Source organism: Theobroma cacao, chromosome 2 (genome assembly GCF_053813885.1).
Source record: "Theobroma cacao isolate CCN51 chromosome 2, ASM5381388v1, whole genome shotgun sequence".
Taxonomy (NCBI): Eukaryota; Viridiplantae; Streptophyta; class Magnoliopsida; order Malvales; family Malvaceae; genus Theobroma; species Theobroma cacao.
Window position 1 is genome coordinate 44,132,845 of NC_142640.1, and position 109,747 is coordinate 44,242,591.

Below are 109,747 nucleotides of genomic sequence, written 5' to 3' on the forward strand. Positions count from 1 at the left end.
ATTTTTTAGGAAGCATTAAACGGAGTTGTTAGCTTTACCACCAAGAGAACTTGCGTTTGAACTAGTTATGAGACTCTGATACATATGTTTTCTACTTGCTTGTATTATAGAATGAAAAAATATGAGGAGAGAAAGTGGCCACATTTATGTATTTTCAATTTGTTATAGCTTATGATTATTTGTAATCATACTAATAGCACGCTGAAATTCATCCAATGCCTACTAGTACTATGGTAAAAGATTTAATTTTCAAATTTTAAATAATATTTTTTCTTTTTGTATTAACTATAAATATGAACAACACAAAGACTTGTGTGTGTGTGTGTGTGTGTGTGTATATATATGGTTACATGCCCATGTCAATGGAATGTGTCTTGGACTTATAAATAAGAATTTTTCTCTATTTAATAGACATGTTATTCGAGTTGAAAATATGAATCTATAAGTTTACTCAATTCTTCACTTATGTGGAATCTTCCATGAGAGATATTAAGATCGAAATAGGTTCAAACTAAGAAGGGTTTCTTTTCTGTATAGGTGAAAGAGATAATACAATGAGAAACTTATACAATTGAGTGGAATAGAATATCATGAATTTTATATCAATTAAAAATAAGATAATTTTAAATTTAGAAATAAAAATTTTCTTTTACTAATAGACGTGTCTGAATTGAAAATATAAACTCATGACACACATAAATAACATAATTTTCTCAATTATTCAAGCAATTAGGTTATCAAGCAAATAAACTTCCATGAAGAAAAAAAAAAAGAAAACACTGAAATGGTGTCATTTTATTATCTATTGCTACTAAAGCAAAAAATAATTATTTTGAGATTTGATTTATATAGAAATTATGTTGTAATGTGTACTCAAGTATAGTTTTGTACAAATTAGTAATGCTCATGATAACCCTATGATAGAAACATAAGATTAAGCAATAAGGCTTTCAGCTTCTCTTACTTTTCTCTTCTTACAGGCTGCAGTTTCATCATTTCAAGAGCTTCTTTAGATGTTTGGTTTTGTATATATCCCTAAAAAGGGGAAAAAAAAAAAAAGGAAAGGAAAAAATTGACATGATTTGTGCAGGTTGTGAACGGGGGCTAGAAAGGTAATTTCCTGGCTGAGTGCATTGCATTGTCGGAGACGAATAATAAAATGATTTTTTTTTTGTTAAAGAAGGGCGATTGCAAAGCCGAAGAATAAAACACACCGTTTTGCTTCTCAAAGCCTCTGGCCTTCGCTTTCTCTTCTCGCTATTTCACGGTTTCGAAGGCTCTCTATTGTTTTTCCCTTTTGCTATTTTTTTTATTATCTCTTTCTCTCTCTCTCTCACGCACACAACCCAGCGATCGCCGACTTTCATCTTTCTTGTGGTTTTTTCCCCGTCTCAATCGGTAAGCCCTAGCAACTCTCAATTCTCTTTGCTCTCTTAATTTCATCGAGAGATCGAGAAAATCCATGCATCGTTCTGTTCCTCTTCAACATTTCTAGGGTTCATCCTCTTCGTCTTTTGCTCTAATTTCTAGGCTTTTCTCTTTCCATAATCCAATTATTTCCCCTTAAAATTTTCGAGCAACATAGGCCGAAAATCGAGGATCTGATATTAATTTTTTCTTGCTTTGGTTATTTTAACTACTTTTATTGGTTAATTTCGTGTTGATTACCCTACAATTTGGGCTTCTATTTTTTTTCTCAAAAATTGGAAAAAAATTGGTGTGAATTTGGTATTTTTCGAGGGTTTGGGGTTTATAAGTAAACAATTTAGCGGGGATTTCTTGAGTTGGTGAATCAAGCTTTCGGATTTTTGAAATTTATATATGGCTGCTGGGAGACACGGGGGTTATCGTGATAACGAGATTAGGGACAGAGACTCAGATTTTGAGGTGACAAGGCGGGAATTTGCTATTTCTAAAGAGTTCGAGCCATCTAGGAATGGTAGCCGTGATAATGAAAGGGGTCGGGTGCGGGAAGCTAGAGATAGAGATAGAGCTAGGGTTAGACAAAAGGATATTAAGGAGAGGGAAGTGATAAATGGTGGGTATCGTTCCTCTTCGAGTAGAAGTGATTCAGGAGCCAGTAGTGGTGGTGATGGTGGTAGTCGTGGGCCCAGGCGATGTGAGTTCTCTCTTAGGGTGGTAGATAAGGAGCCTGGTGAGTTGTCTAGTGAGAGTGGGTCAGAGGATGCCATTGAGTCTGAGTCAGGGGTTAAAGGTAGTGAGGTTGAAGAGGTAATGGAGAATGGGGCTCGGTCTCCTGCAGGAAGGAAAAGAAAGTTTTCACCTATAGTGTGGGATAGAGATGACAAGGACTTAAGTAATTTGTCCAAAAGTAGGAATTCACCAGCATTTATTGCCCTTCCTCCTCCACCACCACTGCCAAAAGTTTACCGTAAGTCACCTAGTAGTATCCCTGGTGGGGCTGTACAGATATCTCCTGTTAGAGATAGTAAAAGCCAGAAATCTCAGTCTCCTTCACCAGTTGCAGCTGCTGAAACTGGAGGATACTCTGCACAGCCATCTCCAGTGGATTTGGATTTGTCACTACCAAAAGAGCCGGGTAATGATCTGGATACCGAGCAACTAGAAGATGAAGATTATGTACCTACCCGACATATATCTTCCTCAAGATGGGCAGCTGGTGATAGTTCTCCAGGTGATGAGGGTGAAATTGTAGAAGATGAGGAAATGCCTAAAAGGAGGAAAAAATTACCTCTTTCAGAATCATCCCATAACAGAGTGCGGAACAAGTCGGTGACTCCTGAGCTTGGGGAGCTTAAGAGGGAAAGCTCTGAGGGAATTAGGGTGAGATCATCTGAATCTGATGAACGAGGTGCCCATTCCAAGTCAGGAAGTGGGGATGATTACCCTGGTAATGATTCAGAGAAGGATGACTACATGGACATTGACAATGAACATGATAGAAATGACAGTAGTGTTAGCCAGTCTGATACAGATTCTGAGAATGAAAATGATTCACGTGGTACACCAGAACCTCCAGCTCCTCTTCTAAGAAGTGTAAACATGCTTCAGGGATGTAGAAGTGTCGACGAATTCGAGAGACTAAATAAGATAGATGAAGGAACTTATGGTGTTGTATATAGAGCTAGGGACAAGAAGACTGGGGAAATTGTGGCGTTGAAGAAGGTCAAGATGGAGAAAGAAAGAGAAGGTTTTCCTCTGACCTCTCTGAGGGAAATAAATATTCTTCTTTCTTTCCATCACCCATCGATTGTAGATGTTAAAGAAGTAGTTGTAGGGAGTAATCTTGATAGCATTTTTATGGTCATGGAATACATGGAACATGACCTGAAAGGGCTGATGGAGACAATGAAGCAAGCATTCAGCCAAAGTGAGGTTAAATGCCTGATGCTTCAGCTGCTGGAGGGCGTCAAGTATCTTCATGATAACTGGGTTCTCCATCGAGATTTGAAGACATCTAATCTGCTTTTAAATAACCAGGGTGAACTTAAGATTTGTGATTTTGGGTTGGCTCGTCAATATGGAAGCCCACTAAAACCATATACGCATTTGGTTGTTACTCTTTGGTACAGGTGAGTTTTGCATGCCATCCTATACTTTCCTGATCACAGATAATCCTTTCATTTGTTGAATGAAATAAAGTATAGGGGAGAATTTTCGTCTTCATTAATTATTTGTGTGTGGGTGTTTGGTATTCTGAATTATGTAGTTGGTTTGACAAGTGTTGATTATTGGCAAAAACATCCCTCTTTGATTAAATTTTGTTATTATTATCTGATTCAATATTGAATATTAATACCTCAAAAATCTTGAGTTCAGAATTCCATGGGGAAACCTTTGTTAAAATATGAGCATGACTGGATAAATTGTGATCTGTACTTCTCTTCCTTGGTTAATGAAAAGTATGAACCCCATTTGCGGTAGGGTGCAAGCCTGTCTTTATTGTTTGTAATCTCTTAAAGCTTAAGCTTTTGCTTTTGCATTGTCTATTTGTCTTAAGTTTGCCTGATAGATAACCGGCATGTATATCTTTTTGGGATTCAAGTAGTTGACAACTTTTCATGTTGGTTTTGCAGGGCACCTGAACTTCTTTTGGGAGCAAGACAATATTCCACTGCAATTGACATGTGGTCTCTGGGTTGTATCATGGCTGAACTACTGTCAAAAGAACCACTTTTCAATGGGAAAACCGAATTTGATCAACTTGACAAGGTGAATTGAATTGGTTGGGCCCATCTTTCATTAATCATTACCATACTCTCCTACTATTGCTGGAATGGTTTGATCTGCCCATTGGTGGTTAATGATCTTGGATTTGTTGTGTGGGGTTTGCTGATTGCAGATTTTTAGAATCCTTGGAACACCAAATGAGACAATATGGCCTGATTTTTCCAAGTTGCCTGGAGTCAAGGTCAATTTTGTCAAGCATCAGTAAGTATTAGATCTTTTATAAATTGATTTAGATTCAGTTGAGTGTAATATTCAGGTCTTCTTATATTTCCCACTGTTTTCCCAGGCTTCCAGCTTTGGGTGATTCTGGTCTGGCTTTCTGGCCTCCATTGGTGACAGTTCAGTAACACAGCATTTATTTTTGTTTGTATTAATTACTGATATTTTCCTTTCAGGTATAATCTATTGCGGAAGAAATTTCCAGCAACATCATTCACTGGAACACCCGTTCTCTCTGATGCAGGATTTGACTTGTTGAATAAACTTCTTACTTATGATCCTGAGAAGGTAAACAACTTGGCTTGTGTAAATATTTTGGTTACCTTGTTGTTTTTAATGAATTATTTATTGAGGATTGTGGTATCACCTTCAGCGTATAACAGCTGAAGCTGCTCTTAACCATGAATGGTTTCGTGAAGTTCCTCTTCCCAAGACTAAAGCTTTCATGCCCACTTTCCCTGCCCAACATGCTCAAGACAGGTATTGAGCCGCAAACAAAAAACAGTACAAGTACTTATTTATTTTAGTAAATATTTGGTTTTTTTACTATTAAAGGTTTTTAAGTAAGATTCTCCATATCATGCATAGGCGTATGAGAAGAATGTTGAAGAGTCCAGATCCTTTGGAAGAGCAACGCAGAAAGGAGTTGCAGCAAGGGGAATTGGGGACTGGTGGTTTGTTTGGCTGAGAAAAAGTTCAACCATCAGTGCCATATGATCTTCATGTTTTAGATTTTGACACTATTGTTAGATGGCAATGATTGAGGTGAGAGACATGCATTCAGCGGAAGTTGCAAACTTTGTTTGTCAGACGATCATTCTTGCTGTTTTTTAGCAGGCACTGATGATGATTTGGCTGGAGATATTGTTTGCCTCTTCTTGTGAACCAGATGTTTTGCAGGTTAATTTGTTTTCCAGCTTTGGTCATCATATAGAAATGCATCTGACACTGCTTACATCGCAAGGTGTGGCATATCAGCCTTTCTTCTTTTAGAAATCAGTTTCAGCCGAAACTTGTGTAACATATTTTTATTGGAACAATGATGTAAACATTCCCTTTATAGCTGGTTTTGAATATTGAAACAATATGGATTTCTTCCAACTATCAGTTCCATCTTTTTTAATATTGACATTGTGTTTGCAAGAGACGGTTGGTGTGAAGTGGAGGGGACATTCTTTGCTTTTCATTGACGAAGAAATTGACAGTAACCATTATACATCAAAGGTAACTTATTAATCCAATATCTGTGGAATGCTTTATGGAGTTAGGTATATATTGTCCATCAATGAGGGATTGCCTCTGCAGTATGAACATTGCAGTGCCAACTTACCTATACTGGTGTTATTTTTTCTTTTGTCTTTTTTTTTTTTTATTTCGTAATCTTATGTGAGAAATATTTATAACTTTGTTGGAGATGTAGAGGAGAAATGCCTTAATCTGAAGTGCTGCTAGGATAACAGTTATGTGTATAGTTTTGTATGACAAGTTTTTTCTTGAGTTGAAAAGAAATATTTTAAATAGTTGAGATGTGCAAATATTTCCTCTCTCTTCCCCCATTGTGATGTGTTCAAGATTTGTTATTTGGTATTTGTGTGTGCATTTGCGGGGAAAAAGGATTTAAAACTCAATTATTGTTGTCAATTAAAGGAATTGGCTTCTGAACTGTTATTAATAAATTCTTTATTTGTTTATTGATTTGACTACCCATTTTTAACAGTTCATTTGTCTTTAGTGACTGTTAATCTGCAACTGTGGACAACTTATCAAAGGAGGAAGTAGTCATCACTAATTAAGTCAAAGAACATGTAGTTTATTTTATGCCCTTTTTATTTGATTGTGCCAAAGAGTAGAGCTGTACTTTTCCACGGATGATGATTTGATTTGTTTTGGTGCTTAATTAGCCTTTGGTTTTTCTCAAAAAAAAAAGAGATTTTGATGCCTATTCCCTCTAAACCACAGCCCACAGAATAAAACAGGACTTAAACTATTGAAGGAAATGAGTTATGGCTGGAATGCTAATTTCATTCAATTTAGGCTTTTGTAAATACTTGGACTTTACTAAGGTTAAGCAGTTAGTTTAGGTCCATGAGTTTATGGTGAGTTTCGTAAAGTTGCTAATTTTAACTCAAAACGATTGATTAGCTGTTGACTCGCTCTTGTCTACTAGCAAGTCCTCTTTTGTACTTTATTGATTTAATTTACCTGTTGAGTGTAATTTGGTTAGTCAGCAATTGAAACCATCTCCTAAAGATGCTAAAGTTAACATGCAATTTGCTTGCATTTCCTTTTTATTATGTTTCAATTATGGTCTGAGAAGATTCAAGCTGTAATTAGCTCTGGAATCTTTTATGACATGTCTGCGAATGTCACTGCAGTCTCAAAGCAAGCAGGTTGAGGAGGTTACCTGCATATTGTGGATTTTATCTAACTTCCAATTATTTGTTCCTTCAGGCTCAGTAGAGGTACCATACAAACTTTGGTCTGTTACAATATCTTAGATTAACTTTTGTCACTTTAATATTTCTATCTTCAATTAACTTGTTCACTTTAATATTTCTCTCTCTTATGGTCTGCATGTTGGGATGGTTTACTAGCATTTTTCATTATTTTATGTAATGGTTTCATCAAGATGCGTTTGATTTTAGTAATTGTAATGAAAGAATTATACAAGTGAACCAAGAAAGAATGAACTTTTCTGTATCTTTCCTTAACAGTTTGTCCTAGCCTTATGGAACAGTGAGGGTAAAGTTATTTCTTACTTATGTTCTTTCACCTTCCGTTTTCAATCCTCATATATAGTTGTAACGGATGATATTGATTGTTAGATATTCATTTAGTGGTATGTTCTGCTGTGGAGACCTTGGCTGTAATCTTAGTGTTTTCCTTTTAATGCATGAGTACTAAGAAAGCAAGGATACCTCAAGTTTAAATTGGTCTATATGGTAGATTCTAGTATGGAAGTTGAATGCCAAATTAGTGCATAAAAAGGAGATCCTTTAGTGAATTAAAATATTTTGTAATTTATGAATGAGTAATGATTAATAATGCTGGGGGTGATTGATGCTGAAGAATTGATGGGGCAAATGGTATTGTGATTGTTCTAAATTACAATGTTTAATCAAACAATGTGAGGAGGATGCAGAATGAAGCAAGAGAGTAATTCTAATTACCTTAGGCTATTCATTAGTCTGCCCTGAGAACAAACATCTGCCTTGCCTCTTATATAATGTGTTAAATGGCTATAATATTTTAGGATCATGTTTATCGGAGACAATATCCTTTAATGACTACTCTACCAGTTTCGTATAAAATTAATGGTCACGGGCATTATGGTGTTAAGCTTTTAATTAAATTTCCTGTAGGAAAATAATTACACCACTCAATAATTGCTTTTTTTGGGTTTATGGAATTCTTTCAAACGTTGTTTGATGTTCCTGTGCTTCTGAGGCTGCATTGTATAATAAACACATGTTATATTAATATGCCTCTACAGAGTCTCTTGCTAACTAGGTTAGAGTATATTTTTGGATAGCAGTTCACTGCATGTGCACTTCAACTTTAAGACAAGTTATGCTTGTTAGAAAACCATATTACATTCTAGGTAATTTAGGCCCTATTGTTTCATGTTATCAACGCCTTTCTCATGTTGTTACTTTACTGTGTCATTGCGTGGAAGTATGTCTTGACATACAGTTTTCTAGATTGAGCTGTCCTCTCAAGAATAGAATGCTGCTGCCTGATGTTGTTCTATCCTGTTTTCTGGGTTATTGAACGTTACTTGGGTTGGTTTGTATTTTTGTATATGGTGGTATTCCTTTAGTTGCATTTCTGTCTACAGTTCTATCAAGAACTTCAGACTTGCGAGTGCACATTGATTATCATTCATGCAAAACAAGCAAAAAATACCTGGGTTCAAAGCTATGATTAACAGCGAGAGGGAGACAAAATCGCCACAAAGGAAAGGCCACCGGAATAGACTTTATATTCTACCTATCCCAGCAGATTATGGATTGAAAATTTGTCGAAGGTTCCCATGTTGGAGACTGAGGCTTTTACCGTGAATGCAAAAAGGATGAGATGATAAATTTATTCTGCGGATTTTGTTTTGTAACGTTGGTTGTAAAATCTTCCTTCACGTGGGCTTCCAGATTTGAACCAAGGGATATATAACTGGGTGAATGCAGAATTTTCATTTTCGCCGAAACACAAAAGATCTGTACTGTTGGGTACACAACAAAGTATTTATCAAACACAAAATTGTGTTGTTGGGTATACAACAAAGTATATTATTTGACTACTGCGGTGCCTGCAGGCGTGCGGCGTCGTATTTGTCATAATTTCCGAAAGCCTTGTCGGACAGTGACTGTCTACCTTGTTTATCCCCCATTCGGACCCCAACGATTTATCATGCTGCTCGGTCCCAAACGTGAAGGGATAGATAGCCTTACAATGTAAATTAACCGTGTGCTATCCAGCTTGTGACAAGTTGTGTGACCTTGCAATCAAGTACAATCTCATAATTCCTTGGAATTCGTACTGGAAGTATGTCAAAAACTGGTTTCTGATGGAAACCAATTACGTAGAACTGAAGACTATGGTCTTTCCAAGCACAAACGTGATCAGGGTAAGTTCAATGAAAAAGATTGTGTTGATAAGACCCCGGTCAACTGTCCATCCAAATATAGTAATGCCTCCAGGATTGGCCTGCAGATACATCACTGCATGCCCAAAAAATACATGACAAAGCATAAGAACAATGTGCATGAATAAAACCCAACATTAACCACCATAACGTCTTTGCTGTAACGCCCCTTGAAAATTCCTACTATATCGGAAGCATGAACCACAGGACCAAGCACACGGTTCTCATGCAAGGATTGATTTTGCTCTAAATTAATGAACAAAGCCAAATCCATACTACCTTCCGGGTGCATACAGAGAAGAGAACAGTCTTATGATTTTTCATTCTCAATGTTGCTATCATCAATTCACACACCATGACCCTTAATCAAAGCATTTATTTCCCTCATTCAAATTCAAATCCAGAAACTTCTAATGAGAAGGATAAAAAAAGAAAAACATAAAAGGATAAGGAAAAACATAAGACGTATATGGTAGAAATAGAAGTCTTTCTAGGTATGCCTATTGAATGCTGAATACTTGAACTGTTGTAATCCTTGTCAATACTGCTACAAGTGATCAGAATAATTGTAAAACTACGACTCATGGCTTGCAAACTAAGTCTCGCCTGCCCTCTATATGAAACTATTGACAAAATAATGGTTATATGGACGCATAGCAAGTATAAATCCAATTTGGGTCAAAGGGATAAAGTAAGAATAACCATTATTGTTAAATGACAATCAGTAAACTAAAACTTCATAAAGTTGGAATCAACTGTCCATCTTCTAGTGGTTAGTATTGGATGGAGTATTGGGGCTACAACTGAATATAATTGAGAGAGCTTATGTGCAACTTCTGTTATACCTACATAATTTTGTGCGATTGCAGGGAGGCTTGACCAAAGACATTACTTTTGGTGGTGTCCAGGAGATCATATTATAGTTTCACATCAGTGTTATGTAGGATACACTTATTCACAATGTACTCTGGTAAAAAAGTCTAGGAAGTGCAAGTGTACTTGTGCTTTTTCTTGTTTATTTATAGTGCTTGTGTATGGGTGCACATTGTTGCTTCATTTTAAGCATGGTCCTAAATCTTCAGATTAAGAATGGAGAAACAGAATAGGAATAGAAACAAGATAAATTTCATACCAAAAGCTTGTCTTCTGTGATATGAAGACACATAAGAAGCCAACTGTGTAGTTGTAGGCATGGCAACGTAATCCACTGACTCCAGATCACTTTCAGAAAAAGTCATACGTAGTGAGTTCAATTGATTGAAAGCTTCCATGTTTCCGACACTGTTTGAACCTCTCAGGGATGCTTCAGTTGAAGTGCATGTTGCCAATGCATGCCATCTACTTGCAAGTGATGCAATTCCTTGAGCTCTGTGAGAAATTTTTGTGGCTGCATGCAAGCAAAGAATAATCCCAACAACTTGAACAATTGAGGAGACCTAGAGAGGCATAAAAGAAGGGAGGTAACAACAATTAAGACTTGAAAGTATTAAAATGGTTACACTCTAAAGAAAATATGCCAGGAAAGTAGCAAAATTTCCAAAGAGGTAACTTTCAAATTAGCAACTTCTATTTCTATTTAGTAGCATTAGTAAAGCTTATGGAGTGCAGGTGTTTAACTATTGACTATCTTAAATATACAGTTTATCCATATAATAGAGAAATGAATATACACACTTACTGCAAAATCACCGCCATTTATGAAGTTAACCATTCCACTATATCCTGTTGTCTGGAAAAGAGTCACAAATTGGCTAGCTGTGACAACCAAGAACTCTAAAAGAAGAAAAATTCTGAACCTATGGCTTATCTTGGAGAGATGATGCCGTAGTCGACTGTGCTCCTCTATAAATACCAAAACATCAGATTCTCTTTCCAAGAACTTTGCGTAATCATCAAAGTGAATAACTTGCAAGTTGCAGACTAAATGAAACAAAATGCTGGCGGATAGACTAATTGTACTCACATAAGTCCAGGACAAAATCAAAGCTAATAAAATAACAACAGATATCCACCACGAATCACGTTGCACATATAAAATACGGATGATCTCCCGTGCAGTCTTCAAAATGAAGCATGGCAGTGACCACCATATTAGCAGGCGCATGGAATCCTGCACAAAAGTAACTTAATCCAAATCAAGAAAAAGTGATTGGCATAGCAAAACAAGAAATTTTTGAAGTGTATCTTATAATTCATTATTATCACCATAATTGACGCTGCCACAACCATTAGGGGAAGATCATATTTCTAGTTTCTTTGAATGATCTATTTATTCATTCAGCACAAAGCCTTTTTCTTTTTCAATTAAAACCTTTCCTGGGTGCAGAAATACAGTACTTACTATACTAGTAATTTCCAAATCCATAAAACAAGCAAAAGTGAGAAACAAGAGATTATTTCTAAGGTGGTATTAATTAATCATCTTCTTTCTATGTTCGTGGCCACGATCAATCCAAGAACATTCCTCCATAATTTAACAAAGAATTATAATCAAAGATCAAAACTTGAATGCATTAATCGTGATTAAGCTCATTGTAATCCTAACTACCTGATTTTAACATAGACATTTAAAAACGCAAAAAAAAAAAAAAAAAAAACTTTACCCAAATCTGCTTAACATAGAGGTTGGTGAAACGAGCCATTTGACCACCGTATCGATCAAGAAACAAAAACCTCCTAATACCGTACTTTCTGAGATTAAACGAAACGCAAAACAAAGAAACGGCCGCCAAACAAGCCTGAGAAGCCACGATATCCATCTCGAAATCCTTAATCTGATACGTCTCGCAACCGTCGCATTTGGAAAGTTCCAGGACCAAAACCGGAACCAAAACCCCAACCACCGAGAACGCCGCCCAAGACAAGGAACAGCTCAACAAAGAAGACTGATTGAAACCGAGAAAACTCAAAAACCTCTCCAACTTTTCCAGGGAATCATCGAGATCGTCCCCTATTCGGTATTCTTGGTCTCGTCGTAGTAACTGGGTTTGAGCGGTGTCGTTTCGGTTGTTTGAATTGAGCAGAGGGATTTGCGCGGGAGGTGGTTGCTCTGCCTCCGTTTGTACCTGAGAATCACCCATCAAAAAGGAAAAAATTTTTGCAGGGGAGATTTTAAGAATCAAATAAATTCAATTCCTGTTTTGTTTATCGAAGCTCAGAACTCAGATTTCTTTTGTTTCTTAGATCGTGGGAAAATGTGGTTCATGAATATTTGTTGTGGAGTACTTCGGAGGCTATCCCTTCCCCCCTCGGCCTTGGGCGAAACTTTTTGAAATTTTTTTTTAATTTTCGGAGGAGGGGGGGTGGGGGTTAATGATTGAGTGAGCTCGTTTTTATCGATTTTGCAACGGTAACGCTTCGAGTTTGAGGAGATCACCTGATATCAGCCGTTGATGGAGTAAGATTGATGCGATTAGCGCCGCATTAGCACGTGATTGTGATGATGATGTTTTTCTTGATGAACCTTTGCTTCACCTGAAAGCTCTGACTGTCTGGGTACTTCGAAATTGGAATCTCCGTCTTTCCTGCTTTATGTTTTTTTTTTACCTCGTTCCATGAAACCGGGCGAAGAAAGAGACAGATGCTACTCGGCCAAATGTGACGGTCCAAAAGCTGTCGTTCTTTCCGACTGATTACTTATTAAAGAAGTGATAAATCCAACCTTATATCATTATTAAGGTCCTAATCTAATCATAACTGTAATCAAAATCCCCTAATCTTTGCTCTTCAAGCCTCATATATATTTTTTTTCTGATTCAGCTTTTGGAGTTTCCCGCCAAAATTGAAGGCACTTGCAAAGAAAACCATAAAAAAGGAAAGAGACCACCACGGAATGGAAGCCCTTCTTTTGGTTGAGGAGGGGGAGGTAAATTTTGGGAAGTAGTGATTGATCATGGTTATGGAGTTAAAGTAGGTGATTAGTGATTTTAAAGAGGATTAATGAAATAATCAAGAGGGTTGGTTAAGATTGATAACGATTTTCAATGGAGATGGAGCATCATTCATTAGCTGGCTTTTTCAGATTTTGACCACTTTGGTTCATTTAAGGTTTCATAAAAAAGTTTGCCTTGGCGGCATTCAAGTTGCTACAAGCGGAATGTGCGATAGCTCCCACCCATCTTAGATTCTTGTTTTCTTGCAAGTATTTGTAATTAAAATATAACAAGTGTCAACCGCTGCTTACTAATATTTAGATGATATTTAGAAATAACAATTATAATTAATGCACTTTCTTTTGTGAATTTAGTTAAAATAATATATTAAATATAATTTTTGAAAATAATAAGCCCGAAAGTGCTCTTCTAAGAAGACTCAGAAAGGGGAAAACAAGGATGATGGATCAAATGAAATCAAGCTCCCATTGTTCCTTGCAAGGCATTTGGAAATCAGATCGTTTTAGTTAAGAGGCTTTCAAGATGTTTATGCTACGAGATTCTGCCCTTTTTTTTAAGTTAATATTTGAGTTAGGTTGGGTATTATCGTTTGATCTAAGATTTTGATCCAAATCTTATGTCGTACTTTTTTTTTTGGAATAAAATCTTATGTCGTATTTAGCATTTAATCTTTCAAAATAAATTCAAGTGAATTGAAGTTTTCGTTATTGGAATATTTGTTGTTACTTGTTAGTTTATTTTGGATCCTTTGTTTTTTTCTTCTTCAAGTTTTGTTATTGCAATGATATTAAACAAATAAAACAGAGGTATAATATTTTTAAAATTTTTGTGAATTTTTTAATAAAATTTAAATAAGTTTTTTATTTTTTATTATATTCAATAAAGTTCGTATGTTTTCATTTTAAACTAAATAAGTCTTTATAATTAATGATTAATTAATTATCATTAGTTAAAATTTTATTTGTCATTATTTTAATTATGTAACGTTGACATAATATTAACATGGAGGATGAAAATGTTACGTGATTATATCATCACACAAGAGCGGACCTACACTGTCACTACTCATTTCCTAAAAGTTTTAGTTATTATATTATTTTTTTAAAGTAGTTGTTGTTCTATTTATCTAGTGTTTTGAGTAGTTAATATATTAATGAACCCATTATTTTTTTTGCAATTTTATAGAAAGTGGGGTCAAAGACGCCAAGTAAAAGTAATTTATATATTAATATTTAAATATTACATAAAAAGATAAAAAAAATTTCTATTTTGTGTTAACATTACCAAAATTGTAACTTATAAAATTATTAATTATACTATATATACCTTTATTTATATAAACTTACGATATATTTATATATCTAAAGAGAATTGTTTATATAAACTTATAATATATATACTTAAAGAGAAGTTGTGAGATTAAAATAGCTTTTGAATCTAGTTATTTTTTTTTAATTTCATGCAACTAACAACAAAACCATATAATTAATTAAAATAATTCATGAAACTATGATTATTAATTAACTTGTAATGTCTTTTAATATAAATACTTTACATATTATCTTAATTTATAAAGAATATAATTACTATTATGTAATTTTTTTTATATATGTGGGAAAGAAACAAATAGAAAAATTACATCATTCTAGTCCAAGCAACTCCTAAATTATTAACAAAAAGACATGTAAATATTCCATTTGGAGGAGACTCAAATATATGAAGTCTGAAAGGTAAATCTTCATGATGTGTAACTAGCCAATTTGCGTACTGATTTGTTTCATGATGAATGTGAGAAATTGAAACATTCCAATCCTTAAGAAGGAGCTTTGTGATGTCCCTTACAAGATGACCATTTGGATTAAGATTATTACCTTGACCAACAATCTTTTATATAGATAACAAGGAATCTGAATTAACTTGTATTTTTTTAAAACCCTTATTCCAACACAGAGATAATCCTTGATAAATTGCCCAAGGTTCTGCAATCAAAGAAAAAGAAATACCGAATTTATAGGAAAATCCCACCATCCAATTGCCAAACATATTTCTGATCACACCTCCTGTCGCTGTTAAACCTAGCTGTCCTTCAACATTCCGATCAACATCGAGTTTAACAAAGTTCGGTTTTGGCTTTTCCCATGCTATCAAGAACTCTTTCTTCATATTTTGATGCTCTATTTTCAGGATATCCTATGCCTTTTTCGCTTATAAGTTAATAATTACTAAACAATAAAATAATATTAATTTTATTTATAATTTAATAATATTAATATATTAATATGTAAACCTTAACCCCTATTTCTTTTTTTTCTCTTTTCTTCCCCTAGCCACTGACCCCTCTTTCTTTTCTTCCATGAGCTGTTCCTCCTTCTTTTTTTTTTCTTTCTCAATAATTTTTGGTCAATGCTTAAATCGCTGCTCAAGTGCTCAGTGCTCAACCCTAGCCGTTGATCCTCTATTCTTGGTCCTCCATTAAGGTAAATCTTCTCTCTTTTTTAATTTCATTTTTGGTAGCTATTGTGCCCGAAATTTGGTGCGTGTTTACAAGTTGATACTTAATAAAACATGTCTACATATCAAACTCGTTGCTCAAGTGCTCAACCTTAGTCACAAATCCTCCATTCAGGTAAATCTTCTCTCTCTCTCTCTCTCTCTTTTTGAAGAGTTGGAATTTTCATTCAATGGAAATAAAAATCACAGTAGAGTAATAACTCACATTGCGTATGAAGAAATAAAAATCAACAAGGTAAACAACAAGGGAGCTTGTAGAAACAAACACTTCTAGAACCCAAAACACAGATTTACATCTCCCAACCAGTGAGAGGTTGATAATAAATTAGCTTAGTTCTTGTAGTAATGTATAAGAATTAGTAGGTTTTATCTAATTATTTTAAATTAATTTATTTAGGTGAGTCAATGTAATCTTAGTTAATTTTATGATTAAATTGGTGTTAATGTGCTTAAGATAGATTGTTATTGATTTATTTTGCTTTTGTAGGTGTTTAATGAAGGAAAGCTTTTAATGGAAAAAAAAGAGCAATTTTGAGGTGCAGATTTTCACTGCACATGTTCCTAAATTTTAACCATAACTCTCTCTACAAAATTTTAAATGAGATGATTTTTGAATCATTGGAAAGTTAAGAGAAAAATTCATAACTTTCATATTCACCACTTTGCCCAGTTCGACTTGGAAGGTGGTTAAAAATCTTATCGAAGTTGAAGCATTGTAGTAGTCTTAGAACAATTACAATTTTTGCTAATTAAATGGTCAAGGCCGCGACTGTGGTGGAGGTAGGCCATAGTTCACGTAGTCTGATGAGGAAATTCTAAGTAGAATTGATATGTTTCTTCATTCAATTTGGCCCGACTTCAAAGCCCTAATAAAATAACCTTTCGGAAGACTTTTAGAGACACGAAACATCAAATTTATAGTTGAGATTCAAGCCACAACATTATTGACAAAAGTCTCATTGAAGCTAAGAAAAAATCAAGGGATTTAAGAAGATTTAGAGATAAAGATTATAATTCTTAGGTTCTTTTATCTTTTGTTATTATTTTCTTGGTTTTGGTTTTTGATGGTTAAACTTAATTTGACGATGATGTGTAACTTGATGAGGAACTAATTTATTTATTTAAGATTATGATTGAACTCAATACGTAATTTGATCTATTTATCTCTCTTTTGCTTATGTTTGATATTTTAAGTTGTCTATTCTATTATGTTCTTAATACTTCAAGTTGACTGGCCACCAATTAGATTGAATTAGAAACTTAAGTTAAACCTTGACGAAAAAGATTTAAGTAGATCTAAAATAGAATAGCGTATAATCGAATGCACTTAGTTGATTAGGTGATTTGATTTGCATATAAGGTAGATATATACCTATAAGCCATACGTAGCCAACATTAGAGGACGAACTTAATTAATCTTTCTTTAATTTAATTTGCATAGACATATAGAAAATTAATTGGGAAAGATATTTTTATGAGAAACTTGACAAAGACTTGTAAATAAATTAAGACTTGTAAATAAATTAAGACTCTAAGTTAATAACTTAATCCATTAAACCAAGTTAAGAGAGACAGTAATCAAATGAAGTATTGAAGGATATCATACTCTTAGGTCTCAAAATCAATCAAGTCTAATAAAGTAATTTTGCTGAGTAGATTTAGATTAGTTTTACTTTTTAAATTTGATTTAATTTTTAATTGTTTGAATGAGAGTAAGGTGTGATAATTTTAATAATTAGCAAGTAGGGATTAATTCATTTCCTCGTGGGAATGAATTCTACTTTCTTTCATATTACTTGTTAATGACACGTACACTTGCGCGAGAAATCAATAATAGATGTATCAAAACCTCCACTTTCCATGTCTAGAGGCATCAAAATCTCTTTTCTTTTTTAATTTTATTGTTGCTATTGTGCCCAAAATTTGGTGGCTATTTAGAAGCTGACACTTAATAAAACATGTCTACTCATGTGTTAATGCTGTACTTATTTTCTCAAACTTGATTTAGACAATGATTTTGCCATGCTTTATGCTTCTCGGTTTTTTAAAAATGACCATAGCTAAAAATTGTGATAATAGTATTAATAATAATTGCAAAAATGCACTCTCAAAAAATTATCTATTAAATTACATACATTCTTATCTCTTTTATTTGTGTATGATCAATTATAACAATTGAAGATTCAATTGTCACACTTGTTGACATTGACAAGGAAGATGATTGAATTTTTCATGAGTTGTTGCCTCATTGTAAACTTGTAATGTTGATTAAGTTGTTGTTTAGATATGTTGTTTAAGTTTGTTTGAATATTTGTTTTTTTATTATTTAAATTTAAATTTTATTGTTTGTGTATTTTTATAAATTTAATTATTAGTGAATTATATGGAATATGCATGAGAAATATTATTGTAAAAGGATAGGAGTATGGATTCAGGTTCAGGTAAATTGGATACCCATGAAGAGCATTTTTAATAGTTTTTTTACATAATTAGATTTTTAAATGAGTTTGGGTAATTATTGAGTACTAGGTATATATTAGGATTCGAGTTAAAGTAGTAATTTTAAAAAATATTTTGTTAGTTATAGGGTTCAGGTATCCTATTTATTAATAGGATTTCAAGTACCTCAAAATTAGCGAGTATCTTATACGTTGACAACCTTATTGCCAAATTTGTTTAAGAGGTATCAAAATGAACAAAAAAACAAAACAAAAAAGGGTAAAATACCCTGACCTCTTAAGTTTTGACTATAATTCCATATGGATTCATTAGCATTCGAAATGGACAATTCGCTCCAAACATGTAAACATCGTTAACAGGCAAATATCAAATATCTAAATACTTTAATTTTTTCTCCACTTTTTCCTATTCTTTTCTTTTCTCTCAGGTCAACCTACGACACTCGCTTATGCCAACCGATTGCAAGAATGACAAATCTCACCCTTCCAATGCGATCTTGTGCTCGTCAACGCAGCGAGAACACCAAATTTGGTGCTCCTTGGCCAGATTGGGGAACGTTCGATCAATGCTTGCCATGTCGTCTATTGTTGCTGTTGTCATTGTCCATCACTGCTCGTTGTCGGCGTTCGCGTTGGATAAAATTTAGAGAGAGAATGTTTGGATGGAGAGAGAAAGAAATTGTATTTTATATAGTGGTAATTTTTAAAATTAATGAATGGTAAAATTGTTTTAAAAATATTACCAATTCATCAAACTAAAGAAACATTGACGATTGACTAACAATAGAACTTATGTGTCTAGCGAAAGATATTCTTTTGAGATGGACTGTTCATTTCGAATACTAATGGACTCGTGTGAGATTATGACCAAAGTTTAAGGGATCAAGGTATTTTACTAAAAAAGAAAAACGTGCAAAAGCAAAGGTTATTAGAGATTGGGCTTGGACCGCTCCCTAAGCAGCCCTTTTGATCACTACTTCCTTAAAAAAATGACGAGAGATGCATGTAAGGATGGAGCTAGTCAACTTTTGTTGGAGAGGCCAAGGACGAAGAAAAATAATGGTTAAAAATTTTTAAAAACTAATGCATTGACTTTAATCAACAATCAAAAGATTTATAATAAAAAATAATTTTATATAACATGTCAATTAAAAGGAATAAGAAAAAAATTTACAATAGTTTTTTAGGAAAGTTGTGCTCAACGATGTTTGAAGAATTAAGTGTATTTTAGTGGTGAGTTATAGTGAAGGGAGAAAAGTAAAAATAAAAAGACAAAAGAAAAAAGAAAGATAAAAAAAAAGAGAGAGAAAGAGATGTAGAGAAACTTAAGAATTAAGATAAAGTTGAGTACTACTTGTGGGGTCATTTTATTTTTTATATTTGTATTAATTATTAAATAAAAAATTATTTTGAGAGGCATTAAAAAACATATATAATAATTAAAATATTAAAAATTTGGGTAAAATATCCAAATAGCTTTAAGTTTTGACCAAAATTACACGAAAATCCAATAGTTTGAGAAATAGACACTTTACCTCAAAAGAATATCTGTTATTGGATACATAAGTTTAACCATTAGTCAAACATTAAGGTTTTCATTAGTTTGCTAACGTGGTAATATTTTTTGGACAATTTTACCTTCAAATATGTCAAAAATTACAACACTATATAATCTTTTGTTTTTCATTTTTAAATTGTTTTTCTTTCTTAAAAAAACCTACCTACCATTAATGTTGGTTCTTTTATCGTATCAAATCCAACCATCCTGTCAACTTACAAAAATTCATCCTTGATGACATGCTGAAAATCATTAACAAGTTTAGGAAAACACTGTTTTATGGCATGGCCATTAGTGCCATCATTGACTCCATGGGCATCAACACTAGGTGTGATCCACCTAAACAACATGCTATGCACATGAAGATCAATGAGCATACCATCAAGAAGCTTGGATTTATGTATGTTAACCAATCTTTGGTGTGTAAAGAAACCGTTAATGAACCTGATATCGTTGGGGATGTGGGAAATGAGGACATCTATGCTGAGCCTAGTGTAGCCCCTAGTGTCAGTCTTAGTGTGAGCCCTAGTGTCGCTTCTAGTTACCCACCTATGTCCATTGCCTTTGACTCCGAGCAAGCCTTTTCTCGATTGTTATCATATATGGAATCTATGGATGTTTGCGTGGTTAACAGGTTGGATGCTTTGGAGGCCTAGAATCGTGAGTTATTGCATTGCCAACAGTTTCTTGAAGAGCAGTTTCAAGCTCACTTTTCGCCACCATCTTGAGTTCATCACTGGGGACATCGCCTTCCCTCGACACTTCATGCCTTTTTGGATTAGATGGCCACCTGCTCATACCATTTTCATCATGCTTCATCATTGTCATTGCCCTACATTTTATTGGTTTTAGATTTTATGCACTGTATTTGGATGGTCGTTGGCAACCAATTTTGGATTGTGTTATATTTTCCTGTTACATTATGCTATTGGATACCTTGTTTATGCGAATGATTATATGCCTCTTATGCTATGTTCTCACTCTAAATTGTTTACTCCTTATACTTCTTTTATTTTATTCTACGCCTACTCTTCTTATTGTTTATGATATTGTTATGGATTAAAGTTTCGACATTTATTTCCCATGATTTTTTTACCTTAACTTATGTTTTCCAATCCGATCCCTTTTCACACTGACTTTTCTTTTTTATGTAACCAAAAGGGGTAGAATGAAGTTAACGAGTAAATTTTACACTACATTTTCATCAAAACGGCCAAAATTATTTTCAAAATTAGAAATTCTTAAATTGAAAGGGAGCATTGATTAAAGGGGAGGATTCAAAATTCTATACAACTTTCAGATCTTTAAAATTCAAGAGAGTCCGTATTTTTTTCAAAAGTTTGAACAAATTTTACTTATTGTTTTGTCATATAGAAAAAAGGGAGATTGTTAGCTCTATAGCTTTCAAATTGATCCCATGTCTTGAAATGACAAAAGAAAATGATCAAAAATTTCATTTAAGTCTTGGAATATCAAGTCTAGACATCCCCTTGCACTTTCAAATGAGTTTGAGAAGAAAAACAATGAAAAAGGACTTTGAAAAATGCATTCTGGTCCAAATGTATCAATTTATAAGGAACATGTATCGACATGAATCGATACATTTGAACAAGTATCGATAGATATTGAAATCTATCGATACATGTTCTTAAGAAAAGTCAAAATTTGCAAAGTGAAACTCAATCTATTGATACATTCTCAAATGTATCGATAGAAATACAGTAAAATGCTTACTACCTCAAAAGTATCGATACATTTCTTAAATGTATCGATTCATTTTCAACAGAATACTTACTGCCTCAAAAGTATTGATACATTAATAAATGTATCAATACATTTTCAACAGAATGTTCAAGTCGTTGCAGCCAAGTTCAAAAGTATCGATACATGCCAAAATGTATTGATACATTATAGCGGTAATTCAAAAATATAAGAGGCAATGTATCGATACATTCACATATGTATTAATACAACATAACGTTGGAGCCTTGAATGAAGAGAAGAACGACTATTTTCACATTTAATGAACCTTCAACTAGCCTTGAAGCTTCAACAACTACAAATAAAAGCTCCTACAACATTTATGAAGATTGGAAGACTTTAAAACACAATTCCAAGAGAAGAATTCATCTCAAATCATTCAATGCTCTTGTACTTCTCCTTTTATATTTAAGTCTTCTATTGTACCACTTATAGAGCCATTATTGCTTATCTTTTTTCTCACCAAACATTGTACTTAATTTGCTATTTAGCCTTCAAAAGGCATCATAACTGCACTTTTTATCTTTTATTGTATTCACTTGAGTGGTTATACCTTAATCAATCGAAAAAGTAGAAATTGAGTGGTTATACCTTAATCAAGATAAAAGGTAGAGTAATTGTACTTTAACAATAAAAAGGCATTGTATTGAACCCGATTTTAATGATGAATTTTAAACTCCTTAGTGAATCTAAGGAATACAACTTAGACAAGGAGGTCAAACCTTTATAAAAAATATTGTGTTAATTTTTTCTTCCTTTCCTACTTTTTTAAATTTCATTTGTATTTTCCAACGTTTCTTACTTTACAAGAAATCAATTATCTTCTTTATTTTCAAATTGGAAATTTGATTTAAGAGAATTCTATTTTCTCAAAATTGATAAGGAATCTTCAAAATTACAAAATATTTCAATTCACCTCCTTTTAGAACTATTCAAATTGAGTTTATTGCATTAACATTATATTTATAATTATGCGATTTAGCTTTTGATAGCTGAGATTTCCTGCTCAAAATAAAATTTTAAAATTTGCAAATAGCATCTTTGATTAATTCATTCTTTAGGGTAAAATACTTTGATTTTTTTAAGTTTTGATCATAATTTCATACGGATTTATTAATTTTGAAAATTGACACTTTACCTCTAACTGATAAATATGAAATATCTAAAATTATAAACTATTTAAAAATAAAAATTATAATTTATATAGTAATAATTTTTAAAATTAATAAAAGATAAATTTACTTTAAAAATATTATAACGTATAAAATATTAATGATTGATTAATGGTTGAATTTATATTTTAATAAAAAACATTTTTTTAAGAGCAAAGCGTGCGGAATTATTTTTAGACAGTATTGTATTTCACCTTTTTCTTTCATGTAGTATAACGGGAAGAGACAAAGAAAAGGAAAGGATGTGAAGAAAAATTAGTATAACAGGGTGATGACCAACAGCGACATGCCAATATTTTGCGAAAACGTCAAACAGGTTCCGTCCCTGAGCTGCATATCGAATTGAACTAAGCTCCTACTGACTCCATTCCTGCAAATTTCCTTTTTTGAAAAAAGTTCCAAAAACCCTCCATTCTAATGGCCAACTTCGTCGACCCAAAAACGGGCTTTTGCTCTAAAACGATGACGTTCCACAGTCTCCGACCTCCCGTTCCACTCCCACCCGAATCCGCACCCATTTCACTTACCGACTTCATCTTCTATCTCCTTAACTCCTCTCCTCCCTCGCCCACTGCTGTCGCTCTCATCGACGCCACCACGCGCCGCCGTATTCTCTATCCCGAACTTATCTCCCGAGTGAATAACCTAGCCGCCTCCCTCCGCACTCACTTTGGCCTCTCCAAAGGCGATTGCGCTTTCGTTTCCTCCCCGAACAATATCTACACTCCCATTCTTTGCTTGTCTCTCTTCTCTCTCGGCGTCGTTGTCTCTCCCGCCAATCCAGCCGCCACAATCCCAGAGATTCACCATCAAATCCGACTTTCGAAACCGGTAATCGCTTTTGCCTCATTGGATTCAGATCATAAAATCCCTTCGCTTAAATACGGAACCGCTATAATGGACTCGGTTGAATTCGAGTCGTTAATGGTAAATCGAAGTGAAAAAAAGAAACAAGAAGGAATCAAAGTGAACCAATCAGATGTTGCCACGATTCTCTATTCGTCCGGCACAACAGGTCGGGTCAAAGGAGTTGCATTGACTCACCATAACTGGACCGCGACGATCGCAACAGGCTATTCGTTGCGTCCGATGAGGAAGTGCCCCACGGTTGCTTTTTGTCCGGTTCCGTTATTTCATGTCTACGGGTTAGCGTACAGTTTGAGGCTTCTGGCGACGGGTAACTGCGTGGTCATTAACGGAGGAGGTGGGAGACTTGATATGAAAAAAATCTACGACATCGTTGAGGAGTATCGGGTTAGCCAGGTGGCGCTGGCCCCACCTTTGGTTGTAACGATGGTAAGGGATGCTGGAATGATGGAGGGCTGCGATTTGAGCTCGCTTGAAGTTATCTCGTGCGGGGGAGCTCATTTGAGCAAGAGTAAGATTGAGAGGTTGCGAAAACGGTTGCCTAAAGTTCAGCTGGCGCAGGTAAGCAATTAGCAGCATATTAGTAATTAATGATCTTAATTAGAGCGCTAAATAATGATGGTCGTGGTGCATAAATATATATTTTCATTTTTTTGATGAAGGCGTATGGGCTAACTGAAACAACAGGGCGAGTGTTTGCTACGATGGGTCCCCATGAAAGCCAAATAGAAGGTGCCACGGGAAAGCTTATGGCAAATTGTGAGGCCAAAATTGTCGATCCTGAAACTGCTGTTGCTTTGCCTCCTTCTAAGCCTGGAGAGCTTTGGATTAGAGGAGCTTTGGTAATGAAGGGTAATTATTAACTTATCTATATTTTAGATTCCGTTTGACATAGTGATGGAGTGCCTGCAATGCAATTTGTTTGCAAACACAATGTTTAAATAATAACAACTTTCGATTGCTTTCAATAGCAATACCAAAATTGGGCTTAATTAACTGGCAAGAAGGGAGCAGCTGTTGTCGATCACTTTGTTTACATTCCTTTCTTTTTTTCTTTTTTTTTGCTTTTTAATTTTGGGTTCAGGTTACGTTGATAATGAGGAGGCAACTGCTGCGACTGTGGATTCAGAGGGATGGTTAAGAACTGGCGATCTTTGCTATATCGATAATGAAGGTTTCCTGTTTTTTGTGGATAGATTGAAGGAGTTGATCAAATACAAAGGCTACCAGGTTGGTTCTGAGCTCTTCATAAATATGGTGCCTCAGAAAAGCTTATTCAATTTTATCCTATTTATTAATGTTGTTGCTTTCGCTATGGAACAGGTTGCCCCAGCTGAACTGGAGCATCTGCTTAGTTCCCACCCAGATGTCGTCGACTCTGCTGTGGTTCCGTATGTAGCTTTTATGATCTATCTTTTGACCACTATTCAACTCTTTTCACTGCCTGAAAAGACATGATTTAACCTGCCAACATAAACATTTGACTCTCCAAATTTACAGGTTTCCGGATGAGGAAGCAGGTCAGGTACCAGTGGCCTTTGTAGTCAGACAATCAGGCAGCAACATTGATGAATCAGAAATCAAGCATTTTGTTGCTCGACAGGTGTGAAAGGAAGAACATGCTTTGCTTCTAACCAACCATTTTTTTCCATCATTTTAATATTCTAAAACATTTTATCTCAGGTTTCCCAGTACAAGAGAATACGAAGAGTAATTTTCATTGATTCATTGCCAAAGAATGCCTCAGGTAAGGTACTGAGGAAGGAGTTAGTCGAATTGTCAAGTGCTACCTCCAAGTTGTAAAATTCCATCACTGCTTTATGTGTTTATGACAGAAAAATTGCTATTTTGTTGATGTTAATTTACTTTGTGTAACATAAAAATGGTTACATATCATTACAAATGATCAAAGTTAATATGTAATAAATTTGCTCATAAAAGAATGGGAATATACAATACTCAACTCTATCCCATCTATAGGTAAATTCGATTTTAAGATGTTGATTTAATTCTCCCGTTTTCTCATTAATAGTGTAATAAGAGAAAAATGTATAAAATAATTGTAATGAACCAAATTTCACTCCTCTATATGCAATACTGGGCTAAGGAAATAAACATCCATTTTGACTTTAATAGCTGAAAGATGATTATACTTTGATATATGCAGCTTATATACATAAATTGTAACTGTTATCTAATTTTTTAAACAAAATATGATTTTATTTTTTAATCTACATTTTTACAGCAATTATTTTTTGAAAAAGGAGAACATCATAGAATTGAGAGGTAGAGAGGTAGGCACCCAATTTGACATGCCCATCAGATCATAATTTGCTCTAACAATGTTTATTGGGTATGATTGCAATTTACAAGTATGGCTCTGAGCTGTGCACAAAGCAAAGGGACAGTAGCAACATCAATAAAAGAAACCTAGTACCACAAGAAGTCCACAACTCCCAAGGCCTTGATACAGCTAAGTTAATTAGATGGAAATGCTGTTGGGTATTCCACGACCGGTTACCCCAGGACCTGATGAAGGGAGCAGCAGTTCATAAGGGGGAATGCCAGCACCACTTCTGTTTTTAAGGCGGATATCCTTGTTTCTTTTATTTATCGTTTCCTCTATTTCCCCTAGTTTAGCAGAGAATTTCTCGAACATTTTCAACACTTCATGATCGTTGATCCAGCTGCTGTGTAGTTGGTTCATTTGACCCAGGTACTCTTCATCTGGGGAATGAGTTGACAAGGTGTCTTGAACAGCCATCACTTTGGTTGCTTGAAGCTTTGTTGGCAAAGAGGATAGAAAAGTGTGCTGAGGGTTGTGAATAAATTTCTCGAAATCAGGGTCAGTTTCTTGTGGCATGAGTTTTCGCATGAGGGTGGGACGGTTTGGCACATATCCTCCAAATGGGTACTGCCCGAAGTTTATAGCTGCATGCTGACCAGATGCAATCCAGATCATTGTGGTAAGTATGCTAGACAAGTCTTCTTTGGTGGCCAGTTTAGGCCACCAGGGTTCATTCCGTTTGTCATAATTACCTCTGTTCTTGATCTCATCCCACCAGGCTTGGATCTCAACATCAGATGTGACAGAATTAGGTTCAGTATAAAAGTGTTCAACATAGGATTCCACCCATTCTTTGATGGCAGACCAAATAAGCAGCCCATCTGCTGCGTAAGGATAGTCTTCAATCACAAGCTTCAGGCCACCAGGCACTGAAGGATCCTCCACTGCCATGCCCCTGAAAATTTTATCACGATTATCTATTATTGTTTTGAAATGGGGATAATTCAATAAGAACAAGCATCTAAGAATTAAGGGTCAAGGTTAAAATATAACCTTACCTCCGAATGAGATCTGCTGGCAATGCTTCCATGTCAAAGCGCCAACTCTCATAAGCTGCAGAGCTTAGCTCCATGGCATACTTTCCCGGGCTGAAACAAGCCTCAATTATCCCACCTCCATTAACTAAACTTTGCCGTGCAAGTGCATTAATTTCTAGCGTGTAGCGCATGTGAGGGTGAAGCAGCTTGTAAATGGGGTGCATTGAGCTAAGCTGTCTGTGAGTTGCAATTATATAAGGCTCCATGCAAGCATGAGTTCGCAACCTACAATTTCCAAGTTACCACCATATTAAAGTAGTACATCTCATAACATTTTATATGAACAACATAACAAAATATGCATGAACTACAAACTGTAACCATGTTTGATGTTAATTTCCCCCCTAAATTCTAGGTCTCAAATAATAAATATCGAAGTTTATCAGATACGACCAAATTTAAAATTTCACAGGGGTTTTGAAGCTGTTAAAGTTTTACCAGTGATTTACTAGCTGATGGACACCAGCATCATTTGAGCAAACATGAGCTTTGGCTAGTTTCCAAATCCAATGTGTTGTAGCATCATGCCCGTAAGTATAAACATATTTATTCCGAGATGACGAAGGAGTGGGAGGAAGAGAAAGCTCAATAGCTATTGGTGTCAGCATACCAGTCTTGCTATAGAAGAACACTGTCCTGGAGGCATAAGCTTTTTTTCCAGGTAAGTTGTTCATCCTCCTGATAAATGGCAAAAGCATGTCATGGAAGTCAAGTATAAACAATCTTTTTTCCTCAATAGCCTGCAACATCAGATACCAAAGAGCAACCTTAGAGAGTGAGAAATGATTTTATTAATTTTTAATTGATTTTTCAAAATCATACATGGTTTTAAGGAGGAACTAGTATACTAGCTCAACTTGTACGATAAACCCAACTAGGTAATATGATACAAATATTTCTGGGTTGACAATGCCATGGATATCCTTTAGTGTTCCACTAAAAAAATCAGGAATCAGTCACTAAAATTCTCCGATGTTGCACAAACGAAGCAGCCCTAAAACCCCCAACTTTAAACAAGTAAAAGCACTCAGTAAATATTGGATGTCCATTGCAAAGTATAGGACTCCTATTCTTCTAGGTTTAATGTAATGAACATGTCATCAAAAGAATGCCCATCGAATGAAGCACTAAGAGAAGAAGAAAGGGTGGGGGAGTGGGGAGGGCATGTGAACATATTACGGAATAACACTTTTAGATGTCAATACCTTGTCCACACTCATTCCATGGAGCTCTTGCTCTATCAATTCCTTTGTGATTGTGGATTCTGGAGGGCCATAAATGGCAGGGTCTAGTTTGCTAAGGATTGGAAATTCCTGTAAAATTGAACAAACTTAAGGATTCCCAAGAAGCAATTGTAAAGCCTAATCTACACAGACAGCGAAATATCTATGTAAATAACCTTCAAAATCTCAATATTCACAGGATTGACCCCAGCTAAAGTCTGGCGTGCAAATTCATTGTCTCGCAACCATGCAAATCTGTCCCCTGGAAACAGAAGTTCCAAGATAAATTGCAGAAATGAAATAGGGCTCCATTAATGAAGAATGATTTTAATAAGTATAAATGTGGCTTGATACTAATGCAAGCATAAGCTACGAGCCTCAATTTGGTCTCACTTACAAAACTAACTGCAAGCAGGGATTAATGAAGTGTACTTACTTCTTATAATAGCTGGGATTTCATATTTCAGCAACTTTTGGCCAACACTGAGAACTTGTTTCATCATATTGCCTATAAATAGATTGTTGCCTAATTCTCTTTGCTCATCGTCTTTCAAGATGACACCATCACTGTATAGCTTATCTATGTCAGAAAAGCATGTGAATGGGATATCTGAACTCGACAATGTAGCAGCAATGGATGGTACAAGATTGTGAAGTAGTGCTTTCAACCTCCCAGCAGAGAAAGTGTTCTGCTTGATCTCCTCAAAGGCCTCATCCCGAGGTACATAAACAGGATGGGGTTTTTCAATTCTACTTTCACAAAGTGGATCTAGATGCATCATCGAATACAGAGCATACCAATTTATATGTTAGTGTTGCAGAATAAAAACCTTAACACATAGAATAGCATAGTATTACTTCGAACAAAAATACCTGTCTTTGTAGGAGGTCGGCCACTTCTACAGCGCCTAGGATAGGGCCTTTCCTCACCACCCAGAACTGGCCTAGAAAGATCTTCATCCTTGTCAGGATTGCCTAAATCATTATACACATCATAATCATAAATTCTATCATGAGCCTTTCTCTCGCATTTACCATTACCACGAACACTCAGTAAATCTTCACGTCGTAGATCTTTAAGGCCAGGTGGTGTTTGTGATGGTAAGTGTGCCTGTTCATAACAATGAGGCACTGTTTGAATAACCCCTACTTGAATAACCTCTTAGTGAACAATAACAGGAAACTCTGGTACAAAATACTTACTTGATTTCTGAATAAAATTCTACTTTCAGGATTGTCATTCCGTGAATGGATCCATGTATTTGCAGGGAAGAAAATAGGGCCTTCTTCAAAACCATGAATAACAATCTCCAACAAGTGGAATTCCTTGCCATGAAGGTTGGTAATCAGAACAGCCCCGGGTTTACCGAAGTCAGATGGGATAGTGAAATCAGCTGCATATTCAAGGATGTGGCTATGCTCTGAAGGCTTAGGCAACCAGCCTCTTACAGAAGTCTCTACACTCTTCCCCGAGTTAGTAACTGCAAAAACAGATCATTTCACTTTCACTCGGTAAGAGAATTGATTGGAGATTCAAAATATAAATTCCTAGCAGGATCGTCAGCATCAAAGAAAAATATGACAAATACCTTCTTTTTTTTTTTTTTGAGAATAAGGAGTTGAAATAAATAAATTTTTAATCTTTTTTTTCCTACTAGGTAAAGGAACTTGCATTTTGATTAACATTAAAAACAAATATAAGCTTTATATAGTAAGAGCTTGATCACTGATAATTTGAATGATGACCCACCCAGCCATATCATCAGCCAAAATTACCACAACCTAATACTTTTAACAATGCAGTTCAAACGTCAACCACACCAAAATCCTAAATTGTCTTCTCTCAGTCAAGCCACATAACAAAGTAACTTCTGTGCCAATTGTGAAAACGAGAACAAAAAACAGAAAGAAAAAAAAAGAAGAAGACAGATTCCAGTTCAAGAAATGAACAAAACAAACCAGGATCGATCTCTTCACTGATGAGCTGGATCAAGATCCCTTGACCAATCCCGTTAATGAATAGTTCCCATTGATTCTCAATCTTCTCTGTGATCTTCTCCTTGATCTTTTTCCTTATAGTCACAACTGCCCTCACTTCCTTAACTGAAGAACCAGAAGCCAACGACCCATCAACGTTTTTTTGCTCAACTGATGACGACTTTTTTGCTGACTCCAAGGCCTTGTCATCACTGATAACAGCACGAACCAGGTGCCTTGTCCTTATAGTCCAGGAGAACTGTACCAGCCCAGGAACCCCATTGAGCCGCGAAGGTCGCCGGAGGGCAGATCCGGAGAAATTTGACTTGAACGAAGGCAGTGGCTGCAAAGTTAACATATTTTTCTGTTGGTTTGTCAAATATCAGAATCCTTAAAAAACTTTTATAGACAGGGAACAAGCGGAAATGATATTGCCACCAACGGAGCCTGACGTGATTTTAATATTTCTTCCTTGGATGCTGACGTGTTTTTTTCTTTTGCTTCAATTAAATGAGTGTTAACATCATCAACATTTTCTAGTAATCTGTCTAAAGGGCTCTGTTCTCTAAAAGTTACGTACAACTAAAAGATTACCAGTCAAAAGCTTAGCAGACGCTCGATGCAAAGTCCGTGAAAAGCACGGTCCAATAGAGGATTTGAAAGTGGGTAGAAAACCAGTCACTGTGTCCATGGGAAGTCAAACAGAAAATAGAACAAAGCGAGTGCGAAAGTTGGCGTGCGAAACGTGATGGGTATTCCGATAAAACAATTGACGCATGAGTTCGTCACGAAACCCACATTAAGAAAAAGACAATGTGTTTTTCTCTTAAAACAAGTGGTTATTAGTAAATCTCGACTAGCTGGACAATTAGGGTTTTCATATATTGTTTTGCTTATCTGTCGATGGATATGAAAATGGTAAAGATTAACGTGTGAAAGAAATATGATTGTGATGTTGACCCAATATTATATAATGATAATCACCTTTTTACTTTTCTCACGTTGTCACATTCAAGCAAAAAGATTTAAGCCCAAAGGCTTAAAAAAGCATCCTATGCAATATTGATATTAATCCTGTTAAATTATATATTATAATCACCAAATTTGACTCACCTCATAAATCCCCAAAAAAGAGAAAAGAATTGCAAGCAGTGAAACTAAGTGGAGCGTCTTATCTCCCTCCTTAAAATATCTTCAGTGGGGGATTTGATCATTTGAAGATTTGAGCAACAGCAAATGAAGGTTGTGTCCTTCGACAACGAGAGCATGAAATGACATGACAAAGAAAAAGTAGTAGAAAAAAGATGATGTCTCCTGTTATAAGAACATAAACCTTTTCGAGCTTGTTTCATTATATGATTTATATGGCTGCCCAAAAAACAAAAACCCCAGATCAAAATTACTTCTTGCCGCTTGTCTCCTTCCATTTTTAAACCATTAAACAATAGTTTTATTTTTTTTTCTTTATATTCCTAAGAGTTTGCGCACGTGATGAATTATTTCAGCACTCCATACTTGATCTAGCCTACTTTAATCCTTCCCAACTAATTAATTTAAACATAATATTCAAAAAAATCTTTAAATTATTTAAAAAATTTTAATAAATTCTTTTACTTTTATTGTATTCATTCAAATTTTATATTTTTATTTTGAGTCAAATAAAATTTTTATATTTTTATTTTTAATCAAATATATCTTTATAACTAATTATTGATTTAATCAAAATACTATTTGTTATTTTATATTTTGATGTGGCATGTTAATATATTATAATTGATAATGATATGACATGCTAACATATTACAATCGATGATAACGTGATATGTTAATTGGACATAATAATATAATCATGTGACATTTTTCACCTTTCACATTATCGTCGTGTTAATGTCATGTGAATATAAAATAACAAGTAGTATTTTAACTAATGATAATTAATCTATTATTAATTATAAAAATTTATTTAATTTAAAATAAAGATATAGAGACTTGATTGAATGTAATAAAAAAATTTTATTTAAATTTTTTTAATAATTTAAAGATTTATTTAAATATTATATTATTAATTTATTAAAAAAATACATGTTGAATGGATATATATAAAGTTACATCTCACATGTGGACAAACCATTCATTGGTAAACATAAAGGATATAGATAAGGAGAGCAGGACATTGAAAGTTGATATCTAGCAGGGTCACGTGGCCTAATATTAAATCATTCATATTAATTTTGTACTTTGTAATACATTATCACAGCACATGCACATTGCACATATAATATTAGATTGGAAGACTTGGAGATTAAACTTTGCCTTTTTGGCTTTCCCACATTCATAAATTATCTTAATTCAGAACCAACAGCACAGACCCTACCATATATCTTATTTTGGGTGATCTCGATTGGATACCATATCTATTGTTAATTTGGTTTTACTCATGTGGTAAAAGGGGAGAAGAATTTTGTTAAAAGTTTTAAGTTTAAACCCTAAACCACCACTAGTTTGGAGAGCAATGGAAAATCTGGGAATGTTTTGGTTATCTTGAGTATTTGAGCCTATGGAGAGATAGTGTTATAGATCGATTGTCACGTACATGTCTACCTTGTTTGGTACAAGTACCACGTGATCAAGACATTTTCTACAGTGGAAATTTTCTCTGATAAAAAGTCTGGTCCAGGATCCTTCTTTTTTGACACATGGACATCCATTAAGTAGGCAGTGCTGTTGTGGTCCCATTGCTTCCATGCGTCTAGAAAATGGGGTGGACCGGGATGGAGCACTAACAGGTTTGTAGAATGTGTCCTAGTGCAGCTGACACTGAAAGGAATTTCACGCTAAAATGTTCCCACACTGAGTTTGAGGTGCATTTACATCTTTTTGTAGAGACGCATGTTGAAGTAGGGATCATCGGTTTGCTACGTGCGATTTATCCGGAAACTCTAGGTGAAAATGATGGATGTGTGTTTGCATATATGCAACCTACAACCTGGGAAGATCATTGATGGCTTGATTTTTTATTTATGCGGGAAACAAAAGGAATAATAATGTTCTGCTCATAATCAGGTCAGACTGAAACGCCTTGATGTCATGCTTGGTTACATCAGATTCCGACCATTGTCCACGATGCTTTTAAAGCAAGCAAGCCAAGCTTGCACATTATCTTTTGTCATGCCAGAAACTGAGAAGCACGGTTTTAAAATGTAAATAATTAGAACATAAGTTTTCAGCAAACTTGGAAGAGCAAGCAACTCAGCTACAAATGGCCATACTTAGGATACTTATAATTCAAAAAACAAAAACCAAAAGTATAGACATGGTGAAAGTGAAGCCTAGAAGAGGAAATAATTCCGAGACAGTGGAACAGTAGTTGCTGCAGCACAGGTGAGGACCTCACCGTCAGCTGTCACAGTATATGTTTCTGGGTCCACTGTGATAATTGGGAGGGCATCATTGAGCTTCATGTCAAGCTTGGTCAGACTTCTGGTATTGCCAACAGCTTCCACCCTTTTCTTGAGTCCATATAACCCTTTGATTCCACAATCTAAAGCAGCCTGTTTGCAAGGGTAAATTAAATTCTACTTATTTATCATATCTACACACACACAAAGTAACAGAGAGAGAAAGAGAGATTCATGCCTTGCTGATGAAAGCCAAGGAGTTCGCACTTCCAGCCTTGCCAAATGCTCCAAACATCGGCCTTGACAAAACCTGTGGCAATTCACGTATTCAATGAAAAGTGAACTTGACTTGGGCTTCTTTAATTGAATATGATTGCATTAGCTAGCAACAATGCTTATAAATAATTTTCAGACAGATTTGAATATTGCAGATCACTTAGGAATGTGAAGAAGAATTTTGATAGGCCATGATACTTTTAGTAGGTTTTTTCTGTGAAAAACTAGTTTAACAGTCAGTGTCTAATACTTCAAATCATTTTCAAGCAGATTGCAACTACTAATCCATGTTTTTACCTTATTTTATCCATTTCGTTTAAGATAGGAGTGTAAGAAATTAATGCCCATTATGCTCCATACGTTATGACATGTAAAGTGAAGAATACTAAAATATGCCACAGAATCCACTTGCTTCTTTAGGAATAACATATAAAATTTTACCGGTTGAGGTGTTGGTATGCTTGCATTAGGGTCTCCCATATTTGCCCAAGTAACTGCACCACCTTTGATTACCATTTCAGGTTTTGCCCCAAAAAAGGATGGCTTCCATAAAACAAGATCAGCCAACTTTCCCACCTGCAGATACATATATTGTTGACACAAAGAAATTTCTAATCATAAATAAAGCCAAAATAATAAAAAGAAAACAAAGTTAAAGTCTTAAAGAGGTTAAAAATAGCATACCTCTACTGAACCAACAAATTCTGCAATCCCATTAGCAATAGCCGGATTTATGGTGTATTTTGCAACATAACGTTTGATCCTTATATTGTCACTGTCTGATCCGCTAGGACCAATTGGCCCTCTTTGAGATTTCATCTTGTGGGCAGTTTGCCAAGTTCTGCTTATCACCTGGTAAGGAAAGAATTCAACTTATTCCAGCCATAGATCATGGAACTATCTGAGCAGTCAGGTATAAGCACATGCAAAATGAGATGCTACATAGAAGGTTAAGCATGCACAGTATTCAGAATTGGGCATGATGAAAGTGAGGTTATATGTTGACTAATATAAGGTGTTCCCCATGTGTTCCTGCCCGGCTTTTTGGTAGGACTCATTATGCAAAGTTTGGATTAGTTGTGTCTGGTGCCATATTCCTCTTTTCACCCTTCACAAATGATTTGTTGATTACATCATCCTAAAATTAGTGCTATTTTATTTACCAGAATAACCAGACATGGTTTTAAGCGATTCTAAGTGGTCACAGTCAAGTCAAGAAGAGATGTCTCTTGTTGTTTTCAATTTTGATAGTCATTTCATACCAATAGGAATTACAAACACAAGCTCTTTCTAATGAAATCATAGTATGTCAAGGATTTAAAGAAGTAAAATTCAAAGAAGACCTCTCCAATGCGACCCATGGCCTGTGAATCAGAAGATATAATGCTGATTGCCCCCATGTCATGTAATATGTCTTCTGCAGCAATTGTTTCAGCCCTAATCCTTGATTCAGCAAAAGCTACATCTTCTGGAATATCCTTGTCCAGGTGATGGCAAACCATCTGCTAAGGTAGGAATGCGTGAGAACCAGACAGGCAAAATCCAGCAGATATAATACTTTTATCTTCTCATACCAGCATGTCAAGATGTTCATCTATAGTATTGGAAGTATAAGGGCGTGTTGGATTTGTTGATGAGGGGAGGACATTTTTAACGCCACATACTTTGATAATATCTGGAGCATGACCACCACCAGCACCTTCACTGCTCAAAATTATATCAATCATGGACATCAAAGAGCTAAACCTGACTGGTTAACCAATAAAATTAAGATACAACAGAAATCTATCTTGTTCTAAAACAAGAGAAAGATAATCATGCTCAATGAACTCATAAAAGTAAGAACTCTGGACTTTTAAGGCCCCTTTCACAAGGCATCCCAAAGAGCCTTAGTGAAATTAGTAATTCAGAGTTATCTCTTTATGTATCTGATACTAATTACTCAAGTTATTAATTAAAACTCAGAGAAAAATTGGAAGAAAAAAAAAAGCAGAAGTATGAGCACAGGTAAGCCCATGTTTCATTTCTAATTGGAAAATGTTTTTTGGGGAGTTTGTTTTGGGGTGGGGGTGGGAGACATGCAGTTTATACCTGTGATAAGCATGAACAGTTCTTTCTTTAAATGCAGCAATTGTATGTTCCACAAATCCAGATTCATTCAAGGTGTCAGTATGTATATTAACCTGCCAAAATCAAAAGAGGAGGCTGGTATGGTTAAAAATGTTAAATTATAAAAGAATTTGTAAAGCTCAGAAGAATTTCTCATTCTTGTTCTCTGACCTGTACATCAAATTGTTCTGCAACAGTCAAGCTAGTGTCTATTGCAGCAGGAGTAGTTCCCCAGTCCTCATGCAACTTCAATCCCATAGCTCCAGCCTTGATTATTTCATGTAGTTCATCAGGTTTGGAACCATTCCCCTAAGTGGAAAAACAAAATTGATGGGAAGTGAGGAACTTTCAGAAATTAGAAGCTCTAACCATCCAGTGTACGCTAGACAAGGAAGAAGATAGGTCCATCCTTCAGCTAAAGCATAGATAAACACAAAGATGAGAAAAACATTAAGCAACAAATTTAAGCATACCTTCCCTGTGAAGCCAAAATTTAGAGGGAACTCATCAGTGGACTGCAGCATCAATTTCATCTGTAATGGTGCTGGTGTACAAGTAGTTGCACGTGTCCCTTCAGCAGGTCCAGTTCCACCTCCTATTAATGTTGTGTAGCCTACATAAATTTGGAAGTTTCAGGATATAACACATTACTGTTTACTAAAGATGTATGATTCTATTGATTAAGTTTTCTTGATGTTATGTTCATAAACTTTTTACAGACATGCATTTCCAAATTCATGTGTGTATTTCTTATATAATCTCTACATAGACCTGAAAAATTATGGTTATGCAGCATAGTTTCAACCATTAGAGGAAAATTTTGGACTATGTCTTTGCCTTAGTATATTAAAAAGAAAATTCCAATATGCTGCCCAAGATTGGTGGAATTGGTCGCAAAAACCAGAAGAAAGTTTAATAGTACAAAGAGTGGCTGATAGAAAAAAACACTAACAAACTGGAATCAAATCAGGTATGGCTACAATGCTTGTAAAGAAAGGATGCCTTTAAGTATTAGCTACAATTAACAATATAAGAAGCAACTTCCAATTTCATGAACATGCTATTCCATCTAGCAAGATCTGTTTGCACAAAGGTAATGAAAGATCTGAAGGGTTTCTCAATGTCTCATTTCAAGAAATACAATCTGCTGTCACTTCTATATTCAAATATGTAAAAGTGTGTACTACCCATACACTGTGGCACAAACTGAGAGATATGTGTGTTCTCAGTAACTTTAATCAATTCTTGCACAGCTGAGATATGCGTGTATAATGTTCTTTTAATACTATAGTTACTCTAAGATGGATACTTCCTGGAAAATTTATAGCAGTCTAGTCTTTTCTTTCCAGTACTCTCGACATTGAGAAAAGGATGGTAACAGAATGTAAGACCATCCCACCAAAGCAAGGTCCTTGAACTGGGGATCTAGCGGTGGTGCTAACCTTCAATGAAGCCAAGAGAGTTCCTTTGGCAAATGGAAGTACAAGACTTTATAATTGAACTAGCTAATGACAGGGATCAAAGAGGGAATTCTTGTCAAAGAAAAACATATACATTCCAGAAGTCTAGTTCAGAAAGCAATGTGGTATATAGAATCTCCAATATACAGAGGTAAGATGGTATAAGTTAACCATTGTGTGCCTTTACTTCTCTCTCTCTCTCTCTCACACACACACACACGCAAGCATATAAAATATATGTGTGATTTGTGTGTGTGCATGTTTAACTAGCATCTTTTACCTAAAGTATGCCTGACAGTGTAGCTTACCACTTGATATTGCTTCATGAACCAGCTGAGGGCATATGAAGTGCACATGACAGTCTATAGCCCCTGCAGTTACAAGCAATCCTTCCCCAGCAATAACCTCAGTGTTAACCTGAGAGTTGAGAAGGTCTAAATATCAACCATTAATACCGCTGCTAATTATACCCTGGGTACTGCTTTAATACGAGAGAACTTACACCAATGATCATATTAGGGAAAACACCATCCATGGTATCTGGATTGCCTGCTTTCCCAAGTGCAACAATAAGGCCATTTTTAATACCAATATCTGCCTTAAAAATACCAGTGTAATCTATGATTACAGCATTTGTTATAGCAATATCTAAAGATTCAGCTGGTGGATGCCCACATGATTGACCCATGCCATCTCTTATAACTTTTCCACCCCCAAAGACACATTCATCACCATATACAGCAAAATCTCTTTCTATTTCAGCATACAAGTTTGTATCACCTAGCCGAATTTTGTCACCAGTAGTGGGGCCATACATGTTAGCATATTTCTCGCAAGAAATTATTGTGCTTAAAGCAGAATCTTCTCCGGTGACACCTTCACTGCAAAAAAAGTCAAGGCATCAATACTTTCCTATTCACTTATTTAAGTAGACAAGGCTTACTAATCAAGAAATCCTCTCGATGACATGAAGCAGAACTAAAACAGAGAGCACTAATTGTAGCCAAAGTTGTAAACCTAGCATTTGCATCTTCCAGATTCCCGTAACCTTCTCTCTTTATGGTTTCCATCACTATTTCAACATTGGCATCATCAACAGGACCATCAACAATACCATTTCCTCCTCTGATCACTTTCCTACCGCCAATGCTGACAAGCACAACAGTTTTACATTCTCCAGGCTGGCAAAGGAAAACATGTTTCAGTCAAAGCATAGAGTAGATTAAATCAAGAGCTGGTCCTCTCTTTCAAAAAAAAAAAATCAAGAGCCGGTCCTGATTTAGACCATGAATACCCCAAAGAAACATTTATTTTAGTTCATTTCATAAAAGTTTATGCATTAATTCTTATCCTAATGCTATGTCTGCTAATGTAATAATAACACTTAGAACAACCCTCTTGTCTTCATAGAGTGCTACCTTCCAAATTCTTACAATTCGATTTTCAAGTGAAGAATTTAGTTTAAGAACTTTTATCATTATAAATCTTGAGGCTTCCTCCAAAACCACAGTGTCTACCATCTCAGTTTCATAACTGCCAATTTACTAAAACAAATCAGAACCTGCTCTACATCATTGATTCCTCTACCAGCATCTACTGTCTCTTACCAATTCTGGTGCAAAATGGCAATTCCTAACTAAATGATAATAAGAACCACTGTTTTTGAAAAATAATGTGAGAGTATTGCTGTTAATTTTTAATAGAAAGAGACTAATCTGCACAGGATGATCCATGAATAGCCATAATTGCAATTAATGGATGAATCAAACAACAAGCTTATAAACAGATGAAGGTTAAAATGCTCAACCTCAAATCTTGTAGCTGTTCCTGCTGGTATATTTAAGCGCATGCCATATGCTTTCCTACGATCAAAAACCAAGAAGGGGTTCACCTCTATAAAGTGATAATGGCTTCCAACCTGAAAAACTGCTGAATGGTTAACACAAGAACCAAAAGGATCTTTCAATTCTTCCTCAGAAAAGTAGCAAAGAATTATTGGTTAGCTTGACCATTATAGTTATATGGTAGCTATAAAGAAATTAGGACATTCTTTGATACACATTAATAGAATGGTCCGTAAAACAAAAGAACTGAAAAGTTTACCACTAGTCCAAGTCAACAAGAAAAATAAATCATATGAATCAGAGCAGATAAGTTTGGACCACCTGAATTGGCCTGTCTCCAGTGTTAGTCACTTTGATACTTACTGCTTTCCTTCCAAGATTAAGCATAATAGTCCCACCTTTGAAGATCATGTCACCAGGAATTGTTTTATCTTCCATTTCAAGAAATTTCTCAGGGGAAGGCACTGCATTATCAATGTTCTGTTAGTTCACATCGGACTTTTGATATGGTACAAGCATGACAAGCCAGTAAGAGTTCCAAGATAAGCTGCATAATCCACTAAAATCTTCAAGTATAAAAGTTTAGTATTACATAAGACTTAATTACTGTATATTTTCTGGCAGATTTCAAAAAGTCCGGTAGATAGGAGCCAAAAAGAAAAGAGAAAAAAAAGGATTGTATATAGAGATGAATGTACTTCGAGCTTGAGCCCTGTTCTTTAATCTGAGGTCAAGCATGCTAAACATCTTCGTGATAAGTCACTCTGCTAAGGAAGATATTTTCATAATAACAGAAACCATGGTACCCATATTTCTAGTAAGTATTTCCAAAACAAATGACCTAAGGTAAACCTTTACCAGGTAGAAAAGAGCCACGTAAAGCAAGCTCCAGGTTTCCATTTTCACTAGCAATTGCACCGTGAATAGTGATTAACTTTGTTCCATCAGGAAATGTCCCTTCAACCTACATTAAAATTACTATCAGTTTGTGGACCTGCTGTTTTTGACTGAAAAAGAGTTTTAGGAAATAAGCTGAGAAAGTCCAGCAATGATGCTCCATGCACTCTATTTCAAGCTTTTCAAATCATTCATTATAGGGTTGAAAAGAACAAACAAGTTTATGCAGAAACCACGCTCCTAAAGTTATAACACATGAAACAATGTATAGCCTTAAACTGCTAAGGTTAACAAGCAACTAGAAATATAATTCAGAGGTGATGGATAGAAATACAAATTAAGAGCGACCACATTTCTGATAAAAAAAAGGGGTCATAATAACAAACAAATGAATTCAAACTCCATCTGATGCGCTTTCTTATATACAAACTGCAGAGGTAATCACTAGGCAAGCTGCAAATTCTTTTAGCAAAAAGGTTATACACCAACTTTACGAATTGAAAAGGAAAATTCAATGTCAGCTATGAGTAGTGAAGCATAATACCTGAACAGAATCCAACAAATGTGGAACAGCTGGAAGAACTTGCTTCCTGTTTTAAACTTTATTTATTATTACTATTTCTTTAAAGCACACCATTGAACAAAGCTTCTTATGAGAAACAAAGAAAACATGATAAATGGCTTCATACCTTCCTAAAAGTCGTTGCCCAATGTCCATCAATTCTGCCACATTCTTGTCACCATCACGAACAAACTCCAGAATCTACTTGGAAACCATATGAAGAGGGATATGAAAGCTCTTTTTTTTTTCAACCATTTTTTAAATGTTTTACATGCCCTCAATCTCCCCCCCCCCCCCCCCCCCCCCCCCCTTCAAAAAGAAAACGAGAAGGAAAACTTGTACACAGAATTACAGGCCTGTAACTTAGCACAGAAACCAATAAATTGATTTTGCAGAGGATTCCAAATGAAGTCCTTATTTACTACTCCACTCTATGTAGACACATAAACTAAATATCCTGAAGCATGACATTATCAATTGCATAATAATACACGTAATTTTGTTAATTTAAAAAAAAAAAACCATAGCAAACGCATACTGCTATATATCATTCAGGGAGAAAGCTCAACAGAATCTAAGAATGAATGAGTAGCTTAGAAAAACTAGTATAAACAGCAGCCAGTAAATAATTACTTTGAAAACAAATTTCATTCATGAAAATATACATAGTAACTTATATATTAATACTTGTCTATTAATACGTATATTTATACGTATATTTATACACATATATACGCATACAGATTTAAACAGATAAACCAAAGTAGAGGAATTACCTGAGTGGCTATGAGAGCAACAGCTTCAGTATAATTGAGCCTAAGCCCACGCGCCAGACGCTTCTGGGCAAGGTACCCTGCATTATGAAGGCCTAGCTTCTCCACTTCTCTTGGGGTTAGTCTCATTCTTCTTTTAATTCTATAGCACTTCTTCTTTCAAATTCAGTGCCCACCAGCTTTCCCCTCCACCACCAACACTCGTACTAATCAAGATAATTATTTGAAAAAAAAAAAGATTAGTACTTTTTAATTAGAGTCAAACACCAAGAGAAAAAACAAAAGCTAAATGTTATCTGTTTGAGAAACAATGGCAGAGAACTCCATAATCTTGAAAACAAAATCTGAGATTCGATCAAATAACTTTAAGCAGATGATGACGATGATGCTAAAAGCCATGAAATACGGTTCAAGAAATTAGATAAGAAGTACAATTGTATTTTCCAAAATGAAAATGCTGAAATAATTCAGGGGAGAAAAAGTTCTTGCCTTGGAGTTGGAACTGTGCTCAAACTGATTGCCACTCCCTCAGATGATGATGAAATGAGAGACAGAGAGTGGCAGGCCGAACTTCTAGCTTAGAATGTGTTCTGGGAATTTGGAGCCACGCCCAGATTGGTGGTTTCTATTGCAATTTTAGCTTAAAAACAGGTTAGATTAAATGATAACAGAGACGATTAACCTCATTCAATGAGAAAACTAAATGCTTAGAAATTTATCAAAATAAAATCTTAATATTGGGCTCAATAGGAAGAGGAGCCTTGTTTTTTCCATTTGCATTTACTATCATTTTGTACAAACCACTGCCATTTTATGGGATAAAATAATTACTTACGTACGAGTTTTATTAGTAACAACCCATTAGCCACCGCTTCGACAATCCGAGAAAATAAATAAACAAACAAAATGAAAGCTGACTCTCACCAACCAATGATCGAAGCTCAACGTGCCCAACCCCAAAAAAACAAAGAAGAAATGTTGCAGAGGAAGACCGCAAACCAGACAAAACATATGCTAGGTGTTGAAACTTTATTTTTATAAAATATTTAAAATATTTTGTTTTCACTTTTTTTTTTCTTAGACCGACTGCAAGTGGTCAAACGAAATTTTTTTTTGAAAAAAGAAAAAAATTAATATATAATAATAAATTTAAAATTAATAAAAATAAATTTATTTATTTTAAAAATATTATCACATTATAAATTAATAAAAATTTTAACGATTGGTTAAAAGCAATACTTATATGTTCAATGAAAATATTTTTTTAAACAGAGTATTTATTTTAAAAACTAAGATATAATTATTAGGATAGTGAAAGTTAATATGTTTTACTTTTATTTTTAATTGAAAATTGTAATGTTATATTTTACTAAAAAATAATATTAAAAATCAAAGGAGCAACTTCGAAGCTAGAACCCAAATCTAACTAATCCTGGGCCAGGCTAGGCCTGCCCGAAGACTGTACCCAATTAATTATTATAGGACTTTAAAACAGACTTCCTTGCAAAAGGCCCATTGACAATAAAACAAAGATATCGAATAAGATATAGGCGCCTATATTAAATAGTGGAATATTTTTCCAATTTAAATTTTCTAGTGAACCCTTGGAAAAAAATATTATGCCACCTAAAGTCCACAAGATGGTCCAAGGAGATTCTTGGCAATATAGCTTTAGAATATCAAATTCATTGTCATATAATGCTTAAATATATGCTTAAAACAAATCTACTCAAATATAGTCATACTATTACTAGGTTCCTTCTCAAACAGATACTCCAACAAAAAAAAAAAAAAAAAGCGTTGAAAGGATAAAAAGAACTATTCTTTGTTTTGTAGTTAGAAATCCAATAAATCTCCTTATATTAATATATTAGTAAAGAAGTAATGTAATGTAGTAAGCTATAAATGATAATACTTTGGAAACAAGTGGATTTGAAAAAGAAAAAGAAGAGCAGTAGTAGCCAGTTTAGGAGTCCTTTGCACTGTGAGTACAGGTTCATGCTGTCCCTTATTCTAATTACATGTGGTTTTACTTTTGTCCACAAGATTTTGCAATGTACTTTTATTAGCTACTGCCCCCCTCCTTCCCAAAAAAGGAAAGTTTCTTAAAAATGGCTTCACCCACTCGCTGTAGCAACTTACAATCATGTCCATATGGTCCATAGATCTCGCGGCAAACAAGGGCTTAAGCCGCATTTGAACACCCTTGGCCTTGAGGCTAAGTATTACTTGGTAGATAGGCAGAGCTAACCTTGTGTACTCAAACAAATGCCCTACTTCACTATTCCTCCTCAAGACCCGTCAATATCTTTTCATTAAATAAAATAAAATTATTTGATTAAATTAGTATATATTCAAATCAAATTGAAATATTATCGTAATTTTGTAGTACACCACTGAGAATGCTACATATAATTAGTATTGTATGGTAATTAATCAAGAGCAAGAAGTTGGGGCAAAGCTTTGTCACACTATGTGCTTGTTTGACTTGGATTTTTTTTAACTTACTTATTTCTTAAAAGTAAAAGTTAGGTCAAATATAAATTTTAAAAAGCTCTTAAAATAAGTTACTTTTTTTAAAAAAATAAAATTTTGAAAAAAAGATCTTGAGGAAAAGCTCATGTGATGAGCTTTTTTTTCTCTTCTTTTAAAAAGGCAATAGAATTTTTATTTTTGTTTCAAAAATATCCTCATCTGTTAAAGATAATTACAATATTACTTTCTCAAAAAAAGAAATACCTTTTACAATAATTTTAATCAAAATTATAATTTATAAAAAAGAACTTATAAAATGAAATTTATCAAACAACTTTAACTTAATTTTAAAAGTTATTATTTTTCATAAAAGTTTCATAATAGCTTTTAAGTTAGAAAAAAGCCGGACCAAACAGGTTCATATCTAAAAGCTTTCAGTACTGTTTAAAATCACGGGACCTATTTTACAAATAAAAAAATTTCTTAATTTAAGTAACAAATAATCATGTTGATCACATTAGGATAAAAAAATTAAAAAATTAAAAGTTTATCTTTCATTTTTATATTCACACAAATTTCAAAAACATACATTTCAAAATCCTTTAACAGGTAAAACTTTAATCATGGACACGTGTCTAGAAATAATTATACACCATTTTAATAAAGATTTAAAAAATCAATTAAAAACATTATGTTAACTATGTTTGTCTTCCTAATTTAGCCCTAGCCCTATCATTCATATATACTTACAATATTTTTTTTTTCATTATTTACCTATATAATCATTACCAATATCATTTAAGAGGAAACTGATTGTAAAAAACAAAATATCAATATCACTAATATTATTAAAACATTTGCTATTTATTTTCAAAGTAAAAGTGAAAAATCATTAGCTAAAGAAGTTCATTAACAAAAAATTCAGAAAACTCTTTGGAAAATGATTTTTATTATTTTTGTAATAGTTCTAGGCATTATTATAAGAAAAGTAATTATTTTTAATAGTTCTAGGTATTAACTACAAAAAATAAAAATTTAACAACTTCATATATGTCAAAATTTAATTAATTATTATTCAAATATTATATTATTTTTCATCTTATTATTCATTATTTTAAGGGATAAAATTTGAAAACTTAAAAATTTACATTAAAAAAATGGTAAATTTATCAAACTTTATATTTTGAAATACAAGAATAATTCTGTAAATTAACACTATATTCTAATAAAATGTTTTCAAATCAAACACTTTAATGTGATCTTTTCAAAATTTTAATAAATATTTTTTTACAAATATACCAACGTGCAAATCATGTTTATGGTGCATTGATGTCGGTCAAACAAGGGCGTCTGCCGCATTTAACATTTTAATGTTCTTGTCTTGAAGCTAAGTATCACTTGGTAGTTGGTAGATAGAAGACCCAATCTTGAGTACTCAAATCAATGCCCTGTTCCGTTACTCATCCCTGTATTAAATTTAGTTATTCCTTTTCGAGACTCGTCGATATTTCTTCGAATTTGATCATAAAATAAAAATTATTTGATTAAATTATTATATATTCAAACCATATCAAATTAAAATGTTATCTTAGTTTTGTACTAAAACACTATGAGTGCTACGTTTAATTAATATTTATGATAATCAATCAAGGTCAAGAAACCGGGACAAGAACTTGTCACACTATATATTAAAGTTTGATTAAATTATATAATTAGTCTACGTATTCTAACAAAGTGGTAGATTTAGTTTTTATACAATAATTTGTGAAAATCGAGTCATATACTTTCCAAAGTTGACAACGAGTTCAATATGTTAAAACTATTTTATTATTTATGTTGTTATGATATTTTCTTATTGATGTGGTATTGAATATAATAATGTGACATTTTTTTTATCTAGTTCATAATATTTTTTTCATTGCTTTAAATTATGGATCACAAAAATTTAATTCTTTTCTATCTTACAACACTTTTTTCCTAAATCTTATAAACCTATTTATATTTTTTGTATATTTTTGTTCAAATCTGTTTTAAATCATTAATTCACTTTGGATAATTTCATGTCCATACTTATAAAATTCATGTTAGTGTTTGGTCATATTATATCAACACTACTATTACATCATTTGTGAAATATCACATTATCATTATCATATCATCAGATTAAATGTCAAATCAGTAAGAAAACATAATATCAATATAAATAACAAAAAAAAATTTACCACATTGAGCTGATATTGTCAATTTTGAAAAATATAAGAATTCAATTTCACAAATTATTATAAGGATTGAATCCACCACTTTACTAATATACATAGACTAATTGTATAATTTGACCTTAAAGCTTTCATTATTTAGGATCGCGAGCCCAATTTTACAAATAAAATATCTTAATTTAAGTAAGAAAAACCATATTGATTACGTTGGGATAAAAATAAAACTAAAAGTTTATCTTTTTATTTTTATATTCACACAAATTTCAATATATACGATTCAAAATCCTTTAATCATGGACACGTGTCTAAAATTAAATTATATGTCTATATTCGTAAATCGTCAGGTATAATTAAGTCCATAATCTAAGGGATAAATGCTTGATCAAGAACTATGATTAAAAATTACTTTTCAACCTATTAATCAAATGCAATAAAATCTATGTCATTTATCTCAAGAGATTTCATGCAGAAGCTAGAGTTTAGTCGATCAACAAACTTTCAAAGACCAATTAACCTTTCCAGCTTCATCAAGAAAAGTATACCTGAATCAAATTATTACCACAACCCAAACTGCAAAAGGACACATTAAGAATCAAATTTTAATTTCTAAACTGGAAGCACATGAATTTGCACATGTTTTTAAGAAGAAAGCACCGGGAAATGATTTAAACAAGTGAAAAGGGAAGTACCTTTTAGCAAATGTATGATTATAGTTGAGATTTTAAGTATCAATAGTTTTGTGGTGTTACAAATTGAGAATGAGACAAAAATGGGTGCACATAATTATGAATGCCACCATTAAAGATTCTGTTTAAAGATCTGGTGTTAGGGAGATGTTGGTGCTTGATCCATTAGTTTAGATCATTAATAGATTTAAGTATGGATTAGTTGCTAAATTAAATGATTTCTTTCTGTAAAATATGGATTAGTCAAAGAGAAAAGCAATTACAAATTGTTCATCAACAGAAAGAAAGAAAGAAAGAGAGAAAAGTCAATGATTTTACAAGGAAACATTAAGATCGAGGTGTTGAATTTGAGTAGTGAAAAGGAGTGAATTGCTGAGATTAGCGCACGTTTGTCTGACACTTCTCTATCTGTGTGAATAAAAATGAAAGTCTCCATCATCTTGAATCTAGCTAGAAGAAGACAAATGCTAAGAAAAATTTTACTCTAATTCTTTCAAAAGGTCAAAAGTTATAGATTGATTTATTCCTTGGATTTTTAATGAATCATTACCTTTCAAAAAAATAGATTTATTAGATGTTTAATTACCTAATCTAATATAAATATATAAATATACAAAAGCAAATCTTCTAATAATAATAATAAAAAGAAATAGTCCTATAGAGAAGACCTATTCTAATTAATGTAAGATTTTTTTTTCTTGAATAAATTTTTTTGATGAGATTTTTTTCTTGAATAAAAGTAGACAATTAATGTATGATTGATTTGAGTTTTTCAAAAGACACTAGAAGGAAAAACCAAGTAATTGAATCAATAATTGCTATATGTATATCCTATTAAAAAAATTGGATTGAAATTTCTCTTTTTTCTAAATAAAAAACTATTAAAAAATGTGTTTTAGAAGATAGATGTTACTATTAATTTGCGATTGAAAAATTATTATAAAGAGGATTTTTCCTCCTTTTGCAACCAGTCAAAATAATAGTTTCATGACAATATAAAATTTTGGAATTTACTTAATATTATGAATGGAATATAATGCTATGCAATAATTTATTTTTAATGCATTTTTACATATTTTAAAGCTTATATTAGTTATAGAGTCATATGAGTTCTTGATTGAAACTTAGCTAATATATTTTTGCAGCAACCAGACGTATAGTTGCAAACATCATGAGAAGATCATAGATCGAATCATTTTTTTTCGTATTTTACTAAAGAGGCAATTTTCTTTTGGGTTTCATTGAATTTTAAGATAAGTTTTAGCAGTGATGATATTAAGTACATAAATAAATAGTTGTAATTAAAATCCTTGCCTCTTTAATTTAGTAGTACTACTGTTGTTCTTCTTCTTTAGCAAAGTAAAAGAAACGGCAATGGGATGTTGCTGTTTCTGGTTTCAAGTTTCAATTTGCAGAAGATTCATATCCTCAATGACAATAAAAGGACTAATTGAGGTTGGGACTATAGCTTTAGACAGAGAGAATTGAATCTGATCTATAGCTAGCCCTGTTCCATCATTCTCCTTTAGATCAGACCCATATAGTTTAAATGTTTGCTTTTATATATATATATTAAAGAGTTAGGGCTTCAAAGCCATCGACCTAATAAATTAGGTCAGTAGCAATTAGCTAAGAGATCGTCATTTCAAGTCATAATAATTGCATTAAAACGGAAGCCATTGTTTCAACATCTTGATGTCTTGAAGCTAAATCTTGTAGATAAACAAATCTCTTACAAATAAGAAACAAGTGCAACGGTAACTAGCTAGTAGGCTACCAATTGGGAGGGGTTAAACCTAGACCTAATTAAGGCCTAGGGGAGGGTATAAGAGAAGATGACAATAATAATAATAAAAAAAAAAAAAACAAGAAAAACCACCAAGGTCCAAGGACCCATTTTGTTATAGCACCTTGACAAATCCAGGTTCAGAATCATATATACATAGATTTGATGGGGTTTTACATACTTACACCAATCTAAAATTTCAAGGATAATGGGTATGAGTGTGACTTCTGGAGCATAATTGTGGACTTTTACTGGTCCCTTAAAGGCATAAAGAAGGTGGATTTTCTGGTGGAGCAGTTCCACCAATTTGATCTTTATAAAAACCCAGTGGGGCAAAAACCGATCATAAGGAAAAATGAGTATAGTGCATAGTCCATAATCATTCCCCCTCAATTGATCCATATTGTCACTTTTGAACTATCTCATTAAAAATGTCCAAGTTCCACATCCTAGAAGTGAGTGGAAGTAACTATCTATCCCAGTGCCTTGATGTGGAGATACATCTCCAAGGGCAAGTTCTTGTTAATGCACTTATTAAAGACAGGAACGCAAAAGACAAAGATAAGGCGCATGCACTTATTTTCCTTCATCATCATTTGCATGAGAGCCTGAAGACTCAATATTTATCTGGCATTTGCAACAGTAATACCGACAGCGTCAATTTAAGACATACTCGAAGTTGATTTATGTCATCCTAACTGTCGAACAGACTAATGAACTGTTGCTCAAGAACCATGATCTTAGTCCTCTTGGCTTGAAAGCAATGCCTAAAGCAAATACTAGCTCTAGTAAGAATACATGCCAATTTAAAGGTCTTGATCGCAGGCAATGGCATAACCCACGTTGCGGTGGCAAGAAGTTTAATCGCCCTAAGCAATCCAATCTTGGCTCGAGTCATGGCAAGGGCTAAAAACCTAAAAAAAAGCATGATGAAAGTGTCTGCCATCATTGTGGCATGGCTAGACACTGGTCGCATACCTGTCGTACGCCAAAGCATTTTGCTTATTTATACCAAAAATCCCTAAAGGATAAGAGCAAGCGTGTTGAAACTCAAGCCATTGAGAATCCTACTGCTATGACTAACGTTGAGGCTAATAATACCTCCGTTGAAATGACTCCCCCTGCTTTTGTAGAAGCAAAAACATCCTTGGAAGTCTTTGATTTCTTCGAGGATCCTGATTACCAAAATAAGGCATCAGATTGTGGAGAACAACCAAGACTTAAGGTTTGAGGATTTTACTGCTTTTCTTTTTTTTTTTCTGAATGTATTGCCCTTGGTTGATTATTCCCAAGGAAAAACAAGATGATTATTTAATAAAAATTATTATGAAATTCATTCCATATTTGTTATTGGAAATTTTTTCAATCTCATGACTAATTTGCAAATTTCCATAATACTTGACATCTGAAGTTGTCAATACAAGTGCTAATGAGAATCACCGAGAAAACGTAAGATGTCTGTTTGCTTGATAGTGCAACGGCACATAACATACTTTGTGGAACCACTTTTTCTCGAGTGTAACATTGTATAAGGTAAATGGCCATACAATATCAAGTCCCGTTACGATTATTGATAGCTTCAAAAATGCCATAATTGTTCTATCAAATGGCACCACCTTGCATATATAGGATGAATTGCTAAGCAATAGATCAAAGAGGAGTCTACTTAGCTTCAAAGATATACTCCATAATCGGTAGCATCTTGAGACAATTTATGAGCAAAATAAGGAATGTCTTTGCATCACTTCTTATAAGATAGGCCATAAAACCATCCATGAGAAGCTAGAAGCTTCAACTATAGGATTGTATTGTGTCATCATTAGAGCTATTGAATCCGACACTAACATGTCTTGAAAATTGGTAAATCTTGATGGGTTCGGACTTTGGCATGATTGCCTAGGTCACTCGGGAGCTAGATAATGCATAAGATAATCCAAAATACTAGAAGGCACCTTTTAAAGGATAAAAACGTTTTGTTGTTTAAAGATTATACCTGTGAAACTTGTTCACAAGGAAAGCTCATTACTAAACCTTCTATGACAAAAATGAATCTTGAATCCCCTTAATTCTTATAAAGAATCTAGGGTGATATTTATGGACCAATACAACTGGCAAGTGAGTCGTTCTGACATTTCATGATACTAGTGGATGCATCCTACAGATGGTCCCATGTTTGCCTGTTATCTATGTGCAACGTCACCTTTGCAGTGAGTCGTTCTGACATTTCATGATACTAGTGGATGCATCCTGCAGATGGTCTCATGTTTGCCTGTTATCTATGTGCAACGTCACCTTTGCATGTTTACTTGCACAGATTATAAAGCTCCAGACACATTTCCTTGATTTTCCAATCAATAGTATAAGAATGGATTATGCTAGTGAATTTACATCAAAGAACTTTGATGCCTATTATGCTTCACTAGGAATCAAAGTTGAGCACTAGGTTCCACATGTTCATACTTGGAACAGATTGATAGAATCCCTGATTAAATGCATTCAAATTATCGCTTGTACTCTATTATTGAGGACAAAGCTCAACTATCTAGCATAGAGTAATGTTGTTTTGCATGCAACGAAACTAATTAGATTATGCCCTACTACTAATCTCTTGTAGTCTCCCGTGCAGTTGATTTTAGGCTATGAACTAGACATTTCACATTTACGCACCTTTGGTTGCGTTGTGCAGGTGCTTGGAGTATAACCAAAAAAGACTAAAATGGGTCTCTAATGCCGTTTAGGCATTTACGTTGGCTTTGATTCACTATCCATTATTAGGTTCTTAGAACAAACGACGAGTGATCTTTTTACCGTTAGACTCGTGAATTGTCATTTTGATGAAATAATATTTCCACTGATTGGGATACCTAAAGCTTCCATGACTAAGAAGTGAAACCAGTTGAGACTTTTTCCTAGAATTAGAAAAATCTATCCCATTTAGACCCAAGAACTCCTGAATGTGAAAATGAGATGCAGCGTATAATCCATTTACAAACTATTGCTAATAGATTTCTTAACACATTTAATGATGCTGCCAAGGTTACAAAGTCTCATATTCTAGTTGTGAATGTTCTATCTAAGATTGTTGTTTTTGAAAAACAAGATGAAATGGATCAAAATAGTTCACGCTTGAAGTGTGGAAGACTGATAGGATCAAAAAACACTGTCCCTTGAAAATGAAGGGGGAGGAATCAAGAATCCACTCTAGAAGAGCCTGGTGTTGAGCTTGCTCTAGAAGAGCCTATTGCCCCTCAAAAGGCATGATCCATGAAAGGATAACTAACCCTAGGAATACTGAGATTTTCATTATGTATTATAATGTGATTTGAGATCAAAATGAGACAATTATCAATAATGCTTTTACACTCTTAGTTGCTCATGAGATTATAAATGATGATTATGAACCACGATCTATTATCGAATGTTGTCAAAGGCAAGATTGGCCCAAGTAGGAGGCAGCAATCTAGGCTGAATTGACCTCTTTAGCTAAACGAGAGGTTTTCAAGCCTGTAGCTCAAACCCTTAACAATGTAAAGCCCCGTTGGATACAAGTGGATCATTGTTCAGAAATGAAATGAAAAAAATGAGGTTGTGAGGCATAAAGCTTTAAGGCTTCTCTCAGAGAGTTGGGATTTATGATGATGAGACATATTCACATGTGATGGATATGATTACTTTTTGTTTCCTTAGTAGACTAACAACTTCTAAAAAACCTGAAAATGCATTTTATGGACATTGTGACGACATATCTATATGGTTCATTAGACTTCGATATTTATATGAAAATTCTCAAATGATTCAAAATACCTTAAACATACACTTCCCGTAACTTATTCTCAATAAAGTTGCAAAGATCTTTATACGAGTTAAAGCAATCTAACTACATGTGATATCAACATTTAAGCGAGTACCTAATTAAGAAAGGATACAAAAATGATCCTATCTGCCCATACGTGTTTATTAAGAAATTATAAATTGGATTTACTATGATAGCAGTTTATGTCGACGATATGAATTTGATTGGAACTCCAGAAGAGTTATCTAAAACTGTTGAATATTTGAAAAAGAGTTTGTAGTTAAAGATTTGGATAAATTGATTAGGGTTTGGGCCGTGACATTTTTCTGACACATATTTCATGTTAACTAATTGAAAATTGATCAAATCATAATTAATATAGATTTTCAAAAAAAAATTTAACATGCAATATACGTATGGCAAAAATTAATAAAAAAAATATGAAAAGTAGGTTTTTGTTGAAGTTTTTGTGTCAAAAGTCAAAGTACAAAAACTCAAGTCAAAGTATAAAAACTTGTAGTACAATTCTTATGAAGGAAAATTGTGAACCAATTGACACGTGAATTGCCCTTTCAAGACCTAACAACTTTAGACATAATTCATTAGCACCACATGAGAATGATACGAAATTAAGTAGATTTGCATTTAAAATTATCGTGTTTCATATATTAATCATCTTGATACATTTAAGATACAATAATTATGTATTTTAAATAGGTTAAATTTACTTAACCCCATTTAAACTTACTTAACCCGTTTAAGACTTATTTAGTTCACTTGTTTAATTCAATTATCATGTCAACTTGTATAATTTGACTCTTATAAACTCATTTATGTACTTGTTTAATATAAATTTAAGCAAGTTAATCATGTTAACGTGTCAGTCTTATCGTGTTGCTTAACACATTTAATAAATATATCATCATACATATTTAAATCTTTAACACATTTAATTAATCGTATCACATTCGTATTTATTTGTATAATTATTAGGCAGTGTTTGGTGTGAAGGAAGTGAGACCACACTTCCTGCAATATGGTTAATTGAGTTATATTGTAGTGTTTGTTTTACAACAAACAAACCATTACAATATAAGATTGCAATGCAATTACATTACAGCCAATTGATGTAATGTAATTGCAATCCAAAACCAATTTAATCAGATTGTATTGCACTCTGCAATGTTATTAAAGATATTTTTACTTATTCAACTTTGTTACTTTGTTAAAGACATCTTAAAATATTATAATTTGTTTTTTTTTATATGGATTTCGAAGGATGTCTCGTTGTTCCTTTTAGTGGTTATACTCTGTTGGATGGTAGATAGTCACTGTCAATAAAATTTATATTGTCTTTCAAAAGAAAAAGAGATTAAAATAGAATATATAATATAGAAAATAATATTAAGAAATGAAAATAAAATATATTATATTAAAAATATATTTAAAAGATTATATTATATAAAAATTAATATTATATTAAACTTATATTTTAGTAAATAAGGATAATTCTAAAAATTGACATTACATTCCTAACAAAATGCTTATATATCAAATGTTACAATATTATATTTTTATATTTTAATCATTATTTTATTTATATACCAAATACTGTAATATTATATTTTCTACAAACACATTATTTGTAATTATATTGCATTATAAGATATCAAAGGTGGTTTTAATATCATGTAATTAGTGTGAACACTCGAATGACAATAATGAGGGGAATGACTAATTCAATGTAGTTGCAACGCAAGGACAAAATTGACGAATTAATGCAATGATCCATTTTGGACCGCCAAGTGAGCGTTCCCATCACATAAACTCCTTTTTCTTTTGGAAAAAGCATTTATTTCTGTCATATATATGGTCGGCCTAAAAACCAACAACCCCTGTTGTTCCCCAAGACTTTGGGACCACGGTTTTACACGCACATGGCACCAAATTGCAAAATTTGCAAGTCGCCCTCCATCTCTTTCACAGTCTGAACCCAAGAAAGTGCATAGGAATGGACAAAAGAAATGCTTGAAATGATCTTGGCCTATTTAGAATTTTAGCTACCTTTCAAATATGTACATAGCTGTGCAATGCAGAAAACATAGGCGGCCCCTTGTCGATAATAATTGTGCTGCTTTCGAGCATATGTTTTTTGCCTATAATTTCTTCATAACGCGGCCATAAATTGATGTACAGCTGACACCTGTGAAACCGTGACAAGTCCATAAATTGGTTTATGGTTTATTGGTCCTAAATTGGCCCAAAATTTTGGTCCTTTGACGAGTCCTTGGAGGGATTTTGTTTCCATTCGTTCTTTTCTCTTTTTGATAGCAAAAGGTTGCAATGCAAGCCACGGTACAGTTGCAAAGTATAGGTGGCATTAATTTGCAGAGTTTTTCCTTTTCTGTAAACATTTATACTAGTATGGTATCCACCCAATAAATCTGACCTTCCAAATTTGGCATAAACCTATCAATTATAATCAATCAGTTGGAGAAAAGTACAGTTGAAGCTTTTGCTCAGCTGTTTATTCTGACGATACAGGGGGAACATTAATTTGCCAAAAACTGATGCCTATTTTATGATCTGATGTACACTATTTTGTGGTAAAAGGAGAAAAGGCATCGAGATGTTATTTCTCGACATGAATTGGAATTGACACAACATGTTGCACTTGCACACTCAACTTTCACCTTTTTGAGGACACCCTGATTTATACTTTCTAATTTAAATCATAACACGATTTATTATCGTATCATGTCATCATTTAAAAATTGATTAAATATCTAAATAAATCCCTGAATTATGTCAAAAAAAATCAATTCAACTCTTATCTTTTTATTTCATTTAAATAAACCCCTTAATTTTTATTTCGGATCAAATTAGCCTCTCTCTCTCTCTCTAATTGTTGACTAACTTCTATTAGTTAATGGTACATGTGACACTTTTATACCATATCATCTGTCACGTTACAGATGATATGACATTAAATATTATTGATTAGTATTGAGTAAATAGGTAAAAACGTAAGCACACAAATCCTAATCAATAATATTTAATATCACGTTATCTACCACGTGACAGATAATATGATATAAAAGTACCACATGTATCGGTGACTAATGAAAGTTAATCAATAGTAAGGGAGAAGGGTTTATTTGACTTGAAATTAGAAGTTCAAGGGTTTATTTGAAAGCAATAAAAAGATAGAGGCTGAATTGATTTTTTTTTACATAGTTTAGGGGTTTATTTGAGTATTTAACTTTAAAAATTTTTAACTGAAATATACGTTTATATATATAATTTAATATTCAATGTTGAAATCAAAACATTTTACTTTAAAACAAAAATTATGCATAATTCTTAACTAAATAACAAGGTGTTTATTTATCACAAGCACATGTTTTCAATAAAAAAAACATACATGTTAGATAGAGAAAACCTTTATTATAAATCAAAAACTCGCTTTATTTTTTATTGATATAGAATCCGTAACATTTTATTATGTGATATGGGAAAAAAAATCTTCTATCCCTAGTTAGTTAGTGCCCCATTGGGGCACCTTCTCTAATTCAATGCCAAGCATCTTTTAAGTTTTGATTGGGTTATAAAACGTTACATAGCAATCTTAAATCTTAAAGGCACTGGGTTAGCTTTTCATAAAAAAAAAAAGACAAACTTTATTTTTTAATTTTTTTCAGAATTAAGGAAAAAAAATTCAAATATTATTTTTTTAAATAAAAAAATCATACACTAATTAAGAAACTAAATATTCGAATTTTTTTATTTTTTATTTTATTTAATAAGAATATAAATTGATATTTGGATGTGAATTACGGAAAACAACAAAATGCAGGTGATTTTTTTTAACGTGGGTGGAAACGGCACAAGACTGCGTTCGGCAACCTGATTTAGTGTTAAAAAGTTGAAAGACAGATGGCGTGAAAATAAGAAGGGGCAGCAATGTGCATCAACTGAGGGCAAGGTGGTCCTATTCGGTTAGGAACACCTTTGTCCGCTGAAATTCAGGAAACCAGTTAGAAGCAGAAATCTAAAAGCAATAGCAAGAAACACGATGAAAATGGATAAGGACCTAATGATGGCGACAACGACGTTAATCAAAGGGCAAGCGTGATATTTGGTTCCACTTTGTAAACAATAAGTGAAAATGTTAGGAATCATTTCCCCACGAGGGAGGAAGTGGAGGAAAAGCGTGGCAGCAACGAACTTTCAAGTTTCCAGATGTTAGGGTGGGAAAGTTAGTTTGAGAGCTCAGGGAAATTACTAGGAATGGTAGATGAATCTATCATTATCGTTAATCAGCTCATATCCTTCCTTACTTTTACTCAAACAACGCCTTAATTATACTTAAATTAATACAAATGGCATGAGGTTTCTCTGAAATTCAATTCCCTATGTAATATCATTAAATCCCGCGAGAGAACTGAGAAGTTTATTTAAATGAATTTAATAAGGTGTTAATTAATAGGTCCCTGACTTCCACGTGAAAATAAAATCACGTTGGGAATTAATATTTTATTCGGAAAAAAGATGCTAATTACGTTCAAACTAATTTGTCCTCATGTTTCATTGGTCGTTGCTTGATGACACACATCATTCTTTTGCACTTAATTTATTAGACAAATTTATTCATTATTAGTGGTACTGTAAAATTGAACAAGGACATCTATATAAACAGCAAACGGTGACCCCCCCCCCCCCCCCCCCTCATTCACTGGGAGACGACTGCCAACTTGCGATTGGAAGTTTGCAACTTCACATACATACAAATTAACCCTAGCACACAACATTGAGGGACACGATAGAGCAGCAGCAAATGGGTAGGAAACCTTGTTGTTCACAAGAGGAGGGACTTAATAGAGGAACTTGGACAGCCACTGAAGACAAAATCCTCACTGAGTACATCAAGGCTCACGGTGAAGGAAAATGGAGAAGCATTCCTAAAGCAGCTGGTAAGTAGAGATCAGTTAGGAGGCAATTGGTAGAATAATATAATTAATTTGTTATACATAGTCATAGAGATCGAGGTCTGAAGCAGTAACATTGTCATGCAGGTTTAAAGAGATGCGGGAAGAGTTGCAGACTTCGTTGGCTGAATTATTTGAGACCTGATATTAAGAGAGGCAACATTACACGTGATGAAGAAGATCTCATCATTAGACTCCACAAACTCTTAGGCAACAGGTCTTTCTTTCTCTATTTCCATTTAGATCGTATCATGTCTACATAAATGATCTGTAACAAATACATGTAACGGGGTTTGCTGATTTTTGAACTTTGTAGGTGGTCTCTGATAGCGGGAAGACTTCCGGGCCGAACAGACAATGAAATCAAGAATTATTGGAACAGCGTTTTATCAAAGAGGGCCCAAGTGAAAGAATTCGATCATACCAATAAAGATGAAAAGAAACAAAGATTCATCAGCTGTTCCAGGAAGGCCCCAACAAGTTCAGGCGTTATCCATGCTAAGGCAGGGCGTTGCACCAAAGTCTCTTTCAGCCCGCAACAGAAAGTAACTGGAGAAGATGACAACAATACTATTGTCCGTACAGCTCCATCCATGGACGTTGAGTTGGTGCATGATACTGCTGTAGTGTCTGGATCCAGTGATGGGTCATTTACATTGCTGTCGTCCAAGGAAGAAAATCCTTCTATATCAAGGTTTGCTATGGATTTTGACATTGGGGAAAGCAGCATTCCAGAAGCTCTTGCTTCTGACTTTTCACAGCTTAGTGACTTTGATTTTTGTGATATAAACACTGTGATATATGAATATGGGACAAAAGATAACGGTCAAGCACTTGTGTCACTGGAGGGAATGGTGGGAAATTGGAGCGGCAATGGTCTCGTTGACGCTAACTTGGATTCAGATTTTGGATTTTTGGCTGGTTTTCTTGAGTCCGATGGAGACTTAACTATCTGATTACATTGTTGAGAATTCAAATTGGATTTTGAACTTTTCTTAGATATTGCATGCACTTGACACGATTTTTATGATCGTTTGTCTATTTTTGTACAATCCAATGTACTGTGAAGCCCATGCCGTCCAGCTTGTTTACTAGTGTAGAAACAAGAGCATCTCATTGCACCAAAAAGAAGAGCATGTTCAGCCAAGAACAAATTTAAGAAAATGACAAAAAAGTTCTATCTATTTAAATAACCAAAGGATGGGATACTTCAGTGTTTTTAAAAATCAGAATCAACAGTGTTTAATTGAGCAAATTGTGAACATGCTTATTCTTCAACAGTGATAATTAGGTTGTGCGAGATGGATGACGATAGTATGCTTTTCATTTCTAAGCGGTCATTGCCACTGCTTCAACTTTCATGTCTAAGCGGTCGTGTACTTGAAAGAATTGTTTAGGGGGGTTTGATTTCAAGGACAGTCAGTTGGATCTTGACTGATGTTTCTCCTATGTATGTTCAGTTCATGTTGGTAGTTTGCCGGTTAACACGTTCCAACATTTAAGCATTACTATTCAATAACCGAGTTCAACTGCGTGTTGTACTCCAGAAAAAAAAAAGGGTTAACTATAAGTCGGCAGGTGGTTCTCACATCCTAGAAGACGGAAGGGAAAAGGGTATAGGAAGTTTAACCAGAGGACAAGGTCTGAGGTTATCAGGTTGAAGAAAGTGGGATCGTATGCAGCTGCTAGGGGCATAATACTCCATGGCCGTTTAACTTGCCTTTTATAAGCTTAAGGTTTTCTTCTGCTGATTTTTGACTACATTCTTTTCAACCGCGGATGAACAACAGTGAGGAACATTTTCGCTAGGAACCCTCGTCCTGCAGGGTGTCAGTCGCCTGACTAGATAGCAATTTGGGGTTTGACTCAAGTGGAAAAATAAGGCAAAGGATTAAGTAAAGACCAGTCCAAGCCCTATAAAGCTCTACCATCCTCTCGTATCAAAAAAACAATCAACCATTGCAACAAAATTTACCCACATTCTGCATCTACCAACTCTCTGTAATTTGTTGGAGCAAAATGATAAACTAATATTGAAATATAGGGGCATGAATTGAATACCTCCAGTATAGTTTTGCTCCAAAAAAAAAAAAAAGGATAGTGATCCGATAAAAAATAAACAAAACAAACCAAAATGGGGAACAAATTTCAGAACAGTAATCACTTTGAAAGAAGAAATGACGCCAGTGCCTATATATCAGAAAATTATCACATCAGAGTATTACCACAAAATCTGCAGTAAACTATTATTTTGTAGCAAAAACACCTCTTGGGCTCACAAAACCAGCAGATGCTCAAGTCTTAAAACAAAAACTGCTAATTTGCCGATCCGACAATGTATCGGATTAATTTGAACAATTTAGAAGAAATGGAGAATGTGAAAGATGAAGGATCAAGTCCTAAGAAGAGAGAACCTTCAGAACCTCAGAGGTGACCTCATTTGGGGGTCTCTCTGCATGAAGATTGGCAAGAATACCTTTGTTACCATAATAATCAATAACCTGCAAAAGAAACAATTTGAATTTCTTTATAAGATCACCATGAAACAGGGAGAATGAAAAGGTACAAAACACAACCCTAAAAATGTCCAGAAAACCTGAAATTGAATAAAGGGGGCTCAAAAGGCCATCTAAAATCAGTGATTTAAAAAATCATGATGCTTGATAAGCTCAAGTTTGACAGTTTATCACAAATATAACACAAGATGGACACTCTAATTGTAGAATGCAGTTACGGATTCTGTAGAAAAGGACAAAAAAAGTTCCTAGAGACAATGAAAACAATCTGTGTTGGATAAACTGATTAAAGACCCCATCTAAAATCAGTGACTTCAAAGAAACTTTGATACTGCATAACCTCATGTCTTGAAACAATTTACTGCAGACAAACACAAGATAGAAGTTCCAATCTTAGAATTCAGTATGCAGGTAAATTATGAAACTAAAACTATACCTAGGGCAGGAATACATGGACATACAGCAAAACATTGATAAGCTACAGAAAAAGGAAAAGTGCAATGACAAAAGAGTCAATGAATTCCATTATTGTTCCAGAAAGAAGGAAAGTAGCCTACCGGTTCAGTCTGCCTATGAAAACCCTCCAGCCTTGACTTGAGCACTGCTGGGGTATCATCCTTTCTTTGAATCAAAGGCTCTCCAGTGACCTTCAGTGAACAGCATGAATAAGATGAGATATAGGGTGCAAGCAAAGAGAACCTTTGACTCTGGCTGTAGATATACATCCACAAAGTTCGAAGAAATATGGTGATCAAATATAAATATTCAAGTTTGAAGTACAGAAATATGCATGATTACTAGGTATCATTCTTCATTACATATGTAAGAGTACTGAACAACCCATAGAACCTGCATATTCATCTTAAATATGTAATGAAGATTCTTGGAATTTTCTAAAGAAATATTTTAGAGATTAATCCCAGGATTTTAACCCAGTATGTAATCAATATCAATGGAAGGAAATTGCCTTGAAACCAATCCCAATTTTATGATCCTTAACGTTAAGCAAGAATTTAGCTGTATTGAAGGAGAATGCATGTACTGTCTTCTTGCTTGATGAACTCAAAGATGATTGCAAAGATTGCATGTTATGCTATTTTTTGCTTAATGAACTCAAAGATGTTTGCAAAGACAGAAAAGATTTTAAGGACATTGAGAATGGCACTGTAGTTTGAACAATCAGTCTAGGTATTTAAACTAATAGAGCTTTGCAGATAGTGCAAGTCTGAATCTGGTCCCTCTACTTTCTCAATTCAAAGATTTTAGCCCCTCTAACCCAATTTTAATGAATTTAACTCTAGCACTTTTTTGAAAAATTAATTTGAGGACAATTAATAACGGTGTTAAATTTCTGCAATTAAATTCAGTCACGTAGCTTTTTGGTTGACGACATGACATGTCAACCAGAATTGTTTTGGCCATGTGGCACAATTTAGTAAAAAAAACCTTTATTTTTATATAAAATACTAATTTTTCATTTTCAAATTTAGAAGTAGTAATTATTATTAGTTAAAATAAAATATGATATTTTAGACTGATATGTATCACCTGACCAAAAAATTAATACACCTCAACATGTCAAGTCATCACCAGAATGCAACATCATCCAAGTTAAAAGCAAAATTTAAGTACCATTATCAATTGTCCTTAAGTTGACTTTTAATAAAAGTGCAGAAATTAAATTTATTAAAATTTATGTAGAGAGACTAAACCTGGAAATTGAAATGGTAAAAGTACCAAAATTTAAACTTAGACCAGATTCACTCAATGTCAATAATCATCTTATAATAGAAAAAATGAATCAAAAAGCACCTACATCATCAACACCAGGAACTTTGGGAGGTGCAAATTTAGTATGGTAGGTTCGACCACTGGAAGGATGTATCCATCGACCAGTGATCCTCTCCTCCAATATGGAATCATCAATAGCAAAGTTCAACACCTTGTCAATCTTAGTTCCCTGCTTTTGAAGCATCTCATCAAGCTGTATCAAAGATAACAAATATGATTGGACTCGTCAGAATATCAAAGCCAAAATAAAATTCAACAAGAAAAGATGCACAGAGATATTATGAAATAAAAACAAACATCACCTTCTGTGCCTGGACCACAGTCCTGGGAAAACCATCTAAAATAAAACCTCTTTGGCATGAGGGTTTTTTCATGGCTTCATCAATTATTCCAACCACCAAATCATCAGAAACAAGTTCCCCCTACATGACCAAAACAGATGTACTAATATTACAATCCACAATGAGATGAATAGACAACAAGTTACAAGCCTATAGGGAACAGAAAATGAGGAGAAAAGAAAGAATATACTTTATCCATAGATTCTTTGGCCTTAATTCCAAGCGGTGTTTTAGCAGCAACTGCAGCTCTGAGCATATCACCTGTGGCTAAATGGCACAAGCAGTAGTCATCCTTAATTATGGGTGATTGTGTACCCTTTCCGGATCCAGGGGGACCTGAAGTTCATTAAAATTTTCAGTTCAATCACCCAACTCTAACAAGCTATGCATAGTTCTCTAATGGGAAAACACCTCCCCACTCCCGAGAAAAAAAAGAGCACTTATGTTTTGCATATCATTTGGTATTTAGTTCCATAGAAATCTAATTGTGGCTTGACGGTAAACTCCAGTCCCTTTAAGAATTAACTGATTGGTATTAAGCAATAAAAGGTGGGAAGTTCGTAAACTTCAGAGCCTCATACAAATTGGACACAAAAGAATGCACAAAAAAGGTTTTGAAGTTTGAACTACTGCAATTCAAGCCAGATTCAAAACCAATAATAAAAAGGTCCAATAATCATCACTGAAACACACAGCAAACTCAGCTAAGAAATCCTAGAACCCCACAACAAAGTTCTATAAATAGACAAATTTTTGAATGAGACCTACCACAGAAAAACTAAACCTTCAAGAAAACACTAAGAACGAAACTTTCTCTATAAAAATATATATATAACACTACAAGACATATCAAACCCAAGAAACAAACCAATAAGAATGAGGCGTTTGTCAGGCTTGGAGGAGCACTTGAAGCGACGAAGCAGTTCAGTCATAATATCAACGGAAGGTACATCTTCCAAAGCCACTGCAGAACTCGCCATTTCTTTCTGAAAAAATATTACTAGGTGAAAAAAAAAACAAAATTGAAATATTATATGGAAGAAGAGAGAAAGGGAGAAAGGTTGAAGATTATAGAGAAAGATTATATAGGAAGAAGAGGGTAGGTGGAACCGTGGGAAGGTGTCGTATATGTATCTTCAATTTTGGTAAGAGACTTATGTTAAAGAGTAGTTGGACTTTTTCTTTTGGTGGGTTGGGGACTTCACTTGGGGTTGGTTGGTATTGTTGGTGGCGCTGAATGTTGCTGCCTTGTTGGGCGTTGGATCATTCTCCTGTTTCCGCCTCCAAGCTCCCACTGTTGTTTCTTTTTTTTGTTTTGTTCGGTTTTGCCCTCATATGGTGCTTGGAATTGCCGCTGTCGTCCTCTGCCCACTGCCCTGCCCTCCCTAACCTTTTTGACTTCATTTTTTGGTTTCTTTTTAAATTGAGGAAAGCTTGAATCATCCCAGCAGGCCGTTTAGCAGTCAACCTCACGAGATACTAAAAAAAGTTTATACTTTCAATAATATAGTTATAATAACTATAAAATAAGAATAAAAGACTTAATACTTGTAAAAATCTTTAAATTATTTAAAAATTTTAAATAAGATTTTATTTTTTTATTAACTTCAACTAAATTTTTTTATTTTTTATTTTAATCAAATAAATTTTTATAATTAATAATTAATTATTGATATTAATTAAAATATTACTTGTTATTTTATATTTACGTGATGTTAACATAAAATATAAAAAATATTACATAATTATATCATTATAGATGATGATATATTAATATGTCACACCATTGTCATGCAATATTTTAATTAATTATTAGTTATAAAATTTATTGAGTTCAAAATAAAAATAAAAAGATCGAATAAATATAATAAAAAAATATTTAAAATTTTTTAAATAGTGACACTTACGAGAGAAAGTCGACTATTTCGTTGCTCAGAATTGAAAAGATAAAAAAATGGAAACAAGAAAAAAAATTAGAAAAACACTGAGATGGGTTCCAATTTTGTGGGCCACGCGCAAACAGAAACAACTATCCACTTATCCTTACTAAATCCTTTGGCCCAACTACGCCGGCGAACCTTAGGTATTTTTGTCGTTGTCAGATGAATAATGGTGGCCGATGTAATTTTTTCGAAAATATATTTCATATTTTCAATCATCAGTTGGGCATAATTTGGATGCAAACTAGTCTTTGCTGCAGTAGCCCGTACATAGAAATCTTCCAAGGACTGAATTTATTGAGAATTCACATCATGGGATTGTGTTTTCTTCTGAAATGGGGCCGTTGGCAATCATTACCATTCCTAGGCTAGTTCCTTTAAGGCCCACTACTTGTCATTCAAGTGTGAACCTAAGCCTTTAGCATCCACAACAGATTTAACAAATCCTATGTTCATGAGATGACGACCTAATGCTGACATTTCTCCATCTCATATGAAGCAAATTAATGGAACTCATTCAATTAAAGCAAAAAAAAAAAAAAAAGCAAAAGGGGATAAACATTTGTCTTTTGTGGCAAATTAAAATAATAACTATATCAAAAGAATAATAAAGAAAACCCCTTCCAAAGTACAAATTCCATATGAGAAAAGAGATAGAATGGCTAATTTGACAATTGGGTCAGGGCAATTAAGCCTTAATCCCATCTCTATTTCATCTGTGAAGGCAAGAATCTTTTTCCACTTATAAGCTATATTAATTAAGAATTATATCAACACTAGTCATCTCAACATCAACTGATCCAAACCCTTATGATTTCGTGTAGGGAAGGAACGAAATTTGCAAGTTCACCCGAATAATCAAATAAATGTAGCTTGCCTCCAGCAGCATACTGTATTCCAAACACTCGTTTAGCAAAGCCTGTGTGAGCATCAAATCATAGAAAAGGTTCACATGCCATTAGGAACGCGCAAAGGAATTGATAGTGGGAAGAGAAAGCATACATGATTCTCAGTCTCGTCGGCTTTTTTCCAAATTCGCAGGCCAGCCCCATGAGTAAATAAGCAGCACTTTGCCGGTCTGCTAAGCGTCAACATAATTATACAAGCTCAATTTTTTGCCTTGCGAGCAAGAAAACGTTCCCTAGCTGCCTGAATTTTACTCTCACGCTCTTGAGGAACTGTAACAACTTCAGCTTCCCTTTTTGGCAACTCTGACATGCTTCCCTCAGTTCCCTCTTCTACCTGACCCAATCCACCACCACTTCATGCAAAAAGAAAAGGGTTAAGCTCGAATACATTAAATCTTAAATTAGAGAACAGAACCATACTCTCCATAGAACTGCCGAAATCTTATTTACCTTAATTTACTGACATTAAGTTTCTCAAGCTTATCTAAAATCGGCATAACCCATTGCCTCTCTACAGCACACACATTGCGCATGTATGGGCGTGAGGTAGAAATAAGTTCGTGGTAGACAACATAACTTCCATATAATCCATCGTCATCTGGCTGTAGCACAGAGGAAGGATGCACCTAACATCAACAGAAATTGTTTTTAGGGATATTTCGTACATCAATAGACTAGAAAGATCAAGAATCAGCAAAGGATGGTTTGGAATTTAATGCTCGATGCTATTGCTTTTCATAAACTAAACCAGATAAACTATCACAATCTCTGTTCTGACTATGTATGTGATGTCTTAAAACTCAATCTTTTACCAAGGAATTGTAGCAACCTAATTTACATAATGCTCTCATAGGCTGAAATTTAATAAATGAAAGCAACAAAATACCACAGACTAAACTGCTAGATACCTGCACTAGTTGGGACTTAAAACCCAGCGTTCGATAGCCATTATGATGCCTCATCCGCTCAGCAAGCTGACTTGCATAGCCTATGCACAAAGCCTTCCTCAAATTCCTATAATTCTGGTGTCCTTTCCGACTTTGATTAGCTTGCACATCTGATGACCCTGCTTTTCAGATCAAATATAAATCATTAATGCAATAAAGAAACTTCAAAGAAGAAGAAAAATGGCAAAGACTATGATATTGGAAGACTGGGTTATTAACTGCCAGATTTCTAAAGAAAGAGAGGTTGCAATGCATTTCCCTGTTTCCAAACCTACACATGCATTCCAGTTATTACTGCCACATAAAATGCAAGTGATGAGCAGGAAGTTTCGTCGAATGTTTATCTATGATCTAAATTGAGAAGCTAAGGCTACAATGGTCCAAACTGTTATTTCAAGTAAGAATTATTTTCCTGGAAAGCAGATTTATGCTGCATAAGGGCAAAGACACCAAACACGTACTTCTTGTGAATACATGAGTTATAAATATGCAAAGTAAAGCCAAGTCAAATTAACAAAAGCAAAATCTCCAGATATCACCACTAAGGCAAATCAACACTAACCCTTTGCTATCTTCTGCATTATCTGAGATAACTGCTTTCGAACTTCTTTGACAAACAGCATTCCTCGCACCTACGGATAGTAAGGTCCGCGCATGTTATTAATCTTTAGCATGAGAACTGGGTATGCACACACATCGGGTACTTGATGCAGATTTCTATTATTGTTTAATGAAAAGCAACTAATGCCTCCATCACATACATGGAAAAAGTCAAAGAAGTAGGCCAAATTTATTGCAATAACATAAAAGTATTTAGTGACATTACAGAGTTTAGCATAAAATAATCCAAATGGCTTGCCTAATGTCTTACACTTTCTAAAAACATGCTTTCTTGCTTTCCAAAGAAAAAATACATGCTTTCTCAATTAAAAGATAGGAAGGATACCTGCAAGTCATAATATTTGCACCAGCCAATATCATAGTCATTTTCATCCCAGCATTCAAAGATCTGTAACAACTGAATGTGATCACCAAAACCAGAACCGTCAGGAAGGTCCAAAGGAGGGTGTTTCCTTTTCTTTTCATTACTCTTGCTGCAGGTAGAGAAAATTATGTTATTTATTGTTACAAACCATCACTAACCATTCAGTAGTGAATAAAACAACTTCACAAATATAGAAATATAGACTTCATTTCCATAGATGGAATTTTAATATAATTAGCCCCCAACCTTCCCATCCCCCAAAAAATCAAGTCTGTCCCCCACATAATAAAGTAAAACAATTTCACTCTCCTTTTCGGTCAATCAAATGAGCCTTAGAGAAAACTTGAAGAACATGAGGATATTAGACCAAACGCATAAAGAGCCTTAGAGTATAAGATTTAGTGGAAAACATCTAAAAGGTTTTTGTTTTCACCAAATAAGGTATTACATCTGCATGCAGCAGGAACTACAAACTATAATCTGCATAATTTAAAAAGAATATAAGTTCAACAAGTTGCTCATAAAATTAAAGATAACAGGAAAAGCTATAGACAACAACCCCATAATGGACAATCTCATAAAGACTTCCATGATTTAACCTTCGATTGGGAAGCAAATTTGTTTCTGCTGATAACATTGCAGCAACGGTCAGAGCCTGGGACAAGCAACCATATTCATTTGCCTCAATTAAGGTTCTTGAAAGTGAGGGTTCCAATGGGAGCTCTGCATGCAAATACAAAGTTTTGCAGTGAGCTCATCTGCAAAGTGGTACAGTTTATGACAAAAACGATCCACTAATAATATTATATGTACATAAGTCAATGCCGTTATTAATACCAGAAAGAGTGGCAATTTAATTCCAAGACAAGTAGTAATTAATTAATAAATAAAATTTCTTTAAATTACAATAGACAGTAACTCACATGCATTCCAGTTCTACATGTGAGTTAAATAACAATCTATGAAGGTAGTCATTCTGAGTTTGGTTTCACAGAAAGGGGTGCTAATTGGTCATCAGGAACACCACATTATACATGCATTTATCAACTAACAGCAACACACCTTTGTTCGCATGGTAATAGTTGGTAAGCAAAATAAATCCTTACCAGCCATTGTTCGCCCAACACTTGTGATTGATCCATTTTCATCAATAGCATCAATCAGATATAGTTGCTTTAAAGCATCTTCTAATGACTCAGCTGCAATTAAACCAATCAAATTTAATTGATATCCAAAAGTAAACATTTAGCAGAAACTGCAAAATACAGAGGTAGAACGAAAATTTTAAAACAGTGACAACTCAAATGCATGTTCTTTCTTTCTGCCCAAACAACAAATGAACACAAAAAGAATGCATTCTTACTAGAAGGCGGATCGAGAAAATCAAACTTTAGAATATCGATATCAGGGAGATCCAATGACTTTAGATAAAGAACAGTGCCAGCAAGAGAAGATCGCTGTATTTCAGGAACTGTTACATCAAGGAATTCATCATTGTAAACCCTGGATGGGTATAACCGGTAGCACTTCCCAGGACGTGTTCTTCCAGCTCGTCCAGCACGTTGATTAGCTTGTACCCTCCAATCATACAAACAAAAGATGACGTCAAAAAGAAAGAAGGGAAAGAAATAAGAAATCATTCGCAAGAATACTACTAATTGAACACTCAAGTGACAAAAGAAAGACAAGAACATATAAGTTGTTGATGCAAAATCGTGCATATTACGAAAACTGAATTTACAAACAAATAATGACCAGAAAAGAATCACAACTGTAAGTTGTGTGACTAGTAACACATGAATATGCTGCAAAAGAAACAATAAGTCATCTACTTACTTGCTAACTTGAACAACATCAAGGGAATACATTCCAGTTGCTGGGTTGTATTGCCGTTGCTTTACATAACCAGAATCAATAACATACCTATCAATATGCAGATAATTAATGAAGAGAGAACGCCAATCAAATCAAAGTATCAATTCATTTGATCTTATTAACTGAGACCATGCATAAAAGCAGATGGCAGACTTATACACACAATACAATGTATCATAATAATATAGTCATTATTGGACTATATATAAGTTTTAACATAGACCAGGAACCTCAGGACCAAATAGCAGCTCCGTCCATAGGTTGAAAACTTTATGCTGATAAAATTAAGAATCAAAAAGGAAGCAAGATAGTAAACCAAAAAATAAAATTGTGTTCTAATTAAGAAGAAGAAGAAGAAGAAACACTCTTCCATTTGATATGTTTGATCATGCACTTATTACATTACATATATGAAACAAAAGTCTTCCACTAGATATTCACTAAATCGTACAAGATTATTCATATATAGAGAACAAGGATAGCATTGCTTCTTAGATTCTATTTGGCCATTTAGTTAATTCTTTATTTTTATTTCAAAACCTATATAATCATGGTATTGTAGCAATTACTTTGCAGAGATCAGAAATATTCACATAATATGTTAAAAAATTAGGAGCTTTTGTACACATTAGTAGCACTCATAAAATTCATTGCCCACGCTAGCTTCTATTCAGAAGGTAAAAAAAAAAAGAAAAGCAAGGCTGACAACAACCTGAACCTAAAGCTCTTGCCTTTTGTGTTAAGCCCTCCATCTCCATAGAAGAATCATTCAACAGTGATGCAACAGATAAAAGTTTCACTGATGCTGGAAATGATTCTATGAAAATTTCATCACCATATAGCCACCTCATCAGTGCCAGCTCTGATATGTTTAACAGGTTGATATTGAAAACTTCTAAAATTCTCTACACCCAAGTAGAAATCAGTTTAAGCAAATTTTGACCCTAATCAAGCCTATTAAATGTAAAAAGAAAATTAATTAGGGTAGAAACAATTAATTTTGGCAAGGAGAGAGGCCACATCATGGAAATTTATATTAACAAACAAAGACAAGCAACATTTTACAAATATCGAGTTTGCTTACACAACACCATCAACTGTCAAAGAAGTTTCAGCTATGTTTGTGGCAACAATAAAACGCCTACAGTTTGGAGGTGGAGGACTGAATACACGCACCTGTTGTGTCATAGCAAACACAAAAATGTCAACCACAAAATTATGCAAATTCAAAACTACTACTATCTGCATCTCAAGACCAACTAGCTTCAATTAATTTCATTTCCAATGGTGCAAAGAAGGCACAATCATGCCAATATTGTTGATAAGATTTGAGGAAACACTGTCCTGGTAGAGAAAAAGAATAGCTGAGACAGAAAGCATACCTGCATTTCAGGTGGCAAGGAACCATGGAGAGGAAGGATTATGGCATCCATGCAGGACCCTTCCTCTAGACTTCGAACTTTATCCTCCAGCTTCAATACCAACTTCTCTATATCATCCTATAAATGACCACTCAACTTTAATAAGCAATAGAATAATTGTAAAAGAAACATCAAAATCATCAATGAATCAATGGTATAAGCAAGCAGAAGTTACAAGTTAAACCAGCACCCAATACCACCCTAAGATGGAAGAGAGAGAAAGCTTGCCTGTCCAGTCATGAAAATTAAGACATCACCCTCTGGTTCCCGAACATGTATATCTGCGAGAACCAATTAATTAGTAAGACATTATCAGAGCAAATATGATGGCTGGGAATATTTCAGAAACCTAAAATTTTCCCTGCAAATCAAGGTTAAGTTTTAGTCAATATCCACTGTGGCTTAACAGCTAGGAACACCCTAGTCACACAACTTGGCCACTCTGATAATACTACTAATCAATATATGCTTAGTGAAGGAATAAGAGTCACCATAGGAGAACAGAGTCTTATTTCTTTCTGCATTAACCATGTAAATAGAGCTGATCTAGATGCAAAAAACAAAGGCGTAAGCCTAAACAACAAGAAATGGCTACCATATATGCAGAATAAAAAGCTTGAAACACAGAATATGTAGTCAATGAAAATTTCCCATCATACCAAGAGCTGTTTTTAATGAAGACTCAACATAGCTTGTAGGGCGTTCCTTGCTGTAGAATATTTCGACAGGAAACAATTTTCCAGGGACAGTCAATAAGGGACAATCTGAAAAGAACTTAGACACTTTTTCACCATCAAGGGTTGCTGATGTGATCAGAACTTTTAAATTGGAGGCACGACTTCCAACCAAGCGTTTCATCAACCCCAGCAAAATATCCCTAAGAAATGAACTATTGGATTACCTTAGCATAATCCAAATGAAACTGATACAAACAAAGCATACAAAAAAGAAACTACATAGAAGGTAAACCTTACGTGTTCAGACTTCTCTCATGAGCTTCATCCAAAATAATAACAGAATACTGATTCAGTTCAGGATTTGACAGACTTTCACGAAGGAGCACTCCATCAGTAAGGTATCTATGCAGTTTTCATAACCCTATAGTTAACAAACCAATAGACTCGGCAATTCACAACAACAATACTAATAACACTGAAACCGAAAATTGGACTAATTAAGCTAAAGTTGATTACTTGATTTGCGTTCTTTCCGAAGTCCTATCCTCAAACCGGATGGCGTAACCTACTTCTTCCCCAAGCCTAACACCAAGCTCCTGCGCAACTCGCCTACACGCATAAAAAAATCAGAAGAAAAAAATTGATTCAAACAGTTTCCTTCAACAATTAAGCGACGTAGGATTAGCAAACAGTTACGTAGTTTTGAATTCCTAAAGCATTTCATTTCCCTTTTTTTCCCTTACTGCAAATTGAAATTAACTAGAAGAAGAAGAAGAGAGTCTGCTTTGAAAAAGTACCTGGAAACGGAGACGGCGGCGACGCGGCGGGGCTGAGTGACGGCGACGATTCCGGAATCGGTGTAGCCTTTTCGGTGAAGCATCTGAGAGAGCTGAGTGCTCTTTCCGGAACCGGTCTCTCCTATTATAACCACCACTGGATTCTGTTCCACTGTTTCAATGATTTTCTTTTCGAATTGCACGATCGGAAGATTCGCCATTGATTAGATACAAGCAATTCTTTTCCAATTTGATCGAAGTTTTAGGGTTTTAGGAATTTATTTTTTTTCGAGCGGTTTCTGCATATTTGAATTGGAGATTTCTGAGTGGGGTAGAAAGTTGAAAAGGAAGTGGCAATGTTAACGAATAACGACTTAACGTTGCCCTATGCTTTTGTTAATTGCGTTTGTTACCCTAATTTTATATCATATTTAAAAAAAACGCTATTTTCTTTTGATTTAATGTCTATTTGCCCTTCTTCTGCTCTGCAGGTTATCGGATTGTTTTAAATTTAACTTTTAAATAAGATGGTCTCCTTAAACCCAAGCTATTATTACCTTCTTTGTTATAAATAGAATAAATAAATATGTTTTAATTACCATAACTTTGTTTCTCATTAAATATTAAATTTTTAGACGGATAGCTTGTAGGTAACGAACCATGCATTAGACCTTGTCTGTCTTTTTTTTTCTTTTGCCTCTGGCTCGTTGATCTAAAACATTAAAATTGCAATCAGAGAAAGAAAAATAAAAGCTTCACATCTACAATGACAACTGGTGTGAGCAAATTACACTATTTTTGCTCGCAAAAAATGGCTTCCCTTGTCACAAGTCTAATCCCTCGTACCCACAATTGAGCCATTTCAACCCCACCATCACACACGAAATGCACCTCCTTGTTCTTTGTAGTCAACACATGGAACATTCCTGGTTCTTCCACATCAAACTTCCTCCTGCGGTTCCATCGAAACTTTTCACTAGGACCAACCTCAGCTCCTTTGCAGATCACGTTTCTCCTACTCGACTTGCCCCAACGCAGAACACCAGCAGACTCCATCATCCTCAGCACTTTACTATGGGGTGATCCTTTGCCGCACCTCGTGTGCTTCTTCATTCGGCTTCCATCTACCACCAGAGCTCGAGCGAGCTCATTAAGAATTACATTCTCTGCATCGTTTTCGTAAGCTTTTTTCCTTGCAAGCGAAAGAGCTGTTTCATGCCTTGCGTTTTCGATGTCACATTTTGCCCCGCAAGAAATTAGAAGTTCGCACACTCCACCATAGCCTCCCCTTGCTGCTAGCATTAAAGGGGTGTATCCATCAGCATCAAAGGCATTAACATCGCAACCTCTACTAGTTAAGGTGTGAACCATATTTAAGTCTCCACGGTTTGCTGCACGATGTAGAGCATAAAACCCGATGGGACCATTGGCCTCTTCAAGTGCAAACTCCAGCATTAACTGGTCGAATACATCACCGTTCTGGTTTAACTCTAACAAACTGATGGCAGTGTCACCGTATTTGTTAGACAAGTTTACATTAGCACCAGCAGATAAAAGTAATCTGAAAATTTCCACATGGCCACCTGATGCAGCCATCATCACAGCTGAATATCCATCGTCATCTTGTTCATTAAGGTTAATATCTGTGCGCTTAAGGAGTTTTTTCAAGGCCTCAATCTCATTTGCTTGAATAGTGAACATCAAAGGAGAAAATACTGAGGGATTGCTTGATTGAGGTGTCTTCCCTGCTTGAATCACATCCACAACTGCTTGGTGGAAGCCATGAGTCCACCTGGTTAACCCTGCAATGGAGCTTGCACTTTGGCCAGCAGAGTTTACCAATCCAAAGTCAGCCCCAGCTGACGCCAGTACTTTAAGGCAGTCTTCACGTTTGTATCTAGCGCAAATCATAAGTGCAGAATCTCCAAAAGCTGTTCGGGAATTGATATCACAGCCAGGTACAATCAGGCATTGAAGAACTTTAGCAAATCCCAGTTTTGCAGCCAAATGAATAGGGCGTAGCTCTGTTCTTGAAGTTGTTTTAATTGGAAAATCAACATCAGCACCGCAGTTCAGAAGCACTTCAACTGCTAGTGCATTGTTACATAAGATGGCATGGTGGATTAGGGTCCTGCCATAGTGAAGGGTGTTTGGGGAGAGGTGTCTAAGGAGCATGCGCAAGATGGCACCACTGGCTTCAAAGTACTCCACAGCGCACCAGGTGATGGAATAAGCCTCAGCTAGTCCTGCACCGACCCTAATTTCCTCCCCTGTATCGATATCCCAGGACCAAGCTCCCAGTCTCACCTTTAGGTCCACCTTGATGCCAGCCTGTTTAACAGTTCCAATAATGCCATGTGACAAATTGACAATATTCTACACAAAACTAAACAAGAAACAATTGATTCTGAACCCTAAGGAACCTATGTCTTACTTGTTGAATTAACACCCTGTTTACATGGGAATTAAACTCGCTATATGTGCATTCAACAATGCATATTTTGACATACGCAACTACTTCAATGCCGGAGAGCTATAATGACAGTGTGATGCCACTGATATTCAATACATGAAGTATTGAATTATATGAGCACAAATAATCCAGGGGGAAAAGTGTTCTCCCTCGTGTGCTTTATAAGGAAGCGCATAAAGTAACTTGTGTCTGTCATAGCAAGACCGGCTGTCCAACTCCTTGGACATAGTTTCCTCTTTCCTAAAGATTCCTGTTTCACTAGTTTGTTCAAAATCATATAGGAGTACAATTATGGATCCATGAATCTTCATTGACTGTGTGACAAGGTGCCTACCTGCAAAAGTAATCTGACAACAGAGGTCTGTCTACTAACAACTGCAGCAGCTAGTGCATTACAGTCAATATTGGCGTGTAGAGAAGGCTTGGAAGATCGAAGAAGCACCCTATCAGTTGCATTGGCATCGACTCCGAACTGTCACCAATAAGAGCACAAACGTCGTAAAGACAACCTCAATTTAAGATTTAGATGATCAATTTCCAGAGCTGATTTATTTAGGGAAAATCAAACTTAACACTATTGTGATCACATGACAGTGTTTTACAATGGAAAAAACTTGAGAAATTCCGTCATATCAAGAACTCTTTTATCATATAGTATAAAAAAATTAAGCATTCTAGCAAAATGATGATGGTTATCAAATTTCCAACATCACTACTTGTAATAAAATGGGACTGGGCTCCCCCTCCATTAATTTTAACGATACTTTTAATCACCATTCACATGTACAACATCCATTAGTCATTCATTATGAAAATCATATCTATGAATGATAATTAAAGGTGTATTCAAAAGTACTCCTACTAATTAGCTCTATTCAGGTAGTTTGATGAGTAAACATGTAAGCATTTGCAACAGAATTTCACCTTGATAAGCGTGTCAACAACATCAACAAACCCCCTGCAGCAAGCAGAGACAAGAGCTCGTAAGGCAACGTGCGGGCGGATCATGTCAGTCGCCATCAGGCGCTTGGTGTGCCTGGTATACCCCAGGCGGCTTGCCTCCAGCAAAGCCTCCTCGCACGCCTCCTGACACGCGCCAGCATTGAGGAGCACCTCCAATATCTCCATATGACCCTCCCTGACCGTTGCCGTGGTTGCATAGCCTCGAAACAGTTCGTGGTTCACGTTGGCTCCTAGGCTCTGCCAAATAAACATACCGAACTTCAGTTCAACAGTTGAAATAAAATTAAAAAACAAAAATGGCTTTGCTTTAATTTTTTCTTTTTCCTTTTCTATATAAGTATAAATCTACTACTAACTGTTTTACCAACAATTTCTTCACGAGAGACAGGTTTCCGACATGAGCAGCGAGAAACAAGGCAGTAACTTCGGTCTTAAATTCCTCGTAATCGACAAGAACTTCGTGCGCTGCCTCTTCATGCAACAAAATCTCGGTCTTCTTCGCCTTCAAGTTCACTGTTCCAGTGAAGTTTACTTCCACGAAAGGATCAGCTAAACACTCAGACGCCAACTTCACATCATTTTCATGAAACGCATCGACGAGTCTCTGAGAAACCTCCTGTTCGTAACTGACCAGGAACACCGGTTTCCGGACAATGAATCCGCCGCCAGAACTGCCGTGCACTATCATTTTTATTTCAACCCGGTAAAAAGTTTCCGGTTATTTTTTCCCCACACAGCAGTGTTGAGAACTCTGCCTAGTGCTTTTTATTTGCCCATATAATCTGGGCCGTAATTAGCGTCTAAAAGAAGAAGAAACTTGGGTTTGTTGTTGAACCTTACAGGGTACGATGTGATTTTACCGCGACCACTTGCAAAAGTTTCGTTAAGCTCAAGCTTCCTCTCGTTTGTTGAACCAAATGCGATCCTTTCGAGAATCATTTGTTTATTTCCATATTAACCGAAACAGTTGGCCTAATACAAAGCTCATTTTCACTGCTTTGATTTAAATTTTAAATGCTAATTAACAAGTTAAACTAGTCTTATCTTGTCGCGGGCAAAGATGTTTCCTTGCATCATTGTGTGTCAGCCGGATTTGGCCTGCTTGAAAATGACTCCGTTTGAAGCTCGAGGTATTTTATTACAAAAACGATAAGAATAACAAAATTCACTGTAATTTGTAAATCAGATCCTATGCTCTTGTCATATTGACCACCAGGTTCAAATATGAAGATCAAAGACAATCAGACGGTGGAAAATCGAAAAATGTTTTCTATTTAATTCCGTGGCTATTGTGATATGTCATTTTAATAATAATAAATAATTTTTGAATTTGAGGTGAATTTGATTCCTACTCTTCATTTATAATTCAATTACAAATACATAGCAAATTCCAAAACTAAATGAATTTTTAAAGCATCCAATCCAATTCAGTTTGAGTTTGGAGGCTTATTAAGCAGTCTTCTTTGAGTATAGGCTTGGGCAATGTTTTTTCCGATTCAAATTCATCCTAAATGGACTTAAATATTAGTCATAGATATCAAAATTCCCCTGAAAAGCACCGGGAGGAGGTATTAAGTTATTGAATTTATCACTTTCAATGAAAACTCTAAGCTTTACTTAGATCATTATAGTGGATAACTTTTGATTTTCGAAACAGAATTAAATTTCAAGAGTATAATTACATGCTAGGAAAATACTAACCCTCTCATAATGTCTGTTCAAAAATTAATACGGATTACTCATGTGTTGTTCAAATAAAATGAACTATCTACATTTATAATAACAAAATTAATATAATTATTTTATTATTTTAATATTAAAAGTTAAAAGGCTTATGATGAATTCATTTGAACATACGCTTAATATTCAAATCAAAGACTTCAATTTGGACATTTTAAGTTTGAATCATGAGGGGAGATCTAGAGCACATACTTTCTAAAGTAATTAGACAAATTACTGATTTTTGAAGTCATAAAGAGGGGATTTAAAATTGGAAAATTGTCTTCAAGAAAAGTTTGGTTGCAATTTTTCATTTTTCTTCTTCAAGTAGGCCACTCATTATGTACTAATTAAGTTCAATAAAAAAAAAGGTCGACTAAATACTACTAAATTATATTTATATAATCACCATTCACGACATGAGAATCACTAGTATTATTTTTAAGAAATGTTGGTATTATTTTCAAGATAATCAGGATGATCTATTACCACACTATGAGATCACTAAAGTGATTTTGATTATTAGTGATTTTTACTGTAATACCAAAAATCACCAGAATATTAAATCGCGGTATTTAGATTGCATAGAAAAGAAAGATCATCAGGTACAAAATATTCAAAATAACTGTATAATTAATAGTAAGATTACTTAAAAAGCTATCAACAAATTCAATTTTTAGTAAATGAGCAATTCATAAATAAGAATCCACTCATCTGCAAGGAATTATTAGGCATAAACTATTTGCTACGGTTACAACTTTTTTTAAACATTTAATCAAAGTTAAGTCAATAATATATATATATATTTTTTGTTAAATCGAGATACGTATTGTGTAAGAAATCTTATTTTTAAATATCGAATATCATATTGTATAAAATACGGTAAAAAAATTTAAAATTAATTATGAATAACATGTATACATGTCAAATAAAAAATTTAAAATATTATATTTATTAATAAGATTGAGAATTGCATGCCATAATTAACAAAAAATGCATTTTTCATGCTAATTTATTAACGACAATAAAAAAAAAAAACATTTGACATGTTGAAGACAAAGGGGTGAAACTGTTTATCTGTTCAGGATTTTTTTTCTGAAATTTAAAATTTAAAGATTTAAACCCGAAACAAGTAATTTTTCACATTTCAATCCAAATGAAAATAAATATAAAAAAGATTTTTTAATTATTATATAAGTTAAAGCCAATATGAACTTGATCAAAGTGTATCGTGCTATATTGTACGATATACATATACCATACGATATGTATTGTGTATCAAATTAAATATTTTTTATATTTAATCAAATACAATATAACATATCAATTTATATTATTTTTTATTAATATAGTATTGTATGATATAATACATATACGATAATTATATTTTTTTGTAATTGAATTTATTAAAAAGTGGAGATTTATATATAAAGAATGAAAATTTAAAGAGAAACATAATGTTTTTCGTGTACTAATACGAGAATAAATCTATTATAAAATGATTTTGAAAATCAAATCTTCTCAATAATAAAACTTTCTCACCCTTTTAACTAAGAGAAAACTCAAGAAGATTGTGATTCAATCACTCTGGGTGATCTAAAATACTACAATATAAGATTATCACCAAACACAGCAATCTATAATTACGGTGAATAAATCACTTTGAATTTTTAAAAACATCAGTATATAAAAAAAAAAAAAACACTACCTTAGGTAAAAGAAAGGTTCATTTGTGAATAATCTTGGGCCTTTTGAACTTTGCAGACTCAAACTAGATTACGAAACTTAGGAAGCCCAAACTATCAGCATTACCCATAAATGCAACAGTAGAAGTGGCCCATTAATCATAGCCGTTGATAGGTGGCTCAAACGACATCCACGCCATCTCTACGTATCATCGAAAACCATCACCAACTTCAGAAAAAATATCAACCGTTAGATCGCCACCGCCCCATCAATCAACCCTTTCCAAAACCAATCTCCATTGCCAGGAAGCATAGGGAATAATTCCTCATCTTCAAATTCCTCTCCCCTTTTCTCCTCCATTGTATCTGGCTTTTGTAGTCAAGCTGAATCGCGAAGCATCAAGGCTCATCCGCGACATTTCATGCTATGGTACGCTCAGTTCCCACCTCTATCACCTCAGAGTTTCTTTCGCTTCACTATTTTTTTTTATATTTTTTAATTTTTTTTTTGTCATTTCTCACTGGCTTAGGGTTTCTCTGATGATTCATATAATTCTTTGATCGTAAAATATTCCTTGCGTTTGGTTTCAGTCCTATAGATCCAATTTATTGACTTTTCACTCCGTCATTTTCTGTGTGGGTGCGATGAAACTAGTGGAAAATGAAGGCAGGGAAAGGAAAATTTCTGTTATGATGGCGCCTGTTACTTTGCTTTTAGTTGCGAGAAACTAGACTTAGTGAAGGTGGATTGTTGCTTTTGGGTTATTCATTTATTTTTAGGCGGTTCTAGATTTTAATAAGTTATCGTTCATTTGAAATTCCTCAGTGAATAAATGCCCATTCCTTAGGTGATTATTAAAAATCAAGAATTTGGTTAATTGCATAATTAAAATTGGATGTGGCTGATATTTTGGCATCAAGGAAGTAATTTCTACATATAATTCTCAGAAAGATGGATTAGTTTTATTCAGATAGAAGTGGACTTTAGATTAGATGGACTGACGAATTTGTAAATAAAACTTGATGGTGTTTTGTTCTTTTCTTCTCTTTCTTTTTGTTGTTGTTGGCTGTAGTGAGTTAACTGGTATTATTGCTACTCATTTCATTTGTTATATGTTAGCACCAAACTGTTGTTATTGCTTGTCATTTTATTTGTTATGATTTGTCAATAAGTAGGCATCCATTGGTACTGTTTTTATAGCCCTTTCCAATGTCAGTTGCATCATGCAAACATGATTGTTGCTTCAAATTTGCTATTATGTTCTTCTCAAGTGTTTTTGGGTTATTGTTAGATATATTTCTAATAATTAGATCATTTCATGGAAGCTAGAAACGGTGATTGGTTTACATCCTACAGTCTTTGGGAATATTACTTTATGAGAGGAAAAAAAAAGGATATTAATAGTTGTTCTGGATTTCTCTGCATAGGCACCCATAAAGGGCATTCTTTCCCTGCAAAGGGCTGCTTTGTTCAGAAATAGCAGTGAGAGGTGGGGTCTAGGCATTAGATCATTTAGTACTCAAGGAGCAACAACTACTGGTGCTCCACAGCCTCCCCCTCCTCCTCCACCACCAGAGAAAACCCATTTTGGTGGTCTAAAAGATGAAGACCGTATTTTCACCAACTTGTATGGGTTGCATGACCCTTTTCTCAAAGGTGCTCAGAAACGTGGTGACTGGCATAGAACCAAGGATTTAGTACTCAAGGGTGCTGATTGGATTGTCAATGAAATGAAGAAGTCTGGACTACGAGGACGTGGTGGTGCTGGATTTCCATCAGGCCTTAAATGGTCTTTCATGCCAAAAGTATCTGATGGCCGTCCTTCTTATCTTGTTGTCAATGCTGATGAAAGTGAACCTGGAACCTGTAAAGACAGGGAAATCATGCGGCATGATCCACACAAATTATTGGAGGGCTGCTTGATTGCTGGGGTAGGGATGAGAGCTACAGCTGCTTATATCTACATAAGGGGTGAATATGTGAATGAACGTAAAAACCTTGAGAGAGCTAGAAAAGAAGCTTATGAAGCTGGACTTTTGGGTAAAAATGCATGTGGTTCTGGTTATGATTTTGATGTTCATATCCATTATGGTGCTGGTGCTTATATTTGTGGTGAAGAAACAGCACTTTTGGAGAGCCTTGAAGGGAAACAAGGGAAACCTAGATTGAAGCCTCCTTTCCCTGCTAATGCCGGATTATATGGCTGTCCCACCACTGTCACAAATGTTGAAACAGTGGCTGTTTCTCCTACAATACTGAGACGTGGTCCAGAGTGGTTTGCCAGTTTTGGGAGGAAGAATAATTCTGGGACAAAATTGTTTTGTATCTCAGGTCATGTAAACAAGCCTTGCACAGTTGAGGAGGAGATGAGTATACCACTTAAGGAGTTGATAGAGAGGCATTGTGGAGGTGTCAGAGGTGGATGGGACAATTTACTTGCAGTAATACCAGGAGGTTCATCGGTTCCACTTTTACCTAAGAACATCTGTGACGATGTTCTGATGGATTATGATGCACTCAAGGCTGTCCAGTCAGGGCTGGGAACTGCTGCTGTGATTGTGATGGACAAATCAACCGATGTTGTAGATGCAATTGCAAGGCTTTCTTACTTCTACAAGCATGAGAGTTGTGGACAGTGCACACCCTGCAGGGAAGGAACTGGATGGCTATGGATGATCATGGAAAGACTGAAAATTGGGAATGCAAAGTTGGAAGAGATTGACATGCTTCAGGAGGTGACCAAGCAGATTGAAGGGCATACAATCTGCGCTTTGGGTGATGCAGCCGCTTGGCCTGTGCAGGGTCTTATAAGGCATTTTAGGCCGGAGCTGGAGAGAAGGATTAGAGAGCATGCAGAAAGGGAGTTGCTGGAGGCTTCTGCTTAATTTCTGCTCAGGTTGCTTCTGGCACCTTTTTGGCTTTAGTTTTGTTGGGGCTTTTTTTCATCTAAAATTTGAAGTACTCTTAACTTGAGTGATTTGGCATTGGCATTTGTTGTTATCAATTTCCATTTTGTTATGTGAAAATGTTCACTTTCTCTTGAATTATGTAATCTGTTGTCCATCTTCTTGGTCTGTCATGCACGATATGCATACTTGCATCACTTACTATATGCAGGCACACATGATTTATTCCATGAGGAAGAAAGAAAAATGGCGTTTGATTTGCAATATGTCTGCAGATGAATGATTGTGAATTAACTTAGTTCTTTAATATCCTTAAGGAATTTATTTTGTTTTCCCCTTTATATTGTCTGGGGACCTTACAGCTAGTTACTTTTTTTCTTTTCGCTTCTAAAAACTGTAAAAAATGTTCCTTTTATTAATCCATTTCTTGTTTTTCTGGTCACTCAACTATGTTTTTGTTAAAAGAATGTGGAAGAAGCAATTTAGAAGAGAGAGTGAAGGAAGGGAGTGTATAATACTCAAATTGTTTTAGTTATTTCAAGGGGAAAATGGCATGTGGAACACACGTTTAATGACGTGGTGCATCCTTGGTCTTACATGCAGAACAATCACCTGTATTCTTGCCCTTTGCATACTCTCAGAGCATTTTCAATCAGTTCCATGGAACCATGCAGTTAGCATCAGAAGTTTAACTAGTTATTTCATGCTATGTAGGGAAATTCCACTGCAAGTGGCCATTCCTGAATAAGATTGAAGTACCCAAAAATTGGAGGATACGTGACTCAGGCATCTGGTGGTCTGTTAGCATTTTGTTTGTTTTCTCCTAAGCTGTATTGACAACATTTCACTGTCTGAGAAAATAATGAATGTCTCTAATGTCTGGGCGGGGATACTTGTGTTTCACAGCATCCACAACTTTTTCTTTTTGGCCCGTTTGAGGAACATTGTTAATGATATCTGTATTCTTTCTGCTTTGACCATATAATGGTATCTATATTTTGCTGTGTTATAGGTGTCATTCATCTGGCAACTAACAATAGGTCAAAAAACATTACCAGGAAATTGAAATAAAAGTTGTGCAGTGCAGATATTCGAAAATGAAATGAAAAGAACTTGCATTGAATAAAAATATGCAGCAGCTGAATAGCTTGGATGGGTTAGGCTTGAGGCTGGACCAAGGTTGAGCTTAACTTGCTTGAGGAAGTTTGGATCTTTGTCCTAAAAAGCTTGAGCTTGTTAACAAGCATGGCCCAAATTCTAGTTCCAGCAACTGAGGTCCTGTTAGACTTTGGGTGATGCGTCAATGAATCTGGAACGTGCATCACTGCTACTTTTATGGTCAGTGAAAATTTTCAACCCTTTTCAGCACATGGGGGGGATCCTTTAACGAGGCGGACAACAACCAGGCTTGATCTACCTAAATATTAAACAGGTGGTTAACGCGGCGATTAGCACAGAAAAACTGTGAAACAGTGTGATGTCTAATTTAATGATCTCATCAGGCATCTTTCATAAATATTAATAGGCGTTTGTAGAAGCTCTCAAAGCAGGAGGCATCTACTCTTACTCATGTACTTCAAAGGCAGCTTAAGCATAAATTCACCCAAGTGATTTGAGGATATATAGAGTAACAGTAGAAGTTAAATTAGGATAAAATTAACCAAAAAACTTAGAAAAAAATGATTAGCAATGAAGTAGTTTGCGTGGTCAAAATGGAAGATGAGAGTAAATATGCTAGGTCTGGCTTTGATTTCGCATCAACTATATTGTAAAAGTTGTCAAGCTGTAGTCAATTCAAAGCATATTGAATATTGATGGCCGAAAGGAAATGTCCTTTTTTGTCTGATAATGAATGTTGTTATCTTTATTGTTTAAAATTTTTGAATTAATTATACAATTAAAAGGTTGAATAGGAAAAATAGTAGTTAGATGACCATATAAAATAGAGTATTTTGAAGATTCCAAATAATCAAGTCAATCATAGAATTAGAATTGTAAGTGATATGGTTTCATAATTAAATAGGTAGCACACGTACATCACCTACCCAATTTGGTTCAATTGATAGCGTTACATGGTTTACAATTTTGACCCCTCCACACTTCCCAATTTTGAATAAGAGACCAGATAAAAAAAATTGAAAATTCCTCAATTTTGGAAATTTGAATAATCGATAGCAAATAACCGTTAACAAATGATAAAAATAATTATCCCGAGATTAATTTGCTTTTAAATAATTATTTCAAAAATACTAAATCTAACTTCTTTTTAGCAAAGTAAATTTTTTTTTAAAAAAGAAAAAGGTGAGAACTGACCGTCGCTCTTGAGCGCATTTCACTGTCGTGCATGGATGTGGTAACCGAAAATGGAAAGACATGGCAGCAACAGCAACTACAAGAAGTAACTTAAGCAACAAAGATTTTTTTAAAAAAAAGAAGAAACTTCCTCTTTCTACTCCTAAAATTGCGACTTCTCTTTCTTCCAGCTTTTTCAAACCCATTGTTCACAATTTGACTCTTCACAACCCAAAAACAGTAACAAATCCCCAACTTCCCTCTCCTTACCAACTTTTCTTTCATAAACTTTTTCTTCTTCGTTTCTCTCTGATTCTTCAGCTGCCCCGAACTTTGTCTGCAAGTACATTTCCGCTTTCGTTTTGTTTGTCCTTTTCTTTTTATGATTTTCTTTTTCATTTTTGTGTTTTATTTTATTCTCTGGATCTGATGTTCTGCCTATAACTTCGCTTTTTTTTTTACTTTAATGATGTTTGCATGAAGTGGATTGCTTGTCTTTTGTCTATCTGATTCATAGATTCGTTGCAGTGACGATTACCAGCTTTATTAGATTGCAAATGAACTAATATTTAAATGTAAATTTCTTTTTTTTCCTTTGGTTTTGCTCTTTTAATTGACACTTGATTCCATCTTCATATGATCAGCCATGTTTAACTAAGACATTTTAATTTGTATTTATTTTTGACTCTGTCTTTAGTTTTAGACATAAAGTAGCAGGTTGTTAACTTGCTTTTTTCCATTCTTTTTCCGTTGGCTATTTAGTGGTGGAAGTCCTCTTCAGGTTCGTGTACTAATCCTTTTAGTTTGGTAAAGAAACATTCCTAATGAACTTGATGGTGGAGGGTATAATACTAAAAATTGTATATGGACCCACGTTCTATTTTCAGTTCGATTCTTTCTCTTTTCTGCTTTGGGTTGTTAACAAGTCAGTTTTCCTGGCAAACTCTCAACTTTCAAGTTGTTCCATTCATTTGCTTTTCTATTCTGGAACATTGTAATATTTGTTCATTCTCTTTCAATATATACTATTTTTGATTTTGTTTTTCTCCCGAATACAGATCTTTAATGTATGTAGTTTTCATAAAGGAGGAGGCACTTTGACTGATCATATCGATCAAGAGTGAAACTGGTGTTTCTTGGAAGTTCGAACAATGGTTCTTGGGCTAAGAAGTAAGAACAGAAAAGGCAGCTCATTTCAGATTGATTACATTGTATCTGTCAAGGAGATAAATCCTTGGATGCCATCGCAGTCTCTGCGATCAGTTCAATCCGTTTTGCTTCAATGGGAAAATGGTGATCAGAGTTTTGGGTCCTTAACTTCTAGCATTGGGAGTGGAAAAATTGAGTTCAGTGAGTCTTTCAGGCTTCCAGTAACTCTATGTCGGGAAGCATCCCGTAAGAGCACCAACCGTGATAGTTTCCAGAAGAACTGTTTAGAGTTTTATTTGTATGAGCCTCGGAAGGACAAGGTGGCTAAAGGCCAGCTTTTAGGATCTGCTGTTGTAAACCTTGCAGATTATGGGATTATCAAGGAAACTATAACCATTAGCATTCCAATTAACTTAAAAAAGAGTTCAAGGAACACACAACAGTCAGTTCTTTATCTTAACATCCAGCCATTTGATAGCTCCAGCTCATCAACAAAAGGCAGCTTGTCAAAAGATGTGTCACTAGACAAGGATGGAAGTGAATCTGTTTCTGAATCGATAAATGAAGGAAATGATGAGGAAACCGAGATTACCTCTTTTACTGACGATGATGATCTTTCCTCACATTCATCCCAGACTATTTCTTCTGCTGTTTCTGGTCCTTCTAGAGAGTTACATAGTCAACATGAAAAGGTACTTAAGTAAATCATTTTCCTTTTGTTCTTTGTTTCCATTATCATTGAACTGTTTCTTTACAAGGTTGTGTATTTTGGCTATGCAATGTTAACAGTTGTTTTCTTTGAATTTGGGCTGTAGAATAGATTGGATTAGGATTTCTGAAATTGACTTGGCAGACTTGGGATCTTTAAGCATTGCCATAAGTAGATTCCGGGGACTTAACACCATGCAACTAAGAAACAATCATGATTTAACATTCCCATATGCTATGCTTGGTGGTGTTAGTTGAAATTGTATTTATCATGCATATGCATCGTTCTGAATACTTACAGCTAAAAGGTTGTACTGGATTTTTGTTTTTTAGTTCTTTTTATTGTATCAAGAATTTGGGAGAGAGGGTTTCAACTTGGGACTTTTTTTTAGGCAATGAATGGCTGGCAATTAGGCCACGCCTCAGCCTGAAAATCACTAGGAGCAATAATATGAGCGAAAATTATATTTGCGGTGGTTAATTTTTAGGTATGATCCCTCTTTAACCATTACTCAAGCATATCTGTTAGTTTTGGGCAGACAGTGGATGCCAGTTTCTTATCTACCGGCATGATTCTATTCTAAGAGGACTGTAGTAGTCCTGGTTAATTTGGTGGTTGTCATTCTACTATCGAAGCTACTTTTTCTGAATGTTTAATAGCCAGTCGCTATTGACTACAGAATGGATCAGACTCAACAAATGGTGGAATAGGAAGACTTGGGCTCACTCTTCCTTCTGGTGGAACACCAGCAAACTCAGGGGTAAGTCTAGCGGCTGAAGCATTCAAGCAAGCAAATGAGAATACATCTCCTTTATCTTCAATGGACTTGTCCTCCAACCCAGGGAATCTAGTAAATGATCCCATGGGTAAAGTTGCACCCTCAGAGGTGTGTGTTACCATTCCAGTAGATACGAACTTAGACCATGCAAAAGACAAAGACTCCCATACCAACAGAGAGGGTGATAGAAAAGCATGGAAGCATGATAAAAGCCATGTAGACAGATCTTTAAGTAGCATTTCACATGTTGGTCATTGGAAGGAAAATGAGGAAAAGACACCATTGGAAAATGAACTTGATAGCCAGATTTTGGATTCCAAGAAATATTCTTTGGAGGACAGGTTAGGTTTTAGACCACCTCAAGATTCTATGAGAAAGCAAATCAAAATGAGGAGTAATACTTTTGCATCCAGCCGCGCAACAACTGAAGTGCAAGGTGTTTACACTGCAAATGATACACAAAAGCATGTGACACCTGTTCAGTTACATTTTGACAAAGCTAATAGTAATGGACTGTCAAACAAGATTCAGTTTGTGGAGAAGGCAAGCGAAAATGATATTCTTGAGAAGATTCCTAAGGGTGCCACAAGTGATCCACTTGATGAAAGGGAAGAAACTAGCAAAGTTAACTCAGCTAAGAGTTATGGGCTGCTAAACAAGTCTCTGTTCATGGAGATGGCTAAGGAAAATGATATTTCTGAGAAGATTCATAATAGTACTACAATTGATACACATAATGAAAGTGAAGAAACTGCAAACAGCCTTTCCAATGGCAAAGTTGAATGGGAGTCCAAAATCGAAATGCTTGAAGAAGAATTGAGAGAAGCTGCTGTTGTTGAGGCTAGTCTTTATTCCATTGTTGCAGAGCATGGGAGTTCTACAAACAAGGTTCATGCTCCAGCTAGGCGACTTTCTAGATTCTATCTTCATGCTTGTAAAGCAAGTACTCAAGATAAGAGGGCAAGTGCAGCGAGGGCTGCTGTTTCAGGATTGATTTTGGTCTCTAAAGCATGTGGAAATGATGTTCCAAGGTGTGCATTAATACTTTCTCTAATTTTTTCTTTTTAGAAAATGAATCTGGCAGATTTTAGGTTCTATCTTTCCTATTGTCAGAGATGTTAATTTGGTTTGCATATTGTAGAAAACAAAATCTGGTTAACTGTGGCACTTAGCTGATAAATGTATTTTTGTTCTCATACTTCTTTGCATCTTTCTATCCTTATAGTTTTCTTCTTATTTATTGAAATGTTCTCTTTGTGTGTGTGCCTTTTTTTTTCTTACCTGGCATACATTTGATCATTCCTTTTCCATTATTTATAGGTTAACCTTCTGGTTGTCAAATTCAATTGTATTGAGAGCCATTCTTAGCCACGCTATTGAGGAAATGCAGCTATTTTCTGGACTATGCTTAAATTGTAGTAGGGGGGGAAAGGTGTTGGAAGATACCTCTTCTCTGGATAAAGAGGAACGCAGTGCAATGGAAAGTTCTGATGACTGGGTGGACCCTCGAACATTTTTACTTGCATTGGAAAAGTTCGAAGCTTGGATCTTCTCCAGAATAATCGAGTCTGTCTGGTGGCAGGTTAGTCCGTTCTTTTAAAGCTTACAGCATAACTTCTTCAGAGGTCATACCTGACATTATTTCCCTCTCTATGCTTTCCAGACTTTGACTCCACATATGCAGTCTGCTGCTGCAAAGAGCTCAAACTCAAGGAAAACCTCGACCAGGAGATATGGATTAGGTGATCAAGAGCAGGGGAATTTTTCAGTTGAGCTTTGGAAGAAGGCTTTCAAAGATGCCTGTGAGAGGCTTTGTCCCATTCGAGCATGTGGGCATGAGTGTGGCTGCTTAGCTGTGCTGGCTAAATTGGTATTATGATATATTGTAGTTTCTTTTCATGTATGCATAAAAGACTTGGCCATACTTGGATCTTATGCTTCTTTATGTTCATAATGTCTCTTTGTAATATGATGGGACTATGTCCTTATTGCTATGATTTTAATTATCTAATTGATAATGTTATTGAAATGCAATTTGACAGAAACATTTTTTCTGTTTCATCATTAGGTCATGGAGCAATTGGTGGGTAGATTAGATGTTGCAATGTTTAATGCTATTCTTCGTGAATCAGATGAAGAAATGCCAACAGATCCTGTTTCTGACCCCATAAGTGATCCAAAGGTTCTTCCAATTCCTGCTGGCAAATCAAGCTTTGGGGCAGGTGTACACCTAAAAAATGCTGTGAGTGATGGATTCCTCTTTCTATAGAGCTACTTTAATACTTATTTACCTCCCTGATGTGCAAGATCATACGAATCTGTTTCAATATATTCGCAGGGAAATCCTCCTCCCACCTCACCCGCCTTATCTTTCTACAGATGTTAATATGTACATAAAAAATAATCATTTAAGGACCTTAGGCCTAAAATTGACCTGCGGAGACAGTTGACTGTATCAATACCTGCATTCTTGCCTATTAATATGCTTTACCTTCTACTTTTTTTTTTCCCCCAACATATCTAATTATGTTTGACCGTTTGCAGAAAAATTATTCACCTAAGGGCAAGCTAAGTGCTTGCAACTTGTGATTTCTTGACCCAAATGTTTTATCAACAGATCAAAAAAGATTGAGACTAGGCTTTGAAATTGCTTCACAGAAGTTCCTTTAACAATGACAAAATACAAAAATTTACTACTTCTAGCATTTGATTAAAAGGATCCTTTTCTGTTGACCTTGTGTTACCAGGTTGGAAACTGGTCAAGATGGCTAACAGATCTATTTGGTATTGATGATAATGATGGTCCTGAAGATAGCAATGAAGTTGGTAATGACAAAAATGCTGGATGTGAGGCATCCTTCAAGGCTTTCTGTCTCCTAAATGCATTGAGTGATCTCATGATGCTTCCATCTGAGATGCTAGCAGATAGGTCCATGAGGAAAGAGGTATAGTTCTGGAATTCTTATTAATATTATTTTAATTCAGTGATATGTGTGTGTGTTCTTATGTACCTCATTCCTCTTGCCTCTGCTGCATTCCTATCTGTTAATCTCATCTTCCTTTCCAAATTTGATTCTTGAAGGTTTGCCCCAAGTTCAGTACACCACTAATCAGCATGGTTCTTAACAATTTTGTACCAGATGAGTTCAACCCTAACCCAGTTCCAGAGGCAGTTTTTGAAGCATTGGATGAGGTTTGTCATGTCATAAAACCAACGAAGTTTGCTTGAATAAAATTCCTACTTCATTTATCACCCTGCACTTGTGCAAGTTTATGTTGCCCCTCACTAGTTTTCCTGACTGATCTGTTTTCCCTTATTTAGAACCTTTCTGAGGCTGGGGAAGAGTCTATCACAAACTTTCCATGCATGGCTACTCCTACAGTTTATTCACCACCCTCCCCAGCTTCACTAACAGGCATCATAGGAGAGGTCGGAAGTGAAGCCTTGCAAAGGAGTAGGTCATCAGTGCTTAGAAAATCATACACTAGTGACGATGAGCTTGATGAATTGGATTCACTCATCACCTCAATCGTTATCGAGAACCCCAGGGATTCTCCCACTTCAAAAGCACCCAATTGGATGCGAATGGGAAAGGGTGGCCGGAATGTTGTAAGATACCAACTGCTCCGAGAGATATGGAAGGATGGTTAACAGCCCCCCTTCTTCGCTGAACATGTTTTTGTATATATGCACGTGATTATAGGCTGGCGTGTTAAAGTCGGTGAGTTTTGTTGGAGTTGAGCAGAAATTGGTATTTCCTTGAACATCATCGTACACATGCTAGAAACTACAGAGTCGAATTGTCCTATGGCATCTGTCTGCTAATAAAATTGAGATAATGCAAAAGAGAAGGTATTTTAAATCTTCTTCACGTGCATGGCTCTTTTCTTTCCTTGCCCTCTTCCATCGGTCTTCTCCTCCCCTGTTTCTTTTTAATGTCAAATGGCTCTTAGTTCAAGCATATCCTCGAGGCTTAAGGACCTTCCATTGTTGGACAGTTGATTACTTTCATCTATGATGTGTAGAGTGGAGTGGAGACAAAATCTTGGAATTATTTGTTGCAGAAATAGTGGTGGCATTTTGGGTTCCAGGCTGTGTTCATGTCTAAGGGTTGGGTTCTCCGGGTTGGATTCTCTTTTAAGTAAGGAAATTATACGCAAAGCAATGAATAAAATGTTTGAGTGCTTAAAGAATTTTAATTTTACTTTCAAATTATCACGTTCTTAAATGTGATTTTGATTACTTTAAGACACAAATTGTTGTTAACAAACATAAAAACATTTCTTCCAAAATAAAAACATAAAAACATAATAAATCATAATAATCTTACCTTTCTTCTTTTTTTTAATCCTTGTTAAGGTGGGCTAAACCTTATCTAAATAATAATTTCAAATTATTAACCTAAATTTTCGAGTAGTGCAATGAAGAAATTTAAACAATGATCAATGTTTAACTTAAAATTAACTTTTTTACCGTTTGCAAATTGTGGCTGGGCCTTGAAAATGCTTAAACCATCCCTTCCTTACTTGCAGCCCAGCTCAGTTTTAGACTTTTATATAGGCCCCGAAAAGCCCAAAATAAAGCCCCTCACTTTTCTCTTTAAAATGGTACTTCCGGGCGCCGGCTCGGAAACCAGACTCACTCTGTCACTCGGGAACCAGGACTCCGAGGCCGAGGTAGAAACGAAAGAGAAACTGAGACAGAGAGAAGGGAAAGCATGAGAGGGAAATCAGTTTTCCGTCCGTTTCTTGTCCGTGAAGCCTTCAATTTCCGGTCGATTTCTTCTACTTCTTCTTCGTTTCCTCTGAACCAAAATTATTTAATTTCAACCCCCAAAACAAATTCTTCAATCCCCAGCAAACCCTCTTCAAATTCCATCTCGGCAAAATTTAATCTATCCAGTCCCTTCTCGAACTTTTCGAGAACTTTTTGCTCGGTACCCCCACCTCAATTCAAAGAAGATTCATTGCCAGGTAATTTTTTTTATTATCATGGAATTTTTATTACATAAAAAGTAGAATGTGCTTTGAACAGCCAAAAAAAAAAAAGAAGAAAAAACAAAAGAGTGAATATTTTTTAAAAAAAGTTTGGTTCTTTAATTTCAGTTCCACCGAATGTTGTTCCCATTAAGTCAGAAGAAGAGTTCAACACTGCACTTAGCAAAGCTGAAGGGGAATCCGTGCCGGCAGTTTTCTATTTCACTGCTGTGTGGTGCGCTCCTTGTAAGTTCTTCTACCTCCCTATTCATTTTTTTTATATACAAAAATTTCTTATCTCAATGGCATTCGCTTTGGTGCATTTATATGTGTTTTATGCCATCTCTTTGTAGGCAGATACATCTCTCCGGTCATGGAAGAGTTGGCTCGGAGAAACCCTCACGTGACAACGAATAAGATTGATATCGATGAGGTCAATAACGGTTTTTTGTTGTTTAGCTTCATAATTTGCAGGATGCCATGTGTTTTTAACCCATAAAATTTTTTTTAAAAAAAAACCTGCTGTATTGTTGGGATTTAGATTTAGGTATTCTTCCATATGTTTCATGTTTTAGATTGCAAATGTTGGAGTCAAATTTCTGTTATTCTATTGAAGGGCTCATTATACATTATGGGTAGTAGTTTCACTTTGCATTGACCTATGTTACTCAGACTTAGGGAGTGAGTGTCAGACATGGGTATGTTGTCCAAGTATATTTAATTTTTTCTAAGCTTTTCCTTGTATTTGGAAGATCACAGTGTGTTGGATATGTGTCAGACATGGGTACTTAAAGGAAAATGAAGAGCCAGAGCAACATAGTAAATGACTTCTTGATAACATGAGTATATCTATTTCAGTTATTCATGTATTAGATCATGATGATTTGTACAGGGTTTTTTTCTTTGGAGGCAATAGCATGATGCTGTTTCATGTTTGAGACTGAAAATTTTAAATGATTTTAACTTAAGAAAAGGTGATATCTTATGGATTTCATGTCAAGCTTTCTTGTGAACAGTTATAGGTGTTACCAACTGGATTTTATGATGCCATCTTCATATGTAAATTTTGCAAGTGGTACCTGAGAAAGCACTTGAATGACATGGACCATGCATACTTTGTTCTAATTTTAAAATTTTTTTGTTTATTTTTTCTTTGGGCCTTGCTGATTATAATTGGAAGCTAAAATTCTTCTTCTACTTCTTATTATTATTTTGCATTTGGGAAGCACTATTCTGACAATATATATTAGTTGGAACTAATGTTGTTAACATGATGCAGGAAGCCCTTGCAAGCACATTGAAAAAGTTAAATATTACCGCTGTGGTGAGTAATTTCATTCTTTTCTATATGACATTTATTTGCATCTTGATTGTTCAATAATTTGAGCTCCAAACCAGGTCGTTCGCCACCTTATGTATATTAATTATACCTTTACCAGATAACTGTTATATATCTTAGCAACATTGTATATATATATATATATATATATATATATATAGAGAGAGAGAGAGAGAGAGAGAGAGAGAGAGAGAGAGAGAGAGAGAGAAGTGTAGCAAATGGGTTTTGCTATTATTCTCTGTTCTCCTGGATGGTGAGACTTGAGAGACTGGTTAAACATTTGTTGAATAAGTTTGGTTTTTATTTCTAGTTACAGTTTAAAATCTTAGTTTTGGTTTTGGTTTAATTTTAAGTTCTTTTTTTAGTTATGATTAGTATACTACTTTGTAATTTTATGAAATATTAAAATGTCTATATTAACTATAATTATTGGTTATATCAGAGGTCAACAATAAGTTTCGTCTTCTTCACTTTTTGAAGTATTTTGAGTGCCTCAGTTGTCAAATTAGATTTTAAGTGTTTGATCTCTGCCTGCCATTGGAATTTGATTGTTCAGATAAGATCATTTCAATTATAGCTTGGTATATTAAGTTTCCGAGAGTGCTGTCTATTGTTCATATGAACACAAATTCTTTCTTCTTGAGCTTAGTTTGCATCTTTGGCTACAGCCGACTGTCCATTTCTTTATAGAAGGCAAAAAGAAGGATGAAGTTGTTGGTGCTGACATTACGCGCATTGTTCAAACAATGAACAAACTCTATATGAAGTAAGAACTCTTTGTTTTCTATTTTTCCTGAGTTGTCTAACAGAGTTCATATGTACGGTACAGATTTTTCTGCTTTCTTGTACATTATGCAGTTGATATAATGTTTTTTTCATAATTGTTAAATCGAGATACGTATCATGTATCAAAATTTTATTTTTAAGTATCTAGTATCCTATTATATTGTAAGATAATTTAAAAAATTTTAAATTAATTATAAATAACATTTATGCATATAAAATAAAGAAAAAATTTAAAATGTTATATTTATTAATAGAATTTAATATTATAGGGTATAAATTGAAAAGATGATTTTTTTTAATTTAAACTCTCAGCATATTCTTTAATAATATATATTTTTAAATAAAATATTTATTTTTCATATTAGTTTATTAATCAGAAATTAAAAAACACTAAAATCGAAATTTGATTTTTTTTATTTTTTGTTTAAAATTTAAATTTTAAAAATTGAAAATTATAAAAAATAGTTTTTCACGTTTCAACTCAAAAAAAAAAAAAGAATTTTTAATAATTAGTTAGAATTACGCTTATAAAAAGCATATTGATCGTATCGTAAGATACTTATCATACGACAAACTTTCGATATTTGATAAAATGCGATATGATTATTGATATGTATCATTTTTTGCTAATATCATATCATACGATACGTATGACGTATTTTACAATATTTACGATTATAGTTTTCTCATTTATTCAATTTCTTTATTCTGGTTGAATTTGTACTTTCTTGTTCTGCATAACTGGAAACTTTTTGATAGTCTAGTGTTTTGATTCCTAAGGGCTGTCTTTAATGTGGTTCATATAATGGTTTTTCTTTGAACCTGATCTTGTGTAGAGGTACAAGCTGAAATAATTTTAAATTTGATTGAATCATATCAACTTTATACGCTAGTACCTTTATTAGAACTTGGTTTTAATTTTATTCATGTGTTGTGTTAAATGAATATTTTTAATAATTTCTTAAGTTAAAAAATCCTGACAAAATGGAATAGTTTATTTGGTTTGGAGTTGCTTCTAGCTGTGGTTTGAATGTCGATGGGAAGTGTGCATGCTGTATGTACCATTGTAAGTTTAGATTCTGAATAATTTTTCACTCTTTTGTTTTATTTTCCAGGAAGAATGATTGATGGTTAGAGATAAATGCTATTCGACGAGCAAAAGAAAAACATTGGTTTTAAAGTTTTCTTTTGTTAAATGATTGTAAGATTTCCTTTTTGGACGGTAGGCTTCTTTCACCTCCCTCGACATGCTGTATGTGCTATTATTGGTTGATTTTGCTTTAAACTTTAAATTTCCAAATTCTTCCTTAAGAAGCTTGAATTTCTATTCAGTTTGTAGCATAGTTATCATTATTGTACGATACGTATTTATAGGTTTTTTTTTTTTATAATTGAGAGAGGGGAGATTCGAACTTCTCTCTTTAAGTAGGAGATCATATATCAACTAATGAGTCAAATGCTCGTGTGTCGATACGCATTTATAATTGTATTGTATATGATTAAATATTAAAAGCATATCATACGATATATGATATATATTTTATGATATGAAAACATATCATATGAAACAGTCGATATATTTTTGTAAATTTTATTTTAATTAATTATTAAAAATTTTATTTTTTATTATGTTTTTTGAGTTGAAATGTAAAAAGTTATATTTTTAGTTTCAATTTTTAGATTTAAAAAAAAAAACAAAATAATCGAATTTCTTTTTAATTTTAACAGGATAAATATTTATTATTTTTTAATTAATAAATTAATATAAAAAAGTATGTTTTATTTAAAAATTTATATTATTAAGAAATATGTTGAAAATTTAAATTAAGAAAATAATTATTTTTCAATTTACGTTTTATAATTTTTAATTTTGTTAAAAAATACAATACTTTTTAATTTTATATGTATAAATATTATTTATAATTAATTTTAAACATTTTATTTTATCTCAAAATACGATATGTAATATTTAAAAAAAAAAAGATTTCAATACACTATGTATTTCGATTAACAACTTTGCTTATGGTGTATCAATTATAGAGTTGTCTTTTTAGCTCCATACATATGGCTTTATTTAAACTCGTGAGCTTAGCCTCCATTGAAGTCGAGCTTGTGCCTGATTTTTAAAGTCAGATTTTGTTTATGAAATATTAAATCTTTATTTTATTAAATTTTAAAATAATAATTTAAAAAATTAAAATGTTAAAACATAAATATTTTTAATGTTCTAATAATAAACATAAAATAAAATGGACGGGCTGGATTCAGGCTTAGACTTAAGTTTTCATCTGCAGGTGGGACATTCTCCACATGTTTGGAACTCTTGAAGCTATAAGTAGTGTAGGGTATAGTATACTTAACTTCACTGAATTCAAATCCAAGACGTGCATGTATGTTACATGCATGAACACACGACAGAAAGAAAAAAACAACTTTTGATCGTAAATTACTACGAGAGGCACCATCATCATGTTAAATAAAGTTCCAACAATCATCATGAAAGCATCAATGGGAATGACTAAGATGAAACAAGAAAAACAAAGGATAATATGTCTCACTTCTTAAATTTTAATCAAAATTTTAAATGAGTTTTTTAATTTTTGAAATGAACATTTTATCTAAAAAAGAATATTGTTCATTAAACACATAAATTTAATTATTAATTAATCTTTAATATTTTTATTAATTTGATGATGTGATAATATTAAAAAATAATTTATTTTTTATTAATTTTAAAATTATTATTATATAATTTTATTAATTTTTTTAAAGCTCTAGTCAAGCTCCTTAGGGAGCATTAGCTTGGGATGCTCTTAAGAAGCATAGATTCGATGCTCTCTAAAGGAGCACAGGGTGGAGATGAGTGATCAACTGGTGTAAAAGACACCGTCAATCGATTTAGAGAAAGAAAATAATGAAAAAAAAAATATTTTAAATATTTCATATTCAATGTTAACGACATTTAAATGTTTAAGACGAAATGTTCATTTTAAAAATTAATAAACTTTCATGTAATTTTGATTAAAATTAAAAAAAATAGTGTGTTTTACCTAAAAATATAGTATCTGAAAAGTAGAAACCATTTCCTTTTAGGTGAAAATTAAAAGAGATGATGTGAAAGCATAGTCCACACATAAATTGTTATCATCCAGCTCGATGAAGGAAAGATGACAATACGAAGACTCGACAATCTCCTGCCCCGATTTCGGGCCCACTCTTTCTTGACCAATTAAACATTGCCACGTTGCATAATAAAAGGGTAAAGTATTATGTTACCATTAACAATAAATTCCTTTTAAAAGTTTAATCTTGCACCTCTACCATTTCTCTCAACCTTTTATGGGCAAGGTCAAGGACAATTGATCTATATCACTTTATCAAATTTACAACATTATTTCAAATTCATGAATGAGTAATTTATCCCTAAAAACTAAAGAGATATCATTACGTTCGCCAAGGCATTACAGTACAGAATTCCCTGCAACACCAGGTTCACAGTGCAACTATCCCCAATCATCTTCTTTTCCGCCTACCAAAACCAGCAGTACAAATTTGTTGAAAGCAAACAACTATCGGTAAATTTTTGGTTAAGTACAGCAGAATAGAGCAAGGCCAACAGTTTTCTACCAATGGACTTGCAAAGCTAAAATGATTACAAAACACAAAGTCACAATCATATTAATACCAATGGACATGCCACAGTTTTCTACTTTTCTAGCAGCAGCATACAGACCAACAGACGAAAAATGGAGGAAACTTTAGGTATATAAAGGTGAAAGGAATCATCACTAAGATGGTTGGGTTTGCCAGAAGACCTATTTCTAATTTTGATGATCAGGGTGTTAACCTTTGTCAAGCACACACCAACCATGGTATACATTTGATTAACTGATAAGTATATTTTCAAAGGGGGTGATTAACCAGAAATATGTAGCCAGTTATATTTCATGTTACTTGCAATGAACATAAAAACAGGTGAAGCAAGATATCTTACAGTTTAGAAGAGGCACTGCTTACTGGACCGCGCAATACATCATAGTGTCCATAACCATGATACAGAAGTCCAACAGGGTTTTCCTTACCATACTCCTGACCATACTCGGATATAATTTTGAGGATACCAGAACTCTTCTCCCTCATGTGAACTGTTATTGGCATCCTGTGGAAGAAATATATACATTGACAGATACAAAAGTTTTGATATTTTCATAACTAGAAAGTGTCACTGAATTGAATAGTTATAATCCTATCCATCTGAGCATCTCAGAGAAACAAAAACAACACATCACTGGGCTTTGAATTTCAGTTTCATTTACCAAATTTTCATTTTATTTAGAAGTAATTATTGCTTGTAACAAGTAAAAGGGGCAAAGCCTATCTAAGAAGATTGCTTGGATGATTAAAGTGCAATCTGGTCTTCATAAGATGTGACATAATCAAAGGTCAAACCAGTTTGAAGTCATGGCCTAAAGAAAAATAAGCAAACCATTGATAACAAATCAAAATATAACATCTATGTAAAACACAGGTTCCTCTATTCAATTGATAGGGCAAGACTAATAAAAGAAACCCTATACCAGGTAAGTAGTAATGAAGAATTAAATATATCATCTACCACTTATACATATGAGTGCAGGAGAACTAACACAAGCACACCCTCAAGAAGAAGTTTGAAGCAGAAAGCAAAGAAAACAAAACTCACTGTAGGACATGTGAGCACATAAGCAGCTCAGGTTCTCCTCCCCAAATATGAGGCTGCCTCATCTGCACAACATAGTTGTCAAAATCACCCTCAACAAACCTGCCAAAAGCGTGAAGATTTACTTGCTTGGGGCCTTGGAGAATTGAAAGGGAAATGCTAATCAAGATTTCTGACAAGCTTGTCTCAGGATAGTCTCAGGATAGAGCCCTGAACGTCCTACTTAGCAGCAACAACAGCTCATAACAAAATTTTCAAGCGTTACTACAAGACAGGTAATAATACCTCTTCAATAACTTTATCAATGATTAAATCTTTTTTGACTAAAATAGTGATCGTCATATCCAAGAAACTTCCAAACTTACCACTCAGTATCAGCCCTCCTCTTGATGAATTCATCTGCAACCTGTCAAAACATGTAATTCAGATGAAAGGAAAATAAGATGACAGGATAAATTTCTTACAAAGAAAGAACAGGAAAGGAAGATGCACTTGGTGAATGAGAGCCAAAAAAAGAAGTTAAAGCAAGAAAGGCATTGCAGCTAACTCAAAATTGAAATGGATTTCACAAAAATCAAATTCTGGAAAAAGGTACAATTTATATCAAATTCAGTAGTAGGTACAAGAGAAAACCAAATGATGCTTAAGGTAAAAGACCAACATGCACAGAATAAAAATCTAAAAAAATAAAATTAGCATAAATAGAATCAGCTACATCAATTATGAAAACTAGGAAACAAGTGAACAAAAGAATAAGTATGTACTTTAGCTCTGAGCTCATCTGCAAGTTCTTTCTGATGGCTCTCACTTGGAGACTGCTTCCCCGCCCTCAGCCAAGCGCCATGAACTACTGAACGGAACAGACATCTTCCGTCACCAGGAATGCCTGCATTAAACAACAAGCATATAAACTTAAACACATTCATGGTGCCAAAATAAATAAATATATTTTCAATGAATAAGTTCAAACATAAACGAATTTGGTGCATATGGAATTAGAGAAAAGCATATATTTCAGTCAACATCAAAGTTTGCAGCACAAACAATCCATATAACATAATCAAGAAGTTCACCGAAATGAAGAAAAATATAAAATGCTGTCATTCCAGAATTCCCTATTAACCAAGATGCTCATCAATGAAGTACACGATTTATTAGTCAAATTCTCAGTTCAAACTTAAAAAAAAAAAAAAAAAAACCATTTGGCCATCTAAAGTTATTGATGCAAAGGAAATTAAGGGAAGATTTTCCCACAGCTAGACTGCTAGAGGCTCTTATCTCATCAATAAGACTAAATAATTTAGTAGTCTTCAAAAATATTTCTAAAAGCCAAAAAAGGCATTGTCATCATTCTAAAGAAAATTTAAATTCAAAAGATTCATAAATAAGGTTCCGAAAAAATCAACAATATAAAGTATTTATATATATGTATATATAAAAGGCAAACCTTCACTGTATTCCATAATAATTGCAACGACCTCACAACTTCAAGAGGCAAGGAAAAAGCAAAACAGAAGAACCACTAATCCAAAAAAATATGAAAAGAGAGAATGCAAAACCATCAAAAACAAGTCACGCCATCAAAGACAAGCAAAGAATCTAACTTAACAACAAATTCACCAAGCAAAGCATCCGAAAAATGTAATTAAAATTTTCATTTTTTTGTTGTTGTTACAGCCAAAGAAGAAAAAGGTTGCAGTTTTCGCAAGCAAAAAGCAAAGAAATATCATTCGAAATTGAGTTGGAACGTTACCGATCCAAGTTTCCTGTTTAGGCATTCTTTTCTTTTTTTTTTAATCAAATTTAGAAACAGAACTCTAAAGATCAATCCATTGATGAACACTTTGTTTTTTTTTTTCCTGGTGATTTTTATGCAAAAAAAAAAAAGAATAAGAAAATTTACCGGTGGATAGAATCTGAGACGGAGCTTGAAAGCGACATAGAGCAGATTTGACAGAATATTTTTCTAGTTTGTGGTTCCATAGCCAATATTAGAGAATCCAATTCCAATTCCACGCTCTCTCTCTCTCTCCCGGGATTTTTAATTTCTAATTATACTAGCAGGGCAGAGTAAGACGTGGCCGTTCTCTGTATTGCCACGTGGAGGGGTAGCTTTTCTAACCGTTGACCAATATTCCCGCTGAAATTTATGAGGGGCGTTCCTTGGTGCGACCAATTTAGCTAGAAACGAAACTAAAAAAACAAATAAGAAAAAATAGCACGTATCAATTTTGGTTGCGCTCTTCTACGTTTCAAAGATTCTATTATGAGATATGCCATTTCTTTTACTATAAATTTGTGATTTGGTTTTCTTGGATTTCTATTTGATCCTTTATCAATTTGGAATCCTTTCCTGGGTACTAGGGAATTTATTTTCCAGGGGGGAAGCCGTTGATGATTGTCAAAGTCTTTGCAATCTCTGCCGTGATAATGGTTTGATACTTAGATTTTTTTTGTTCTTTGATTGGATTTTCTTGTATGAACATTCCTTTGACTCTAGCCCACTTGGCTTGGATATCTTAATCTCAGGAATTTACAGCAGGCACTGGAATGAATTCCAGACGGCGTCCATTGCATACCTGTGGAGTTTCAGCCTTAGCCATCGCTCACAAATCGTACATTAAGGTTCAGGATTTGAACGAAGCATTAGGAACAAAGGCGAAAAAGATAGCAACATTAACCTCACTGGTTTCCTCTCTTGTCTATGCCCTGCAACATCTCTGGTTAGCCATCTTGTCCTACTTTGACGATTGTATCTTAGCCCTCGAAGACGCAGTTGAGAGCGTTTTCCCACCTTCAAAACATGTTTTTAACAAGGCTGATGAGCTTGTCCAGATCATAGAAACTCTGCCTGGAAAGTTTGATAATGTTTTGGACAAATTCCCTGTGATAATCGAGCAAGTTCCATTGCTGGATTGGGCATTAGGCCAGGCCATCTCTTGGCTGAGGTTTTTAACCTCATTGTTAACTCAAAGGGGTTTAGGAAACGCAAAGGAAAAAGAGATTGTTGTTGATATGGGTTACAATGAAAGCAATCGTGTATCGGCAGCACCAATTGATGAAGCAAAGCGCCCTGCAGAATCCCCATATCATGTTGGCCTTAACAGTGAGGAAACATTTCCTCCTGTATCTGAAAAACCAAAAACTGAATCTGAAAAGGTTAGTCTGCAAGCTAAGCCAAGTGCTGCAAAAGGAACATACAAAGAAGTACTAGAGCGGAGGAAACAGGAAATTACAGAAAAGAATGAAACAAAAATAGATGCAAAGAAGGATGAGAATCAAATTGGTACCGATGTTGTGAAGGTCGAGGAAGCTAAGGAGGAAGCAAGTAAAAGAGATGGCATTGTACTGAAGAATGATTCCATCTTAGAGTTATTTGATTCTGGATGGCTTATGAACAATCCAGTAGGAAACGCCATTGGAAGCTCACTACCACGTTCTGTTTCATATACAGAAGTACCTGAAAACGAGGGAACAGTCAAGAATCCCAGTTTGTTGTCATTCTGAATATTATACTGCCAATGTTAGCTCATGCGTCTTGTACATTTTAGAATAATTTTCTTCCAATTGTTAGAGCAGACTGGTTGCTGCTGCTTTTCTACATTATGTGAAGTTAAATCTTATATGTGTTCATTGTAAATTTAGGTTCTAAACTCAAACAGAAATGTAAAATAGGGAGAAAACTGTATTAAAAGCAAGTGAACATCATCTGTGAAGAATTCAATATGAACTTTTTTTCTTTTTCCTTCAGTTATTTTATCTGTAAAATTTCTCTTTGGAAATATGACATTATCAGCCTATTTATCATTTATCTCTGACTCTTTTAAAACCTGATTGATCTAAGTAAATAGCAATACTATGAGCAGCTGAATTAGAATTCTAGCTTTGGTGGCTGAAAAGTGATGACCAACTATAATTAGACTCTGACCAAGAAACTACAAATTCATTGATTTTGATATCAGCAGAACTCAAGGGGTAACAAATTGGGTTCATATTTTCGACTTTTACGGAGTCTTGGACCCTCTTTTTGTTTGAAGACTTGAAGGGAAAGAAAGGCCTAATATTAAAATACCGATAACCATATTTGCAGTTGACTGTGCCTATATAAAAATAAAACTTCCAGCTCTGAACGGATTCCTATAGCCTAAAAACAATGCACATATGCCAGCTAACTCTCTCAAGAATTGCCTGAGAAGACTTTCCCCATGTTAGCTAGATCATGGTTGAGTTTGACTTTTTAGCTACTTATTACGCAAGATTCTTCCATGATTGCTCTTCCATGATAGTATAAAACGCCAATGAACGGTGTCAGAAGGCAAGCACACAAGTAAAATTGGAAACAAAGTTTAAGGCCGACAGCTTTTTGGGTTGTTTTGCTTGTGTGGATTTGCAAGAGGGAGAAACATCCAAAATGGCCATGTTTCTCACTCTTGCTCTCCCTTCGCCCTTTCTGGCTGTTAAGGGTGGCTGTAACTTCTTTGAGTCTTGCTAATCTCAATGTTTTGTAGTTGTATAGTATTTTGTTTTCAGCTGGCTTTTTTGTATGCCAAGCTTCAGGAAGGGCACCTGGACCAAGTTTCTCCTAGTCCCTTCCTTTTTCTGTACATAGGGGATTTCACCCTGCTTTAATGGAAATGCTTTTAATCTTCAAAAAAAAAAAAAAAATTGGAAACAAAGTTTTCTACATTTGGAAATTATCACTTTGCCTCCAAAGTCCAAACATGTTTTCTCTCAAAAGCATCCCTTCAACTACATCAGTCTTATCAACATATACCACTATCACAGCATCAGCCATGCTGGTTCGAGGTGTGGTTAGTGAAGTTCAGGCCGTAACCAGCCAGATCATTCCAAAACAACTCCAAACGATATTACTGTCCAAACTTGGAGGTCTTTTTTCAAATCCACCTTCCCAAATGACTCTCCTCATTGATGAGTCTAATGGGTTCTCCATCAATGAATTGTATGAAGCTTCTGAAATCTACTTACAGAATAAAATCACTACATCTATGGACAGGCTTTAGGTTTCCAAAGCTCCACGAGACAAGAAGATCGCAGTAACCATAAACAAAGGCGAAAAGGTTATTGACATATTTGAAGGAATCCAACTCCAGTGGGAAATGACATTTGTTGAGACCAAGGACAATCATCAAGGCAAGTTTGAAAAAAGAGTAATTGATCTCAGTTTTCATAATAAATGCATGGAAAAGGTACTAAGTTCTTACTTGCCATATGCAATGGAGAGATCAAAAGCCATCAAAGAAGAAAATAAGGTGGTGAAGCTTTTTTCACTGGGAAACTTATGTGGAGACAGGGATGGAGAATGGGGATCAGCCAATCTTGACCATCCAGCCACTTTTGATACATTGGCAATGGATCCCAGTCTCAAGAAAGAGTTAATACACCACTTGGACAGATTTGTTAGAAGAAGAGATTTCTATAGAAGAGTTGGAAAAGCGTGGAAACGTGGGTACTTGCTCCATGGCCCCCCAGGAACAGGCAAGTCAAGCTTGATTGCTGCCATGGCCAACTACCTAAAGTTTAATGTCTATGACTTGGAACTTCCGAGTCTGTACAGCAATTCAGATCTTCGAAGATTGTTAGTTTCTACCAGAAGCCGATCAATACTTGTGATTGAGGATATTGATTGCAGCATTGAGCTCCAGGATAGAGTGGCTGCGGGATATGAGTATGACCAGGGTCACAACCAGGTGAGATTGCAAGATTAAAAGTGTTTCATGCATAACTAGTGATTGTGGTATTTAGACACAATTAATCCACTTTCCAATTTTTCGATTTCAAAAGTCATTTCATAGTGGAAGGTCTAAATCTATTTACAACTTTTCTTTACCCTTACGCTAATTCAAGAACATTAGAGAACAGAGGTTTAGGGACACCATATGAAGTTTTAATAAGCAAAGTTCTAACTACAGATTTTTAGACAACTACATGTAAACAATTTTCTGCACCATAATTCACTATTATACTAGACATGCACATGATCCAAGGTACAGCTTCCTCTCTTGTTTTCAATCGATAGTCCCTGCTGTTACTTGGATGCCTGCTGCTTGCCTTTCACATCCAAAAATTAAAGTAACAAGAAAACTACAACTGGCATGATATTTTATCAGACAACAAATTTGCCAGTTCCATACATTACTAAGCTGTTGTTAATTCTATGTGACAGTTAACTCTATCCGGATTGATCACCTTCATTGATGGCCTATGGTCGAGCTGTGGCGATGAGAGGATAATAGTCTTTACAACCAATCACAGAGACAAGCTAGACCCTGCTTTGCTAAGGCCAGGCCGCATGGACATGCACATCCACATGTCCTATTGCACTCCTAGTGGATTCAGGATCCTTGCTTCAAACTATCTTGGCATCACTAGTCACAATTTATTCACCCGAATTGATGAACTGATGATGGAAGTGGAGGTAACTCCAGCAGAAGTTGCAGAAGAGCTCATGAAAAGTGAGTATGCTGATATTGCCCTTGAAGGACTCATCAAGTTCCTCCAGAACAAGAAATTGGGATCTGGATAGATTCTGATGGTGGAGTGTTAAACTTTGTAAGTGTTTATGAATTCCAAGAGAGTAAGGTAGAAGAAGCAGAGAAAGGAGAAAAAAAGTTCTAAATAGAGTAGTGAAAATTTGTTCTGGAATTCCTCACACTGCTTAGTACATTTTCAGTATTTATATTGGAAATTTTGAATTCAAAAACTGCCTAGATCCTAAAATGTAGCAATGGCTTTCAAGCAAAATGAATCGAGCCTGAACTCAGCTCACATTCACCATGAAAACCAGTGCCAAGCAACCAGAACAACAAACTAAAACAGTCTTGGCTTAAATCCTTATGAGACATATAAAACGACACTGCAATAGTAAAACATAAAAGAAAACCAAGTGAAACGACACACTGCTACAACGTTTTCATTAACAATCAAAACAGTAAAACAAACGACTCCTTCTTGCTGCGTTTTGACTCAACAGCTACTTCAATTTGTCGTTGCACCCCGCCATCTGATTCTCTCTTCTTCCACAGCTCACAGCTTTTCATTAACCAAATAAAGATCACCTATCTAACACACCTCCTTGATCTTTTGTTTGGTAAACACTTAAACAAGATCTTAAAACTCAAACCTTTCACGATTAAGCCCTTTGGTAAAAATATCAGCAAGCTGATCTTCAGTTGAGCAGTACTTCAATTCAACTTCATTGTTCTTCACAACATCCCTTAAAGCATGAAATTTGACTCGAATGTGTTTAGTCTTGACATGATGCACTGGATTTTTTGCAATAGCAATAGCAGACTGATTATCAACATTAAAAAGAATTCCCTTATTTAGAACCACTCTCAAATCTGACAAAACTTTCCTCAACCATTGAGCTTGATTTGCTGCTGCTGCAGTGGTTATGTACTTTGCCTCAACAGAAGATTGAGCTACAATTTCTTGCTTTTTAGAATTCCATGAGAACACAACACTACCAAGAGAAAAACAATAACCACCTGTGCTCTTTGAATCATCCACAGAGCCAGCCCAATCACTGTCACTGTGCCTAACAACTTCAAAGCTTTCATCCTTCAAGTATCTTAGACCAAAATGAACTGTTCCTTTCACATATCTAATAACTCTTTTAACTCCCTTCAAATGATCCTGTGATGGAGATTGCATGAACCTTGAAAGAAGACAGGTTGCATACATAATGCTTGGTCTAGTAACCGATAAGTATAGTAGTGATCCTATCATACTTCTATACAACAGGCCACATGCATCACCAGAATCATCATTCTTACTGAATTTAGCACCAACAGTAAGTGAAGTAAGGACAGACTTACAATCATTCATATTAAACTTTTTCAGTAAATCTCGAGCATACTTGGCCTGATATAGACAGATTTCACCATCATTCTGCTGAACTTCCATGCTTGGAAAGCAAGACATTAATCCCAAATCTGTCATTTCAAAAACAAACATCATTTGAGCCTTAAAATTCATTAAATACTTCTCATCTGGACCTGTTATTAACAAGTCATCAACATATAAGGCAACTATCAGCTTAACAGAATTATCAACCTTCTGAACATACAAAGTTGATTCAGTTAAACTTCTATCAAATCCCAAACTTCTGAAATGCTGGTCAACTCTATCATGCTAGGCTTGTGGAGCTTGTTTAAGACCATACAAAGCTTTCACCAACTTGCAAACTTTAGTTTTTGAGCCTTTCAGGACATAGTCTTCTGGCTATTCCACATAGATGTCCTCTATCAATATGCCATTCAAGAATGCAGATTTCACATCAAGATGGCTTATCTTCCAACCTTGTTTAGTTGAAAATGGCACAAGTAATCTTATTGTGTCAAGCCTGGCAATAGGTGCAAATGTTTCAAAAAAATCAATGCTATAAGTCTGTGCAAACCTTTTTATAACCAGCCTTGCTTTGTACTTGTTTATTGTACCATCTGGGTTTAACTTTGTCCTGAACACCCATTTAACACCAATAACATTCTGATCCTTTGGCCTATCAACCAAATTCCAAGTGTTGTTCTTTAAAATCATACTCATTTCAGTATCTATTGCAGCCTTCCAATTTGCATCTGCAATGGCTTCAGCAAAACATGTAGGTTCTACCATAGCAACATTACATCTACTGTAGATATCAGCCAAGAACCTAGTTCTTCTGACTGCTAAATGTTCATCTTCAATGTCTTCAGTCTCACTAGCTTCATCATCAACTGATTTGCTAGACAATTCAACTAGATAAACTCTCTCAACTACATTTTTTTTTTCAAAATTCCATTTCTGCCTTTCATCAAACATCACTTCTTTGCTTATAAATAGCCTTTCAGACTTAACATCCAATAGTCTATATCCTTTGGAAACATCACTATATCCTAAGTGAATTGCTTGCAAAGCCTTCGGATTTAACTTAGACCTCTTCTCATCAGCAACCTTTGCAAAGCAAACACAACCAAAAGCTCTAAGATGAGACACTGTTGGCTTATGATTATACCACAGTTCATAAGGAATTTTTGATGCTAAAGCTTTAGTATAGGTATCATTTAGAATATAATTAACAGTATTCACTGACTCAGCCCAAAACCTCTTTGGTAAATCCATTTGAAACAACATGCATCTACTCATCTCCAAAAGAGTTCTGTTTTTCTTTCTGCTGTCCCATTTTGATGAGGACTGTAAGTCACAGTCAACTGATGCCTAACTCCCAAATTCTCTAAGAGCTTCTCAAACTCTGATGAAGTGAACTCTGAGTCATTGTCACTTCTCAGTGTTTTGATATGCAACTCTGTAAAGTTCTCAACTAACTTTCTGAACTTAACAAACTACTGCAAAGCATCTGATTTATGCACTAGGAAGTAAACCCAACAAAATTTGGTAAAGTCATCAATGAAAAGTAAAAAATACTTACTACCATTCAAAGATGCTTGTTTCATAGGACCACAGAGATCTGTATGAATGAGTTCCAATTTCTGCTGAGCTTTCCACCTTCTCTCCTTAGGATAGGGCTTTTTGCACTGTTTTCTAAACTGACAAACATCACACAGTTTCAAAGCCCTTTGTATACCAAGTAATCCATCTACCATACTTTTTGATGCCATCCTGACAAGTGAATTGTAATTCACATGTCCAAACCTCTTGTGCCACAACTCTGACATATTCACTTCACCATAGAAAGCATTATGCTTAGTTTCTATTAGATTCAATGGATAACATCTACTCTTCATAGCTACTGTTAGAATTTCAGCACCTATTCTATCAAAGATGGTCCAAGCTTTATCTTTAAATAACAACACATACTTGTTATCAGTCAATTGACCCACACTCAATAGATTTTGCTGTGCATCTGGTACAAAGTACACATTAGAAATAGACTTCAATCATTTTGGAGTTTTCACAGTAATAGTACTTACTCCAAGTATCTTTAAAAACATACCATTACCAATTTTCACCATAACATTAAAACTTTTATCAAGTTTACTAAACAGTTTCTCATTGCCTATAATATGGTTAGAACTACTATTATCAATCAACCAAGTATCAGTTTTAGCTGAACCAACTTCAACTTCAGCCATAAATAGTACTTCTTCAGACTCAATAACTTCCTCAGCTACTGCTGCTTTGTTATCTCCTTCAGCTTTCTTCACTTTGTAAACCCTTTTTACATGACCAAGCTGGTTACAACCTCTACACTTCACATGAGGTTTGTACCAGTAGTACTTAGGTGTATGATTGCTCTTTTTACAATGAGGACAAGGAGGATACTTGTCTTTCACTTTTCCTTGCTTATCATCACCTCATTTACTGTTCTTTTACTTCTTCAAACCCTTACCCTTGCTCCTTAAGCTTTTGGTCTTCGTAACTAAAGTATTTTCAACAAAAGCTTCACACTTGAGAGCTCTCCTTTGCTTTTGAGCAAACAAAGCACCAACTAGCTCATTAACAGAGATTTTAGTTAAATCTTTAGAGTCTTCCAAAGAAGACATCTTAGCTTCAAATCTTTTTGGAATACTGACCAAAATCTTGTTTACTACTCTCTTATCACTCATATCTTCTCCTAATTGTCTCAATTGATTAACCAACCTCAACAATTTGTCAATATAATCCTGAATACTATCTTCCTCCTTCATTTTCATAAGCTTAAACAGTCTAGACAAATTCAACACTTGCATAGTCCTAGTTCGATTATTACCCTGGTATTCCTTTTTCAAACTATCCCAAACAGGCTTAGGATCCTCATAATTCATAATTTTTGTAAATATAAATTTAGAAATAGCAGACTGTAAACAGATCAAAGCTTTGTACCTTTTAGCTACATCCTCATTGTGTTGTTTGATTTATGCCAAAGTAGGATTTGCATGCCTCAGCACAAAAGCTTCTCCAGACTCAATTGACTCCCACAGATCAAATGCTTTCAGGTACGTTCGCATCTTTACAGCCCAAAAAAGATAATTCACTCCAGAGAAAATGGGAGGTGAACCAGCATTGAAACCAGCTATTGCCATCGAATTTGAAGAAGATACACTCAATGATAGATGCTCAATTCACAGGTCCCTTAAGAATAAAAGCTCTGATACCATGTTAAACTTTATAAGTGTTTATGAATTCCAGAGAATAAGGAAAAAGAAGCAGAGAAAGGAGAATAAAAGTTCTAAACAGAGTAGTGAAAATTTGTTCTGGAATTCCTCACACTACTTAATACATTTTTAGTATTTATATGAGAAATTTTGAATTCAAAAATTGCCTAGATCCTAAAATGTAGCAACGACTTTCAAGTAAAATGAATCGAGCTTGCACTCAGCTCACATTCACCATGAAAACTAGTGCCAAGCAACCAGAACAATAAACTAAAACAGTATTGGCTTAAAGCCTTACGAGACATATAAAACGACATCGTAATTGTAAAACATAAAAGAAAACCAAGTGAAACGACACACTGCTACAACGTTTCATTAACAATCAAAACAGCAAAACAAACGACTCATTCTTGTTGTGTTTTGACCCCAACGACTACTTCAATTTGTCATTGCACCCCACCATCTGATTCTCTTTTCTTCCACAACTCATAGCTTTTCATTAACCAAATAAAGATCACCTATCTAACATGGAGAAGCCGATTTTGAAGAGGAAAATGAAAGCAACGAATGTGACATGGAAGTTGGGAATAAGAGAAAGGCCAAGGGAAGAATTGCTGAAATTGACAAAAATGCTAAGATAGAAAAGAAGTCAAAATGCATGAAAAATAACATGAACGATGGCACAAGCATGCCTCCGATGATTTGTTTACAAAATGAAGTTAGGGCTTTATGAAATTTTATCCACTAATAAATAGAACACAACCTTTCACTCACATAAGTGTCGTTTATCACCCTTTGGTTCCCAAACCAGTGTTATGCCACTGTAGTCTGAAACCATCGATGATTCTAAGCAAATGAAT

The 109,747-nt window shown here is 34.7% G+C and overlaps 15 protein-coding genes across 26 annotated transcripts; 8 read left to right on the plus strand and 7 right to left on the minus strand.

Annotated features, from left to right (window-relative positions):
• Nucleotides 1-1,236: 1,236 nt before the first annotated feature.
• Nucleotides 1,237-8,688, plus strand: LOC18609703 (Protein kinase superfamily protein). 5 transcript variants are annotated; one of them, XM_018115471.2, is made up of 9 exons: nucleotides 1,242-3,554; nucleotides 4,059-4,194; nucleotides 4,325-4,413; nucleotides 4,608-4,719; nucleotides 4,805-4,911; nucleotides 5,020-5,196; nucleotides 5,269-5,655; nucleotides 6,807-6,893; nucleotides 8,270-8,688. In XM_018115471.2, exons 1-6 carry the CDS (start codon nucleotides 1,822-1,824, stop codon nucleotides 5,117-5,119), a joined length of 2,277 nt encoding a protein of 758 aa, XP_017970960.1. In that variant the 5' UTR covers nucleotides 1,242-1,821; the 3' UTR covers nucleotides 5,120-5,196; nucleotides 5,269-5,655; nucleotides 6,807-6,893; nucleotides 8,270-8,688. The 5 variants fall into 5 exon arrangements, with proteins under 5 accessions (XP_007045011.3, XP_007045010.2, XP_017970960.1 ...); XM_088803208.1 differs by having other exon boundaries at nucleotides 5,020-5,655; nucleotides 8,108-8,688; XM_018115470.2 differs by having other exon boundaries at nucleotides 5,020-5,655.
• Nucleotides 8,689-8,955: 267 nt separating this feature from the next.
• Nucleotides 8,956-12,734, minus strand: LOC18609704 (zinc finger CONSTANS-like protein (DUF3537)). Its single transcript, XM_007044951.3, has 4 exons — nucleotides 11,677-12,734; nucleotides 10,752-11,183; nucleotides 10,206-10,509; nucleotides 8,956-9,149 (listed from the first exon to the last, which is right to left on the minus strand). Exons 1-4 carry the CDS (start codon nucleotides 12,151-12,153, stop codon nucleotides 9,007-9,009), a joined length of 1,356 nt encoding a protein of 451 aa, XP_007045013.1. The 5' UTR covers nucleotides 12,154-12,734; the 3' UTR covers nucleotides 8,956-9,006.
• Nucleotides 12,735-22,674: 9,940 nt separating this feature from the next.
• Nucleotides 22,675-25,221, plus strand: LOC18609705 (4-coumarate--CoA ligase-like 9). The gene is made up of 6 exons (XM_018114589.2): nucleotides 22,675-23,855; nucleotides 23,957-24,146; nucleotides 24,379-24,524; nucleotides 24,618-24,685; nucleotides 24,795-24,897; nucleotides 24,978-25,221. Exons 1-6 carry the CDS (start codon nucleotides 22,845-22,847, stop codon nucleotides 25,095-25,097), a joined length of 1,638 nt encoding a protein of 545 aa, XP_017970078.1. The 5' UTR covers nucleotides 22,675-22,844; the 3' UTR covers nucleotides 25,098-25,221.
• A 403-nt stretch (nucleotides 25,222-25,624) lies between these two features.
• On the minus strand, nucleotides 25,625-30,271 carry LOX6 (PLAT/LH2 domain-containing lipoxygenase family protein). The gene is made up of 9 exons (XM_018116350.2): nucleotides 29,861-30,271; nucleotides 29,105-29,382; nucleotides 28,775-29,012; nucleotides 28,338-28,670; nucleotides 28,078-28,163; nucleotides 27,884-27,991; nucleotides 27,117-27,418; nucleotides 26,640-26,903; nucleotides 25,625-26,536 (listed from the first exon to the last, which is right to left on the minus strand). Exons 1-9 carry the CDS (start codon nucleotides 30,234-30,236, stop codon nucleotides 25,777-25,779), a joined length of 2,745 nt encoding a protein of 914 aa, XP_017971839.1. The 5' UTR covers nucleotides 30,237-30,271; the 3' UTR covers nucleotides 25,625-25,776.
• Nucleotides 30,272-32,925: 2,654 nt separating this feature from the next.
• Nucleotides 32,926-42,218, minus strand: URE (urease). 2 transcript variants are annotated; one of them, XM_007044956.3, is made up of 20 exons: nucleotides 42,122-42,218; nucleotides 41,687-41,822; nucleotides 41,201-41,403; nucleotides 40,552-40,625; nucleotides 40,407-40,452; nucleotides 39,824-39,929; nucleotides 39,287-39,429; nucleotides 38,929-39,039; nucleotides 38,139-38,302; nucleotides 37,624-38,002; nucleotides 37,430-37,538; nucleotides 36,135-36,274; nucleotides 35,833-35,970; nucleotides 35,644-35,735; nucleotides 35,127-35,256; nucleotides 34,896-35,054; nucleotides 34,237-34,404; nucleotides 33,994-34,128; nucleotides 33,515-33,586; nucleotides 32,926-33,429 (listed from the first exon to the last, which is right to left on the minus strand). In XM_007044956.3, the coding sequence occupies exons 3-20, from the start codon at nucleotides 41,324-41,326 to the stop codon at nucleotides 33,208-33,210; spliced, it is 2,514 nt and encodes an 837-aa protein (XP_007045018.2). In that variant the 5' UTR covers nucleotides 41,327-41,403; nucleotides 41,687-41,822; nucleotides 42,122-42,218; the 3' UTR covers nucleotides 32,926-33,207. The 2 variants fall into 2 exon arrangements, with proteins under 2 accessions (XP_007045018.2, XP_017971931.1); XM_018116442.2 differs by lacking the exon at nucleotides 42,122-42,218 and having other exon boundaries at nucleotides 41,687-41,985.
• Nucleotides 42,219-56,894: 14,676 nt separating this feature from the next.
• On the plus strand, nucleotides 56,895-58,339 carry LOC18609709 (transcription factor MYB1-like). The gene is made up of 3 exons (XM_007044960.3): nucleotides 56,895-57,126; nucleotides 57,229-57,358; nucleotides 57,458-58,339. The coding sequence occupies exons 1-3, from the start codon at nucleotides 56,991-56,993 to the stop codon at nucleotides 58,095-58,097; spliced, it is 906 nt and encodes a 301-aa protein (XP_007045022.2). The 5' UTR covers nucleotides 56,895-56,990; the 3' UTR covers nucleotides 58,098-58,339.
• Nucleotides 58,340-59,287: 948 nt separating this feature from the next.
• On the minus strand, nucleotides 59,288-63,051 carry LOC18609710 (adenylate kinase 4). Its single transcript, XM_018114551.2, has 7 exons — nucleotides 62,900-63,051; nucleotides 62,658-62,775; nucleotides 61,980-62,125; nucleotides 61,751-61,870; nucleotides 61,474-61,641; nucleotides 60,215-60,304; nucleotides 59,288-59,642 (listed from the first exon to the last, which is right to left on the minus strand). Exons 2-7 carry the CDS (start codon nucleotides 62,767-62,769, stop codon nucleotides 59,541-59,543), a joined length of 738 nt encoding a protein of 245 aa, XP_017970040.1. The 5' UTR covers nucleotides 62,770-62,775; nucleotides 62,900-63,051; the 3' UTR covers nucleotides 59,288-59,540.
• Nucleotides 63,052-64,395: 1,344 nt separating this feature from the next.
• On the minus strand, nucleotides 64,396-71,672 carry LOC18609711 (RNA helicase family protein). 6 transcript variants are annotated; one of them, XR_016024829.1, is made up of 17 exons: nucleotides 71,340-71,667; nucleotides 71,059-71,151; nucleotides 70,840-70,944; nucleotides 70,525-70,754; nucleotides 70,094-70,146; nucleotides 69,827-69,943; nucleotides 69,529-69,620; nucleotides 68,406-68,492; nucleotides 67,933-68,147; nucleotides 67,676-67,768; nucleotides 67,169-67,292; nucleotides 66,531-66,678; nucleotides 66,147-66,216; nucleotides 65,546-65,703; nucleotides 65,088-65,263; nucleotides 64,732-64,990; nucleotides 64,396-64,619 (listed from the first exon to the last, which is right to left on the minus strand). XR_016024829.1 is itself a non-coding variant. In XM_018116511.2 (16 exons), the coding sequence occupies exons 1-16, from the start codon at nucleotides 71,537-71,539 to the stop codon at nucleotides 64,837-64,839; spliced, it is 2,103 nt and encodes a 700-aa protein (XP_017972000.1). In that variant the 5' UTR covers nucleotides 71,540-71,667; the 3' UTR covers nucleotides 64,396-64,836. The 6 variants fall into 6 exon arrangements, 4 of the variants coding, with proteins under 4 accessions (XP_017972000.1, XP_017971999.1, XP_088660202.1 ...); XR_001926833.2 differs by having other exon boundaries at nucleotides 64,396-64,648; XM_018116511.2 differs by having other exon boundaries at nucleotides 64,396-64,990; nucleotides 70,525-70,742.
• A 290-nt stretch (nucleotides 71,673-71,962) lies between these two features.
• LOC18609712 (uncharacterized) lies at nucleotides 71,963-75,500 on the minus strand. Its single transcript, XM_018114986.2, has 4 exons — nucleotides 75,119-75,500; nucleotides 74,716-74,991; nucleotides 74,126-74,263; nucleotides 71,963-73,649 (listed from the first exon to the last, which is right to left on the minus strand). The coding sequence occupies exons 1-4, from the start codon at nucleotides 75,440-75,442 to the stop codon at nucleotides 72,111-72,113; spliced, it is 2,277 nt and encodes a 758-aa protein (XP_017970475.1). The 5' UTR covers nucleotides 75,443-75,500; the 3' UTR covers nucleotides 71,963-72,110.
• A 2,889-nt stretch (nucleotides 75,501-78,389) lies between these two features.
• On the plus strand, nucleotides 78,390-82,074 carry CI51 (51 kDa subunit of complex I). The gene is made up of 4 exons (XM_007044968.3): nucleotides 78,390-78,452; nucleotides 78,514-78,588; nucleotides 79,587-81,055; nucleotides 81,780-82,074. The coding sequence occupies exons 2-3, from the start codon at nucleotides 78,586-78,588 to the stop codon at nucleotides 81,042-81,044; spliced, it is 1,461 nt and encodes a 486-aa protein (XP_007045030.1). The 5' UTR covers nucleotides 78,390-78,452; nucleotides 78,514-78,585; the 3' UTR covers nucleotides 81,045-81,055; nucleotides 81,780-82,074.
• A 1,421-nt stretch (nucleotides 82,075-83,495) lies between these two features.
• LOC18609714 (uncharacterized) lies at nucleotides 83,496-89,858 on the plus strand. 2 transcript variants are annotated; one of them, XM_007044970.3, is made up of 9 exons: nucleotides 83,496-83,700; nucleotides 84,416-85,198; nucleotides 85,895-87,024; nucleotides 87,314-87,575; nucleotides 87,657-87,863; nucleotides 88,062-88,235; nucleotides 88,741-88,938; nucleotides 89,134-89,186; nucleotides 89,316-89,547. In XM_007044970.3, exons 2-9 carry the CDS (start codon nucleotides 84,509-84,511, stop codon nucleotides 89,404-89,406), a joined length of 2,805 nt encoding a protein of 934 aa, XP_007045032.2. In that variant the 5' UTR covers nucleotides 83,496-83,700; nucleotides 84,416-84,508; the 3' UTR covers nucleotides 89,407-89,547. The 2 variants fall into 2 exon arrangements, with proteins under 2 accessions (XP_007045032.2, XP_007045031.2); XM_007044969.3 differs by having other exon boundaries at nucleotides 83,502-83,700; nucleotides 89,076-89,186; nucleotides 89,316-89,858.
• Nucleotides 89,859-90,609: 751 nt separating this feature from the next.
• Nucleotides 90,610-94,426, plus strand: LOC18609715 (thioredoxin O2, mitochondrial-like). The gene is made up of 6 exons (XM_007044971.3): nucleotides 90,610-90,967; nucleotides 91,100-91,216; nucleotides 91,324-91,403; nucleotides 92,250-92,294; nucleotides 92,978-93,075; nucleotides 94,211-94,426. Exons 1-6 carry the CDS (start codon nucleotides 90,712-90,714, stop codon nucleotides 94,221-94,223), a joined length of 609 nt encoding a protein of 202 aa, XP_007045033.1. The 5' UTR covers nucleotides 90,610-90,711; the 3' UTR covers nucleotides 94,224-94,426.
• Nucleotides 94,427-96,344: 1,918 nt separating this feature from the next.
• LOC18609716 (OVARIAN TUMOR DOMAIN-containing deubiquitinating enzyme 4-like) lies at nucleotides 96,345-99,685 on the minus strand. The gene is made up of 6 exons (XM_018116103.2): nucleotides 99,548-99,685; nucleotides 98,559-98,680; nucleotides 98,160-98,200; nucleotides 97,798-97,896; nucleotides 97,090-97,254; nucleotides 96,345-96,624 (listed from the first exon to the last, which is right to left on the minus strand). The coding sequence occupies exons 1-6, from the start codon at nucleotides 99,570-99,572 to the stop codon at nucleotides 96,609-96,611; spliced, it is 468 nt and encodes a 155-aa protein (XP_017971592.1). The 5' UTR covers nucleotides 99,573-99,685; the 3' UTR covers nucleotides 96,345-96,608.
• Nucleotides 99,686-100,073: 388 nt separating this feature from the next.
• LOC18609717 (uncharacterized) lies at nucleotides 100,074-101,450 on the plus strand. The gene is made up of 2 exons (XM_007044976.3): nucleotides 100,074-100,227; nucleotides 100,324-101,450. Exons 1-2 carry the CDS (start codon nucleotides 100,189-100,191, stop codon nucleotides 101,299-101,301), a joined length of 1,017 nt encoding a protein of 338 aa, XP_007045038.2. The 5' UTR covers nucleotides 100,074-100,188; the 3' UTR covers nucleotides 101,302-101,450.
• A 1,350-nt stretch (nucleotides 101,451-102,800) lies between these two features.
• On the plus strand, nucleotides 102,801-104,438 carry LOC18609718 (AAA-ATPase At3g50940-like). Its single transcript, XM_088803867.1, has 2 exons — nucleotides 102,801-103,502; nucleotides 103,979-104,438. The coding sequence occupies exons 1-2, from the start codon at nucleotides 102,912-102,914 to the stop codon at nucleotides 104,336-104,338; spliced, it is 951 nt and encodes a 316-aa protein (XP_088659993.1). The 5' UTR covers nucleotides 102,801-102,911; the 3' UTR covers nucleotides 104,339-104,438.
• The last annotated feature ends 5,309 nt before the right edge of the window (nucleotides 104,439-109,747 follow it).

Coding starts and splice junctions, on each gene's coding strand:
- LOC18609704 (XM_007044951.3), bottom strand. CDS start 12,153: ATGGGTGATTCTCAGGTACAAACGGAGGCAGAGCAACCACCTCCCGCG. Junction 11,184..11,676: donor TCTATGTTAAGCAGATTTGG/GTAAAGTTTTTT, acceptor ACTTTTGTGCAG/GATTCCATGCGCCTGCTAAT. Junction 9,150..10,205: donor TCACAGAAGACAAGCTTTTG/GTATGAAATTTA, acceptor TTGGGCATGCAG/TGATGTATCTGCAGGCCAAT.
- LOC18609711 (XM_018116510.2), bottom strand. CDS start 71,539: ATGGCGAATCTTCCGATCGTGCAATTCGAAAAGAAAATCATTGAAACA. Junction 70,147..70,524: donor TTCATTAAAAACAGCTCTTG/GTATGATGGGAA, acceptor TGGTTCTCGCAG/ATATACATGTTCGGGAACCA. Junction 65,264..65,545: donor TTAAGTCCCAACTAGTGCAG/GTATCTAGCAGT, acceptor TGTTGATGTTAG/GTGCATCCTTCCTCTGTGCT.
- LOC18609710 (XM_018114551.2), bottom strand. CDS start 62,769: ATGGCGAGTTCTGCAGTGGCTTTGGAAGATGTACCTTCCGTTGATATT. Junction 62,126..62,657: donor CAAACGCCTCATTCTTATTG/GTTTGTTTCTTG, acceptor AATGAACTTCAG/GTCCCCCTGGATCCGGAAAG. Junction 61,871..61,979: donor CCAAAGAATCTATGGATAAA/GTATATTCTTTC, acceptor TTGGTCATGTAG/GGGGAACTTGTTTCTGATGA.
- LOC18609715 (XM_007044971.3), top strand. CDS start 90,712: ATGAGAGGGAAATCAGTTTTCCGTCCGTTTCTTGTCCGTGAAGCCTTC. Junction 91,404..92,249: donor ATAAGATTGATATCGATGAG/GTCAATAACGGT, acceptor AACATGATGCAG/GAAGCCCTTGCAAGCACATT. Junction 92,295..92,977: donor AGTTAAATATTACCGCTGTG/GTGAGTAATTTC, acceptor CTTTGGCTACAG/CCGACTGTCCATTTCTTTAT.
- LOC18609703 (XM_088803208.1), top strand. CDS start 1,822: ATGGCTGCTGGGAGACACGGGGGTTATCGTGATAACGAGATTAGGGAC. Junction 3,555..4,058: donor GTTGTTACTCTTTGGTACAG/GTGAGTTTTGCA, acceptor TTGGTTTTGCAG/GGCACCTGAACTTCTTTTGG. Junction 4,912..5,019: donor GCCCAACATGCTCAAGACAG/GTATTGAGCCGC, acceptor TATCATGCATAG/GCGTATGAGAAGAATGTTGA.
- LOC18609718 (XM_088803867.1), top strand. CDS start 102,912: ATGACATTTGTTGAGACCAAGGACAATCATCAAGGCAAGTTTGAAAAA. Junction 103,503..103,978: donor ATGACCAGGGTCACAACCAG/GTGAGATTGCAA, acceptor TCTATGTGACAG/TTAACTCTATCCGGATTGAT.
- LOC18609717 (XM_007044976.3), top strand. CDS start 100,189: ATGATTGTCAAAGTCTTTGCAATCTCTGCCGTGATAATG. Junction 100,228..100,323: donor CAATCTCTGCCGTGATAATG/GTTTGATACTTA, acceptor TCTTAATCTCAG/GAATTTACAGCAGGCACTGG.
- LOX6 (XM_018116350.2), bottom strand. CDS start 30,236: ATGTTAACTTTGCAGCCACTGCCTTCGTTCAAGTCAAATTTCTCCGGA. Junction 29,383..29,860: donor CAGTGAAGAGATCGATCCTG/GTTTGTTTTGTT, acceptor CTGTTTTTGCAG/TTACTAACTCGGGGAAGAGT. Junction 26,537..26,639: donor CCAGCAGATCTCATTCGGAG/GTAAGGTTATAT, acceptor TAAAATTTTCAG/GGGCATGGCAGTGGAGGATC.
- LOC18609709 (XM_007044960.3), top strand. CDS start 56,991: ATGGGTAGGAAACCTTGTTGTTCACAAGAGGAGGGACTTAATAGAGGA. Junction 57,127..57,228: donor AAGCATTCCTAAAGCAGCTG/GTAAGTAGAGAT, acceptor ATTGTCATGCAG/GTTTAAAGAGATGCGGGAAG. Junction 57,359..57,457: donor CACAAACTCTTAGGCAACAG/GTCTTTCTTTCT, acceptor TGAACTTTGTAG/GTGGTCTCTGATAGCGGGAA.
- URE (XM_007044956.3), bottom strand. CDS start 41,326: ATGAGACTAACCCCAAGAGAAGTGGAGAAGCTAGGCCTTCATAATGCA. Junction 40,626..41,200: donor TTGCTCTCATAGCCACTCAG/GTAATTCCTCTA, acceptor GTTTCCAAGTAG/ATTCTGGAGTTTGTTCGTGA. Junction 35,257..35,643: donor ACTGTTCATGCTTATCACAG/GTATAAACTGCA, acceptor AATTTTGAGCAG/TGAAGGTGCTGGTGGTGGTC.
- LOC18609714 (XM_007044969.3), top strand. CDS start 84,509: ATGGTTCTTGGGCTAAGAAGTAAGAACAGAAAAGGCAGCTCATTTCAG. Junction 87,576..87,656: donor TCGAGTCTGTCTGGTGGCAG/GTTAGTCCGTTC, acceptor TATGCTTTCCAG/ACTTTGACTCCACATATGCA. Junction 89,187..89,315: donor TTTTTGAAGCATTGGATGAG/GTTTGTCATGTC, acceptor TCCCTTATTTAG/AACCTTTCTGAGGCTGGGGA.
- LOC18609705 (XM_018114589.2), top strand. CDS start 22,845: ATGGCCAACTTCGTCGACCCAAAAACGGGCTTTTGCTCTAAAACGATG. Junction 23,856..23,956: donor CTAAAGTTCAGCTGGCGCAG/GTAAGCAATTAG, acceptor TTTTTGATGAAG/GCGTATGGGCTAACTGAAAC. Junction 24,525..24,617: donor TCAAATACAAAGGCTACCAG/GTTGGTTCTGAG, acceptor GCTATGGAACAG/GTTGCCCCAGCTGAACTGGA.
- LOC18609712 (XM_018114986.2), bottom strand. CDS start 75,442: ATGATAGTGCACGGCAGTTCTGGCGGCGGATTCATTGTCCGGAAACCG. Junction 74,992..75,118: donor CTCTCGTGAAGAAATTGTTG/GTAAAACAGTTA, acceptor TTTATTTGGCAG/AGCCTAGGAGCCAACGTGAA. Junction 74,264..74,715: donor TTGTTGACACGCTTATCAAG/GTGAAATTCTGT, acceptor TATTGGTGACAG/TTCGGAGTCGATGCCAATGC.
- LOC18609716 (XM_018116103.2), bottom strand. CDS start 99,572: ATGCCTAAACAGGAAACTTGGATCG. Junction 98,201..98,558: donor CAGATGAGCTCAGAGCTAAA/GTACATACTTAT, acceptor ATGTTTTGACAG/GTTGCAGATGAATTCATCAA. Junction 97,255..97,797: donor ATGTGCTCACATGTCCTACA/GTGAGTTTTGTT, acceptor TTTCTTCCACAG/GATGCCAATAACAGTTCACA.